The sequence below is a fragment of the Mugil cephalus genome, chromosome 23 (assembly GCF_022458985.1).
Source record: "Mugil cephalus isolate CIBA_MC_2020 chromosome 23, CIBA_Mcephalus_1.1, whole genome shotgun sequence".
NCBI lineage: Eukaryota > Metazoa > Chordata > Actinopteri > Mugiliformes > Mugilidae > Mugil > Mugil cephalus.
Window position 1 is genome coordinate 14,056,846 of NC_061792.1, and position 128,906 is coordinate 14,185,751.

Here is a 128,906-nt window from a genome sequence, read left to right on the forward strand (position 1 = left end):
AGAGGAGAGCCGCTTCTACCAGCTCCCCATGACTGAGGAGAGGCTGCTGCTGGAGGACTGATGGAGAGGAAGTGTGAGAGTGAGGCAGAAAGAGAGTGAGAGGGGGAGGCGGGTGGGCTGGAGTGTCCTGGCCACAGGGGGCGCTACAGTGTGGCGGAGAAAACGAGGAAGCGCAACGTGAATGAGATGATGTTTCTGTTCTCAGGCCTCTGATTCTGGTTACTGAGAAGAGAGAGTGTGTGTGTTTGTGTGTGAAAACTGGGAATCCTACACAACACAACTCACCACACACACAAACAAATAAATAAACAAACAAACACAGCTGGTGATTCTGATTCACTCCACCTCCGTGTCAAGAAATACTAACGGATATGAAAGAATTACACAAATTATCTCCAAGTGCGTAAATGCGCGCGACTCCTTCCTCCCTCCCTTCCTTCCTTTGGAGCGCGCGCGTCATTTCACCTGTGTAGGTTAGTTATTGGTGTAACTTTAGAAGATGAATCATTATGTAGGTTGTAGAAAATGATTCACGTCAGACAAAAGGAGAAATATTCTCAGCTCAGACTTCAGGTTAGAAGTCAGAAACTTCTTCTTCTGTTTGTTTTTAGCAAAACAGTTTCCTCTGGCGGCAAGATCAGAGATTTACTTTCAGATTTTACTCTCAACAGTGTCACAATCACCTACTAAATATTCCGCCTTCTAAAAGTCTAGTTTCAGGAGCTTTAAATGAAGCAGATTGTCTGTTCTACCTGTCAGGGTCGTGTACCGGTTCCAGGCGGTGGAACCGAGAGCAGAGTGGAGGAGCCTCGTCTCCCTCTGCATCACGACGTGGCTCAGGCGTCCGCGTCCTCCTGCCAAAAAACTGTCTAGACACTTGGCAGAGAAAGCACATCTGGCTCCACGCTGCGTTTCATTAAAACTGAGCAGAAATGAAATTACTGCAGCCTCTGCTGCGGGAGGAAAGGCTCCACATTCACACGAGGAGGAGGAGGAAACACAAAAACAATAGATTTTATATTATTTATTAAAGAATTTCATAAGAAATGAGTGCATCTTTGTATGTCGGGGTTCAGGAGGAAGAGGAGATGATCAGACAGAAATAAGAAATCCCAATCTTCATGTGCAGCTTTATGAGTAATATTCATAATGATGTTTGCTCCTTTTTATTTTATTTTATTTTGTATTTTAACCGTCAGTTCCTCCGGCTCTAGTCGACGACCAGCGTGCTCCTCACGGAGGGAAACAACTCAAAGAAACCCTGCAGGGAGAAGCACACAGGAAGTTGTTTAAAACTCACCGATAGCCTTTTTATCTAATGCTACTCACATGTACTTGAAGCGTTTTAGTTAAGCACACTCACCTTGAAGAGGGTGGTGCTCTGCAGGACGCTGGAGGTGCAGCACATCTCCCTGATGGAGTGCATGGAGAGCTGCGGGGCGCCGATGTCCACCACGGGGATGCCGAGCCGGGCGGCCAGGATGGGCCCGATGGTGGTCCCACAGGGGCTGTCGTTACGGACCATCACATCCTGCAGCGGCACGCCCACCTGCCCCGCCACCTCCCTGATGACGGAGGCGGTGACGGCCGTGGTGGCGTAGCGCTGGTTGCTGTTAAACTTGATCACTGGGCCCTGAAAGAGTCGTCACAGCGTTAACGTCGCATCGTCAGAGAATCGGAAACGGTTTATAAACCGGTGGAGGTACGGACCTTGTGGAAAGCGGGTCGGTGGTTCTCGTCGTGCTTCTCCCTGAAAGCATCGTTTTAATTTAATAACTTTAATGTAGAACCATAAAAAGAGTTAATGAGCATCGTAAAGTCTCAACACGAGTCCAGCTGATCTGTAGTAAAATGTACAGGAATAAAGAACAGGAGAAAAAGTGTCTGGCGTATATTAGCAGTTCTCTGAGCGGTGCTGCTGGTACTGACTGGTAGTTGGGGTGAACGGCGTGAGCCATGTCAGCGCTGATCATGAAGGAGAGCGGCGCCGCCTGCTGGAAGGCGGTGAGGTTGGAGGAGGAGGAGGAGAGGCGGCTGAGGATGAGCTCCGTCAGGTTGGACTGAGCCCCCTGAGCGCTCTCTGACCCCACCTACAGGAAAAAGACGCAATTATCATCACTTATAATGAGAGAAAAAAATATGGAAACTGGGCCCAATGTTATTTATTTATCAATCATTTATTCACCCACTGATAAATTTAGAGATTTTTTGCTTCATTAACACGTCGTCTATCAAACTAGCTTAAAAAATGTGCTCATTTATGTGTTTATTTCTCTACACTTTGTCTCTAATTTCCTCATCTTTCTACTGTGAGTCTCGTCTCTATCTGGTGTATGAGGAACTGTTGTGAAGCTCTTTATCTCCTCCAAAAGTCACTCACCTCCAAATATGGTCATATCCTGTCTTTTGGCGACCGATGGTGAAAGTAGAAAGAAATCTGAAGCTAAAATCTTCAAAAGTGACCGGATATTCTGCCTCTAGTCTGAGTTTATCTGAGATAAAGACGTTTAAAGTCGTCTCTGAGAAGAAAATTACAGCTCAAATCAGCAAGAAAAGTCAAAGAGAAGCCAGATGAAGTAAAAACATGGTGAAAATAGATTTTTTGGACAGTATTTTGTTTTATTTTGTGATATAAAGAGAAATCTAAAATCTCCTTTGTAAATACCTGGAAATCTAATATGTTAAGAAAATGAAACAAGAATTTTGAACCTCACTTTAGCCATTATTCAGATTTCTGCGTACGGAAACGTATGCAAATTAGCGCATATTTAAGTCCTCATTTGCATATTTAAATAAGAAAACTTGCAAATTAAAAAAATGACTGTATTTATGGAACTGGAAAAGTTTCATGGTGACGTCTATTAGTTAATACTCTGACCTTCTCCTCAAAACGGCAAGATTTCTATTTTAAATCTCATCAAGAAAGGACCTTTTTACCACATCAGCCTGAATTTTAACAGAGGAAACACCCACCTCTTCGTTATCGTACAGAGTGATCATGCGGACGTTGGTGTCGTTGGCCAGAGAGTCTCCGGAGCAGGACTCCACCAGACCCTGAACACACGGAAATGATGCGTTAGAAGAGACTTTCTCCATCAGGGTCATTAAAAAACATTAAAGAAAGTATTTTTGAGGTAGAAGCTGTGACTTCAACTGAATGCCAGTAATTTAATTTTCATCCAGAGCAGCTAAAAGTTAGTTAAAGAAGTCAACAAAAGGACAAATTTATTTATTTATTTATTTATTTATTGAGGTTGTGGGGTTGAATCTGACCTGCAGGGCGCAGTAGCAGCTGTGCAGGTTGTCCAGACGAGGAGAATAAATGAACTCCTGGTAGACGCCTCCTAAAGCCTGCAGACATTAGAGGAGAAGAAGAAGAAGAAGCTCAGAGAAAAATGCACGACATCCAGTCACTTTCACTTTCTACGACTAAAGTCTCTAAAAATACGAAAACATGAGCTCACTGCTGCTTCAGGGGGCGAGGAGGGATTTTCATAAGTGACGGGAGGTGAATGTTTGACTCACCGCGGGCTGCGTGTCGGCCAGACACAACTCAAAGTCCAGCAGAGACTGAGGCTCAACGCCGAGCTCTGAACACAGAACCGTGACCAGCGCTGGGTGGTGCTTCTCCGCCTGCACGGGGAGCGGAACTCTTTACACTTTGTCATGATATAATAAAGAGACGAAACGTTTCGATGCCGCTGGTTTTACCGTGGTGGCAGCAGAGCAGGCGTCTCCGGAGGACGCGGAGCCCGTCTCCAGCTCCTCCTGCACGGCCGTGGCGATGATGGGGACACTGAGACAGGAACAAAAAGTCAGAAAGGACAAAGGGGGAAAAGGTTGGAGTGCAGACGGCTGAGAGACTCACAGGTGGTTCTCCTTGTTGGGGCCGAAGGAGTCGTTGATGTCGCGCTGCAGGTGGATGGCCAGGTGGGGGATCCTGAGCAGAGGCCGGGGGACGTGAACCAGCCGGTGCATCAGTTTACCCTCACTCTGCAGGAAGGAGACGCTTTAAATTCACTTCCTGACTCGTCCATTATAACACAGAAATAAAACCCCTGGTACCTTGACCATGACGCGGCCGGCGATGGTCAGGTCCCGGTCGAACCAGGTGTTCCAGATGCCGCCCCCGTAACACTCCACCCCCACCTGCAGACAGCCCTGCTTTGTCTTCTTAGACCTCGGCTTCACCTGAAAACACAAACACTTGTTTGGCTTTTGCATCACACGCAGCGTTTCTCTTGGCTTCAACGCGCCAAATCAAACGAGGAAGAGTTTAAAGCTCCTCCTGGCATCAGCGTAGCTTTACTCTGCCTCATCTTAGCTCTGTAACGGGGGTTTCTGAGTGTGGGCGGACTCTCACCCTCAGGCAGGGGCTGTCTGTGTGGGCTCCGATCATGGAGAAGCCGTTTCCTGGACGGTAGCAGCCACCGACTGCAAAGGCGATGAGGCTGGAGAAGTTCCTGGTCAGAAAGTACTGAGAACAGCAGAGAAAATGTTTTTTTTTTTCTTTCTGAAGCCCCAAAATGTTGAGATTCCTCGAAGAAGCAGAAGAAGAAGAAGAAGAAGAGGAAGAAGAAGAAGAAGAAGAAGACCACAGCCCCTGACTCACCTTGCTAGTTGGCTTGATTTCCCACTTCTCTGCCTCCTTCAGCTCGATGAATCCGGCCTCCAACAGACGCCGCCTGCATTCTTCAACCACTGCAGGCAGGACAGCAAAAGACGGGACATTTATTGGTTTGTTAAAAGTCACTGCGATCTTTGGTTGGAGTTCGTTCCAACAGTTTAAATAAACAAAGACTCATCTGTTGTGTGACTGATGCTGAGAAAACAGAACTCTTTGGGTTAATAACACATTTAAGAAGAATTTTTACGATGTTCAAGACACTTTAAAGCAACAAATCCTCTCACTTAAGACACGTGAATAGAAAATCACGTTGCTTTAACTGCAAAAATAGCTCCAACTCATAATTTTTGGTCTTTTTTAGCAGTGACGCTTGGAATTAGATTAGATTTTTCAGCTTTTAAACGTCATCACTTATTTCCATTTCCGCATATATTCCTGTATGTGTGCTCTTTAATTGTTAGATGCACTTTGGGGGCGACAGTTCAAAGGTGATTAAGAGACATTATGAAATATCTGTTCCATCTGCAGAAATCTTATCTCGAGCTCAAAGTCGTCTGTGATCATCATCTTCAGCCGACGCCGCGTTAACGCTGACACATGAAAATCTCTTTGTTATAAAACCTACAGGAAATATATCAGTTCTCTCACAACATGCACCAAAAATTAAAGGACACTAGTTTATTTTTCTTTGTATTAAGACACTGTGATGTAACACAGGGAGTGGGGCTGAGTATCTTATATGAATAAGTGCTGAGAAGCAAGGACACCTTAAATTCACAGATTTTTGAATGGAGTTTGGTTTGAGGTTTTCTGCAACATTGAGGTCATGTACTGTGACAGTATAGTTTGGATAATGCAACGCAAAGCTTAACATACATATACAATAAAGCAATTAATCTACATAATTCTGCACGTAGTAGCCTATAATGATTCAAATGTTAAACTAATTACATTAGTTTCTGCACTTTTTTCTGCATTTACCGTGATACGGAGACACTCCCTTGTTGACAAACTGCACGAACTCGTTGGCGGCTGCCCGCACTGCCTCTTTGGAGCCACTCATGATCAAAGACTGCAAAGAAAAAGACAGAAAAACGTAAAAACAGTCAAGTTCAGGAGGAGAAATGTGACAGTGGCGCTAGCAGCAAAAAGCTACCGGCGACTGGTTCCAACTTCGGACACTAATACGGTTTTAGGCGATTCAGCAAAAGGAAAAATACAACACACTTAGGAACATTAAACAATGATTATAAAAGGAGAAACACGCACTAAATAGCAAATTCTAAACGATTCAATAAACACAAAACTTCCATAAATCACCTTGTCCGATAAAGGAAGTCAGCTAACCTTTGCTAACTAAGCTGAAGCGGACAATCGGACTTTCTCGCTTTTCTTCTTCGCTCCGCTTCCTCCGACGACACAAAGTCAAAGCGGCTCTCACACAGGAAACAACTCGCCCGTATAACGTAGCGACTGTAATCAGTTTTTATGACACTTACCTGCATTAATTGGACTTTCAAACTCTGCGGCAGTAAAACGACAGGAGCCACAGATTAGCTGAGGAGAGACGAAGAAGAAGAGTCTCAAACATGGCGCGTTAGCGACACCCAGCGGCCAGGAGGTGTATTACAACGCCTCATTAGTTTTCCACAAGGTGACGATTATCTGGAAAATATTCCTCTAAATTGTGGATTTTAATCACAGTTAATGTACTGAAAAATGAATCATGTTCCCTTCTAATCAGATGGTTGTATGTTTATCTTTCCTTATTCATTCGGGAGGTTCTTTATAATGAAACGTGGCTTTGCTTTCTCCCTTGTAGACGTTGTTATTATCAACGAGTGTGTTGGAAAAATTCTATGTTATTACAGTGTGTACATGTTATATAATCTTCCATCTATTCCAAACTTACCTAGTTCAAGTAGAAGCCCTCCTTTCCATAACATATCGTATGCGTGATATGTTTATAAAAAGCTCTGTGGAACCCGCTTTGATAAGGTGACAGCAGGTTTTTTCTGAGTCTTTCTGTTATAATCCGCTCCATCTTTTTGTCTAATTATTTTGTGGCAGGAAAATATTCCCCTAAATTTTAAATTTTAATCACAGTTAATGTTTGTTAATGTCATTTAAATACATTTTCCTGCTCTTAAATATGACTATTACCATAAAGTGTTGTGTTATTACTGTTAAGAAGAAGAAGAACTTTAATTGTTACAACAAAATTTTGCTTGGCAGCTTAAGGTGGTTATGAAGGTAATAAATATGTTAATATAGAATAGATAATAATAATATACTGTAGTATTTCAGTACAAATATTACACCTGGTGATGTACGGTATTTATTTATTGTGCTAAAAACTGTTGTTTTCAAATCATTAAACTCAACCAAATGCCTGAAACGTAATTTATTTGGCCAATTTAAAATGTTAATAATATATAATTTGAAAATGCAATAAGGTGCTGAGATATTTGCAATGTTTAATTAAGGAGAATAATCAAGCCAAACCCACCCTCGTTTCATTTTTTGTTTGCTTTTATTTTCCTCCTGGAGACCCTCCGTGTTTACCTCCCTCCCACGAAGCCATTTATCAATGCACCACCACAGGAACCAGCCTTATATAGACCTAAACACCAAGGGTGGAGGAGGAGGAGGAGGAGGAGGAGGAGGATGAAGCAGAGACGGAGAGGAGGAGAGTCATAAAGTGACAAAGAGATGTTTACCTCAGCTGTCAGCTGGTGTCGTGTCTCCTGCTCTTGAGGAAGCCCAGAGGGATGAGAACATGCAGACTCACATTCGTATTCAGACTCTATTATTAGACGTAGTGAGAGCAACAGGCTTCGGTGGAAGTGTTGAACAGACGGTTATCACGTGGGAATCTCTCTTCCTTCTAATTATAATGACTCAAATTCTCCTACTCGCTCGCTAGAAATAATCATCTCTTAGCTCCAAAGAACTTCAGAGATGTTAAAGCTTTTGCAGGTGCATTTATTGCATTAGCATGTTTGCTACGCTAAACCCTGCAGAGTCCTCCAGCTGGACGTCCTGCAGGATCCCACAACCTGGATAAAGATAAAGATTTACTCAACCACTCACATGCACACCTACCACCAATTAACCTGTGGACTGTGGAGGCGACTCAAACCCAGTTTGAACCCTGAAAACTTTTGACCTGCACTCCTGGAGGTGTGCACTAACACTGAGCCCTGTGAAGTTCAGAGTGTTGACTCTCCAATGCATCGATCCTCTACTGGCGGCTTCAGCTCCGTGTGGGCAGAGCCTGTTCAGGTCACTGGAGCCGAACCAATCAGAGCGGACTGATTCTTTCTGTGGGAAACATGTAAATGTGTGAAATCTTACACTACCCATTAGTGGCGTGAGGGAAGGTAACTCTTTTAGTTAGCGGGCCGCAAACGCAGACTGGAAAGTGAAATTCTTGTTTGAGCTCAGAGTCAGCGGGGAGTCTGCTGGCAGCGGGAAACCTCTTAATCAATCCACTTAACTGTCAAACATCCTAATGATATCATCATTAATGACACGTACTGTTTGCGAGTGGGAGCTTTCTCCCGGTCTGGGAGTGTCTGCAGGCACACGCTGTGCTTCCCGGCCTGACGGCGGGGATAGTTTTCCTTTTTAAGGCAGGTTGGCGGAGGCTCCTTCCCTCCGGCCGCTGTCATTAAGAACCTGGGCCGTCTCACTGTGGCCAGGGGGGATGACGCAGTGTTTTTGAAAAGCCGCCGTCCTCGCATCCTAACATTGTTATGGCGTGAGATCAGAAGCGCAGACGAAGAAGATTTTCTCATGAGTGTGTGAAGAGCATAAAATACTTATGTAATCACTCATTTGACTCTTATAAATAAGAGAATTTAGCTGGATATTTGGAGCATTCTTTGGGCTCAGATGTCTCAGTTTGGGTTTTTAAGACAGCTTGAGTCACCCAAGCTGTGTCACGTCAGGTGGCTAAATGGCTAGAAGGCCTCTTTTGTTATACTCCAATGTTTTGTTGACCCATCCATCCACCCAGAGCCTCTCCTTTAGTCTAAAACTGCTGCTTTGTGTCACCGTGCTTCACCTGAAACTAAATATAAAGTCTGAGGTTGATTTTTAATTTTTAACGGGTGTAAAGAAAATGCACCACACACTAGAATTTATCATATATATATATGTGTGTGTTCATTGACTTATAATTAATAAGAGACGCTCAGAAATTAGGAAATAAGTGGAAGAGGAGGAGGAGAAGGTAAAGGTGATGGAAAATACAAGGAAAAGAAAAGACAAAACATAAAACAGAGACCGGATAGAGACAAACATGGAGAAAGAGGGAGGGAGGGAGGGTAGTTCACAGGGAGGAGGTGACTCCTTACAAATAGCTGGGGGTGGTAGGTTCATTCCCAGTGCTCCTCTCTGCTCCAGCGCTCTTCAGGCTCCCTGTGTCCTCCAACATGACCTCCTTCAGCTCCTCAGCCCAGTCCGCCTCCTCCTACCGCCGCACCTTCGGTCATGGCGCCTACGCCTCGCCCTCCCTCAACCGCTCCCTGCTGGGCCACGGCGGCATCGGCGGCGGGGCCGGCCACGCCAGCTCCAGGGTCTACGAGGTGACCCGGACCACCTCCACGCCCGTTTACCGCGTCTCCTCCAGCTACTACGGCAAGCCGGTGTCGGCCTCCCGTGCCTCCATCGGCCGCTCCTACGCCGGCATGGGCGAGACGCTGGACTTCAGCCTGGCGGACGCCCTCAACCAGGAGTTCCTGACCACGCGGACCAACGAGAAGGCCGAGCTGCAGCACCTGAACGACCGCTTCGCCAACTACATCGAGAAGGTGCGCTTCCTGGAGCAGCAGAACCAGGCGCTGACGGTGGAGGTGGAGCGGCTGCGCGGCCGCGAGCCGACGCGCATCGCCGACCTCTACGAGGAGGAGATGAGTGAACTCAGGAGGCAGGTGGAGATGCTGACCAATCAGAGGTCACGCATCGAGGTGGAGCGGGACAACCTTGTGGAAGACCTGGACAAACTCAAAATCAGGTGGGGGGGGCGACAAGGAGTGTGGGTTTCTTTAACCCTTTAACTTTATTTTGTAGGAATCGTTGCTTAATTTCTCATTTTCTAACCATTGCTGCACATTATATTTAAAAACATCATACGGCTTCATGTGTTTATATTGTATGAATCTGTTCATATCATTTCAATAATGATACGTCAAAATACCCACACTGCACACTATTAATATAGATTAAAGATTAACGATATTTAATCGCGATTAATCGCATTTCTTTAAGGTTAAAATAAATATGTGCATGTAGATTAAAATTTTAAAAATGTTGACTTTAAAAGGAACATGATGCACAGGCTCATGTCGTGTTTTTAAAGGACCGTACATGTGTTTAAGATTTATTTATTTTTATGCATATTTTATTCTTTTCCATCTTGTTTTTCAGTTGCATGCCCCCGTCTGCTTAACTTTTCATTCTAAAAGGAAACCAAACATAACTTTGACTTCGTATAGGAAGGAGGTTGCAGATGACTCAGTGTCACTGCAGCGGGAGGAGAGTTTTATTTCACCACGCTGAGCTCTGAGTCGCCCACTTTACCCTGAGTGCTGGTGGGTGAAGGATGCACAGAGTTTATTTGCTGTCAGAGAATAACACAAAGTCGCCCGAGGATAAAAAAAAAGCAATAGATTAAAACCATTTTCGTTCGCTATAGCAGAACTAAAGATGCACGTGGAGTAAAAACTGTGAAATTAATGAAGAGACCAGATTAAAATTCGATCACAAATCTTATTCTCTTTAAGTTTGATGATCAGTCTGATCTAAAATATTCTCCAGGACCATAAAAGTGATGGATGACTAATGTGTGTGTGTGTGTGTGTGTGTGTGTTACTCCCCGACTCTGACCAAAGTTAGAGCTCATCACTCGTGTTTACACTGCCCTCTTCTATAAAAGGAGAGGAAAGAGCTCACACATATCTGAAGGATCTCCAGTGATCTGTCCTTTCTCTTTCTCTGCCTCCGTTTACAGTGGAAGCTCCGATTCCGCGAAGATTCAAAGAGCATAAAATAGAGTTTTCATTTAGAGACGAAGCTTTTATCTGGGATTTATGCCCTTTCTGTCGCTGGAGGGATTTATTTGGTTCAGGCCGGCACAATAAAATCCATAAAAATTGAAGATTTAGCTGGTGGCAGAATAGATTCCAGCTCCAGTGTTAGTGTTAAAGATAATCACTGAATTAATCTTCTCGACTTGTTTGTCTCAGACTCCAGGAGGAGATTCTTCACCGAGAGGACGCGGAGAACAACTTGGCTGCTTTCAGAGCGGTAGGTCCCGCACAGCACACGAGTAAAACATGCGAACGTATAGTTGAGGTGGTTGAGAAATGAATATTTAACGTCCCAAACTGTTGCAGGACGTGGATGCTGCCACTCTGGCCCGTCTGGACCTGGAGAGACGCATCGAGACACTGCAGGAGGAGATCGCCTTCCTGAAGAAGATCCACGAAGAGGTTCTCACTTCCTTCCTAAACTAGAAAAAAAGGCTACAGCTAGCTAGAGACGAGAGGAAATTAACTTATCAAGTCACTTTGAAAGCCAGGAAATGTTTCCACTAAACCACAGAGGCTCTGAATGAATGTCAGGATTTGGGATAAATCCACAGCTTTGCTCGTCCGCCTCTTAGCGTCTGTCGTTACATCTGTCTCAACAAAAGAGAGGACTCACAAACACACAAAGCTTCTCTGTTGGCAGCCGGCCTGCTCTGAAATCTGCCATCAGCTGACGCACGGCTAAAATTTCTCTTTGTGCCAGTGTGTGTCGGCTACAACGTTAGCATTAGCATTAGCTCTGGGGGTTTAGTAGGTTTGATATCAGGTGTTCGAAGACGGGGGAAGCTGATGTTAAAGTGCCAAGAATACTTTAGTACATCGGTCTTCAAAAATGGGTTCGCAACCCCTAGTGGGTCCGTGGAGGTACTGCAGGTTGGTCGCAAAATCTTTGGTTGATTGGACATTTTTCATATATATATATTTTTTTAATTTTTTTCCCCACAAATTTAAATTTGCATCAGTCGGCAAAACAGGAGCTGCCACGCCAGCTGAGACCTGTCAATCTAAGCCTCCTGTACACCTCAGGCCACGCCCCTATTGCTCCTCAGCCAATCAGAAGTTAAATTTTGAATTTTCTTTAACTTATTTATGCATACACCAGTTAGGTATGTTTATATCGGGTATGTTTTCTCCCACGGCCACCCTACACGGATGAAATAAAAAAAAGAATATTTGACCTGTATATTATCCGATTAGCTTAATATTGAATGCAAAATTATGCTAATAATGTGTATTTATAAATAGCACAAGGCCGAGTTTAATTTAGAACACATATAGTAGGTAGGAGGTCGTTAGCACATGAAGCTACAGCTACAGATGAATGCACATAAATCGGACCATGATCTGACCTCCCTCCTCCTCCTCCTCCTCCTCCTCCTCCTCCTGCAGGAGATCCGTGAGCTGCAGACCCAGATGCAGGAGACTCAGGTCCAGATCCAGATGGACATGTCCAAGCCGGACCTGACGGCGGCACTGAGAGACATCAGAGCTCAGTACGAAGGCATCGCAGCCAAGAACATCGCCGAGGCTGAGGAATGGTACAAATCCAAGGTGAAATGAGACTGACATCAATCTTTTTCCCTTTTTTTTTTATTTTTTTTTTATTTATGCTGCTCTAAATTAACTCAAGTTGTCCACATTTGTCCAGGTGTCTGACCTGAACCAGGCGGTGAGCAAGAACAACGAGGCCTTGAAGCAGGCCCGACAGGAGACCATGGAGTTCAGGCACCAGATCCAAGCCTACACCTGTGAGATCGACTCGCTCAAAGGGACTGTACGTCACACATCACACACCAGAGATGATTTATTTTAACGTCCTCCCCGTCCTCTCTGAGCTCAGTCTCCTTTGTCCCCACTGAAATCTAATCCAGAATGAGTCCCTGATGAGGCAGATGCGGGACATGGAGGAGCGTCACGGACGCGATGCCGGTGGCTTCCAGGACACCATCACCCGGCTGGAGCTGGAGATCTCCAACATGAAGGACGAGATGGCGCGCCACCTGCGCGAGTACCAGGACCTGCTCAACATCAAGATGGCGCTGGACGTGGAGATCGCCACCTACAGGAAACTGCTGGAAGGGGAGGAGAGCAGGTGACGTTTTAAATGTCTTCATCCACTCACGGTTAACTCTTAAATCTGTGTTCATGTTGTACTTACACCTCCTCCTTTCCGTCCTCTCCGTCTCTGCAGGATTGCCTTGCCCGTGCAGAGCTACACCACCATGAGTTTCCGAGGTAGGGACACATTTGCTGTTTCCTGAACACACCACAAGAGGATGCACGTTCTTTAACCAGCACACTGATTCTAAGGAATCCAAACATAACACAACTGGTTTCACCTGGAATGTTGACACTTGATGACACTTGATGATAATAATCCTGACTTTTCCTCGACTGTGTTGTTGGATCAGAGACCAGCCCTGAACACCAGCAGCGGTCCTCCGAGATGCATTCAAAGAAAACCGTCCTCATCAAGACCATCGAGACCCGCGATGGAGAGGTGAATCATGTTCACTGGTTGTGGAGCTAAATTATACAGAAATCTTTGATTTCAGGGCGATGGAATTAGATTCAGCTCATCCAAAGTAACATTAGGTAACATTTGAACTAGTCCACACATGGATTTGTTTAATGTCCCTCATTAGTGACCTGGACAGTTTCTATTGACCAATGTTCTGCCCTAAAAAGCCAGAGCCACAGATTTAAATGCTAGTTTCACCTTATTTTCCGGCTCATTTTAGACTCTTAGCATAACAACAGTGGAAAACTATGTCCTTGTGTGACATGGTGACGTGCTCTTAATCCGAAGGCGTTTTCTTCCAAGCGAACGCACCAACACATGCTGGGACTAGTCCAGACAAAAGAGTGGCACCCAAATATTCTGTCCCACCCGTGTGGAAACACACAACTCCCAGGAACGCAAACAACCCAGGCGTGCCGCGACAAGACGAGTTTCAAGGACGTTCTAGATAATTTCAAGTAGACACACGATAGGAAGTCACGTTTGCAAAATTTAAAAATAATTTTAAAAGACTAAGATTAGTACAAGACTCTTCGTCATGGATTAGGAGATTCAACACTTCACCTACAACCATTGTAGGAAATAGTTTGCAGTATATACTAATGTTTATTGGTTTTACAGTCTTCTATCTCACGGACCAGTGAATTGTTGTGTCTGTAAAATGACTTTAAATCGAGCTTCTTCATCTGAACATTTTGTCTCTGCCCTGCAGGTCGTCAGCGAGTCGACGCAGCACCAGAAAGACATCATGTAACAATCTGCAGAAGATAAGGAGACGAGAAGAAAAACGAAAACACATCTGTTCTTCCCTGAGTTGGATGGATGAAGAAAAATTCGAGAGTAAAACAATGGGCAAATAAAACACAGCAAAAAGACTTTCCAAACATTTTGGCCTGTACTATTTTTGTTTGAAGGTTTGAAGGCAAACAAGCGCTTCAGAGGGTTTCTGGTCTGTTTTTATACCACAGGTAGTGTGTAGGTAGATTTACATTGAAATGCAGCTTCTTCTTCTTCTTTTTTTTTTTTTTTTTTTTTTTTTTTTAATTCTTAACGTACACAGCGGCTTTTGTCATGTTTCTCAAGGTCAGGTAAGTACGGAAGAATATCAGGGCCACCCATGAGAAAAGAAATCAGAAAAGAAGTAGGTTTTTTTCCATTATGCACTTTGAGAAAAAAGTTGAATTTCAAGAGAAAAAAAAAACATAATTTCGAGAAAAAAGTTGAATTTTTGGGCCAAAAAAAAATTAAATTTCAAGAAAAAAGTCAAAATGTCAAGGAAAAAAGTCAAAATTTTGAGAAAAAAGCTGAAATTTCGAGATAAAAAGTCAAGTTTGAGGAAAAAAAGTTGAAATTTAGGGCAAAAAAATTACATTTCGAGAAAAAAATATGAAATTTCAAGAAAATAAGTCAAGAATTAGAGAAAAAAAAAGTTGGAATTTCGAGAAAAAAGTCAAAGTTTTGAGAACAAAAGTCATTTTTTTGTGGAAAAAAAATGAAATTTTGAGAAAATTCATAATGTTGAGGAAAAAATTTACAGAAAACAAATCGAGATTTAGAGAAAAAAAGTCAAAATTTAGACCACTGCTGACTGGCCACAATCCAACATATCAACTAAAAAAAATAATACATAATAAATAATACAATTTTAAATTCTTAATATTAATTATTAATTAAGCCCCATTGGCTTTTATTTTATCTAACTTTTTTTGAGAAATTCGAACTTATTTTCAATAGGGATGATAGAAAAAATAATAAAATCTATGGTCTGTAAATTCTTGTTTTTCATGGTGTTCATACATACTCCCTCGTAGGTTAGGGACACCGAAAGGACAGATTAAAAGACAATGCAAGAGACTGAGACGTGTCTATAGATGAAGCGAAAGACAGGAACAGGAAAATAGTAGAAAGAGACAGAAAGAGACCAGAGAGGGGACCATAGACGGGGCAGTAGAGATAATACCCAGTGTTAATATTATTATTGGCTAATAAAACTAAAGTATATTTTATGTTTCATACATTTCACCTGACGGTTGTCTGCGTGTCCTTGCTTCAAAAGACGACTCACACACACCGACTGTGTACAGGCCCAAAGGAACACATGCTTTAATAATTACAGTCAGTCTCAAAAAAAGCATGGAGTTACTGGCCTACAGTGATGACAGTGATGCACCTTAAAGAACGGCTCGAGAAATAAATAAATCAGCAATAAAATAGTGGAAAAAAAACAACTATTAAATTAGATTCCTAATAAAAGATAAGAAAACCAGTTTAAACGAAATGATGGGGGAGAAAATCATTAGTAAGTGCTGTGTTTTATGTACAAAATTCACACATGAAGGGGTGAAGGGACGACACGGAGATCATGCATTTGGACAAATAAAATCGTACCGTAAATCCACAACCCCCCCACACCCACCCTGCTTCTCCTTTAAAAAGGTAAAGACGATAAAGTATTCACATTTTCACTTTTGTCCCGAACAAAGAAAATAAATCAATGCACATCATGGAAGGTCTAAGTACAAGTTGCTATGGCCACTAGTCCACTTGGTTCATTCAGACTCGTGAAGCCTCGTTTACACTGGCACCTCGGAGAGTTTTCATTCGTTAAAGTTGCTTTCAAGGAGGCACAGGCGATTTTAACGGACGGTCAGATTACGTGGGGAGAGAAAACGATCGGCTGTAACGTGAGATAAAGCGACAAGTCAGTTTTCTTCAACCATCAAACCACTCGTTTCTAATAAACTACCTTTGTTTATGGCACAGAAACAGGAAGAAGGTGCAGTTTTGCCAAATCACCGTCATTAACGTAACTTTCAGCTTCGCTTTTAAGAAATAATAATAATAATTTAAAAAAAAATCACTTTTAGTTGTAAAATAGACGAGGTGCCAGTGTAAATAAGCCTCCTCCTCTTTACATCCAGGCATCAGTGAAGACGACCATATCACCTCCATCTCGCTCGTCGCAGCTCTATCTACCATCTACTCCCCCTGAAGAATCCTCACATTTAATGCAAAAAAAACAAGCCACTGATGGAAAATCTGCCAGTAACCCCCCTCCCGTCGCTGGGCGGAGCAGTCCGAGGAGGGGCAAGGCACCCGTTGAAACAGATTCCCTGGCCTTCAGAGCGCAGTTTGAAGTAGTGTTGTATCGTACAGCACCGAAGGGTTTTCCCTCTTTTTTTAAAAATGATTCAAGTCTCTCCCCATTTCTTTCCAAAGGGGACGTTTATAGTCCAGATGGCACATAAACTAAATAAAGGTCCCCGCTTTGCATTTTAAGGGCCCTTACCTCCCTTTTGTTGATGATCGTTAATGGACTTTTAAGGAACCTACAGGCTGAGGAACGAGCTGCTTCTGCAGCGTCTGTTTGAAAGATGAGGACGTAGATTTAATTCTTCGCGTGGTGCCTGCGTTAGAACCTGAGGCAGGTTTGCAGTGATCCCTGATCTGGCTGGTCTTGAAGGTGGCGGGGTGAGTAAGTAAGGGCTGGGGTCGGCTCCTTTGACGTCGTAGCTCTGTGTGTCGGTGTGTTAAGTGCATGCATGCATTTGTGCATATGAAAAACAGTGAGGCGAGGTCAGCCGAACCTCTGCACCGCGCCGACCGGCTCCACCAGGCTCCACCGCTCCGGCTCCACAGTTTCTACTGTTAAAGGGTTAAACATGTTTGCATGTCGGGTGAAACCCACGTTGTGTTTAAACCCAGAATCTTTGCATTTAGGCGGGAAGTGACTGCAGAGTTTGCGTGTCTAGGCCTCTGGGAGGTGGCAGCAGGGTTAAGCTCGTAGCGACGGCCCTGCTGCTCCAGTGAGGGGCGCCGAGGAGCCGCAGTCGTAGCCCATGTCCACGACCACCTGGGGGCCTCCTCCGACCAACCGTCCCGGGAACGGCTGCCCCTGCACCTGCCGGTCCCGGAAACTCTGGATGTAGCTCTGAAAAAACAAAGTTTAAAGTTTAGACTTATTTCTGTTTGTTTAGTGAGTCTCTGAGTGCGGCTGCTCACCGGGGACAGGACGTCTGTGTCGTAGCGGCGGATGGGGTTGGGCTTGCGGCGGTAGGCGGGCTCCGCGTGGAGCTGCTTGGCCTGGTGGTGGTGGGAGGACGAGCCGTGCTGCTGCTTCTTCTTCTTCTTGTTGCGGTAGCGGTCGTCCCGCTGGCGGATCCGCATCACCTGCATCCTCCTCTGCTGCCGGCTGATGATGACTGAGGACGACAGCAGGGGGGCGATCAGGAGGAGGAGGAGGAGGAGGAGGAGGAGGAGGAGGGGGAATCAGAAAGGTTTCCTTACCCTTTGTGTGGGAGTATCCCTCAGCGGTCACCTTCCACTGGACCACCACACCCAGCAGGGTGAGGGCAGGCCACACTCCGAGCACCACCCACGTCAGCCAGCACACGGGCTTGGCCGACTCCGCTTTGATCCGCTCGTACATGTACAGCACGAGGGCGAAGAGCTCGACGAAGTAGTCCAGCGCCACGGTGATGACGGCGGCGCCGAACACCGCCGTGGACAGCGTGGTGAAGAGGCGCTGCCACTGCAGCGTGAGCACGGCGAACAGCATGCCCAGGCCAAGCAGCACGCCCAGGGGCACCCAGACGGAGCGCGGCGGGCTGTCGGACAGCTCCTCCATGCCCACCAGCGTGGCCACGGCCACCAGCAGGCCCAGCAGCAGGCCCACCATGAAGAGGCCCACGCTGCGCACCAGCATGGTGACCAGGCCGCAGAGCGTCCCGATGCCCAGGCCGATGCCCACCGAGGCCTCCACGCTCAGCTGGGTGTCCAGCACGCGCTCCTTGTAGCAGAGCATGAAGATGACGACGGAGCCGAACATCAGGCCCGTCAGGAACATCACCGCCTTGAAGCAGCGGTAGCCTGAAAGACGACACATCAAACGCGGATGTTACTCGCGTGGAAAAGAGGAGCACGTCTCTCCGCATTTCACCTCCAACTCACCGAAAAAGCAGTAAATGATGCCGAAGAGGCAGCACATGGAGCAGACGACGGAGGGCACCACCTTGTAGGCGCCCCGCGAGTCCACGCAGCCGTCCAGCCACTCGGAGCTCGACTCCTGGTCCGGCTGAGGCAGCGCGGAGTCCAGAGTGGTCGTCATGACGAAAACAGGAAGAGGAGAGATGGAGGATGAGGAGGAGAGGTGATCAGGTGGGAGACGAGGGGCGAGGGAGGTTATGGAGCATGGTGCGTGGCTGTACCTGCAGAGAAGAGGAGACGGGATGAGAAACATGCTGCAAATAGTATTATTAGCACGGCTGCAGCTAAAGCATCCACTGTTAGCATGTTAGCTAAACAGATTTTGTCTGTTTGGTTTTCCCCACGGCGGAAACAGGGGGCGAACAAAGGCAACCAGATCCAACACGAGAAGAAACAAACAGAAAAATCATTTCCCAGACAAGTTGACGTACGGTAGAAAACTTGGAGCCAAAACTTGGCAGAAGTTACAATTTCAAACAACTCTCCTCATATTTTTATGACTCACATGCAGATGTTTGAAAGGAATCATAAACCGTGCATAGTTTTTTGAATCTCTGTGATTAATGACTCTTCTCCTCCTTCTCTTTTCTTCTTCCCTGCAGCCTCATCTGTATTCCAGTCTGAGTTTAAAGGACTTGGTGATCTTGCCTCCTCCCTCTTTGTGTTTGTGTACCTGTCCGCACACACCTGACAACAACCTTCTCCTTCAGCCTCACCTTGCTTTTCACCCCGTTTATTCAAATTTCCCCCCCGTCCTCACAGTCTTCCTTAACATGCTGCACCTGCGTGGGAACTTTAATTCTAAATCCACTGTGTTTTATTCTAAAAATGGCCTTTAGATTTATTTGAGTGTGAGTGCAGGTTTCTGGGTCAGAGGTGCTTATATAACTCACGTCTGGGGATCTTCTCTGGGATATTCATGAGCTCCCCTTAAACTCCCCGACTCCGTTCACCTCATTTGACGTCTCACGTCGACTCCTCGTCGTTCTTTGTTTCCCCCTCAGTCTTTATTTAATTACCTCCCCGAGGGTCATGAAGGGACATATAAAGATTGTGGACGTGCTCAAGAGTTAAGCTCGGCGCTAAAACCTCAGTTTGTCTTCTGGCTGCTGCTGCTTCTCTGTGTTTGACCTATGACCTCTGTGGGGTTAAGCTTCTGAGAGGGAAGGTAAACTTTTACTGCATGTCAAAGAAAATGAGCGTACTCACTTAAATATATGGACCACATCTGGAGTGTGTTAAAAGGAAGTATTTCAGATTTGCGGTTGCACGGCTCATTAACTACGTCCTGAAACCTAAAAGCTGACTACAGTTTTATTGTTGTTTTAATTTATCGCAGACTTTTCTTTATGTTGAATTACACTGGTGTTTTTCCACTTAATGCTGTGAGACAGAGAGCAGAGCAGGTCAACATGAACATGTCATCCGTCTCACTTTCCTGCAGGGAAGGAGGTCTAAAGGAGTCTGGACGGATGCAGCTGTGAGTCAGCGTCAGGCCGACACTCACTGAGTCTGCTGGACGGAACAGATTAAAGAGTAAAAGAATAAAAATAATAATAATAAAAAAGTAAAATTCAGTTACATATAATGATAAAATAAATAAAAATAAATTAATAACCAGATTAAAAAGATAAAACCAACAAAAAACATAAGTAAAATTCAGTTAAAGGTCACACTAAAAAACATAAAATAATAAAATAAAAAATCAATTAATAACCAGATTAAAAAGATTAAAAAAATAACAATAAAACAAGTAAAATTCAATAAAAAATAAAAATTAAATCAATTAAAAGTCTGACTAAAAAAAATCTAAAATGATAAAATAAATGAAAATAAATAAATAACTAGGTTAAAAAGATAGAAATAATAAAAAATAAGTAAAATTCAGATAAAAGACTAAAAAAAATAGATATATAAATATAAAATAATAAAATAAAAATAAGTTAATTAACAGACTGAAAGGTGAATAAAATTTTGTTAAAAGTCAGACTAAAAAGTATAAAATGATAAAATAAATAAAATTGAATTAATAACCAGACTAAAATGATAGATCTGTACATTCAGTTCAACAATGTCCAATAAATCCACAAAAATTACTTTACACACTCAAACGCACACAGCTACACATCCTCAGTGAACCTACACACTCCGTCTTTCAACCCCCATTTTCATCCAGACATAGAATATTAATAATCATCTCTGGATGGAGGATTAGCAGGTTGCTACCCACTGACCCTGTGTGAGTGTGTGAGCTTTAAGCCATTTTGTACTGCAGATTAAATAAAACATTTTTTTTAAAAAAGTGTCGATTTTCTGTTTGCTGACGGATCATTTTTTCTCTGGGTAGTAGAAAAAAATAAAAAAAATGAAAAGAAATAACACGGGAGTTTCTTCTTCTGAACAAAAACACAGGTCTTCCTCCTCCCGCCCTGCTTCCTGTCTGTTGCCTTGACGACGGTGGGATGCTGACAGACAGACAGCCGGCGGTAGATCCTGATCCTGGTAGACTGACCAATGGAGGACTCGCTTAAACTCCCATAGCAACAGAGCGAGAGCCAATCAGAGGCCACGTCTGCTCCCCATGAATGAACGAGTGTAAGTCAGAGTCTGTGTCCTTGTATCACTCGTGTTGTCAGGACGTCTGTTTATTTACAGTCACACTCAGTCTGAGCAGCGAAGTAAGTTTGTGCAATTATTTTTTAAAACACGTGGAAACACAGACGCACATTGGTTTCAAATAAAGGACAATAAAAGAGGAAACTCGATGTGATGATGTCATAGAGAGCAGTTATCAATAATCATTACAAACACAGACATTTAGGCTAAGTGCTACATTTATTCCCGAACGGCATAACATGCATTAAATTAAATTAAATTAAACGTGAAAGAGTAGAAACGTGGTTTTAAAGTGTTTGTGGATCCAGACTCACTGACATCATCCGTCTGAACTCAACGAGCTGAAGCGTCTTCATGAATAAAGAAAAGCTGGGTCTATTTATACTTCTGAGATCTTCACGCTGCTGCATTTATGCTTCAGCTCCTTATGGAGAATTAAACTTCCGGGTCATCGCTTGTTGCTTTTACATAGGACGTCTTGTCCCTGTTCTGATATTTAATAGAATATAACATCAGTTCCTGTCATTTTGTTTATTTTTTCTTATAAATAAACATATGTGAGACTCCAGACGATGCATCTTACCTGCAGTCAAATAAAAGCACTTTCTGCCTCCGTCGACATATTCTGTATTTCATTAAATAAGCAGGAGACCTGATTCACTTTGCATCTTAATGAGCGAAAACAGAGGTAATATAACTTCTTTCTTCTCATTAAAATGCTGCAAAAAAGCACTCGAGTCTGAAGAAATTCCTTCAGCTACAAGCAGATTTTGTTTACTGCTTCCAAAAATTGCGTCTTGTAAGATTTTTAAAAACACAGACATATGTCAACAGTGTGTGTATTTGTGCGCACTGACTGAACCACACACAGCTTTGTTAATCCACCCCGGGGGGAGGCCTCCTGTTCCCGGTGGAGAGAGTCAGACGGCTCGTAGCAGGATGATGCTCCTCTGCTGAACTGAGCCAATGTGCCGCTCGCTATGTTTAGCTGCAGCTGCCCCACGGCGTTAAAATCACCGGTGAATTCAAACGCTACGCTCCCGGGGTCGTGTCTGCATCGAATTCAGTCGAGTTTCAGGCATTTTTCAAGCGTATTGACCCTTTCGCTGTTTGTAAACAGTGTGGTGTTTTGTGAGGGGCGTAGCTTAACTGGAGGCAAAATATCTCAAACACTAAAGCCTGTAAACGCCGGTTAGCATATTAGCATTAGGAGGATAATATAGTTAGTGTAGTAAAAGCAATTCTGCTTGGATACACCTGAAACACGCAACTAATGTTGCGTTAGCTCGGGGTGCATTAGCATTTAACATATTTTCAGCCACAATTTCGTCGAATCCATGACATTATCCAGGCTTAAACTGATGCTTTACATATTAATCTTATTCGATATGAAGTGTGGGTGTTGTTGCTGATTGTCTAATCATTTCTTTTAATCACCAAAGTCAAACTAAAGTTGTCTACGACTGACAGTGGCTGGTATGTGTAAGTTAGTGTTTTTGATTTTTCGGTTTTTGACTCCAAAAAATACAACAAGACGACATTTTCATGGCTGGAAGTGACAGTTTCTCTGTTTTGCCTCCATCTAACGTTGTGACCTCACAGGCCATGAAGGCGTTTACACACCATCAAGTTAAAGATGATATGTGATTAGCACAAAACAACGTTAAGTTGCTGAATTTTCTGCAGCTTCTGAATTTAAACTCAGTGACATCACAGACTTTTCTCGTTTCTCCTCTGGGACAGTTTGGACGTTACTCGGTTTAAATCCTTGTGGAGCGTTTCTTGAAAATTGAGAATTATTTGTGCAGCATCTGTGTCAAAATGACAGTATAAAGACTAAATAGTACTTTATAAATACCTAACAAATGTCTATATAATGTAATTCGCTCAAGGCTTTTATATGGAACCATGTATTATAATAAAGTGGAATTATATGCAGTGAATAGAAGTTAATAGAAATGACAATTCAAGTTAAATCTATGCTTATTCAATCATCAAGCAGAAATTACAAAATACATGTAAATCAAGAGTCAAGCAATTAGTCTGAGGTTGAGTCCAGGAGGAATTTATGAGACAAAAGTTTAATTATTATTATTATTATTATTATGCTGAGGGTCATGAACTTAAAAGTTGAACTAAGCAAATATCAAAATCCTGCTGATTTGTAGCTACAAGACTTCAACTCTATTCAGTGTGAAACTCAATCTTCCATTTCTGGATGAAAACATGCCTGAACATCCCGACTGTCGAAACTGAACTCAGCTCTGTGGAGTTAAAAAACTAAAAGACGAACTAAAAAACTCTGTCAGCTGATGATGTGTCACGCAACAGATTCCACCAACACAAAAAAACGACCGTGTGTGCGTCTCACGGTCGTGACTGAAAACCTCGATGACGGCGACTAATGGCAGAACAAGTGTCTGTGAATCTGCTGCTGTGTGAAGCTCCAGCTGTGCCACAAATATGTCGCCAACAGATTCGCCAAAGCCCAAAAAGTAAGTCATAAAAACAACAGAAGTTACAAATCTGGACAGTCAGGCATGACAAAAACTAAACAAAGCTGTGAGAGCTGCAAGAAGGAAAGTTGGACAAATTTGAACATGAATCCAAACTATCTGCAGCATTTCACACAAAAACCTTTGTCAAGTTTCCTACATCAACAATAACTGATTATATACACGAAAGACGCAACAAAACAGGTGGGATATTTGCAGGAGAAAAATACTCACACGACCAGAAGTGGAATTTTCAACAAAGAGCAAGAAATGAATGAAAGGAATGAAGAGGGAACAACACCAGTGGCCTTCCCACCATGTTGTGTTACGTAACAGCCTCATAATGCATTACTCACTGCACTCCAGCCCCTTTCCAAATCACTTTGCATTGGCAACAGCTCCCATGATTCAAAACAAGAAAAACAGACACGCAAGTGTGTCCAGAATCTCCTCTGAGCAGGTGCAGCATCAAGCACATTCACAAAACTTCAGTCCCTTTTTCAGGCCAAGGATCCTGAACTGATGGAGAGATAAACAGAGACCTCCTACCTCCTATATGTGTTCTATATTAAACTCGGCCTAGTGCTAAATATAAATATACATTATTATTATTAACATTTGCATTAAACATTAAGCTGTAAAAACGGGGGTTCAAATTCTCATTTATACAGTTTGTATAGCTGCCCTGCTCACCTGGATAGAATCTCAGCCAATAGCAGAGAACCTGACATAGTCAGCGTGTAATATGCGGCCTCGTGATTGGCTCAGCAGTGATAGGGGCGGGGCCTACTGGGTAACAAATTAATGAGTGAAGTATTGACTGAAAGATAACTTTCCTATATTTATCCCTTTACTAAAATATGCTGGATTCATGTACATGTGTATTTAAAGAAATTTTAATTTGCGGGGGAAAATTAAATTCATATAAAAAATCGTTAGAAGACAGAAAAAACGATTTTTTTAATTTATTTTTTTCATATTGAGCGACCGGAAGTTTTCAAAGTAAGAGCACGTATGAGGACGGCGCTGTGTAACAGAAGCTGATGGATATTTATATATATATATATGTCTGGGGTAGAAGACCTATGGTTTAGCTAGTGATGCACATGTTTGAAATATATATATATATATATATATATAAAGCAAAATGATACTGTATATGTATAAATAGCCCTAGTTTAATACAGAACACATATGATAGATAGAGGGTCCCTATTTGATCTCTCTACACTTTGGAAAACACTCTGAAAAACACTGAAGAGCCCTGGTTTAGCCCATTAGATGCCGACAGTTAATCGAGAGCAAATTACATCTTAATCAAAAACATCAGTTTAAGAAATATTTGATTTTACCCCAATGCAGAAATGAAGTCTTTTATTTTGTAATATCATCAAGTAAAACAGTCAAATAGTCTCAACACAACGGCACTAAAAGCTGCCAAGTGACTAAAGCTACATCCAGAGGATGATACCACGTCTCCATCACTGACCTGAGACATCTGAGGCTGCAACAAGTCCTCATCCAAACCCTCGCTCCTCATCGCGTCTGAATTCCCTCAGTTCAATAAGAAGACAGACAGACACGCTCCTCCCGGTCCCTCCGCGCTCCTCGTGATACGTCCGAGGTAACAGGATGGTGGGTGAGCTGCCAAAAGAGCCGGCCCGTTCATGACGAGCTCAGCTGCCAGCTTCCCACCGCTCGCAGCGGAGGACCGAGTGTGTCACCGCTACACATGTCAGCTTCCGGGAGAGACACACACACACACACACACACACACAAAGAGCCGGAGAGGAGGCTGCTGCTGCTGTCGTCAATTGTGCTGCCGATAACCTGGCACGTCCACCGCTGTGTCTCTGCACATGTTAATCGATGCTGGCTGGCGTTGCTGTGGAAACGTGACCATGTGCAGGCGGCGGCGGCAGCATCATCAGCACCATCAGCATCACATGTCTCAGCCAGAGAGAGGTTTTTTTTTGTTTTTAATACGAGTCTAAACTTCTTCACAGGAAGAAGGTGACTCACATCTCACAAGAACAACAGCATTACGTGACTCGTTCAGATGATTTTTTTTTTATGTGCAACGCGCACCGGCACGACTCTGCGAGGATTAGACGGAACAGAACCGGAGCCAAGAGGCCGAGGCGTCCTCACACCTCCTCAGACACTCACTGAGCAGGTTACATAAGGCAGGAGGTGAATGAATGAGCTGCTCCACTTAGAAAACCACGTGTGGCTGCTGGTATTTCTTCTTACTGGGCGAAATGTGGAGAATTTGCTGATGGGGAATCAACGAGGAAGGAGGAGGAGGAGGAGGAGGAGGAGGATGACACTGAGGCCTTTGTCCACATTTGACTGTTTGTGGGAGGACATAACACACAGCTAGAGGAATTATTTTAGTCTCAAAACGGTTAAAAACGGAAGAAACGCCTCTTAAACGATTAAAATAAATGACACTATTCGTCTGCTACATCCAGCTGATTCATTTAGCTCTACGGAGGCGGGAAATCCACCGGAGAGTTTGAGTTTTTATTAACACCTGAGTTGTAGTTTCATTCCCATCAGTAGCTGTGCTGCTGCAGCAAAATGTTTGTGCATTTCCAAGCAATCGTGTATGTTTGGTCATTGATGTTAAAAAAAGAAATTAGTGGTTTAATTTTAAAATTAAAAAATTAAAATTGAAATTCAAAGCATTTTTTTATCAGGATCGAGAATGGATAAACAAAGCTTTAAAAAAAACGTAAAATCGTTAGAAGACAGAAAAAAAGCGATATTTTTTCATATTGAGCGACCGGAAGTTTTCAAAATAAGAGCACGTATGAGGACGGCGCTATGTCACAGAAGTTGATGATTTTGGATCAGTACGGTGTTTTTTAGAAGCAATGGAGGACATGACTGCAGAAAAACCGAGCCACATGTTTCAGGTAAAAACTAAAAAAAAAAACAAAAAACAAAAACATATAATTAGGGAATAGTTAGCCACTAGCGAACATTAACTCATATGCGTGCAGAGATTTCTGTAGACGACAAGTCTTGTTTGCCATCACGTCAAAAATCACATCGGAGTGAAGTTCCAAAGACATTTTATCCTGGACTAGCGAGGGAAAACACATACGTAAACAGTGTACGTGCTCTTACTTTGAAAAACGGTAACTTCCGGCGCTCAATGGAACTCGACGAGTTTTTAACGTTTTGGTAATAAAAAGAAAAATTCCTTGAATTTCAATCAAAATTTTTGAATTTTAAAATGAAAATCAAACAACTGCTCATTTTGTCTTTTTTTAAAAATATTGTGTATTATTCTACTCTAAGAACAGAATTAGCTTCGTTTTTAGATCGCGTCCATTTCCCCATTTCTCATCCTCCCGTAGCTGCTGTTGTCTCCATGGAGAAGGAACTAAACACAGATGCACAGCGACACTCGGGACCTTGAGTTGTTGGCGGAAAAACAACGCGGCAGCTGCAGAAAAACACCTCAATATGTCTGTCTGGAGGTGTGATGACGGGAAATCTGTGAAGTTTTACACTGAACGTCCAAGAGAGGACGGCGCGTGACGCTGCTCGTGAATGACATGAAGCTAATTAACAGCTCAAAACAAATCACTCTTATTATTCTTCCCATTATGTGTCAGTAACGACCTGATTGCTCATCAGCCACATGACGCTGATCCGCCAACAGCCTTAATTACACGTGCAGAAATTACCCATGATCCTCTCTGCTCACCCCTAATAACAGTGTGATCACTGCGCGTCGATGGAGCGGTCGATAACGCTCCAGGGTTTTAAACCAGAGGAGCTGTGGCCATCAGCCAATTATTTCCAGCTTCATTACTTCAGATTCACACATAGATAAAGTACCATGTTTTTAATTATCTCAGTCTGGCGACGCACACTGTTAAAAAAAAAAGAAGCTTTTATTTCCACCTCCTGTTAAATATTATTGGCAATTACATATCTTTAGTATCATGAGACACCACTTTGGAAACGGATGCAAAAAGAAAACGGATTTTTGTAATTTTTAGGAGATGCGCTTGAGAGATTAATCTACAAGTATTGCATGTGTAAAACTATAAAATATTAAGTGTAAAATGAGAGTTTTGTGTGTTAAATAACCTAAAGGTGTTAGTTTCTAGTAAAACCAGAGATTTCTCAGACTGCTCAGTCTCCCTCTCTTCACCTGTCAGCTCCAACAACAACAAGCTCCGACTCTGGAAAGCAAACATGCAGCCCGCAGCCCGCAGCCCGCAGGTCTCCGTCACTAATTAGCTGGAGCGGCCTCACCTGTCGTCTCCGCCGGACCCTGAAGCGCCTCCAGGGAAACTCTGACATGAACACAACGCCTCCTGCAGCTCCTCAGACGTGCGCTGCAGCGGAAGCAGGAAACGTGCAACACAACAGCACAACAAGTCGAACCCCTGTTTTCTCGAGCCCTGATGTCTCTGGGTTAGATTTGTCTATTTTCACAGCAGCAGCAGCAGCGTGTGACCTAACGCACGGGGGACGTCGACCCGCTAGTGGATGCGAAGTGACGTGTTGTGGCATTTTTTATTCCCCCAGCGGGCTGCAGAGCTCGACACGTAACGACCGACTGCACCGATAAGACGGCAGAGAACACACAAAGAAGGTCTGCAGGGGTTTTATCAGACAGACGCTCTCACAGCTTCCTAAGTTCCGTCTGCAGAACTGCAGTATTGTTTGTATGCAATGACCTACATTTCCCAGAATGCCTTTCAGTGACCTCCAGGGAGTCTGAACATGTGAGTCTTTCAGTCAGGTAATAAAAACAAGCTGTAATCAGAATTCAACTTGACTTGTAGCTGCGGTGCATTCTGGGTTATTTGTTCCTCCTGGGGGAGCAGAGGGATCTCTCTCTCTCTCTCTCTCTTTCTCTCTCTCTGAACAACAACTGCTGAGCAAACCTTTCAAAATGGCAACTCCTCATATAAAGGACCAAATGCTGCCTTTCAGTCACATCTGTGCATTTTACATCTGCAGGTAATAAACAAAGACTGCAACATATTTTTAAATATCTAAACTGTTAATTCTCCACAACAACATCCTGCAGAGGATGTACAATAACCAGATCTTCTGAGGACACCTGCAAGTTAACAAGTATCACTGATAAAGGTGAAGGGGGTTTAATGTTTTTAGATTAAATAGAGAGGATCTCCGCTGTCACCGCTGTGTAGAAAACGCTGAATTTACTTTTACATACAAATATTCTCTTAAAAATCCCACATTTCATGTTGACTGCTCGTTTTAAGGTTAAACCAGACCCTGGGTTTGTTTCAGACCCCTTCAGGGACCCCTGGGAAAGCTCATACTCCACCACGAGTCAACATGTCACAGACCAACACACCATCCATCCATCCAGCTGCTGTAATGAGAACCAATTGGCTGTGACCGAGTCATCGACATTGATGCGGCCATCCGGGTCAGATGTGACCGAACCTCGGCGTCCATCACGCACCAGCCACGGTGACCCCCAATCAAACCGCGTTTGGACACGCGTGGCCTCCGTTTCATGTCAAATTCCTTAGAAATCCCCCGTGTGCTGCTGTTTGACGGACAGCAGGTGTTAAGAGACGCACACATGAGCCGCGTGCCGTGCGCGCTGGTCGCTCACTCACCATCATCCCCGGCAGGTTGACGCGCGCCGTCTGCGTTCACACGACGGCAAAAGGAGCCTCCCGAGCCCGAAACACCGACTATTTCCACAGCTTTCATCCCCGATCCCCGTGTACTCCCTCCGGCAGCCTGCAGGGCGGCGGATCCGCGCCCTGGCTAGTCATCCATGGGGGGAGAAAATGGCACAGAAAGCAGGCGAAAAGCAAAAAAAACAATAACCCGAGTTACATCCCGGCTGTGAAGGAGGAGCTGTGCGTGGCTCAGATGAAGCTGTTCCGTTTCATCCTCCTGCCCGTGGTCCGGATGGATGCAGCCTCTCACATTAGCGCGGTGTCGGTGCGTCGGGTGAACGCGGTGGCCTCCTCCTCCTCCTCCTCCTCCTCCTCCTCCGCTGCAAAAAATGACGAGTCCAGACCTGTCAAAGCCTGCGCGCTGATACTGATTAGAATTAAAAGGTAGGACGTTCCGCAGCGCCTCCTACAGGACGAGGCTTTAAATGCACCCAGAGGAGTCATGTAGATTTCTTTTTATTTGCACTATTTCACAGCATTATGTTCACCAGCGGTAATTATTTAACTGATCTCACCTTATGTCACATCAGAGTCACTGTAATTTAACAAATATATGACCCTGCTCTATAGCAGTGCAGTGGAGTTTTATTTATTTATTTAGTTTGCAGTGTTTCAGAGGGGGATGTAAACCAGAACTGGAATCACAGGAAGGGAGATAACGTCACTTTCAAAATAAAAAATTACATTGTGACTTTTTCATAGTATATTTATTTCCATGTGTGTTACCAAGGCCGTGAATAAACTTTCATTTCACAAGCTGGTTGCAGCCAAAAGTGACTCGCACTCAATTAACTGAAATTGAAATTGTGTTGGAAATGTACAATAGTAGTAGAATAAACGATGTTTCCTTAAGTTCAATAATTGTTCTCAATGAACGTTAATTTGCTGACGTGAACTGGCGCAAACTTTACATCATATTCATGTAGTTGTGTAAGAGTGTGATGCAAGAGAAAACATAACTCACACAAACGAACACTGAAATTACAACAAGTAGCAGAACGAGTGTCTCCTGAGACACAGTGATTTATTAAGAAAGTCTACGTCCTCGTCTCTTTGGTCTAAATGATAAATAAACACGAAACCGTCGTATTTAACTCTTTTATTTGTGCCCTGAAAGGATGAAAATATATTTGGGAAATACATTTATATTCCCGCAGAAGCATTTTCTTTTCAACTTAATTTTAAAAAAGCTCCCTCCTCCCTTTACTCGCCTCCAGCTTCGACACCACGTCCCTATTTTTAACTGGAAATGTCAAAAAGAGGCTGAGTTTCCACCTCATCGTCAGGAGGGGGCGCTCCGTACACAACTATTCAAACTCCAAACCGGATCGCTCGACCTGTTTGGCTTTGAATTCAACTCAAACGTGATTCATAAATACGTGCTGGTGAGTAAACACTGTGCAAAGTGCAGCGAGTTATTACCATATTTCTAGAACGTGCACATGACAAAGTCTGAGCTGTGGCAGCAAAGTTCATTAAGAGGCAGATTTAACCAAACGCTACAATGACAGAGACAAGATTAGTAAAGATTAATAATGATAATAATGATAAAAAACGGAATGAAAAAGGTGCATTGAAGGGGAAGGGACCTCATCCATCTTTGGATCTAACGTTACCTCATTAATTCCCCTCAGAACAAACTTAAAGAAGAGTATTTAAAATGCATCACATTTGAGGAACCAGAGCAGCAGTTTGGTATAAAAAGATTGATTTCATATAAAAACATTTTAAGACGTGAGGAGGAAAATATCTGGTGGTACTTTGTGAACTAAAGGGACATTTCTGGTTTTTCTGATTTCCTCTAAAAATGATTGTTGACAGTAATGATCCAGGGTCTAAAAAGGGTTCAACACGTCAAATTTAAGACGTTTTAAGGTTTTGTTAAGGCCATAATGGACACACACTCATTTCACATCCACACTGGTAGAAAGAAGTTCTGGAATTACTTAATTTATGCGTTTATAAATAAAAGTAACGTCAACACATTGTAAAGATTTTAGACTTTAAGACACGTTAAGACCCCGCGGAGCAAGAACTTTAACACAACATCGATTCTGAAAAGGATCTTGTACAAACCTACCGCACAGTGATGCACAAAAACCTCAAATCAATGCAAACATCATTTTAGATCAGGGGACTTTTTCAGGCCCAGGACCCAAAACTGATGGAGAGATACTTGTTCTATATTAAACTCCGCCTACATTATTATTAATCCATCCCTTCACTAAAATATGTTGGATTCCTTTAATTTTATTTAAAAAGGCTTTGGTACAGTACCTGCCCCTGTTACACACCTGTTTTTTTAGCCCTTTAATTAATCTATTAATCTATTAATCTAAGTTTCGCTGTAAACACAGGTGCCTGTTGAGTATCAGTGGCGCCACCTTCAGACTCTGGGCAGGAAACGCAGGTTGATGGGCTTTGCGGGGATGAGCAGCGTCCGAGTTTTGGGCTCCACGGCCGGTGCGCCATCTTCAGGCCGAACCTCGTACTGCTGCATCAGCTGCAGGGAAGTCGACACACAGTTTTTTTTAATCGACCTTAAAACACAACATTTTAGCTTCAGTTTATTTTGTGCCTCTTTCGCTTTTACTCACCCTGGACAGGGCGAAGTACATTTCCATCTCGGCCACCCTCTTCCCGACACAGGCTCGCACCCCGACGCCGAACGGGATGAAGCTGTACGGGTGGTGCTGGTAGAAGCCGGCCGACGGCCTCCCACACTGGCCTCCCGGGGCCTCGGCACGAAGCCACCGCTCTGGGACGAACTCCTCCGCGTCCGCAAACTCCGCCTCATCGTGAGTGACGGCGTAATGACACAGATGGAACTGAGTCTGGAGACAAAGAAGAAGAAGAAGAAGAAGTTGACGTAGGAGCGACGGACGGCGTCAGAGCTACGTCCTCCAGCCTCCTACCTTCTTCGGGAACCTGTAGTTGTCCACGATCACCTCGTTCTCCGACACAAAGCGTCCGTTACCAGGAACCACAGGATACAGGCTGGTGGAGCGACACGTACAGAGTGTAAATGTAGTTTCTTCACATTGGAACAGATTCAGATAGTAACACTGCATGTTCAAACTCAGCCAAGGTGAATCAACACTCTGCTATGTGACAAAATATTGGGTAACAAAACAAATCTGGGCCAAATGTTCTGTTGAAATCAGAACATAGAGTCAAGTCAGTAAAGAGATTTCTGTTCATATGGGCAAGTTTCCTCTCTATTTTGATGTTTTTTTGTAATAAAGTCTCTAATTTCTAATTTTGATTTATTTTATTTTTTTCAATGTCCAAGAAAACCAGGAAAAATTCTGTTTTTTTCTGCATAAATCTCTTAAACAACTTCAGCACTTTACAAAACTACGGAAGCTAAACTATGCTAAGCTCAATAACACAATAACACAAAATGGCTGATTTTAGTGACTAAAAATGACAAATTTGACCATTTTTCTCATAAATTAAACCCTAATATTCCAGAATGAATGATTTTATTGTGTCAGGGCTGAGAGATTTAAAAATGTAGGTACAGTGGACGTCAATGGGACATTTTTAGTGGTTGATTTTAAATCTGATGCTGCACAAAAACTAATAATACAATCAAGTCAGTATTTTAGATCATTTTAGTCAAACCCAAGACTGATTTCAACTCATGAAATTGGCATTTAAAGGGTTAAAATTCTTAAAAATAATTGAATTTTTGGTAGTTTTGTAAAGTGCTGAAGTGGTTTAAGAGATTTATGCAGAAAAAATCTGAATTAATCTGTTAAATTTTTTTGTAACTTAACAATTTTCATTAGAATTTTTAACAGTGATTGAACAGTTACAGCGTCAAGATACAGGAAATTTATATTCTCCATCGATCCTTCTTACATTAATGTCCTTTTTGACTGGTGATGGTGTTGGTGTCCTCGTCTGTCCTCCTATAATCAATCCATGTTTCCCACTTCATTTTAAATTGTATTTCCCGTAGACCTAATTTGTGCGTAAGTTTCTCCATTGTAAGTATTTCAATGCCAGTTCACACCCACTGCTCCTTAGTCAGTGGCTCCACTTTATACCACAGTCTGGTAATTACTTTTTTACTTGCCGGTAAAACTATTTTAAACAAACACTCATCTTTGGTTTGCATCATATCATGTGTCAGGTTTCCCAAATACATGTTTGGGGTGTTGAGTTTCCTATTACGTTTTGTGAACTCTGCCATATTTAATCCCAGTACCCTTCTAGTTTTTGTTGCTAGAAGAAAAAAGTTAGACAGTATTTATTCCAGTTTTTCCAGCTGTTCTCGGACGCGGGCGTTTCTGTCTGCTGAGGTCTGACAAGGGAAGTAAATTAAACAGATGTCTGAGGGCAAAAAACTGCTCAGATAAATTTCAGCTCAGATTTCCCAGAACACCAGAACATATTTTCCCGATAGTGAACTCAGACATCTTCACACACCCTGTTTGGAAAACATTACAAACATTACACAGAAAAGTCACAGCTTGCACAGGAGCGACTGAAAATGATGTTTGTCCAGAATCATTTCCCGCTTGATGCAACGCTTTCTATCATCCAGATAGAAGAATGCAAAACAACTTTAGTTGAACTTTAGTTGCCACACAAAGTGTTGGTGTTGGAACGTCCCCGGATGTGTTTCCCGTTTACGACTTGTGACTCATCTCACCGTAGCGTCTCTTTTATGACAGCCTTCAGATAGGGCATCCTCGTCAGGTCGTCTGTGGTCGGCTCCCGCCCACTGGGACACACTGAGGTCACCTCCCTGTGCAGTCGCTCCTGGGCTCTGCTGTTTCTGGCTAAACGGTACAACGCCCACGACAAGGTATTGGACGTCTGAGATAAGGAGAGAGGAAACGTGCTGAGTAAATATAAAGTGTAGTTTTCACCACGGAGGCAAACAAATATAACCTCCACTTTTCCTACATCTGTTCTCGCTTTTAAGAGGTTAAATCTGCGTCCACGCGGCACAAGGTCGGACCTCAGTGTTTTCCCGTTCCGTCTGCACAGCGTGCACAGTGTGCGATCTGAACGCTGAGATTTGTAGACCTGACAAACACGTAGCTGGAGGCTGAGCAGGCGTCTCCGAGCGACAGGCCGGTCTGGGCATGCAGCCAGCTCTGCTACGGCTCGCGTTGGACGTGACGGGATCATTCCTGAGCTTGTGTGTGCTAGCAGGAGCATGTGTGTTGTCACCAAGAGGCTTCGACTTCTGCTTATGTTTGTAATGCTCTTTTAGTGGGTTTTATTTAGAAATAAAAAAAAGGAATAAAGCGACAGCCAGTTCTGCATATTGATGTACCGAAGAGTTTTTGCACGTCTCACTTCCTGTTATCTGGTGTCACACGATAACGCAGCTGACACACATTAATAGATTAAACATTTGTTTATTGCAGCATCCTCCTTTTGACGCAGTTAAAAAAAAAAAACGTGTGTCTGCGCTGAAGCTTTTGTATCTAATCTACTTTCAGATGCCGACTCTCATGGCGCTGGTGATAAAAAACCACAGCGTCCTGTCTGAAGCGCGTGCTGCAAAGACACGATCACGGTGCAGCTTCCAGATTCTTCACTTCACCCACAGGTGCAGTTTATGTGTAGAGCGGTTTTACCTGCTCAACACTACAGCACAAACTGATGGAGAGATTAAGTCGGGAGCTTAATATGTTGGTAAATATATACGTTATTATTATTCATTAAAATATTAAGCCGTGGAACCATGGAAACCAAGGAAGATGATATATTATAATCAATCATGACGTAATGTTCCTCTTTTGTTCAGCTCTAATTAACTCATTTAACAAACCTGTATTTTGGTTCCTGTTTCCATGGAGGGGCCTGTTCCTGTGCTTTTCTTTCCAGCTAATCCACCGAACTAATTCCCTTTTAAGCTATAACAGAATTCTGTCTGTGCAAACATATCAGGTTTGATGTCTGAAAAGGAGCCTTTTGTCAATTGTCTGCATCCGTGCGTGTCGCATTGTAATCCGACACACAATAAATCCCCCGTGAGAAGGGAGCAGGATCGAGGCCGAGCTGAGCCGTCGAGGTAAAGTCTCTAACTTATCCTTGACAGCCGGGCTCATTTAATCAGACCAGTTTTAAGGCTACAGAGGAACTTTAAAACGAGCATCGCTTTCCCGCTTTAACCGAACGCGTCGGACATTTAGAGCGAACTCACGGTGTCGACTCCTCCCAGCAGCAGCTCTGTAACGGTTATGTAGATCTCGGCTCTGGTGAGCTTGTTCGATGACAGCAGGTAGGTCAGGTACATGCCTTCTACGGGCTCACCGCTGCGCGCCTGAGCCTCCACCTCAGCGACTCTTCGGTCGATGAGTGTCTGGGCTGCCACAGAAAAACCACAGGTGATTTACTAACTAAGCACAAAGCTGGAACACGGTGCGATTTCTCTGTGGTTGCGGCTACACACCTACATCATAGAGGTCGTCCCAGGCCTGGACGAAGCGCTTCCAGAAGGGGAGGACGCCGCGGCTCCAGCGGGGGAAGAGGACCACGGTCTCAGACATGGTCAACATGTCGCTGACGGCGTCGATGAAGCGCAGGGTGCTGTGGGGGATCTCCTCCTGCAGGCAGCCCAGTCGGGTCTCGAACAAGATGGAGGAGATACCTGCAGGGTGAAAGTCAGGATTCAAAACCGGGCGACCGCCGACCTCAAACCTTCAGCTGCTGCTCCCGCGGCAGCTCCCACCTTCAAAGCCGAACTTGTAGAGCTCAGCCGGCAGATCTGGGACCGTGGCCTGGTCCTGGCTGCGGCTCCGGAGGAGCTCGATGCGGTGCAGCAGGTCGGAAACCACCTGGTGGATGACGGGGGCGTAGGCTGACACCTCCTGGAGCTTCAGCATCTTAGGGTTCAGGACGGAGCGCAGCCGGTACCACTCTGGTCCCGTGCTGTTGGTTAAAAGACAGTTCATCAATAACACTGAGGGGGGACCCATAACGGAGCCCTGAGGAAGTCCTTCCTCATTAATTTAATGAAGATAGCTCATACTGACTCCGTATGCAGCCCGTAGGCCTGTCCCCTCAGCTCTCTGTACTCCTTCCAATGAGGCAGCTCCGCTCGGACCGGGTATCGACCTTCCTGTTGGATCACCTGGGCGATGAGCTCCGGAGACGCCACATTGACGATGTCGAACGGCCCGAACCTGGAGCGCCAGATGGGTCCGTACAGACTCTTCTGAACGCCCTGGAATTTTACATTTAGAAGCGTCGCCTCAACAATACAGTTGTTCCTCGTAGTCATTTAGTTTGTACATGCAGTGCTGTAATTTACACTACAAATTTACAGTTGCTGTTAACCAAACACCCTATTGCATTATTTGTACATCACATACACTGGAACAGGATCTGCCTAATTAAAATGTCCCTATGTATATTTGTGTATATATATATATATTCATTGTATTGCCTTGTGTTTGAACTAATCATCACATTATTCCATTATCACGTTCATTTTATATTTTATAAACTGAAACATGTTAAAAACAAATTAAAAAGTAGCGTCATTTAAACACTGCGAATGAATACAACACACCTGGTATTACCTTTAACTTTCCCTGAAAGAAAAACACATGCAAACATACTCACAGCGCAGAACTACAAATACATGAAACGGATGCATATGTTTCAACACTTCAATCTGCGCCCAGTAACTAAATCACGGTGAGAGATGACGCTCTGCAGATTTACCTGCAGTAAGTGACTCTTGTCCGCGTATCCTTTGACAAACAGCCAGTACAGAGTGGTGGAGAGACGAGGCCCCGGCAGGTCATCGATGCTCTTCGGTTTCACCGCCTCGCTCGTCGCCTGGACGCTCAGGTTCGCTCTGGTCGAGGCGGCGGAGGCTCCGCGTCGGAGCGGAGGACCGAGCCGAGGAGCTCCGCGCGTCCGGGAGCAGAGCGCGGAGAGCCGCAGGTGGGAGGCTGCAGCCACCGGGAGAGCCATGGTAGATGTGACAGAAAAATAGGATTGTTTGACTTTTTTTTTTCTCTCTCCTTGTTTCCATTAGTGGGCGCACCAGTTTAACAACAGAAATTCCATTGTGTGCGCCACCCCGAGGCTCATTTTGGAACTGCATGAAATATTCCATAAACAGAGAGAGTTTGTAGATTAATTTAAGATTTATATAAGACTTTTTATGTGCAGGCTGTGGTTTTAATATTCTGCAGTGCTCCTGAATCAAATTTGTAAATAAATTTGTACATTCCTTGTACATAAAAACCCAAATACTGTCTCTTCTCGTCATCAGCTGACTCATTCAGAAAGACAAAGAAGACCTCTGAGAAGCTGAGAGGATGAGGAGAAAAAGATCCCACACAGAAACCAATGCAACAGATGCTTTCAACACATTTGAGACATTTTTAAACTTTTGTTTATGCAACGTCCTCTTTTTAAAAGAACACGCAGACGACAGGAGAGTCGGTTGTGGGTTAAAAGGAGAGCTCTTACCACAGGTCTGCTTGTGTGAACATGAGGCTGAATGTTTTATTTTAACGTTTCCAGCAAAACAAGAACATGTACTTTTTGTTCGTGCTGTCCCATCTTAACTGTGATAACACCGGACTGAATGCAGGACTTTTCCTTCAGTCTCTGACCTTCGTCTTTGTCTTGTTATTTGAATCATGACGACAACATCCTGAATGAAGCTCTAGATCAGTGACGTCTGGACGTAGGCGCTCATGGCGTCCCGTACCTCCTCTCCTAGAAGAAAAACACAAACTGAAACCAACCGAAGGCCCCTGATGAACACAAAGAGAACTGACACCAACCTGTGGTCAGACACCTCAGAGTAAAAGACAGACGGCCTCTTGCTGTAATAGCTTTACGCAGTTTCTTCTGAGGTCATCTTCACAAACTTTAAGAAGTCCTTTCAGTGGACTGTTGATCAAAAAATAAAATAAACCAACTCTAGTGAATAATCAGCTTTCATCGCCTTTAAGAGATTATATTTGGTGTCTTGAATTTGGAAGAATGAGGAGAACAGATCAGAGGAGCATGAGCGCATGATCTGATGCAGCTTTTATGGTTACACCTAAAATTAAGTAATAAATAAAACTTAAATTGCCAAAATACTTAAGAAACAATGATTTTTTCTGTTATTCCAGATGTAATTATCACTGCAGTAAAACGTTTCGTCTTAACTTGAAAGAAATGTTTACTTCCGGATAATGGAGAAACTTTTTTTCTAAATTTTTAGTGATTAAGTCAAATGAGAGGAAATTTTAAGAAAATATATTAGTGGGTTTTAAATAGTAATAATAAAAAAATAATAATCTTGACGATTTTAAAAATATTTTATTTGCATATCATTGAGGATAAAGACAATGCGCATGCGTCCACGTACTTTTAACGTCTCTCATTGGAACAATGTTCCGCCATGTTGGTTTAACTCATCCTGAAGAAGCTGCACATCAATAATAAAAATAACAATATAACTTATGATTAATTTAGCAACTATAATAAATATCACTCGTCCATGTGGCCACTAAAGCAAATCACGTCCCTAATGCTAACACGTAGCATCCTTAGCATACAAACAGCAGGTTAGCTCACCGTTAGCTCTAGTCGGCAGGCTACACGTTTCCGGTCACTTTCTCTTCCAAATGCGACGTTTTGCTTTTCTTTTTCCTGGTGTATTTTCTAATAAAAGCACTGCCGCACAGGCCGCGAGGCGTAGCAGCTTTCACCGGCGCTCCACGATGTTTTATGCACAGTAAAAAACAGTGAAATGTCGCTGCAGTGCGTCGATTTCCGCTAACGTCTCTTCCAATTTTGAAAGTTTTATTTTGAAGGCCTGTAGCGGAAGTGTTAGCGTGCTTTGAATCTAGCTGTACTGTTTTACCTTACAGCCTGAATTATAACTCATATAATTTTAGCAGATGTTTGGATGTTTCTTCACTAGAGATATGTGTAAATATTTAATGTAATATTTTGACATTATTTTATGTTTCCATACAGTTATTGACCCCAATACTTCGGGTGTAACGATTTCAGGTGTAGCTACAAACTGTGGCCACCAGAGGGCAGTGAACAAACAGGCTTATCAATCAACCCTAATTATTATGTATTATTTTATTTATTTGTCTTTCTCAGTTTAATAATTGTCACCTGAAATGATCTTCTAATTAATCACATCAAGGAGAATTTACATTTGTATTTTCCTAATTATAAGCTGTGTTTTTTTTCCATAAAAAAACAAAACATGCTCATTAAAAATACCAACAACGTGAAATAAATATCTTTTATTGTTTTCATTGTCATAGTCATAATTGCTATAATTATGAACACAGAGCTGTTGCAATACTCCAGAATTTTGCCAAAAAACAGCAACCATTCGACGGCACCGCTGCGTCTCTCAGGACCCAACCATGCATAAAATCTCCCATTTAAAAAAAAGTAAAATAAAAAATATATATTAAAAAATTATGCGTACCACTGATATACAGATCTGATATAAACAGGCGCATTGGTCACAAACCAATCAGAATTATAAACATGGCTTCTTTTACAATACACAGAGACCAAACATGAGAGATATAAGTGTATTTTTGTTTTTCTTTAAAAAAAAAAAAAAAAAAGGGTACAATTTAATTTTATACATTTGTACATTTTCTTTTATTATTATTATTATTATTTTTTTAGACTTTATTTTTATTATTTTAACGTTCTCAACCTCTACAGTCAGGATGCTCAAGGCATTTTGGGCGCAGTGTCCAATGAGCACAATCTGCAGTAAATGCACATTTATAAACTCACACAAACATACAAATTACACACACACGCACACACTCTCTCTCACACACACACACACACACACACACACACACACACACACACACACACACACACACACTGAGGAGTGGCAGCAGTGGCTTTAGACACTAAGGAGAGAACTACAGGTGTATCTTGGCGTTTGAAGGTGTTAAATACTGGTATCGAAGAGTTAATCCACTGTGGTGAACGAGGCCACCTGGCGGTAAAAATGAGACATTACATTCATGTGAAGGTTAACTGAACCATCAACACACACACTCTCACTCTCTCTCTCTGTAAAAAATAAAACAAACAGTCTTTAAAATGTGCAAAGAAAAGGTCGCTGGGCCGAGCCGGACGAGCGACAGCCGACGAGGAGCCGTGGAAAAGCCTCAGTGAATAATGGATAGTGCATAATGAGGGTGCGTATTAAGGTTTACCAGTGCTGGCGGCGTTCACAGCTCAACGTCCACCTGGACCTGACAGTCGACCGTCAGCCGCCTCAAACTCAATACAACCATGAACGCTTTCATGACTTTCTTTTCCATAGCTTTTTTTTTTTTTTTTTTTGTCGTCTTTTGGGGACACGTACCGTTGTGAAAAAAAAAAAAAAATGCATCATTTCCAGGTTTCCACAACCCGCGTGGACGTACGGACGCATTCACCACCAGAGCAACGGAGGCTGGGGAACCTTTCAGAGTAAGAGCCTTCAGATTAAGAGACGGTGCAGAGATCTGCAGCGTCTCTGGGGGAGAGGAACTACAGCAAATTCAAAGAACCGGAAATTTCCTGCACGTGGATGCGTGCGGAGAAAAAGACGGGAACACGAACAGTACCATGAACGCACCATCACAAACCCAGCGACGAGGATGAAGCTGTGTTCCCACCCAACATGGAGCAGATGAGAAGGTTTTTAGTTTGTACCAGAGATAATCACAACAGATGAAACAGAGTCCTCACCGATACTGTCAGTAGAAGCCAGATTATTATTATTATCATTATTATTATTATTATTGTAACGTGAGCAGCTACAAACCAGCGTTGGCGAAAGCGGAGCCGTCTGGTGTGTGCATAGTTGTCGATGCTGAACCGTCTGAACCGTTTGAGGTTTCGTCTAAAGCGACGGGTTTTTTTAACGTTTTCGATTTGGCAAGAACGGAGGACGAAGCTCTGAGAGGCTGTAAACCAGAAGACAGAACTAAACCCTAAAAGACGTGGCAGGACAAACGATTCTGATCAACAACAGGCTCTTATTTTGGAAACCGTCTTGGACTTCCTGTATGTGTCCACACTACAGCTCCTGCCACTTAGAGCGAAAGGCAGAAATGAAAGGCAGTTTATCGAGGAGGCAAATCAACACAGAGACTCATTCCTACCACGAGCTAAGAAACAGAAAAGGCACACGGCAAAGAACCAAGATGAGGAGGAGGAGGAGGAGGAGGAGAGGAGGAGGAGGAGGAGGAGGAGGAGGAGGAGGCGTAGCGGACACAGACGAGGTGGAGGTGAACGTTTCAGGGAGTGTTCTCTGCATCTGGGAGTCGTCTTCTTCTTCTTCTTCTTCTTCGTCTTTAGCAGCGGGCCCAGGTCTTCGCCGTCGCTCTGGGTTTTGGCAGGAGACTACATTCTGGGGGTCGGGCCCCGCCCCCGGCTCCGCCCCCCTCTACAACTACCACCACCACCGCCAACCAACCAACGCGTTTGAAGAGAGAAACCGTACAAACATGAAAAAAAAAATGGGGAAGAAGTGCTGAATTCCTCCGTGTCTGAGAAGAAATTAAGGTGCAAGTTGTGGAGAAAAATAAAATAAGAATTCTATGGCAGTCTCACGAAAACTGAGACAGGAGGAGGAGAAGGTACACCCCACCTTCTTCCAGCCTCGTCTTCCTGGTCCAATGTGGTCTCAGAGTGGAGGAGGAGGAGGAGGGAGGCGGGGGGTCAGCTCTCAGGGGGCCGTGGGATGAGGGGGGGGGGCTAATGTACAAAGATGTGCCTCAGTAGTTCATCAGCAGACGGACGCTGCTTGGTCTCCACGAAGATCCGCTTCAGGAACTCCCTGCAGTGGTCCGACACGTGGGCGGGGAGGACGGGGTTAGTGGGCTGGGTGGCGATTTTAAAGATGGCCGCCATGGCCTCGAACTCGGCCCACGGGGGGCGCTGCGTCAGCATCTCCACCACGGTGCAGCCAACACTCCTGAAACGAGGGAGGAGACGTTCGTTTTCCACCTTTACGATGAACAGTGATGAACGGAGGGAGGAGTAAAGGGGTCTCACCAGATGTCGGCCTTCCTGCCGTAGCCCTCCCCGCTGATCACCTCAGGACTCATCCAGTACGGGGTCCCCGTCACCGACTTGATGCCTGTTCCCGACAGACAGATGGTCTGGAGCCGCCGGCTCGCTCCAAAGTCTCCCAGCTTCACGTTACCCACCGAGTCCCGGAGGATGTTGGCCCCTGGACGGAAAAAGACGCAAACACCTCAGCCCCTCGTTCACTTCGCCAGCTTCGCCTTCAAAGTAAAAGCTTCTCACCTTTTATGTCCCTGTGCACGATCATGTTGCTGTGCAGGTACGAAACTCCCTCCAGGATCTGGCGGGTGTAGCGGCGCGTCACGTTTTCCGTCAGCGCCCCGTACGACTTGAGCTGGTCCTTGATGGAGCCCTGGAGGAAGAGGAAGGATCAGAACCGCTCAGAACACATTTAAAAACCCCGGGAGATTCCTTCACGTTAACACAGGACTGAGCGCTCACTCCGGGCATGTACTCCATGAAGATGGAGAGCGTTCGCTCCATGGAGTCCCGCAGGCAGCCGTAGTACTGGACGATCCGCTCGTGGCACAAGTTCTTCAGGAGCTGGATTTCACACTCGAGCGCACTCACCTCCTAAAAAAAAAAGACAGAAAAACCGGTTATTTTGCTTCATTAACACGTAACAGTAAATTCACAACACTTTGTTTCTAATTTCCTCATCTTTCTACTGAGTCTCGTCTCTATCTGGTATATGAGGAACTGTTGTGAAGCTCTTTATCTCCTCCAAAAGTCACTCGCCTCCAAATATGGTCATATCCTGTCTGTTGGCGACCGATGGTGGAAGTAGAAAGAAATCTGAAGCTAAACTCTTCAAAAGTGAGCGGATATTCTGCCTCTAGTCTGAGTTTATCTGAGATAAAGACGTTTAAAGTCGTCTCTGAGAAGAAAATTACAGCTCAAATTAGCAAGAAAAGTCAAAGATGAAGGAGAGGAGAGGGGAAGTCAGACTCATCTGAGTTGGAGACGATCAGCAACGGATCAAAACATGAACATTTAACCTGATATTTATTGATGTTATATATGTTGATGTGATTATATGAGATGTTCTGGAGGATTTGAGTAGATCTGGTTTTGGTTCATGGTGGTTTCCAATAAAAACATCCATGATTTTACAATGTGAAGCTTTAAAATGAGCCAGAAATCTCCACTTCAGCAGCTCTGACACAAACCAAACATTAGTCATTTATTCCTAACTACATTCTGCAGGAAATGTATTTAAATTAGCTCATATTTAAGTCCTCATTCGCACAATTAAATTTAAATTCACAGAAATAAATGACTGTATTTATGTGACTGGAGACGTTAAATCTTTGACTCTATTGTCCTGCAGGGTGAGACACGTACCTTGCTGGTCTCTGGACTCTCCGGGTCAAACGGGACCTGTTTCACAGCCAGTTCTCGTCCGATGTCGGCGTCGTAACACAGGAAAACGCGTCCGAACGCCCCCTGACCCAGGAGCTTCCCCAGACGCCAGTTGGTGGGAGCCCGTGGAGCTGGACACAAAGACATGAGACGCACTGAGCATGACGGGAGGGAGACCTGTTGGACTCGCTAGGGGACGGGTAGGGGGTCAGGTTTTAAAAACTCGGCCCAAAAACGGTTTCATTTTAAGGCATTTTGTGAATTTTGGGGGGCTACGCTAATTACTAGCATTAGAATTAGCACCAGAACTCAGCTTCAATCCACCGTTAGCATTAGCTGACAGACTCAGAGGGGACTCACAGCGGCTGGGCGGACTGATGTCCATGACTGAGAGGGTGGGTGCCGTGGTGGGGTTGGGGTTGGGCTCGATGTCGCTGCCCCGCCGCGGCCTCCTCGCCGGCCCGGGAGCCTCCTCCAGGTCGGGGGTGAAGACGCTGCTGCCGCTGCTGGTGCTGGGCGACTGCTCCGTGGGGCTGAAGTTGACCGGCGAGCGGAAGCCGTGGACCTGCGTCCTCCGAGCTCGAGGGAAGGTTTTCCTCCCTGCACAGACCAGTTTTAGTTTTAGTTCAACCCCAAAGCCACGTAAAGTCGGGTTGTTCAGCGGGAGAAGTACCCACCGTCACTGTAATCCTGAAGGCCAAAGGGAATGCCGTAGCGGCGCGGGTATGTCCCTCCTTTACCCGACTTCTCAAACACCGGGATGTCGTACTCTGCAGAGGAAACGAAGGGCGACCACTTGTTATTTCATCACGTTTATGCAGAAAAACCTCTTACGTGAGTGAACTATTAAACATTTCCTACCGGGGAAGTCCTGATGGTTGTCTGGGTAGCTCTGTGCTCGGGGCATCCTGGACTTGGGGTAGTCACTGCAACACAAAGGCAACAAATAATAATCAGTAACTTGTGTCTTTATTCTTACAGTAGGAGTGTATTTAAAATGTCCTGACCTGTCCAGTGGGCTGTCTAAAGACGGACAACTTCCAGAGGCAGAGTTTTCTGGGCTGCTCATAGACAACGGGTCCAACATCTGGAGAAAAGAAAAAAGGAAAATCAGGAACGCTCCGAGCCTCGTCCTCGCTGCAGTGAAAAGCTACGAGCCGCCGGTACCTGGTCCATGCTCTCGGGGATGAACTCCCCCTCGCTGTTGATGCTGGTGAAGGAGCCGTTCCTCGCCACCTGGTGGAGGGCGTCGGGAATGTACCCTGGAGGAGGAGAGCTGCGGTCTGTCGAATGGGAGCCTGAGGGAGCGACGCCGATGAGGATACGATTAACGTCTCAAAACAATCTGAGGACAAGCTACTGCAGGGAGGCTGCAGGGAGCAGGCAGCGACTGGAGGAATCTCAATGTTTACGTATATATAAACAGATTTTTATATTTTCTGTGCAGGTTTGAATATCAGACGTCAGTATTCACCTATTAACGCCAGCATGCTCTTCTTGTCTGCAACCCTGAATCCTGTGTTGTCCAGGTCCTCGTGAGACAGCAAGAGGTCCATGTTGGAAGAAGACGTCTGAAGACACAAGAAACACATTGTTTCTGTGAATTTATATTTAAATATGCAAATGAGCTGATTTGCATAAACACCCAGAACAGAAATCTGAATAATGGCTTGTTTCATTTTGTTACATATTAGATTTCCAGGTATTTACAGAGGAGATTTAGAAAGATGAGTAAATTAGAGGAAACAAAGCGTTTTTTTAAACTAGTTTAAATGACGACGTGTTAATGAAGCAAAATTTAAAGTTTAGGGGGAAACTTTATCTGAATCGTTTGTACCTGGGAGGAGATCTGAAGCACCAGGAGGATTTTCAGGCTCTTCATGTGAACGCTGCGGTCCAGCAGCTCTATGGCCTTGTCCAGGTCGTCCTGAGTCGTCAACGGGATCACCAACTAGAAGAAGAAGAGGAGGAGGAGGAAGAGGAGGAGGAGGAGGAGGAAACCAACGCGGGTGAAGACGTCGGCCGCTTCAACTCAGAATGAAAAACCGTCCCTGTTCTCTTCCTACCTCATTGTTCGTGTAGTGAAGGTCCATCGTCTGACCGAAAGCCACCTTAGCTCTCGCCCTCAGGTCCTCCAGCTTGACAGGACGAGGGAACTGCAAGATCCTAGAGAGAAGAAGAAGAAGAAAGCCAGAGGTCAGAGGTCAAGTCTGAACTCACAGCCTCAAACTGGCGGCGCAGGTCATTTCCTCACCTCTTCTCCCCTTTGAACTCGAACTTCACTCTCACGTCGTTCTGTCAAAGGCGGCAACAAACAAACACGTTTAACGCAGAGCAACAAACAGCGGCTTCATCATTTCACTGCAGAACGTTAGACCCGTCACCTGGTTCTTGGGCGAAGAGGCTTTGGGTTTGGCCAGGTCCGACGGGAACATGGCAGGACGGCTGGAGCGGTGCAGTTCGGCCAAGTCCTGCATGATCGAGTTCAGCGCCTCCTGCTCATCTGTGACACAATAAAGCTTTAAGTGATGGAAACAACACACACAGTATTTAAAAATACACCGTTCCAGCTCTGCAGCAGCAGCAGCAGCAGAGCTGCATCTCCACACAGCAGGATTATTGTGAAACCGAGATGACAAAGAGCCATTGTTGAGGAAGGAAAAACACCTTCCTTGAGTCGTAGCTATGTCAAAAGACAACTTCTGGCTCTGTGCCCAAAACGTAACACAATCTCACGGTGCGAACACACACGTACCCATCATCGTGGCACGCTGATTGACCCAGGAGGCCAGGAAAGAGGACTCTCCCATCAAAGAGATTCCTTTCTCCTGCAAAAAGGGGGAAAGAGAAACGTTCAAAAAGCCTGAATCCGCCGATGACGACTCATTTTAATCTCAGCAGCAGCATCACAGCGTTCAGACGTTCAGGTTTTTAAAAGTGAACTGAAAACGTTTTACATGAGCATCAGAAATCTGCAAATTAAACAACGAAGCAAAACAAAAGTCAGAATAGGAGTTAAGTATCAATAAATGAATACGTTTAATTAAAGCGCTCATCACACGCTGCTGTTATATCATTGATAAGTGTGTTGGTGGTTAGTTGCAGGTTTGAAGAAGTGACTTTAAAGACTTGTAATGGTTAAATATAAGACCTACACGTCGTACAGAGGAACAGAAACACAACAGGCTGAGGCCAGAGGAGGTCGATGCAAAATGTGCTCATGTCTAAGAATGTTTGAGGCCTTTTTTTTTATTTTAAACCCTGGTTCATGTGGAGTCCTGACGTGACATCATCAGTACGAACGAACAGACGGTTCAGGTCACGACGGCCTCTGCTACGAATTAATCCTCCTCCTCAGTGAAAGGAACAAACCTCTGGAACTATTTACCCCCAGAAAACAGACCCAGCAGAACTGAGGACGTTTCGTGAGCAGCAGAGACGTCAACACTTATATTTGTACTTTATTTTAACTTGTTCTTTCATATTTTATTGTGTGTAAATAGCTTCACTGCCCTGTTGTACGTGTCTTATTGTATTTAAAAGCAAATAAGCAGAAGTTAAAAGTCTCATTTATTTCCAGCTGTCGTATGTGTCGTCCCTGTTAAATACACAATAAAATGAATCAATGAATTAAAGCGTCAGCTCAAATAAGGCGCCAGAGATTTCACGGAAATTATTACACAGATGTTCATCTATTTGTTCTGTCTTTTTTTGGGGGGGGATTTTAATTTAAGTCAGACTTTCTAGACTGATTTTTATTGGTGGTTAAATAGAAAACCTGATTCTTAAATCAGAATAAACTCTGAGTCAATCTCCTTTGGGCTTTTTGACGTTAAACTTTCTACTTCTGATCATACACGTACAAAAACCCAACGTCAAATCCTTAGTAAACGAATTAAAACACAGCACTGATTCAAAACCTGATAAATTTAGAGCTTGTATGTTGTGATTTACTATCTACAACGTTATTTTATGCATGATTATACGTTCTACTGTTGTCGGTGTAACTGTAACAAGCTTTTTAATATATTTCTATGAATAAAGTTTTATTTTTTGCATTTTGAACATTAGATTTAGATCAGATTACATCTCTATTTGTGCTGAAGAGCTAGAAATCAAAAGCCTCTGGTCACAGCTAAGTTTAAATGCTCATTAATTAAGTTTAAACTGTTATGGGCCTCCACTGGTGGTAATGAACTTGCTAGAGTCAGGTGAGAAGAAGAAGAAGAAGAAGAAGCAGAAGAAGAAAAAGAAGAAGAAGAAGAAGACCCCGCAGCATAACAACTGTTGCAAAGCAGATTTGACATTAATAAACACACCAAACTGTTCATAAAGACTGAAATACGTCCCCAAAAAACACAAGGATCCGGGCATAAACAGCTGATATGTGAAGCTAAGTGGTTAGCACTGAGGGACAAGAAGGGAAGTCCAGGGCTAAAGTTAGCTGCTAGCCGCATAGCTTTCTGCTATGCAATTAAACGTCCGGGCGACACCGTTTCTTCGTGGTTACTTTACCTGGGCGCTGATTATCTTCGTATTCACGTCCTCATCCACAGGGCCGGTGACAGGAGCCCCGGGCCCTGCGGATAGCCGTAGAGGAAGCAGAAGTTTGGCCCCAACTTCCTTCACTCGAGTCCTGCAGGGCCACGACGAAGAGGCCCGATGGCTGCCACTTTAGCCCGATGTAGATTTCCAGTGAGGAAACGGTGACAAGACAACGATTCGCCCAACGAAGTGTCGCCGCGTTTGTGCAGTAGCGACTAAAAAGTAGATTTAATCGAAAGCTTTCATTTTGTAGTACTTTACAGCCTGCTTAATGGCAGCTTCGCTCGCTGTTGACCCCACAGTCGCGTCAAGCTGGCGGTGAACGGATAAGCTCGTACCGGAAGTGGTGAGATTTTGCTGGCAAAATAAAAGCACGAAACGGGTAAAAACACTGTCGGTGTTGTAACTTTGAAAATCGTAAACCGGAAACAAAGTTTTTCATTTTGTCGTGTTTGACAGATCTAAGGCTGGATGTGTCCAACAAAAACACAGTCTGTGATGTCACAGAAATGCATTAGTTTCCTGGATCACACCGAAACCTGTCAAATAAATACATGAGGCAGACTTACTTATATGTATGTAATACTTATATCTATACACATGTACAGCTCTATTTTCATTTATTTATAGTTTATTTTTTATAAAAACAGGTTGAAATCCTGCGACTTGACAAAGTCAGGGTTGTATTTGAAATACCTGTGTTGCTTGTAGCTTCTCATCTGTTCTTGGCAGTCTGGCAAGAATTTCGTCAGGAAATGTGGGTCCCAAAAACCATAAACTGTTGATTAAAACTAAGAAGTTTGGTTACTTCGTTGGATATCATGACACAAAGCAATAAATATCTGTTATAATGTTTTTAATGTTAAGAATAAGACGAGATAAGATTTAGTATTTTATTTGTCACATGCACATTTATACACAGAACAGTACACAGTGAAATTCACCTTATTGCTATAAAACTCAAGCTGTATTTATTTATTTTTATCTCAATCCAGAATGTTTATGTCTTGTTTTATTCCTTTACATTTTGTTAATTTAGATTTTTATTCTGTGTGTGTGGTTTTTCAGTTTTCTGTGTACCTGCAGCCAGTAGAGATAAAATAAAAAATTAAAGGAGGGTTTATACAAGTAGATGATTCTGTTTTTGTTTTCCAGTGAATATGTTATTTATAGGTTTATATATTTTTTTTTATCTTAGATCATTCCTGCTTTATTTGTTAATTTCGTACATACTTATAACTTTCATCACTGCTGCACATTTTCCATTTGTGTGATTTAAAATAATAATCCACTTTAATCAAAAACAACTCAAATGGTGGAGATGAGTTTTGAAATTTAAATGTATGGATGGGAAATTTTCCTTATAAAATATAAAGACTGACAATGGTACCTCATTTCTTTTCTTTGAATTCAGAATAAGTAATAATGCAACCACAAAACATACTTTCAGATTCAGTTTTACCAAAGGAACATTTGTTATCGAAGTCAAGGAATTTGTTGCGTAATATTTTTTTAAACGTGATTCTCTGATTTGTGACACGAGATAAGGGGAACTCTTACTCTGAAAGAGCCAACTCCTCGTGGCGTCACTTCCGCTTGATGTCTCTCTCACAACATCAAGCTAGAGGTGCGGCTAAAAGCTAAAGCTACATCTATTGTCAACACATTTCCCAACACACGCAAAGGGAAACATGTCAGACACGGTAAGTTGTGAGTTTGGACGAATCCCAACGACTTGTCGTCATTTAAAAGGACGAACGTGTGTTTTTGTGGTCGCTGCCTCGTATGTGGTTATCTAACATGTTAGCTGGTAGCTCATGTAGCTTCGGGCCTCAGATTAATTTGCTGATAGCAGCTTTGGTTTCAGTTCATTTTAAAAGTTCTGGCGTGAAACTACCAGCCTCGTGAAACCAAAACATCGTACGAGAGAATCGGTGTTGACACGACTCGTTAAATTGAGCCTCCGGCTTCATTTGTAACGAGAGTGTGTAGCGATTAAATGTCTTTTCCCCTCTGTTGAGCTTGTTTATATGTGTTGTGTTGTTTCAGGAGACAAAACCATCCAGCCAAGACGCGGGGGATAAGAAAGATGGAGAGTACATCAAATTAAAAGTGATCGGTCAGGTGTGTATAAAGGGTTTAATCTATGAATATATATATATAAATCAACGTGATGGTCAGTACACATGTGCAGACACAGAGAAACACATCTAAGTAGTTGGGTGCATGTAGCTACATGGTGTTTTTACAGCATATGGACAATATTTACACGTTAAAACCTATGTACTGACTGATTGAGCTACTATGAGCATATTATACAGATGGATTTGTGCGTTAAATGTGAGTAGAATATACACAGGACTTCATTTACACCAGAGGAGCTGACACATGATAAGTTACACAATACAAATAAAGTGAGTATTAAATAAGTAATAAGCAGTATCTACCTAATCCTACTGAACTAGTGCAGTATTCGGTACGTAGTCTTGTGCAAACAGGTTGTTTAACGCGTGTGTGCAGGACTGTGCAGAGCCGTGGTGATGGTGTAAGTCTTTGGTCAGTGATCGTTTGTGTTTTTGTTTTTTTCCTCCCTACAGGATAGCAGTGAAATCCACTTCAAGGTGAAAATGACGACACATCTAAAGAAGCTGAAAGAGTCGTACAGCCAGAGACAGGTAAACGCGCGTCACGGGAACCTTCTCTCCTCTGAAATCCTGTGTGTACAAAGGCGCAGGATGGGATTTATGTAACCAATGAGCCGTGACAACAACCAAATATGTGTCGTCATGTGTCTGTCTGTCTGTGTGTGTGTGTCTTATAGGGTGTCCCAGCCAACACGCTAAGGTTTCTGTTTGAAGGGCAAAGAATCGCAGACAACCAAACTCCAAAAGAGGTAAACGTGTGTCTCCTTTTTCCTACGTACATTAATCTGAGGAGTCTTGTTTTTCTCTACCAGTAGAGTTGTGAGAATTTAAGGGGTAAAACGCCAAATTTTTGGCATCTTAAAAGAGAAAAAAACACACACAAGAACAGTATTTTGTCAAAGTAAGAAAGATAATTTGTGTAGCGGGAGCATAAATGTTGTGTAGGTGGTTAAGTTGCGCTAATCACTTGCTAATTTGCGTCTCCGCTGTGTTTTGTCAGCTGGGGATGGAGGATGAGGACGTCATCGAGGTGTATCAAGAACAGACCGGTGGATTTTGGAACGATTAAGCATCCTGCGTTTCTTAAAAAAAAAAAAAAAAAAAAAAAAAGAATCTTTTTCCTATTTTGTATTTTATTTTGTATGTACGTGCGTATTTTTTGTTCAGTTTCAAACCATCTGGATCAAAATGGACTCGATTAGGGCTTCCATGTGTGAGGGCGGGGAGGACGAGAGACTGAGATGAGGAGTGGGAGGGGGGGGACACGGGGACACGGACGGCGGTGCAGGGACGCGTTCGCTCAGCGTGAGTGCTTCATCTAAATTTGCATATTTTATGTTTCTGTAATTACATAACGCGCGTAAAGGAGCAGCTCATCCAGACTTGACCCGACGACACAGAAAAACACTGAAGGAGAATGAGTTTGGACTTTAGGATTTACCGTCAGACGTAGATTTCTCGATGCACTGTTCCTTTAAAGCTGCATTTCATAAGCTGGCATCATTTCCCTATTATGCTTTTTATAGGACAAACAGGTTTGATCGCGCTCTGTTAATCTGGTCGTCAAAGCTGCTATTATTTCTACGCAGACACTTCATTCCACATGCGTTTCTCACGTCTGAGGCATTTAACACACACTTCAGATTCACACGCCGGACACGATCCTCAGCAGCTTGAACCATTCGCAGCCTGTGTGCGTGTGTTTGCGCCACCTTTTAAAAAAAACTGCACCATAATTAAATTGTAAAGTCATGTTAATAATTGACCCGTCATGTTTGAGATTTTTTTAAAATGCTAAATGTGCTTTACTTGTGCGTGTTGTATTCAGTACCAGTGTTTGGATGATATGCCATGTGTGTCTCCGGTGTCGTCGTTTATTTATATTTAAGGGTTTCATTCTGTAGTGATGGATCAGAATATATATATATATAAAAATATCCCCGTTATAGAAATATTTTTGCTCGCTGAACTCGGATCATTTTATCCTCCTGCTGTTGGTTTTTTAACGTTTTTTCTTACTTTGGCTTTGGAATGAAACTCTTAACCTGTGTACTGTGTGAAGATTAGCAGCAGCCCTGTCACTGATTCATTTTGGAAATTAGTCTGAACAGGTGGATGGAAAAGTGAAGATATTTGCACGACCTCTGGGACGTATTCAAACATGCACCGACTGTCCCGCGATCAGCCGCCTCTACTGCCATCCGTGTTAAATATGTTTCTAAATGAAATGCACTTCCCAGAGGCGTGTCCTTCAAAGAAAAACCAATAAAAATAAAGACATAATGTAGTGATAATGTGCGTCAGCTTTGTGCAAACCCCCCCTCCCTCCCTCCCGAGGCAGCACAGGCTGTGATTTGAGCCATAACCGTTGATCTCAGTGAGGTGAAGGGACTGATCATCACCAGAGGAACATTGATGCAGATGGTTTGAAATTTTGGAGATGAGCTTTTTGCTTTTTTTGAATAAAATATTTAAGAAAAAAAACAAAACGTTTTTTTTTTTTTTTTATCACGTAATTTAAGCAACATTTATTACACAAACTGAGTTTATTTACATGGTTTTAATTTACAGCATCACTGGTAAAAAAAAAATTAAATATGTATAAAGTTACACAACACAATAGCTTATATCCACATTTTATCATCATTATTCCAGTAATATTTCTAATTGCACATTTGAGTCATTTCTTCTGTAGGTGTGTTAGGAACGAGCAACATGGCGTTAAGTCTGACTGCGTCCAGGACATGAGTCATTCCGTCCATCCTCCCCTCAGGATAAAACCAGATGACTCACAGACTGTGGGCACTGACAGACTTCAGGCAAACACAAATCACAACTTTGCTTTGCATTTGATGTGTGAGCTCCTCTCGTCCACAGATCACACGCGTTCATGAGCCTCGAACGCGGGGTTGTCTTTGCCCACGGAGCCGGACATCAGCGACGGCAGAGACTTCTGCCGCAACACGTGATCCCTCAGAGACAGGTTGTTGTTAGTGTGGGAGCTCTCTGGTAGCCTGTATGTGCAGTAAATGACCCCGGTCACAACCATCAAGGCCGTGCCCACGATCCCCACCCCGATGCCAGCCCCCACGTGCTGTGAACGAGGCGCCCGGGGCATTTTAAAGTCCTCCGTGAAGTTGATGGTCTGGTTGGTCACCACTGAGCTCAGGTTCCACAGCAGAGGCACCAGCGACATGAGCGCGGCTAGAAGACACAGTCCCCCGGAGATGATGAAGGCCGGCCGGATCAGCAAATGGCTCCTCACCCTGAAGAAGACGTTCCTCAGTGCGTAAACGCCCCCCGCGTTCCCGCACAGCCCCACCAGCACCGACAGGAGCATGAGGACCTGACCGGCCGCGATCTCCGGGGGCGTGAAGTCCTGCGTCAGGTCGATGTAGGTGCAGTGCATGATCCTGTAGCCGTCGCTCACCACGGTGCGGGTGTAGAAGCAGGTCCTCCAGATCCCCACCCACGCTACGCCGGAGCTGATGAACTCTGTGTCGGGCACCTGCCACACCCTCCACTGGACGAGTCCAAGGGCCACGGCGGTGAGCGTCCACCCCACGCAGCCCAGCCACAGAGCGCCCAGCTGGGCGTGGGCGGTGTGGGCCAGGTACGTCATAGCCAAGCCTCAAGCCCCCGTCCCAGCCCTGGTCCCCCTGAGCCTGCACGTCATGTCAGAACTTCTTTGCAGGTCGCTGTTTTGTAATCTGGGTCACCTGGAAACCAGCGCCCGCGAGGAGACACGGAAAGAAACGCGGCTGTTAATGAGCTGAAACCAAACACCTCACACCTCAACAAAGACAAAAGGTTTGGATTCTTCCTCTGTGGTTAAAGCCTGGGAGGCTTCCTCCTGAGACACACACAAAACAAAACAATGTGACGTGTTAGTTTGGTTTAAATAAAAAAAGCATCTCTTCTAATTCCAGCGGGCATGTGCGCACATGTTTGCATTAAGCCGCCGAGACGCTGCAGTGATAATCACTGGATGCAAACATGTTGACTTTAACTCTATTATCACACGTGTGAGGGAGGAAATACATTCACACGAACAACTTTACAGTTCAGATTGTCTGGAAAAACAACTTGGAACATCACAAGACGATCATAAAGTTTTATTCAGTCACGATCATGGACGGATTTCTGCTCACTGGTCACAGCATTAGAGCAACACACAACAAGATCAAAGTGTTAACACCATAAATTCATTAGAGTTTATTACTGATTCCATCTAATTCAATCTACAGGAAGTCAGTGTGTGTTATCACCTTGTTTTTTGTTTAGCTTTAATAAATGTACGAATTAATATGCTCTCATAGAAAATAACTTTATAGAAATAACTTTTTAGTCTGAGCTCAGTGTTTAAATTAGATTTTACTTCAATGTTAATAGTGACACAAGATGTCTTCTACTCTTAATACATAATATAATATAATATAATATAATATAATATAATATAATATAATATAATATAATATAATATAATATAATATAATAATGAAGCCACCACGCCTGGTCGCCTACCTGAGCGGTCTCTGCTTGGATCTAGTTTCCGTGGAGGAACCTCGTGAGTCCGCTCCAACCTGAGACAAACGAATGAAATGTGTGTAGAAGGACGGGGAGGATTTTTATCCACGGCCACGGAGCAACACTTCCTCCTCCCGCTCCCAGTGAAAGAGACGCGGTTTTCCGTCACATCTGCGGGGCTGTAAATGATTGACAGGACGCAGCAGCAGACTCCGACAGAGACAGATGATAGCGGTGATGTATAATACCAGGGAAGGAAAAGTAACAAGGAAATAATGTGTGGGTGCGGACGGATAATAAATATATAAATATAATAAAAAATACTTTAATGATATTTAGTCTGAAGGAAGTCAACACAAAATTAAAACTCTCGATAACATATCATAAGATAAGTGAATAATGAGGACGTCTTTTTATGAGCTGAAAAGAAAAACATGTATTTTTTTTAATGAAATATTGTTCTTTAATTCTAATAACTTCTCCTCGTGTCTCCTTCTCTGCAGGAACCGGATTAAAATGAGCCTAAAGTATGAAGATATTTCTTTTTCTTACAAGAACAACAAAGCTACTTATGCAACAAAACAATAAACGTCTGACCTATAAAACGTCCCAGTACAGAGAGAATAAATAGAGCAAGAACCAGGAAGTGCAGGGTGCAGGACTGTGACAGATCTGGGGAGAAGACGCGTGTTAAGAAATCCTGACATACACCCAAAGAAAACTTAAATTTGTTCCCGGAAATCCGGGACTCATGCGGCCTCCACTAGCGTGACTCTTTGTTCTCCAGCTCTGCCCAACCTAAGCAAACAGTTACTGCTTTCTACCGGGTGGTTCAAAGGTCACATCGTGTTTTCCCTCCCAACACTCGTCATAGACACGCACAAAAAAAAACGAATAAAACTGGTTATATAACAAGAATTCTAAATTTAGGGACATAAAGAATGTAAATACACACTATGACTGTGTCAACATTCCTGTTGTATTATTCAAATATAAAGTAATCTGCTTTATTTAGTATAAAACTAAATCTCTTGTCACACAAAAATGAGACGAAATTTCTCAGCTGAATTATTTTATTGCCTGTAAGTGAGTGAAATGAGTCCGGTATCAGCAGGCACATGATCAGATCAACATCATGGAAAGAATCTCCTGAAAAAGACCAAACCAGTAGATAGTAGAAAAGATCTGAGATCTGTGAATGATTAAACACAAATCATCTAGCAGTGTATTATTTTATAGAAAACATCTTTACTGCTGGAAACAGTCGGCATCCGTCATCTTTATGAGAACAAAGTCCACCTCTTATTCTAGCGTAAATTAAGAGTTAACTCTGAAACGAGATCATTAGCAAAAATGACATCAGCTCCTTTAGAATAATAACAAAAGACGCATGGATTAAAGTAAAAGAAAGAACAATTACTTCATGTCTCATCATGACAACTCGATAACACAGTTTAAATTAAATGATTATAAGATGTCATTTTCAATTCTTCTTTTAATTTTATTAGAAAACAAAACGTCAAAAGTGAAATTAAATTAACACTTCATCTGTTTCCCGTCTCTGTTCTCAGGCTACAATAAATTACTAATATATATATATATATATGTATATATATTACCATAGAATTTAATACACACACACTGATAATTAAATACAAACCCATTCAGCAGGTGAGAAAACTCATCATACAACCCTCAGACATCTTTACAAAGTTAGAAAAAGGCGTCGAATAATAAGCACTATTGACATTTAATACTCCATCAAAGCTTTGATATGTCTGAATATTAGTACACTCTAATATTAAGAGATACTTGACTCTATTTACATTTAAGTTTCATTCAGTTACTAGTTCTGTGAAGCACCTCGTCTTTCAGCCTTTTGTCTCCTTATATGAAAAATACCTTAAACTGTGGCGTAAGAATTCATAGTTAGTTACAAGTAGAAACGTCGTGTTAAATGTTTGGTTGTAAAGCTTCATGATAAATGCATCCACTGCATTAAAATAGAGGTCTGACACCGTCTAAGCACATAAACATAAACACATTTAAAATGCTACATGTCTTAGCTTCAAACTCGCTGATGCTCCAGTCTCTATCCAGACCCTCGTCTCTTCTTCTTCCTATCAGAGCAGCGGTCTCTGGTCCAGGGGAAGACTGTCCACCAGACACTTCAGCTGCTCCTCTCCCAGCTTGATCTTGTCCTCTAACTTGCGCTGCTCGATAATGAGAGCAGACTTCATCTTAACAAAGTGTCTGTAGTCGTCCAGGCTCTCTGCGTCCAGGTGAGCCTCCATGATGCCGGACACCAGCCGCTCCCGACGGTCCAGGTTCTCTTTCAGCTCTTTGGCGTCTTCGTGCTGCCTCATGAGAAGCTTCCGTTTCTCCGTCAAGGTTCGCTGATAGAGGACAGATATAACTTATTATTCATTATTATACATTTAATTCATTTTTACTGCAACAACTGTTATGGCTAAGTTAAAGGCTGTCACCTTCTCCTCTGGCGGCGCTTCGTCCTCCAGGCTGTTGAGGGCGTTCTCCACCCGGGCCAGACGTCCCGACAGAGACAGCAGCAGACTCACCACCTTGTCCAGGTCGCCCACGAACATGCGGAACTTGTCGAGCTGGTTGGGCTGACAGAGGCGCTGCACAGTGGCCTCCACCTCCCGACCCAGCGCCTCGTTGTCCTCCACGTCCTCCTGCAGGCTCTGCCGCGCCTCCCGTAGGACCTCCAGCTTCCTGGCCAGGCTGGAGATCAGCTCTTGCTGCAGAGGAGGAAGAAGGAATATAAAACTGAGATTAGAAGCTAAGACCACGATATCAGAGCGCCCCCCATACAGGGGGCTAATATGGCCTAAACTCCTCTAAAAGCCTCTATCAGGCATTGCCACCGAAACGAAACACAAATAAAACCCTAAGCAATTGTATGGGGACAGACACACAAGCAACTCAGAGAGCTAGAAGCCAAAGAGTCGCAAACATAACATTTGCGAAATCATAAAGTATGTCTTTCCTTTTCTGTTTTGTGATTAAAAGTTATATTCCAGCTCCAAAAAAACACTGCTCATGGCTTCTCCTATGACTCTGCATCAGGTTGAAATGAATCATGAAGCTCCCGTTTGTTTACATGAAGAGGAAGAGGCTTCTAGTTTGGAGCGTAGTAGCGCTGACCATATGCGACCTTTGTGTTTACTTCGCTCTGGATCATCATTGGTGGTTTGCTACGGTAAAATTGGACATGGCTTTCGATTTGCTAGATGTGTCGATCATTAAAAATGACCAATCGGTTGTCAAGATCTTTGAGTTTCACAGAAGGCATCATTTTACACACAGTCTGGGTGAATGATTCAAAACTGTTGTACTTGTGTTTAATGATATATCAGTGAAACTAAATTAGTTTTTCAGACTGGTACCTGAGAAAGGTCAGATGGCACATGTGGTGCCAAAATGTGACAAAAAGGCACAATTTGTGATTCCACCTGCACATAAATGAGCGAGAACAGAAATTTATATTTTCTACTTTGTTCCAGGTGAATATATATCTTTATTCTGACACTTTTGTAGCAATCTCACTGGTGTTTGTGCCACAGGTGACCAGAATTATTGATACAGGCCTTAGATGCAATAAAGATATAACACGTTTATTATTACATGTCATTTTCGCACAGGAGGCAGAAAATATCATAATAACACATTTATGTCACACCTTTTTACTGGCCAGGTCAACGTCCAGCTCATCTTCAGAGTCCTGCTCCTCCAGCTGCTGCTGCATGTCCTTCATCTTTATGAGGAGCTCGGCTTTGGGAGCTGATGTGCTGTAGTAGGAGGAACTGGGGACCAGGGAGGCGGCTGCTGATGCAGACACCTCCTCCTCCTCCCTCCTGATGCACAAACAAACCCCAACAAACACAAGAGTCTGGTTACCAAAGTATTACCAAAAAGGTGCATTTCAGTCTTATAAATATTCTGGAAAGGGGTCAAAATATTCCAAAACTTCCAAGCAGCAAATGAAAAGTAGCTTGAGATATAACTGCAATATCTGATATATCCACAAGAGGGCAGACTGAGAGATGGATACTGAAGCTAAACTGAACCGTTACCAATTCTAAACCCATTTTTTCTTGTACTCCTGGTTTAAAAACAAGGAAATGCTTTAGTTTCCCACCTTTCTGCGCTCCTAGGAGATGAGGTGGGCAGCCTGGAGCCAGCAGAGGCCCTCCTACGTTGCTGGGCTCCCTCCAGGATCTGCTCCTCTGAGGGGAAGAGTCCCTCCATCAGGTCCATGGTGGTCTTCCTCCCGCTCTGGTCCAGGATGTCCACCAAGGACTTGTCTTTACCCATGATGTCCCTAGCCAGCTCCTCTCTCTTAGCGTCCTCTTCTGAGCGCTGTGCAGCCGTGGACTCGTGGGCCGACGTCGGGGTCGGGCCCTGGTCCTGCGTTTCCTGCCGGGTGTAGGCGCTGAAGAGGGACGAGGCCGGGAACTCCGCGGTGCCCAGGGAGGGGATGTGGGGCGGGGGCTCGAAGACGCTGCAGGTGTCGTTGCTCTGGGGCAGGTAGGCTCGTCCTTGACGCTCAGAGCTGCTCTCGGCGTGGATGATCCTCACGGGGACTTTCCTCACTGGACTGCTCACGTCCATCACAGCTGGAGGCGTGGACGCATTTTCTGACCTGGGTAAGGAACAAAAGTAGAAATTATAAACTTTCTGAACCGTATAAAGAGCCTGCATCCTCTTATTCTGCTTCATTCAGACTTTAATCCTCATAACTAGATACTGACTGGTGTAAAAACAGTGGATTCATTCTGCAGAAGTTTTAACTTTTCTAGTTAAATGTGATGTGCAAACGTAACAATACAATATATTATAATGTACAACTCATTTAAGGATGTTGGCAATTCATTATTTGCAGTGAAATAATCCACATATGAGGACATATTCTTTCCAAAAACTACTTCCAGTTCACAGTGATGCTTAGTTTTTACACGTTTTAGGTCCTAATAATCCCAAATACCTTGGAGAAATAAAACAAAAATGCACAACAAGCTGAAGCTCAGGTCTCAGGAGGCTGAATAAAAATGCTATACAAGTGTGTGAAATGGAAGAAGGCATCCGAGCTACAAACAGTATTCAGCAGAGGTTCTAATTAAAGGACGGATAGTACAGTTGAATTGAAACAAAACTCAAAGGTCACGGCGGCCAAACGAAATTACAGCCTTCACTTTGATTTCGCCTCAGACTGCATAGGAAATTAACTACACGTATGATTAAACTCTGATCTCCTGTTCTGTGCACTTTCAGCTCAGCTTTTCAAAAACAAAAATTACTTCTTTCTGACCTACAGTGTTATGTGAAGTCTTCTGCACGAGTCTGGTCATCATCTATCTTTACTTTACATAAATAAGAGGCAGTGAAGGGACCTGAGCCTCCTACCTGAGCACAGAGTCATCTTGCATGGACACGGTCGGCGGTTTGTCCGTCAGCCTCAACGGCGCAAATTGGGGCGAAGGAGACCGCACTCGATCCGTTGTGGGGAGATATAGAGCAGCTGTCCAGGAGGAGAACGGAGGAGGAGGAGGAGGAGAAGGTGGTGGCTCCTTCTCCTCTTTTTCGACTTCACTCACGTCTGGTCCAGGCATCCTGCTGAGGCGAGGGGAGCTGGCTGGGGTGGAGCCAGTGGACGAGACCTGGGCTGCAGCATGGCGCTGGATGTCAGAGCTGGAGCCGGATGGAGGCTGGAGGAGCGCCGGCTCTGTCTGGGCGCCAGGGAGGAATTCCTGGGAGGAGGAGGATGTGGTTTCTGGGCCTAAATGGGACCTGGGTGGTTGTGGAGGCTCGGCCGGCTCCTCAGGACCAGCGCTGGGGCCGGAGGACAGCGCAGTGAGCGAGGGACTGGCAGCGTCTAATTTGGGCCTGTGGTCAGGAAGGCCTGGGACGAGGCCCTCGTTTCTGGGTACCGACGAGACCGACTGTGGGATGGGGTCAGGATCATGTCGCAGCCTGCACTCCGTCAAAATAAAAGGCAAATGTCATCAGTACCTGGTTTGAGGTCATTGACCAGATTAAAAAAAATATATATATAAACAGCTGATTCACACATTTTCATGGCAACTTGAACTTGAGCAACAATTACAATTCCTTGTGATTAGGTTGCTATATTTTGGTCATTGGATTTTTGGTTCAGAAAATTATATTTAAAAAAAAAAAAAAAAAAGTGGTTATTTGATTTTCATTGTAAAATTCAAAGATTAAAATTCTTCTTTAACAGGGTAGAGAGACAAAAATTAAAAACTGGTCGATTTTCATTTTTGCGCTCGAAAAAACATAAAATAAAATCGTTTTTTTTTTCGTATTGTGAGACCGGAAGTTGCCGTTTTCAAAGTAAGAGCACGTAGTATGAGGACGGCGCAGGCTGAAATGTCTTTGGAACTTTACTTTAACGTGATTTTTGACAAAAAACTCTGTGCACATAGTGTTAATGCTAGTAGCTAACTGTTCCCCGATTATATATTTAGTTTTACCTGAAATATGCGTTACGCCTAGTTTTTTTGCAGTCATGTCCTCTTTCCTGAGACGAACTCTTTTATTGCTTCGAAAAACAACGTACTGAAAAGTAAAACAAAGTACGTGCTCTTACTTTGAAAACGGTAACTTCCGGTCGCACAAAATAGAAGTAGAAACTTTTTTGTTTCTATATTCTAAACAGAAAATAAAAAATAGACCGTTTTTTGTTTAAGTTTTATTCATCCATTAACCCCGAAAATCAGATATTTTTTTTTCTTTATTTGATTTATTTATTTATCTATTTTTAAATATCCTTTTCTGAACGGAAAATCCAATGACCAAAACATGCACAGATCCCTGGCAACAGACGGGTCACACAGCACTTAAATTAGCTTTCAATAGAGCTATTAATAGCTTTATTTCTGTTAAAATTGTTCCATGAAATGTTCCATTGCTTACGTCACATCTGTATGTTATTAGTGTTGCTCTGTTTAAAGTACGAGACGTCCGTACTCGTTTGTGGTCGTAGCGAGTTGGATAAAAACCGGAGGTCAACTTGTGTCAGCGATTTTTCTTTAGATGTTTTGCTAAACTAGGAACTAAGGCAGCTCTAAAGAAAAGTTTTAAAAAACAGTCAAAGATGCAGAAGCATGTCTGGTTGGTTTACTTGAATGATATTAATGGATGCTCTGTCCATGAGTTGGAGATTTAGAAGCTGTAGATGTGTGTCGCCCGGTCACAGAGAGTGTGTTACATATCAGGAAACTCAAGACATGAGTGTGAAAACCAAACAGAGGTTGGATGACATGTGAGTTAAGCCACAGATAAAGCAATGTGTGACTCAAGGAAATATTTTTACCAATAATTAATATATGAAATGAGCTGCAGTGAATGTACAGTAAACCTGTCAGAACACCCGTGCTCAGATTTCAGCGGCTGAAAAGCCTGAAGCACAACTAAATAAGTGCACAGTAACACTAGAATGGAAGAATTTGAGCAACACTTAAGCTACTCTTACTCTAAAAGCCTGCTGAAAGACGAGGATCAACTTTTCTTGAAAGGTGTTGATGTCCCACCTTGTGCAAACGACAGCACGTCAACAAAAGGACACTGCTGACACTTTTGTAAATCTGGGTGTAGTTTGTGACTGGAGTCCAGGAGATAGCATTATCAACATGAGCGCCAGCAGAACAACTTGGCTCGATAAACCTGAGACGAGAAACTGAGACCTATTCTCTTTTTGCACTGAAACGCTGCAGAACAGACACTTTCCACATCAAAAAACCTTTGCTAACTCTGCTCTATATTTGATTCTTTATGGAGTTTATAAATGCAGAGTGAAAACTAAACTAAATATTAACCTCACCTGGTGCTTAAAGTGCTCTCATGTGTTCGAGGGTCTCTCCACGGAGATGGAATATTCTGCAAAAGAAGCGTTTTTTCTTTTTAAGCAAATACAGCCACAAATCCACTTTTATAGTCGTTAACAAATATAGAGATTCACACGGTCTTGGTCACCTGTGCATAGAAGTCAGCAGAAGGAGAAGATCTGGATCTTTCATGGATGCACACGGTCTTCTCAGCACCTGCGTCTAAGATGTTCTCTGCTGAGTGGTACCTCCCTTGTGTCTTGGCTTCTGACGACTTCTTCTGCTTGTCCCATGTGGCCTGGTACTCTGCAAATGTCCCGAGCCTCTGCTGCTCCAGCAGGGCCTGCTTATTCCCGGGACTCAGGTGGTTGGCGTCTGTGCTTGTGTCAGTCTTTTCAGAGGGAATTTTCTCTTTGGGTTTGTCCGTATTTTCAAGGTCTGTGTTTGAGTTTGTACTCTGACCTAAAATGGGCCTGGAAAAGGTTGGTTTGGTCTCAAAAAACTTCCTCCGCTCCCCAAATGAGCCCGTTTGAGACTCTCCCTCGACTCCCACTTTGTCCATCTTGTCAGGCTCTGAAAAGGAGTGTGTCCTCTTGGCTAGGTGGAGCCGCTTACGTCCTCTAATGCGTCCACTGGAGGTTTTAGGTAAGGGACCCTCAGGTCCCAAGTCTCGTCTCTGGAAGGAGGTGGCCTGGAGGACCCGGGCCTGTGCCTCCTTTAAGTGGTCCTTGTAGGTATTTGAGAAGGAGACACCAGAAGACGAAGAAGCCTCCATGGATCTCCACTCCTCTGCGTCTTCGTCCTCTGCATCATAACTCAGCGTCGCAGCACTGCGGCTCTTCTGTAGCTGTGCTCGCTTCTGTTGGATCTCATTGCGGAGGGTTGTGGCGTAGCGGTCGCTGCGACGATTTGCCTTTCCGCTGCCGGTAGGTGTGGTGTCACCGGTGTCCTGGGAAGACATGACACCAGTGGAAGCTGCTGGTTGCTTCTCAACTAGACTCCTACTCTCCTGTGTCAGGGAGTGGAGAAGCGGGGTTTTCAGAGGTGATATTCGATGGTCTTCTTGAGGTACCCAGGGGTCTTGATGCTTTAAAACACCGACCTTATGATCGTTATTTTGACGTGTTGGAAAGTGTCTTTTCATATCACTAGAATGTCCCTCTCCTCTCTTTCCTGCATCCTCCAGGCTTCGGCTTTGAACAGAAAGTTCGGAGGTCTGGTGGTTATAGTGTAGACCATTCCCCAAATGGGAATGGTCACTGCGCTCCTTATTTGCACTGTAAGGCATCTGAGACTGAGGTAGAGGATACTTCGCCTTCACACTCATCTTACAGGAACTTGCTTCATTGCTGTTCAACCACTGGTGCTTCTCCGTTTCCCCTCTCCAGCCCTCTGCTTTTCCAAGCCTGGCCTTGTGCTCCACGGCTTGCACCGAATGTTTCCCCGCCAGGCCTGGCCAGTACCTGTTGTGCACTCCGCTTGCGAGGCTTGGGTTTGCAGCAGAACCCGTCGTGGATGCTGTGGAGTGCCTCGTCTGTTTGCGGCTAAATGCATTCGTGGGCAGCTCCTGCAGGCTGCGATAGTAGCTTCCTACGCTTTGAGTCTTGGTGGGAGGAGCTGTTCTGGCCTGCAGGTAAAAGGGGCTTTCGTCGCTGTATTGCCTCTGGTGTGCAGGTAGTTGGGTGTAATGAGACTGTCTGACGTCACTGCTGGATAAGGAGAAGAGTTTACTGGGGTGCAGCTGGTTGTGGTTGTAATCTGCAGCTGTGTTAGGATGGAGGAGCTCTTTGGTGGGCAAGTGGTTCAAGCCGTGTTTGGCCTCTGAGGTTTTCTCCTGCACAGATCTGAGGCCATTCTGGCTGCTGTTATCTGCTGATCTTCCATGGCTCTTTGTTGAACCACTGGGTCCTTCAGAATAAGGAAACACCTTTGTGGCAGCAAAGCTGTCACTTCGCAAAGGAGGAGGAGGGGGAGGAGGAGACTGGGACTTTTTCTTCTCGGGGACCTGCCACACTGGGCCTGCGACGGGTTTTCCTCCCACAGCGACTCGAGCTGAAGGCTGCTCCTCCGCTCTCGACCCTTCCCAGCCTCCGCTCCCTAGCGTTGGCTGCAGGTACTTGGGTCGCTCGGCCTGCTGAGTCCCTTCGCTCTGAAGCCCCTTGAAGAAAATATTCTCAGTGTTGGTCCCCCTCCTACTAGAGGGGTCTTGAACAGGAGGGCTGGAGCCGCTGGAGAAACAACTGAACCCAGAGTCTCGTTTGCCTCCTGGTCCACAGAGCGGCTCCGCACTGCTGATGTATTTAGTTGGAGAAAGACGAGCAGGTGGGTAGGAATGGGTGGGATGGGAGGGATGCTCTAGTCGCTCCATGTTCACTGAGTTGATCTGACACGTCAACTGGTGCTGGTCCCCTTTAGTGGATGACTCCTTTGGCCTGGAGTGACAATAAATGAATATTTTATTTGCTTCAGTTCAATGCAGAGAGACCACAAAACCATAAAAAGCTCACCTCGCTTCATGTTTTGACTGCCAGACTGGTGCTGGGGTGGCCTCAGACTCCTCTTCCGTCAGCTTGGATGAGTGCCAGGAGTGGGGCCGCGAGCCTGGATCATTTTTCCTGCGAAGCAGAAAGGCAACAGAACGCTTGACACAACCGGGGAGTGTTTGACACTTCAGCTTCTTTGGCATTTTCCAAATTCTCCAAGAAGACAGATGGTAGAATTCAGGTTCTTTGTGCACCAAGCAGGGTGCAACATCGGTTTTTCATTTGATTAAGTGCTGCACTATTCAGAACCTCAAAGGTTTCCAGTAAGAAAAAAGAAATGGTTGATTGTCTTTGATTACTTTAAAACCGTGTAATTTTTCTCACATTAAACATGCACGTACCCCTTAAAGCGGTTCTTCCTGGAGCGCATGATGCAGAGGAAAAGAAATACACAGTTTCAATAGATCTTACACATTAGTTTAAAAAGAAAAAATACAAAACTGGACTAAAAACACCTAAGGAGGAGGCTGGACATCACAGGACAGACAAAAAAAAACAGGAATGCAAACGTGTTAATTACGACTAACTAGCACCACACACTGAAACTAACTCGAATAACCAGAAATCACTTCGATTCACCAAAAACTACGCGACGGTACCTCATCGAGCTTCGCAAAATCTTGGTGAGGAAGCTCCTCGCCACGTGAACTTCATTCTCGGACGGCATTGTACGTGGCGATACAACATCGACCATTTTAGCCCTGAGGGGCAGCGAGTCAAGGACGGGGGCGAAAGAGGAAAGAGGAGGACAAAAAAAATCAGGAAACAGATTCCAGCCCGAGGGCGTGATAAGAGAACAGAGCAAATCCAGAAGACACTCAAACGTCAGGGATGTGACGCCTCTCGTACGGTGAAGAGCTTTCAACAACAGTAAGAGAGGGAGGTAGATGTGTCACGGCCATATGACAGAGCTCAGCAGCAAATTACACAAATCAGCCTCCAACCAGTGGAACCTTCTAGGAAAATATATGTATAGTGAAAGAAATAAAAGGCACAGAAACTTTAAAAAAAAAAAAAGTATTCTAAGACTGATAATGCTGAGTCCTTCTATAAAATGATGTTTTGCAGAAGAACAGGGTTTCATTGTCATATAACCTGAAGAGGCATGAGAACTTTAATCCTCTAAGATTAAAGATTAAAAACATTCAACTTCAATATGAGACAGATCCCTGATTATTAACAGCCCGTCTATGAACAACTGACAAAACAAAATAGCTTTTAATTATCTGTCCAGTTCATTATAACCATTTAAGAGTGTTTGTTTGTTATTTTACTTTTAAACGGTTTTAATTTAATGCACATTTTTATGTCCTCGTCTAGTTTATTCCACTGTTTCTTGCACACACTGTTCAGAGTTGAATTGATGGTAAAGGCTGATTTTAAATTGTACGTTTCCTCTCTGACCACGAACATTTTAGGCTTTAAACAAAGACCTGTTTTGAATTTAACTATGTCCCAGAACTTTAAAATACCAGATTTTAAGAATAAAGTATTCGTATGCACAATAGAACAGATATGGATGAATAAGTGCATTGCACAATGTTTGATCAGTGATTATTTTTACCCCGTGCTCCCATACTTTCTTGTTTTCCCAAACTGTCCAAGTTCAGATGACGGGCAGAGGTGAAATATCTCGACCAGAGGAGAGTTTACCTGCCCGGAGAGAAACTTTAACCCGGCCGGGCCGTGATGGAGATGCTACATTCTTTCAACAAAGGAATGCAGGGAGGTGTTCTCCCTCCCCGCCGTGCCCTCGCTTCGGCTGAGACATCTATACTGGCCATCACCCAGAGGTCTGAGAGTCTCCCAGAGACAGAGACAGAGACAGAGACAGAGACAGAGAGAGTGACAGACGCTATCTGACCGGCAATATTTCACCTGGCTCTGAGTTACTGCACATAAATCTCTCCAGGGACGGTAGAAATATGTGGTACTAAGGCATTTTAACTGCACTACGTCCATAAAAGTAAAAGAAAATGAAGGAGAAAAGAAAAGCAGACCTCTGAGTTATCATTGAGTCAATATATACAGTACAAGTCAAAAGGTTGTGCACACACTGGTGCTGTGGATGCATTTCAAAAGTCTATAAAAGTAGTTTCTGGTGCTGATAAACAGGCATTTTTCCTGCAGGAACTCACTTTAAATCTACTATATATAAACTGTGCTTCCCTCTGCACCGGTGCAACACACAAAGTGAGAGTTGCATTGCGTCCAAACAAGCTCCCGCACAATGGAAATGCAAATGTCCCTTTTTTTTTTTTTTTTTTTTCCTAAAAGCGCCGAGGGTCTATTGTCAGGGGATACAGCTGCTCTGTCACAGATATTCCACAGGGGAGGAGACGCCACCGTTCGCTCCTAGGAAATATGAGCCAGACTAAAAAAAAAAAAAAAAACTAAAAACATGAAACTGAAACAGAGCTGACCCAGATCACAAACAGAAACGTCCACGAGGAACGACATGTAGCGTTCTGAACAACCTCTGCAGGGAAATCTGAGGGAATATTAGTGAACCGACATGTTTATTTACTTTGAAGAATAAAAGATGATGTAAAAGGATGAATGAGTTGCTTTGCATTAATGCATTAATGCAACAAGCAAAACGTGGTAACTTACCAAAGATCTGAGGGAGTTTTCTGATTGGGTGCGTTCAAAGAAACACAGAAAAAAAAGAAAAAAGTCGCACTCTGACACCACTACTCTCAGTCTCACGAACGCAAGAAGCACTTAGAGGAATCTGGCAGATCCATGACTGAGGAGTCTGTGCATTCCTCCTCCTCCTCCTCCTCCCGGTATGAACACAAACACACTCCACCTTGCGCTACACAAGAGATTTCCTTGGGGATTATAAAGGGGGATTTGAGACGACGGGGGAGGAGTTATTGTCCTGTCCAGCGTCCTTGCTCTAATCTAGTGTTTGGGTTTTAAGTGGATGGAGGCTGCTGGGAAAAAAAAAAAATAAAAAATGAACCCGTGAGAAGTTACAGTGGATGCTGTTGGTCTTCTAGTTACTAGTTTGTCAAAAAAAAAATCCAGTTAACTTTAGTATCACCACATGGATGCTCACATCTCTCAGTGAAATACTGGGACAAACAACAACAAAAGAAAAGTTTTTATTAAGTGCAGGTCATATTAACCTTCTGGGACCCTGCGTCCTCATATGGGGACGTTAAGTTTTAGGTTTTATTGCAGCTTATTCTGCTTCATTTAAACCCATCGTTCTCATTAGTGGACGATTTAGTGGCAGCAAAGGTTAAAACTTATTTATGCTTATTGTGGTTTGATACGACGCACAAATTCATCAAATTTTATCAACAGCAACGAGCTACAACGTCGCTAATTAGCAAGTACTCGTTTGAGGACATTGTTCTGTCTTTGCTCAGTCAAGTTCAGGTATTAAAATAAGCTGTTTTAAAATTATTCACACATTGTCTGACTTTATTATAATATAAATAATGAAATAATCCCAGCGTCCACATATGAGGACACTGTTTTGGACTTCCTGTTCAAAGGTGATAGGAAACAAAAGCCCAGGTCTCAGGAGGTTAATCAACACTGATGCGTTAGCCATCAGTGTAAATGCGCCGGACTTAGCACAAATGCTAATTTTCAGCCGTAGACTTTAAAACAACAATCGCACAAAGACAATCACAGAACAGAACCAGACACAGACGTCAAAGCAAACCAAAAAGGACAAAAAGTGACCAAGAACCAAAGACTAGTATTTAGGCTATGTGAGTACATGTCATGCAGGGGGAGGGGCTACAACATCTTTGGCTGATTAGACATTTTTTATACGTTTTTTTTAGGTCAAGTTTAAAGGTCGAGTTTGGTCTACATCCAGAACGTTATACATTTTTAGGACGTCCCGTCTATTTTCATTTTCATCAAGACTGTTCTACTTCTAATGCCAGTCGTCCACGTTGTCCCATCATCTGACACCTCCACATTTCAACAATTTAGAGTTCGGACACTTTCTCACTGAACTGAATGAGATGGTATTTTATAACCCTTTAATTTATTATTATTATTTTTTTTTTCCCCCCCTGTTGGAGCTCTACTTCAGCGACCTTGTCGGGGAACACATCACAGACAGGAATGTTTGGCTCGGACTCATGTCTGTTTTGAGAGATACCAGCAAATGTCAGACTGAGCGGTGGGGGAGGAGGAGGAGGAGGAGGAGGAGGAGGAGGCAGACACAGAGTGACTCCTTTACCATGAAATTACTCCTCCACCCGAGGAGAGGAATGTTTCTGTTCATGTTTATTTATTTACAGAATTAATCCTCATCCTTGTTTGTGTTCCTAGTCTTTAACTTTTCTTCTTCTTTGTGCAAAATATTAAAGTGAAGGACCTGGATATAGCTCTGCCCCCCACCACCACCTCCTCCACCTCACTAACGACGTTATCGCTCCCTGCTTTCCTTTCCTTTCCCTTTCCCAGCTCCCGTCCGACGGCCCAGCAGCGGTGACACATCTTGCTGATTCACCAGTTGCTGGCGTTGCAACGCAAACAGACGGGAGCAGCGGCCTGCGGGGGCCGATCTGGCCCCGCTGAGCTCTAAACAGAACCACACAATAGAAAGTGCCAGCGTCATCACAGCTGGGCTTAACGGTGTGTCACCGCCTGCACCGGCAACAAAAAAAAAAACCTAGAAGATGATGAGCAACATCTGGAACAACAGCTTAAAAACATCCCGTCTGAATGAAAACCTTGCACATCTTTTTTGTTATATCTCATCATACATTTACCCAGATGTTACCTGCCAGATGTTCCATTTATATACAACTATCAGGGCAACACAAGGATTTCTCCAACTCACTAACTTGTATTATGTTCATAATTAAAACATCAGCCTCCCTCCATCAATAGAAATGTAAAAAAGTGATGATTCTCTTTATTTTATGTGAGAAATAGGCACAAAAGCTAAACTCTGCATAAGCTGTGACACAAAACACCTTTTAAACATTTTAAATTCACTCATTTCTCAGCTGAATAACATCAGGTTACCTGCTCTACGTCATCCATCTTTTTTGTTCCTCTTGAAATAAATCCCTGGGATGTTGGGAGGAAAAACAAAAGGTATCTTTATTGGCAGCTGTTTCTAAACTTAAAACTGATCCTTTAGGGAAACATGTCACCGTTTCTCAACCTTTATGTTCCATCTAGATGAAAAACTGACCTGTTCACTGCTTCCTGATCTAATCCAGCTCCAACCGAATGATTGAATCAGAGGAGATGAAACCGAAAAAGAGGAGGAAGAAGCAGAAGAAGAAGAAGAAGAAGAAGAAGAAGAAGTACCTGGGAGTGAAAGTCGTCTCTTTATCTTCTAAAAGCCAAACATTTCCGTGAAGAGGAGGGAAAATGAGAGGCGAGCACCCACTCTGTTCTGGCTGGAGCAGCCAAAGCCCCTGAAAACAATGGGCTCTGCTGATATGGCCTATCCCACTAAGCAGTGTCAACTCACCTAGGCAACATGGACTAAACCACTCCTCCTGAGAGCAGGGGAGGACGCCCGGAGCCAAGTGGCTCTGACGCCGACTCAACCGCCTCCAGGGGCAACATTTAAATGCTCCCTTCTCGGATCGAGCCCGGAGTCCTTCCTCCGTAAACCCGCTCAGATCGAGCGCCCCCCGACTTGGGCAGGTTGTCGGAGCAGCATCAGTCCACCTCAACCTCCTGTTGACTCAACCTGCTCTGCACAGCTTAGCCCACGCCTGTGGCTTTGCAACTAGTAATTGGATTCAAGCTTTAAGACTCTGTTGCCATTTGCCAGTAAGTATATTATTCTGACAGGACATCAGGGGCACATGTAGTACCAGGGCGGGTTTAAGAAGCAGTTGCATAATTTATTGCTGCGTTGAAGGCTGCGAAATAACTGAAAAAGACAAAAACAGTGACTGAAAGCAGCTGGTTTGAATCAACATTTATGTGGCGCAACACGTCTGCAACCAATAATTCTTTAATTTTACTGACTCTGACCACATGGTGCACGGTTAAATCCCACGTCAAACATCAGACATTAATAAAAATCAATAAATATCAAGTTTGCACTGAGGATCACTGGTGTTGTTATGGGAGAAGAGGAGGGGGGAGGGGGGGGCTCCTCTCGGTCTAATTTACCAGTCATTATCTGCTCTCTGAAATAACTGAGCTGGCTGGAGCTCAACCGCCTCCACAATAGCGGCTTTTGTTTTACCGTCGGGGGCCAAACAAGCGGCATGAGGCCCATGTGTGCGGCCGTCAGGGTGGATCTGCTCCAGCCACCTCCTCGTAAAAGACAGGATTGTAGGAGAGTTGTAGAGAGGACATGATGTTCTTATAGCCACCACTGTGGCTCTGACCTTCTGACGTCTAACTGTGTAAAAAGCGTGGACTATTCTGTGGCGGTACCTTCTGACAGTCAGGCTCAGCGTCCGGTGGGAGCTCTTCACCAGGCAGATGGCCTCCTGCCGCGAGCCGCCGAGGGGAACCGCGTTCACGCTCACCATCTCGTCCCCGACCCGAAGACGGACGGCTGCTGCAGCGCTGCCCTCCTCCACCTGGACACAGTCACCACGGTAACACACCGGCCTCCGGGTCAGCCGGCCACATGGCTGCATTTAGTCACGCAGAGGTGACCGAGACGACTTGTTGAAGTTCAAACCGAGCATCAGAATGAGGAGGAAAGGGGGTTTAAGTGGCTTTGAGCTGGGATTTTCACACACAACCATCTCGAAAGTATGAAAAATTAAGGCATTTATCATAGAGAGGCCTAAAACGTCCCCTGAGGAAATGATTTTAATCTCTTCCTCCAGAATGACCTGCGTCGGCCGCAACCTGACGCTCTGATTAATATTTTAACCCTCCAGCGCCTGTAATCTGAGGCTGCAGAGGCTCCAGGCTCCAGAGAAAAGTTCACTGCCACTCATTAATCCAACGGCGGCGCTGTAATTAGAGCGGAGAGTTTTAACCTCCAGTGTAACATGTCACACTACGCTGGGGGGGCGTTCACTGCTCTAATCATGGGTCGGTATTTCAGACACTGAAAAGCCTTAAATTCTACGTCATGAGTCTAATTAAAAAAGTAAATGAATGATAAAGCAACCATCAAATGAACCATAGATAAAGTGTGAATAATCACCTTCGTGATGACCAGGGGCTCTCTGTGCTCAGTGCCCCCCCTCAGGGTGAAGCCCCAGGGCGCTTTGCCTCTCAGCTGCACCTCCACCAGCTCCTCCTCCTCCTCCTCCGCTGCCCCTCTTTTCCACTTGTCCTCCTCCCTCCACCACTTCATCCGTCCAGCCGAAACTCTGAGTCTGTCTCTGTAGTCGCCGGCATCCATGATGCCTCCAGGCCAGCGGGCTCCATCAAAACCAGCGCCCCCCTTAGAAAACACCGCATCACTTCAGTTCTCATGGAAGAGGCTGCACAGACGCGTCACTGATACAGAAAAATGGTCCTTTAACACGGTTAATTATTAATAATGACACGGATCCTTTTCCTGACTAATGAATGTGAAGATTTACTTGTTGCTTGTGTCTAACTGGAGCTTCAGCTGATTACATCTGAGCTAATGGATAAAACGTCTAGAAGACTGTAGTAAAAATAATGACTGAACTAAAGTCATTAATCTGTTTTTTTCACCAGCGGATATTAACATATATTTACAATTCAGTTACTTTCTGTTACAATTCAATTAGTTTTTGTTACAATTAAATACATTTTGTTACAATTCAATACTTTGTGGATACATGTCAATACTTGTATTGTTTATTCTAGCCCCTATGTTTGTATGTTTGCTCTTGCAAATTGTAATTTCCCAACTGTGGGACGATAAAGTTTGTTTAAGAAAAAAAAAAAAAACAGAAATAGCACCAAGAATCGTTCCTGGGGGGAAAAAATACAAAACAATTACTTACTTTTAAAGAGCTGTCCTCTGTGCAGATTTTCCTCTCCAAATCTCCAAAGCGTAAAAAGCCACCGAGGTCTTCTTTCTCTTTCTCCACCCAGCTGAAGCTCCAACAGGTGGTGGCGCAGTTCTGGCTCCGCGGACTTTAAATTAAATTTTAATTTGTATTTCAGAGGAGCGTCCTCTCTGTCGGAGCAGCTACTGCCGTCACACAACAGGTCACTGATATCTTCTGCCTCTCGCATCATCGGGTTCCTTTATACTTCTGTGGCCGATGGTGTCAGCGCGCCCCCTAGTGACAAACTCCTGCATCATCAACCATTAATTCCATCTAGTTTTCTTTATGTCATTCTTGTTTTTTTTTCATTCTTTGTTTTAAAGACTCAGTTCATGGTGTGACTCAAGAAAGAAACACAGACAAATGGATAAATCACTCAAAATCATTTATTTATTTATTTATTCTGACTGACAGAATAATTGTCCACGCATGGTTAAAACCTTCATTTATAATAACTTCAACATTCACATCAGTATTTACCTTCACCTGAAACCTTCCTGTAGCACAGGTTCTTTTGAGATGAGCATAAAAGTTCTTCTCTCACCCTCATGTTGTGCTTTTAAATTTCATCAACGGATCATCTGACTCAACACTTCCTTAATAAAAATAATACCCTTCAATTTCACTAAAGATTATCACCTATAACAGCGTTTAATTAAGTAGTAAAATAATATGGTCAAAGACAAGGCTTCAGGTTCCTCCTCCTCCTCATCATCATCTGTGAAGACAAATAAAACTAGTTAATTATTTGTTGTTATACTACAATAACTCTGAGAAGTGAGGTAAATAACCTGCCCCAGGCCTGATAATAATAATCATCATGTTTACCTAATTAGTCCAGACCATGGTGATGAGGGCTGGGTTGGTGTCTGCATACACAGGCATGAGAGATCTGCGTCTTCTGCCTGCACCACAAACCTAAAAAAACACACAACATGTTAGAATACTTGTAACATTTTGCCACGTGCATTTACTCCGGGTAGCGTTTCCTGTTCGCTCACCGGGGCGCAGGACGCTCCTTGTTTGAGACACAGGTTCAGTTTGCAGTGCAAGTAGACGTCATTGCTTTTCCCAGAGAACTGGAACATGTTGAAGGAGAAGTAGTTGGACGTTCCCATCCCGTTGTTCTCCATCCTCACCGTCTTATCCGCGGGGTTGGGGCATCTAAACAAGACACTATGACATCAGCACCGACTCCTGGAAACATCGAGTGGAAGTCACGGCCTTTGAGCGTTTCCTCACCCCCTCATGATCAGGTCGTATTTCGGGTTCCCCTCAGGCGACGGCTGCTCGGTGGACCAGCAGGAGTCGATCACCATGGAGACGGTCTTGTCGTCCAGCCCCTGTGTCTTCAGCTCCACCCAGATCTTCTGGTTCAGCAGGACCTCGCTGCTGGATGTAATCAGCTGCGAGTGGCCGGGGTCGGTGTAGGCGTTCATCATCAGAGTGTAATTCCAAACTCCAGAAACGATCTGCATGATCACAGAGCTGCACAACACACACACACACACCTATTACACTTCTGCTACACATTAACAAGCTGGCGACTCTCTGCCGGCCTCCACACACCTGTCTTTGATCCTGAAGCCCACAGTCTTGTCCTGTGGCTTCGAGTAGAAGCAGGAGAAGTCGATCTGTACTTGATCGTGGCGGGTGATGATACTGTTCAAAGAGTTGTTCCTCAACGTCACGGTGTTGTGGTAGATGACTTGACTTCCGTTCATCTGGATGGAGACAATTGCAGAGATGGGATGAGAAATCCTGCTTCAATCACATTTAGATTTTTCTTTACTGATTTTTGCGTGAATTTCACTCCCTGCGTCCTCATATGTGGACATTAAGTTTTAGGTTTGTGCAGCTTATTCTGCTTCATTTAGGCCAAAGACCCCAAACTGATGGAGAGATGAAGTGTTGAAAAGTATAATTTTACACCAATATTAAGCTGTTCCTTATCACTTTACTAAACTATGTTGGATTCATGTTAATGTGTATTTAAATAAATTCAAATATGTGGGGAAAATTTTAAAAAAAATACATAAAAATGTCTCATCAACCAATGATTTTGCAACCCCCCTGTTGAAGACCTATGATTTAGACCTGTTGTCCTCAAAAGTGGACACTTTAGTCTGCCATCTAGTGGTAGCAAAGGGTCAATTCACCAGTAAAAACACAAGTTAATTTCAGCGAATTCATTCTTTAGGGACAAAAATGGACAAGGTACAAAACCTCATCAAATTTTACTGGATTGTTATAACTTGTTTATTTGTGCTTTTCTAGTTTGGATAATTACAAGCTACAGTGTCAAGGGAATTGTTTGCAATTCTGCACTAATACAGTGAAATAATCCCCGTGTCCACATATGAGGACATGTTACCTGCCACCTTGGAGAAATTCAAAATGCATCACAAAAACAAAATCTTGGGTCTGAAGAGGTTAAATAAGTCTACGTTTTTTGTGCTACTCACCATCACTTCCGTCCCGCAGGTGTTGACGCGGTCGAAGCTGAAGGTCACCATGTGGGTCCTGTTGTCCATGAGGCCGCTGCAGGTGTCGTCGTTGAGGTGTAGGACCTTGTAGTCGATGCCTTTGTCCTCCAGCAGACAGCCGGCCAGAGTAAGAGTGGCAGAGTTCTGGAAGCAGACTGTCGGTTCACCTGAACAACCAACAAGACAAAGATATAAAAATCCTCCTAGGAATGTCTTTGTATTGAGTTTAATGTTTTTACGTTACCTAAAGCATTAGTCGGCTGGTACTTGGAGGCAAAAATGGCGCGGCAGAAGCAGCGGGTGTCACCGTACAACTTCTCACCACAGAACTCATGAGGGCTGCAGTACGTGTCCTGACAGAAGTCCTCAGGGACATCAGCTGGAGACAGAAACATTTCTTCTTAGATTCCCTGCCTTAACTTTCCCGTCCCATCTCAAATTTCAAACCAGAATCTTACGGCAGCTGGTTGTGTTCATCCAGCCCGTCAGAGTCACGCCGCTTTGCAGGCGGCAGGACTCGGCGTAGGCCTCCAGGAACTGGCAGCTGTGACCGTCCACGTCTGGGTATTTGCACATGGTGTCTATGCAGGCGTCTATGAAGGGCTCCGGGTCAGTGTGGTTGTGGCAGGCGCTGAAGGGCTCCCGCCTCATGAGACTGCAGCTGTTCCAGAAAGAAGAACGAGGGCGACGGATGAGATGTTTGAATGAATTCATCCTGGAACATTAATGAATGATGACCAGCCTCCTTACTGTTCAGTTATGTCGCTGCAGTTGACCATAGGTTTGACGGGGTCTCTGTACTCAGTCTCACATCTAAAGGGATGATAATATAATTAAGAACCATGCAACATCAACAAGACACATCAAATGTGTTTGCTGAGTTTTACCCGGGGGAGCTGAGATCCAAGTCCTTGGCTGCACTCAGGGTTATTACGTCATGGTAATCGCTGGCGTTGCCACATAAACCCGTATCTGAAACCCCACCTCCTGGTTGATGTCACAGGTAAATTAGTTAATAAGCAACTCTGCCTTGAAATCAGCTTTGAAATTGTGCTAATATTTCATCCTGTTTGTCCTCGGTACCTGCCACATGTGCAGTGATGCCATCAAACAGGATCTGCATGCTGGCGGCGGGGATGTTCACAGTGACTACGCTCCTGTCCTTTGAGAACTCCAAGCCGTGAACCCGCTGAGCGGAGCTATTGAGGGCCAGCATTTGGTCTCCAATCTGCAGCACACACACACAAAAAAAAAATTTTTAAAATAACACGTGCATGTGAATTTATCCCCACCTGCTTTCATGAACACACCGCTACTCACCATAACCCTCCCTCCTTGCTCCAGAGTTATTCGAACGGACTCTTTTTCCAGCCACAGAATCAGATGGTCCAGAAACACCACGTCCCGACGGTGGCGCTCCAGGAAAGCCGCAGAGACAACGAAAGTTCGATGTCTGAACAGAATATACATGCACCTGTTTGTGATGGTGTAGACTCGGCTGTAGAAATTGACGACGGTGGAGCCGATGACCGTGCACACTTCCCTGGATGGAGGACACCTGCAGGAGAGGGAAACGGACGATGGGACTTTTTCATGTCTGCAAGGGGAGTCAAATCTGAAACAGATAATATATGTGAATCTACAGCGGATGTATTCACCCAGAGCTGATGGTTGTGAGGACTGCAGATGCGTTGCATTCTAAAGTGGAGCAGGTTTCTTTAATGGATACTGTTGAAGAGGCAGGCACTGGGCCTTCTGGGGGGTGACACAAAACTTAGAGCATTACATCATCATCATCATCATCATCATCAATAAGAGCAGCAATGTTAGGTTCTGATTCGTCCCCTTCACCTGAGAGTCTGCATCCGCTCACATCAAAGAAAACATCGTTCTGTGCTTCAGCCGTCGCAAAGGACCATGAACCCAGGAGGGTTTCATCCACCACCGCCGTCACGTTCTGCATCAGAAATAGACAGAAACTAATTCACGACCATCCAGCCTTCGTCTTATTTCACGACGAAGGTGATCAAAGGCTCTCAAATACCATTTAAGATAAAACTTACAACGCGTGTCTCGTTGTAGAGAATTGTGGCAGTGACTTGTACAGCTGTTTGGACTCCAAAGTTGTACATTGAAACCAGCAGCTGTGAAAAGAACGAAAGGAGCCGCTTCAGAGACGTTTCGATGCAAAAAAAAACAAGAACAAGAAAAGAAGCTACTCACGTGCACATTTGTTCTAAGATGCAGAGCAACTTCAACCCAGCAGCTGGAGGCAGACGTGAAGGCCGGCAGAGCCTGGTGGACTGATGAGCTGTTGTTTGTTGTGTTAGACTTTATCTCCACGGTCGCGCCGTCGATGTTTTGATCCTTAAACAGGAGGCACTCTTTCCCAGACGAGCCGAAGCAGATCTTGGCCAACGAGTTGTTGTAGGACACCTGCAGAAACAGAGACGCATACATCACAATCACTTCATTAATCCAATTACAGCAGCTCCTACTCAAAGTCTCCCGGAGAAAAGTAGGCAATAAGAAGAATAATAAGTGAACAAGTGTTTGACTGCACATGGTGAGTCCAAGTACATGAAAAGAAAGAGAAATCTCAGTAAATATACATATTTATTCGCGGTAATTATACATTTAAATCCACTTGGATCCACGTGGCTCAGTCCTACTCACATGCATCTCCGTGAATTCAAAGCCATAAAAGGTGATGGGACACGCGCTGATGTTCGTCTCTACAGCCATGGAGACAGAAAGGTCGAGCTGACTGGCAGCGACTGCGGAAAGAAGATGAGGGCAAGAACCAAACGTGAGCCTCCACACAGTAAATCCATGGTTTGGAGAATGACTGTGGACTGAGCCTCACCTGCCAGAAGCAGCAGCAGCATGTCTGGTTTAGACATCATGGAGCCCCACGGTACAAGCTGCAAGAGCAAACAAAGTCAAAGCACGTCTGTGACAGTAAATACTGGACTCATGCTCGGCTGCAGCATCATGCAAATAATTACAAGCTCAAGTCTGTGCAAAAATAAAATAAATAAATTCGCCCAAAGAACTTGCTTGGGAAGTAAAAGTGTCTTTATTTGCGACACATCTTAAAGTTATTTGAAAGTCAAAAAGGAAAAAGGAAACGAGCATCATCTCCATTCAGTCCAGGTGGATGGAGGGAAAATGTTCAGCGTGTCTTACCGTCGGGGAGTTGGAGTTCGGAGGAGACTCTCAGCAGGAGGAAACCTGACGTCTCAGCTCTCAGGGAGATGTGTTTGTCCTCCGTGTCCGTCTCAGTCTATTTATACAGAAGTGTGTTGCCTGCGACCCTGAGAAAACGCACTTGAATCGTTTAACCTCCTGAACTGGCTCGTCTTGTTAAAGTCAAAAAAAAAAAAAAAAATAGAATAATGAAAGATGACTTGAGGGAGAATTCATGGGCGCAGCAATTCACAATCTTTAACATGCCTCGGAAAATGTGGTCAGTATGTGATGGATTTCAGCAAACGCATTTGTGAACGGGTGTGAGCACTAAGTGCATGTTTCGTACAAGTTACACAGGATGGTTAACACTGTTAAACCAAAGGGCAGTTTTTGCAGCTTGTCTGACTTTTACTGAAAGATATTTTGATGGTCGTCGTCTCCTGCGTAAACGAGCTTCGATTAATTGAGAACAAATTAAGAACACACACGAAAACTGAAGGTGCAGAAGAAAAAGAACATTTAAAGAAAACAATGCTGTCATTAACCCCTTAATAAATACGATTAATCATTAAAATATAATTCATTCTTAGTCTATATTGATCGAGTGCACAGCAAACTGTAATTGTACAGATTGATACAACATAAATACTGAAGCTGCGTGTGGCACGTTTTGGAGCTACGGTCGTCTGTTCAAAAGCTCAGAAACTATAAAAGCCTCAGCTTATATAATGTGTTTACACATGGGCACAAGTTGTGTATCTTACAAATGATGAAACATTTCTGAAAAAGTGTTCGTCCCCTTCCTGATTTCTCTCTTTCTTTCTTTCTTTCTTTCTTTTTGCATGTTAGTCGCACTTAAATGATTCAGAGCATCGAACAAATTTAAATGTTTGAATGTCAAAGATAACACAAGTAAACACAGAAAAATGAAGGTTTTTGTTATTAAGTCCCTAAACCTAATAACTGGTTGCTCCACCCTTAGCAGCAGCAACTACAATAAAGCATTTGCAATGACTTCAGTGAGTCTTTGCTTTTTTTGCTTTTTTATTTTTTTCCCCTTAATAATAAAAACCTTCATTTTAAAACTGGATTTGTGTTCACTTGTGTTGCCTTCATCTTTTATATTTAACTTTGTTTGATGATCTGAAACATTTACAAGTGACAAACATGCACCGCTGGTGATAAAACTGAAGCTGAATTTAAATAAAGTTTCACATCTTGTGTCCTTTGACCAAAACTGATCATTAAGAGTGTGACCTCTTTTCTCTGTTAGCCATTCCTCTATAATTACACATCCATCACACTCACACACACACACACAATTCCTCCAAGCTTTAGATAATTGCTAAAAACACAATAAAAAAGCATTCTCACCTAATGACGCCTTGAGAGCTGAGGCCTGAGAACTTCAGGCGACTTTGATCAGTTTGTGACAGATGTGAACGGACAGCTTTGCTCCTCCAAAAAGGGACGATCTTCCTTAAATTCGCTTTTGTTATATAATAAATCCACATAACTGAGGGGAAAATACAGATTCAAATGTGATTTTAACTTTTAATTTATACGTATATATGGTGTATATATCGACTGAAAACTAATTTCGCCTTGGGATTAATAAAATAATTCAGATTCTGATTTAAAAGATACAAAACGTCAGTTTTACTGTTTCCTTTTATTCATATCTTATATTTAAACATTTGTGAAAGTCTTTTTAGTTTGCTGGGCTTGGCTACGTAGGGCTGCGTTGCCTACAAAGTAATATTTAATCTCATATATGTCAAGTTGACTTGCCTCAGAATGTTCTTTTACAACTGTCTTTGAACCAAAATATCTGCAAAACAACATTCTAGTGTACTGAGCTGACCATTTTTTCCTGGGGGGGTTTCATCTTGTGACCACTGCCAGAGGTAACATCTAAAAAGCTCACAAAATACCTAACGCTACTATTAGCTCAAAGCTTTCATTAGCTGGAAGGTCAGGAGGAGCTACTATTAGTTGGGATGCTAGGAAGCTAGGAAAAACTTTTATTAACTGGGAAGCTAAGAGGAGCTACTATTAGCTGGGCTGCTAGGAAGCTAGGATGAGCTACTATTAGCTGGGATGCTAGGAAGCTAGGATGAGCTACTATTAGCTAGGATGCTAGGAAGCTAGGAATAACTTTTATTAGCTGGGAAGCTAAGAGGAGCTACTATTAGCTGCGACGCTAGGAAACTAGGAGGAGCTACTATTAGCTAGGATGCTAGGAAGCTAAGAGGATCTACTATTATCTGAGAGGCTAGAGAGTTAAGAAGAGCTTTTATTAGCTGGGAGGCTAGGAGGAGCTACTATCAGCTGGGATGCTAGAAAGCTAGGAGGAACTACTATTAGCTGGGATGCTAGGAAGCTAGGAAGAACTTTTATTAGCTGGGAAGCAAAGAGGACCTACGATTAGCTGGGATGCTAGGAAACTGGGAGGAGCTACTATTAGCTAGGATGCTAAGAAGCTAAGATGAGCGACTATAAGCTGGGATGCTAGGAAGCTAAAAGGAGCTACTATTAGGTAGGATGCTAGGAATCTAAGAGGAGCTGCTATTAGCTGGGATGCTAGGAGGCTAGGAGGAGCTACTATTAGCTTGGATGCTAGGAAGCTAAGATGAGATGATATGAAGCTAAGATGAGCTACTATTAGCTTCGAGGCTATGAAGCCACTGTTAGCTAGGAAGCTAAGAAGAGCTACTATTACTACCATGCAGTCAAAGACTTTGAATCCTTGGTGTCAGGTTTAAGACATTAATACACAATATTTCTAAATATTATACACACATTATACAACAATCCACTTATCAACATCATAAATCATTATTAAATTAAAGAAGTGTCATCTGTTGGGTTAAGGTAGAGTGCAGATACAGAGATACGGAGAACAAGACCGAGGCAAATAACCCCAAATATTTGTGCTGCTGTTCTGGGAAGCTTGAGTTATGTGCTCACTGACCTGGAGTCAAACTATACTTTCATTTACAGCCCTTTTCTACACGAAGCACACAATAGCACTCACAGTCTTAACTCATTCCTCTGCTTAAGAATTGTCAAAAGGAGGTATTCTGGGGTTTACCTCGGGGGCCTTTCAGTGCTTTCAACATTTTAGTGACATTCACTCAGAAAGCTTACATGCAAAGCAGGTCATAATTTTTAGAGCATTCTTCTTTGATTTTGGCCAATTTCTATTCTCTTAGAATAGATGGAGTTAATATTAATTATCGAAAAGGGAATAGAAATTGAATTGAAATTGAGCCAAAAATTATTAATAGAGTGAGATTTAAATATTAGACTAAATAATAATAACAATAATCCTGTAAATAAGTAAATAAATAAAAAATAATCTATTCTAAATACAGTTTGCACACACTAACTCTATTTACTCTGCATTTACGCTATGCAATGACTATATACAAAAACTAAATAAAATAATAATATACAAAAATACAACTATATGCAAAACTATGTGCATGATTGTATGATTAGTAGATGCAAAGAAGCAATGAACTGCAGTTTATTATGTAATGTGGGAATGTAATAATAATAATAATAATGATGATAAACACAATGAACGCCATAGGGTTAAAAATCTGATACATAACAGGGTGAAAAGCATTTTGACTATTAAAAGCAGGAAACTCTTATTTGGTATTATCAGTTGTAGTCACATTCATTGGGCATCGCCTTCCATTTCAAGAGTTAATAGTAATAACTACTTTCTCGAGTTTGTGGCGCCCCCTAGAGGCCACGGCGCCCTGAGCATTCGCCTATACTACTTAAACAAGGACTGAGATGTAACCTCCCACTGGGCCTGTCCACTAGGTGGCGATCCTGAACTATTATTATTATTATTATTATTATTATTATTATTATTATTATTATTCACATTCAAAATACACCAGTTAATAATTGTTCTTTTTGTTTTATATACTGTTTATGTTTTTACAATGAATATTTGAATTTATTTTTTATTAAAAGTTGGACATATGTACATTAAGAACAGCTTTTAAAAATGTTTTTCAGATATTATAATTATCTCTCTATCCCCTGACCTTTGAGTCACATAGTGGGGAGAATCATTTGCTTTAATAATAAAGAATATAAGGTGTGTGAAGCCCATGTGATTTTTCTTCTTTGTGCTTCCATCCTTTCACCCGACCACATTCATTCTTTGTGCGATGTGCATTATTTCCCTTTACCTTAGCTACCCTGCACACTCACGCCAGGACAGAGGAATGCAGCTGAGTGAGATAGTGCCCATAAACCACCGTGCATCCTCCCTTCAGAACAGAAAGTGAAGCCGTTGACTGCACTTCAGATCAAGTGAGTACATGATGAGATTTTCTGTGATCAGACATACGGGTTTTAGACAAAAGGCTTCAGTCATTAGAAGCTAAAGATATAAATTGCTTTTGCATTAAAGTTTTGTGGCAGCAGTGACATTTTTGATGATGATGATAATTGAACTCGACAACGAACAGATGAATATTTTCGTCATAATTGAGAGTAAACCTGTTTACACTTCAAAAAGAAAACAGGGAAATGAACGGCTCAACGTTTTAGTTTATAAAAGGTCGAGAAAGCTCCACATAATGAGCTGCCGAGCCTTTAATTTAATTCTTGTCGTGTCAAACCGGTTCAACTGAAATATGAATAGGCACCTCCCTCTTTCCTTTCATTTAGTATCAAAGTGATCACAGACGGTCGACAGACACAGAAATGTTCAGCACCAGTTCAGGTAAGTTCATCTCTTCGTTTACTGGACAAACTCTATGACCGTGAAAGTCAACTTATTGTTTTTTTATTGGCGCTCCTACAGACAACCACCCATCAGGCTACGACCTGGGCCCCCAGCCAGGGTCCCAGGGGGGTCAGGGGGGCCAGGGGTCCCATGGGGGCCAGGGATCCCATGGGGGTCAGGGATCCCATGGGGGCCAGGGGGGCCAGGGGGGCCAGGGATCCCATGGAGGCCATGGAGGCCATGATGCAGGTCATGGGCCTCAACAGGACCATGGAAGAGACGGTAGCCACGGAGGAGGTGGCCACCACGGAGATGATCATCGTAGGGACGATCGCCACGGAGACGACCATCACGGGGGCGATCGCCATGGACGTGACCGCCATGGCGACCGCAGGGAATGCAGCCCCGACCGTGACCAGGACCGCGGGCACAGCCCCGATCGCCATCGCCGTGGCAGCGGCGGCGGAAGCCCCCGCCGACGCCAAAGCGGAGGGAGCGGAAGTGGAAGCGGAAGCGGAAGCGGAAGCGGCAGTGAAAGTGATGGCGGCGGCCACCGTAAAAAACATGGCCACAAGCACAAGCACGGCCGGGGTCATGGTCACGGGCGTGGGCGTGGAAGAGGAGGACACTGGTAGAAAGGAGGATACAGGTGAGTTCATCAAAGAAAGTCAAACATCAGATCCACATATTCCTCCTCGACCAGCTGACTGGATTACTCACAGAAACCCTCATTTTATTTGTGTCTTATTTCATCCTTCCAGGGAGAAGACCAGCCGACCTCCTGAAAACTACTTTTCCTATGAAACATTTGTTAAAAGATAGATGATGTGAAGGCAGTTTACACTAACCTGACTCTGAACCTTCGTTTATCGTAACCAAACAAGCTTTAAACTGAAAGAGTGAACACTCTGTAGTGTATCAGTTTATGCACAATGAAAATGGTTTAAGGTGTGTTTCTGCTCTTAAACGGAATAAAAAACTGAACCGTCTCCTGGTGTACGATCATTTCTTTACAAGCCCAGTTTGAAGGATTAAAAAGTGAATGAAAGTCAAAGCGTTTTCTTGTAGAAACAAGTCCTTTATGGCCTGGATTACTGAGACCTCCCAGATGAGCTTCTTTGTTGTGAACGAAACGCATAGAACGCATCTGTGATCCACACCCTGGGGTGTGGCTGCAGAGTCGGTTAAGGTGAAAGTCAGATGAGGAGACTGTCTGCCTGCCTGCTTGGACTGGAAAACTGGATTCAAATAGTTTCGTACGTGGGCATAAAAAGGTAACGAGTGCAGAAAGTCTTACTGTCAAACGACAGGAACAGATGTAATGAGTTAGAAAATAAAGTAACATCCTTAAAGTTACACAACTTCATCACGCATTGACACATATGTTAATATAAAGGCTCTCTTGGACATATATGTATAGTCAGTCGTAAAATGTGGATTTTAAAACATGCATCAAATGAAAATAGTTTTTTGTTGTTGTTGCTGACATGAAATCCTCTCATTGCCTGAACCCGACTCTGATTACGTTTCATCTCTACAGAAACTCTGTACAGTAAACAAGGTGAAGGACGAGGTCGTCCTGTTCAACGAGTGTCTCACACATGTCATTTTCCCACGTCATTCTCCGACATACGGTCGGCTCCGTGTTTACCACCTGTTCATGGGTTATTTGCTGGGAATTATTAGTTCATGGCAGAAAAACATAAAGTTAGCGTCTTTCAACATGTCTTTGTGTGGGTGAGCGGGAGAAATCTAGTCGCTAGTGACATCAAGTGGTAGAAAGCAGGAGGATAAAGCTCACACAGGCTCATTAGAGGTTAACATGATGAATCTGCCACTGAAAACAAAATCATCTTATTCTTGACTGAAACTTGTCTCGTTATGAAATGACAAAACACTTCAGGTGTGGACAGAAGATCTGCGACGAGCAGCTACATTCCTGTAAAATTACAGGTTCAGGTGACGTCCCGGCATTTTCACCAGTTTCATCTTAAGCACGGCTTCTGTCCAGGCGCATGAAGCTCCTGTCTCTTCATATCATATATTCACATTCAGTGTCGATGAAAGGCAGCTCCTCGTATCGAATCTTCACCTCCCAGCAGAGCTGCAGAGCCTGAGCAACCACGTCCTCTGACATCCTCTGGGCAAAGTCCAGCACCGCCCTGCTGGCGGCAGGAGGAGCCGACGGGCAGCAGTCAGCTGAACTTAGAAGACACTCAGCCTCGCGTGCGTCCTTCACAAACTCCTGTGTTTCGTGTTTATAGGAAACAGACTCCTTCACTTCGTCTGAACCGGCTGAAGTCCTGCATCTGGATTCATTACATCCCATATTCACCGAGGAGCCGTCCACTTCTCAGAACCAGTGCTGCTGCTGGGAAGAATCGTACCAACATTTTAAACTCTTCCACCCAAACAGACTTCCTACCACTTTAAGAAACATTTCATTACCTGCAGATAAAACGAAGGTCGTTTGACTCACAGCAGCCTTCACTGGTCACCAAACATCCGAGAAGAAAGAGGCGTCCCAGCATTTTAATCCTTTACCTGCTGCTCTGAGCCGCAGCTACTAATTTAAGGTCTCTGACCTCCAGAGCAGCTGATAAACAGGCTCCTGCTGCTGCTGCTGCTGTTTGGTGGGAGGAGCAGATAACGTCAGACTCCCTAAAAGTCACCGTTAAATGGAAAAATAAATATTTAGTCAAGTAGATATTGATTTATAGTGTCGTGCCCATGTGTCTTCTATTAGTGGTGTTTTTACAGTTTGGGTGAGTTATGTCATTTCTTCACACCAGTTAAGTTAGTAGATCTGTGTCTTGTTATGAAATGACAAAACACTTCAGGTGTGGACAGTTTGGGTGAGTTTCCTACACACTGATTATTTGAATATGTGTAACTATTAGTGAAAACTTCAAATTTAGTCGGTTCATTAAATCACAGCAGTTTCAAATCATGCTGCTGACGTTTACTTCACATTATACATGCTTAAAAAGTTGTGTTGAGAAAAAAAAATCATTGCTTGGTGATTTGAGCAGGTGAGTGGGGGTGAGTGAGCTCTACACGTGGACACGGGTGGAGTGGTGCCATCTGGTGGCAACAACACGACTTCTAGAGCGCGGAAAATGCATTTTTTATTTTAGTAAAATTAATCTCTCTGAGTGCAGCCACAGCCACGACATGTGTGCTTTTCTTTCTTTTAGAGGCTTATTTCCATTTTTCACCATTTTTTCCCTGATTATACTCTGATGTTCAGATCACAAACTGAGGAATAAATGTTAAAAAGTCCGTTTTATTATTATCTACCTCTGAGATTTTACATCAAAGCTCATTAAAGCCACAGTTAATTTAAATTCTACTGAACGTACAAAAGTACTGCTACCGCTTTAAAATTTCACTCGTAGGAGAAAGACCCCTTTTGCAGCCAATCATAAAGTCCTGAGGCTCGGGGACAGATGCATATCAGACAGCGTCATCCCTCTGACTTGTTCTTCTCTTCAGGATGCTCCTCTTCCTCCGCCTGACCGTCTTCTTCTTCTCTGCGGGTTTCGCCTTGGAGATGAACCAGACCTCCAAGCTGCTGGCGGAGAGCGGGGAGCAGTGCTCAGCCTGTGACTTCCGGGAGCACAGCAAACAGATGAGGCTCCACAGCATCAAGTCGCAGATCCTCAGCATCCTGCGCCTGGAACAGGCGCCCAACATCAGCCGGGACATGATCCGCCAGCTGCTCCCCAAAGCGCCTCCTCTGACCCAGCTACTGGACCAGTACGACCCGCGGGTGGAAGACGAGGACCACGCGACGACGGAGACCATCATCACCATGGCCACCAAGAGTAACTAAACCCGACCAAAGAAAGTTTCAATGTGTTTTGTCTTATTTTACTCGGTGCGTGTTGTGCGTAAAGTGCGAAGTCCTTGCGTAAATAGTGTGCGTAAAACAGTATTATGGAGACGGTTCCCTATTATTGTTTTTCCTTTTCATATGTAGTGTTTATATAAGTGTGACATTTCCTCTGTGCCACCATCTGGACACATTTTACTTTTCTGTGTTGTAGACTATCACTGCTGTAAAAAGTTATACATCTTCTTACAAATATCTCCCCACATTTCACTCTTATCCAGGCCGTGCTGTTGTAAACATGTAGGTTCCAGTCGAATTATTTGCATATGACAAGACACTTTAACATTTCATATGAATGATTTCTTCCAGCCAATCTGATCGCCCAGGACGAGCTGTCGTCTTGTTGTCTGTTCAGCCTCAGTCCAAAGATCCAGCCCAAGAACATCCTGAGCGCTCAGCTGTGGGTTCACCTGCGTCCCGCCGACATGGTCACAACCGTCTTCCTGCAGATTTCTCGCCTCAAACCTGGGAAGGAAGGAAACAACACCCGTGTGCGGGTGCGCTCCCTGAAGATCGACACCGACACCGGCGCCGGTTCCTGGCAGAGCATCGACATCAAGTCTCTGCTGCAGGCCTGGCTCCGTCAGCCAGAAACCAACTACGGAATAGAGATCAACGCTTATGACTCCAAAGGAGAGGACCTGGCTGTCACCTCAGCAGAACCCGGAGAGGAAGGACTGGTGAGTGCAACACAGATCAAAATATTAACATAAAAATTAAACCCATACGCTTCAAATTTGTTCTGGAAACTTTGTTACTTTGATCTAGTGGGACTGAATGAATGAGAAAAGTAATGCATAGTGATGCATGGTGCTTGTTGAGTTCCAAAGTCGCACAGAAAACATTCTTAAAGACTTGTTGCAGGCACATTTCTAATTTCTTCATTCGTTTCCAGCAACCGTTCATTGAGGTGAAGATACTTGACAATCTGAAGAGATCTCGGAGAGACTCGGGCCTCAACTGTGACGAGGAATCTGCGGAGACGCGCTGCTGTCGCTACCCGCTCACCGTGGACTTTGAGGAGTTCGGCTGGGACTGGATCATCGCGCCCAAACGCTACCGGGCCAACTACTGCTCAGGGGAGTGTGAGTTCATGCACCTGCAGCAATATCCACACGCACACCTGGTGAACAAGGCCAACCCACGGGGCACCGCGGGGCCCTGCTGCACGCCCACCAAGATGTCGCCCATCAACATGCTCTACTTCAACCGCAAGGAGCAGATCATCTACGGAAAGATCCCGTCCATGGTGGTGGACCACTGCGGCTGCTCCTGAAGAAAACCAGGCCTCCCGCAGGAGCTAAGGCCAATAACAGAAGCTCAGCCCTCAGCAAAAGTGTGAAAACGTTCAAGAAAATGTGATGCAGTAGTTTCAGAGCACAAAAAAATGAGCAGGTTTTGAGGATTTTTTTTTCTCCAAGGAAGTGGGATTCTGAAGTTATTCTTTTAGTTTTGTACTTTTTTTTAAAAAAAAAAAGCCAAATACACGCAAAGACAGGAAATTTAAAATATGACAAAAGATGCTAAAATAACATTTTCACTCAACATGTGTTCACATGAAACAAGACTTTCACTCCTGCTGCTTCCTGTCCTCCTTTTATATGTAAATCTGCCCTGATTTGAGCTTTGACCGGAGCAAACCCTGCAGGGCGTCTTCCACGTGCGCCTTTATTTTAAAAAACATGAACTGAGTGACTCTGAGCCGACACGTCGTCCCTCCCTGTCCTTCTCGCTGTGATCACTTCCCAAGAGCATCACAGTGACACAGCGAAAATGATCAAGTTTTTTTTTTAAATTTTTTTTTAATGGACGTTGTTGCAGGTGTGTGTTGTTCAGTGTTGAGCCTTTGTTTCGTCGTGGTGGCTCGTGCGGTACGTATTTGAACTGGAATGACCTGCCTCCTTCATGACGTCATGTGTTCTGGTGCTGGAGCCGGAAAATGATCAGTTTTGGTGAATTTGTGTTTGAGACAGTTAAAAGTTGAGTGCCTTCATTGGAACATTTTCACATTTTTGTCTTTATTCTTGTATTTCTGGTGCGTCGCAAATTATCTTGGTGCATTACATCCAACAAATCTCATTGTAGTTTGACTTCTTTGTGTTTTATGTGTGACGCACATTTGCAGGATTCTTCTTTAACCTAAACAAATTAGTGTTAACTTTCTTGTGGATGGAGCATCTTTTGGGTGTTGGAACTGTGTTGGAACCAACACCATGATGCACAACCAGTTGTCAGATATTGATCCTAACCTTCTCTCCATGGAGCAGAAATCTCAAGAAAATGAGAATGTTTTCCAGAAACGTAGAAATCCTCTCCAGCTCGTACGATTGGTGCATAAATGCCTTTGGAATTTCGGGCTCCAACATCTAATATTTAAGTGTGAGAGTAGAAACTGTGATCTCAGAGGGAGGCTTCCACTCAATTTGAAGCCAAGTGCAGATGTCCTGGCTGTTGTTGTGCTTCACGGGGGGTTCTGACCCAAAAGTCTTTGTTCTGCCGTTGGAACAGAATGTCCACCAGTGATGATTCATGCTGGTGGAGGTTCTGTTGTGAACTTGAGTTAACTTCTTCAACTTTTTTTTTGTTTTTGTTGTTGCTGCAACCTTTCTGCAAAACCTCCGCTGGTGCATATTTGAAATTTCATCCGTAAAAAAAAAAGTGTCATCTAGTGGTTGCATCTTATTTCTATGATTTCATTGTGTTTATTTCTACAGATATTGTCACTTTTCTTTTATTTAGCATTAAAATAACTCCAGTGCAGTTTAATGTTATTTGAAAAACCCATTAGAGAAACAAAACTCTTGTGTTACACAAAACTTCCAAATATATATTATTTTAGTTTTTAATAAATATAATTTTGTGTTGCATTAATGTTTTTGTTGTTATTTACATGTGACCACATATTTGGAGCAGTTATCCATTTCTGCTACACGGGGGCGCCAAAGCTCATTTTACTGGTAAAAGGTTTATTTTCAAGTAGTTCATGAAATGCTGAGTGTGTGTTTTGGATATTTCTCAAAAGACATGTGGGCCCTGGGGTTTTGTTCTGTCTTTGTGTATAACTACGAAGAATGAACTATTCAAATTTCAACCTAGATGTGTTGAAGTAAACTCATAATAACTAACTGTAGGTCATTATAACAGCTTCATTATTTAGATTTTATGTTAATTAACAGCGTGTTCATATTTTTCTAACTACATACAAGGCTTTTTTTTGTTTTCTTTTCTTTTTATGACCTTTTAAAATAAGAACAGACCAGTTCCAGCTCCTCATCACGACAGACTGAAAGATCAAACTTTAACTTTACTCAATCTTTAACAATTATAACACTTGTTAGAATAATTCTAACAGGGGAAATAATCTATGAAACGCACCATATGTGTATAAAATATCTTCTGTTTTATCTTATTCTGATATATATATATATAGGATTAGCCTATTTGTTTCTGCTAATTGATTTGAAATAAAAACAAAGCCTATTCTCGAGCCATAATTGATAGTTGTGAACAATTATTATTATATATTGGGCCTGTGCCTATATAATTATGTATTAATTATTATTTTGGAAAAGATTAATTTTATAAAACAGTATGAAACTGACGCTGTGCTAGTTAGGGTTCAGTTTCGTATTTTTAATATACTTTCTCTTTCTCTGAAAACACGTGGTCTCTCGGAGCTGTTCCGTGTATTGGCTTCACTCCCTCAAAACGGAACAGTATTTTACAGTTTTTAAACAATTAAATACATTGTACGCACAGTGTGTCTCCCTCGTGGTCTTTAAAAACAAAAAACACGTGTTCACTCTGGATATTATGCTCGCACAAACGTATTTTCATGAAAAACATCATGTGTGTCTTATTTATTATTTGTATCTACGTGCTGACTGTCGGAACAGCCTGTTTCTCTTCGTTCTGATTGGCTATCACCAGACAAGGGGCGGGGACAAGCCGTGAGTTCTACGCGGTGATTGGCTGATGCCATTTCCGCACAGTTAAGCGACGTAACATCGGAGTTTCTGCTCCGTAGATTAGTTGCACAACATTGGGAAGAACATACCATTTTGGATAAACAGTTACACGCATCTCCGAGATTTTACACGTGTTTTCAAAAGTCAAAGGTAGGTTCAGGCACTGACTTCCTTGTTTACTGTTTTTGTTTAGGTCTCTAATGTGGTATAGAGTCAACAAAACCGAGCAGACGAACTTGAGCTTGGCAAGTCGATTAAAATGTAAGAGTCGATCAGATAACGCTGTGCTACGTGATACTTTTATACGTGGTTGAACGTGTAGCTACCAAACGGGCTGCAGATTTAGTTTAATCATTTACAGCTTTAATTGATGTCGCCTGGCCCGTTCGCCAACTGAAGACTGCAACATAAATCTATGGCCGACTAAACGTGGTGATATTATTTCCTAAATGAATCACATGTAGGCCGAACTCTCCAGTGACGCACCAACTATTAGATTAGACCGAGATTATATTTCTAATGTATATGATTTTGTGAAGCTTTTAGTATGAATCCTTAAAAAGACGCATTTCTCTATGGAGTCTGGTTGTGGAGAGCAGGGATGACCTGAACGTCCCCCAAAATAAGAGTTGTGCAGTTAAATACCAAAACAAGTTTGACATGAAACAATACAAAACGTTTTATAAATGTTTTATCCACGATAGCAACTCATTTCATTCACATTCCTGTTGGATTCTGTCCAGTGAATATTTCTGCTGAAGAATAATGAGAATTTCAGTGTGGCTTGGGTTTGTCAGTGAGGAAAACGAAACCCAGGATGACATTATCCACCTCCTACATCCACCCTCAGCAGATTATAATAAGTAACAGTTGGTTTAAATTGCAACAGTAAGATTTGTTACAGCGCCTTTAGCGTTCTTCTTGTATTTAGATTTAATAAAAGCTTTCAACAAGAGGTTGAAACATGAGTGTTAGATTTTCCTGTTGTGAATTCAAATTAAACCTGAATTAAGGGTCATCTCCAAAGATTAAAACTGCACAGCTCAGATTATTTTGATGCAGGTGATGTCAGGAAAAAAAAAAAAAAAGAAGAAGAGTTTGACCGCACACAGAAGAGGCATTTCACCATGTTAACCGTTCTCATGTCACAGTCAAGTGAATCTTTTGTCTTCTGCATCTGTTGTGTGCGGTGAAACTCTTTTTTTTTTGTGTGGCAGTTTTAGCTTCTAATGCAGACTGAGTCAGGGACGAGGCGGACGCAGTCGAGCCCAGCGTAATTATCACATCAGCACTTCTTTATTTCGATGCAGGTTTGGGCGTGCGAAAGCAGTAAAGACTTGTTTTGTTTGTTTTTTTTTTGCTTTTCTCCACGTAAGATGGCGCAGTGGTGCCAGCTTCAGATGCTGGACTGCAAATACCTGGAGCAGGTGGACCAGCTGTATGACGACTCCTTCCCCATGGACATCCGACAGTACCTGAGCAAGTGGATTGAAAGCATCGACTGGTAAGAAGTTGCAGCAGCAGCAGCCGCTGGCCCTTTATGTGCTTGTTGTTCTCCTTTTATAGCTTCGCATTATGTACACAGGAGCATTTATGATAGGCTCACTCTTCATCCATGAGATTCTGCGGGTTGAATATTAGTCAGTCGCTATGCAACTAAACTGCTAAATAAATGATTCCTCTGTGCCTCGGCGTCCTCAGGGACACGGTGGCGTTTCAGGACTCGCTGGCCACCGTCCGCTTCCACGATCTCCTCGCTCAGCTGGACGACCAGCACAGCCGCTTCGCCCTGGAGAACAACTTCCTGCTGCAGCACAACATCCGCAAGATCAAGAGGAACCTGCAGGTCAGACAGCCCTCCTGCAATCTGCTCATGCACCTGAGGGCATTAATGATGGATTCTAAATGCTGAGCGGTTGTTTCTCCAGGATCGGTTCCAGGAAGATCCCGTCCACATGGCCATGATCATCTCCAGGAACCTGAAGGAGGAGCAGAAGATCTTAGCCAACGCAAAGAGCGCCGAGGTAAAACCTGCAGCTAACTTTTTCCTTAAATTGGGCATTTTTTTTTAGGGAACTGCCTTCAGAAAGGAGCTTTAAATCATTATTCCAAGTTGAAAGAGGAGTGAAATAAAATGTGACCCGCAGCAGGAGGGTGAGGGGGTCGTGTCGGCCATGGTGGTGGAGAAACAGAAGCTGGACAACAAAGTGAAGGAGATGAAAGACAGAGTCCAGGTGAAGCAGAAACACTGCAGAGATTCTATCGGTTCCTTCTACATCGGCCCGGATTTAAACGATCTTTAACTCTTCTTCTCAGGTGGTCGATCAGAACATCAAGAACCTGGAAGACCTGCAGGATGAGTACGACTTCAAAGTCAACACGCTGAAGAACAGAGGTGAGAAATTCACATGTTTCTATGAGAGAGCCTATTCTCAAGACGGAAACAAAAACTATTTTTCCGTTGCTGCTGCAGAGAACGAAATGAATGGCATGACGGCGAAGGAGCTGGAGAAAGAGAAGATGACGGTGGTGAGGATGTGTCTGGAGCTGAAAGCAAAGCGTCAGGTGAGCAGAGCAGAGACACGGAGGACGGAGGAGCTGTTCGTTTGTCTCCAGGATGGCATCGATCAGTTGGGCACGTGCACATGAAGTCTTGTGTTTTTTGCCAGGACGTGGTGATGCAGCTGAGCGAACTCCTGAACGTAACCCAGACGCTGCTGACAGACCTGATCTCCGAGGAGCTGCCGGAGTGGAAGCAGAGGCAGCAGATCGCCTGCATCGGTGGCCCCCCCAACGCCTGCGTGGACCAGCTGCAGAACTGGTGAGACGTCCAGACGTGTATCGATAAACCGAGCTGTCAATCTAAGCCTCCTGCAGACACTAGGCCACGCCCCCTAACGCTGCCTAGCCAATCACGAGGCTGCATTTTACCAACTACTGAGGCCAGTTGGACGCGTTTGAAATAAAAAGAATGAATATTTGAGCCTGTGCGTTATTCGAATAGCTTAATATTGAATGCAAAATAATAATAATAATAATGTACATTCATAAATAGCACTATTTACATCCATAGAACACATATAGTATAGTAGGTGCGTAATCTCTCCGTTGCAGGCTGCTCTACAGTCTCTCCTTCATCCTCCTCCAGGTTCACAGCGGTAGCAGAGAGTCTCCAGCAGGTTCGTCAGCACCTGAAGAAGCTGCAGGAGCTGGAGCAGAAGTTCACGTACGACAACGACCCCATCACACAGAAGAAGGCTTTCCTGGAGGCCCGGGCTCTGGAGCTCCTCAAGAACCTCCTCTCCAGGTAGGGCAGCCGCCTGACTTCCACCTTATTAATAATCCAATCATCATTATTAATATCTCTGTGTGTGTGTGTGTAGCTCTCTGGTTGTAGAGAGGCAGCCCTGCATGCCCACTCACCCTCAGAGACCCCTGGTCCTGAAGACCGGCGTCCAGTTTACTGTGAAACTCCGGTAAGAAACACACAAAAAATGTGAAACTTAAGATGTAAAATAAATATGTCCTCTCCGTCTGTGACTGTTTTACTGTTGAGGATGTTTTTATCTGAGTGGCTGCAGCTACCGCCCACCGAGCTGATGTGATTAATTACACCTGTGGTTAAACGGTTTTACACAGAAAAAGTCACGGTTCAAAGACTCAGGCAGACGTCATTTATCTGCACATCGCTGCCAGTTTCCTGTTTCTGTCCAGTAAGTGGTGTGTTTTTTTTTTTTTCCAGGTTTCTGGTGAAGCTGCAGGAGTTTAACTACCAACTCAAAGTGAAAGCTGTGTTTGATAAGTAAGCTCATCTCATGTTTTTCTTTGCTTTAAACCTCAGCAGCTGCATGTTTTTTTTGATCCGTTAACAAACCGAACCTTTATCTTTTCCTCAGAGACGTGACAGAGAAGAAAGGGTGCGTCACTAAACCACTTACTCATATTTGAACATACAATCCCAATAAATTGTATCATGAATAAATCATCTCCTTATTTACTAACTTATTAACAGCTTTCGTAAGTTCAACATTTTGGGAACGAACACTAAAGTCATGAACATGGAGGAGTCGAATGGGAGCTTGGCAGCAGAGTTCAGACATTTGGTAAGAAATGGTATTAATTACTGGACGTACATGCATGGATGGATGGTTTCATCAAGGAGAGATGTATTAAAGCAAAAAATGTACATAAAAAACAGAATCCTGTCTGTTCTAATCAGACGTACGCATTATTTTGTGTCTGTAAAAACCCATGTGTTTCTGTAACTATGTTTTTTTTTTCTTCTCCACGTAGCAACTGAAAGAACAGAAAGTTGCCGGCAACAGAACAAATGAGGTAAGAAGCTCTGGAAGCTCCGCCATGTTTCAGGAAGTCACATATCAGCGATAATTGTGACTTTAATTATAGAAAATCCAATTAAAACGAATTCACTAGTGGGGCCATGTCGCCATCTAGTGGCGAAGTTAAGGAATCGCACCTAATTCTGAATACTGGGGAAATTAAATTTGAAATGATGATTAAAGACTTTACTTTTTGATTTCATTTATATTTTATGGCCAATTATATGCCTAAAAGAAATATAGTTACCGAGCATACAAAAAAAAAATTATGTGTTTGTAATTTACTCCCATATAAGATAAAATCCTCGTACTAATTCACCGCTACTTCTTTAATTTATTATTAATTTATTCCATTAATCCATCAGTTTATTGTAATACATGTAATTTAATGTATTGTGTTACATCATCTGGAAACAGCTGAGTGTGTCTCTTTGTCCAGGGTCCTCTGATCGTCACCGAGGAGCTTCACTCTCTCAGCTTTGAGTCCGAGCTGCAGCTCAACCAGTCCGGGCTGGACATCAAGCTGGAGGTGAGACACGCACTGATATCTGATATCACAGTCTGATGTTCAGGGACGGTTTGCTGATGTCTGTCCTGTCGCCGTAGGCCATGTCTCTGCCTGTGGTCGTCATCTCTAACGTCTGCCAGCTGCCCAGTGGCTGGGCCTCCATCCTCTGGTACAACATGCTCACCACCGAGCCCAAGGTGAGCCTCATCACATTCCCTCCGCCGCCGTCCGTCTCCACGCCTCGCCGCTCTCTCGTCACCACACTTTTCTGTTTTCCAGAACCTGAAGTTCTTCCTGTCGCCTCCTCAAGCGAAGTGGTCCCAGCTGTCAGAGGTCCTCAGCTGGCAGTTCTCCTCCGTCACCAAGCGAGGCCTGAACCAGGAGCAGCTCAACATGCTCGCCGACAAACTGCTCGGTCAGAAATGCGACATCCGCCTGCTGCTCTTTACTTCATGTGAAATGAAGTGACACGAATGATTTTCTGTTTCAGGAGCCAAAGCCCAGAGGAACCCAGAGGGACAGATCCCCTGGACCAAGTTCTGCAAGGTGAGCCACAGCCCTACCAAGTTAAAGCTGTTTTACCTGTTGAGCTCTGGAGTTTATTCCTGCTGCAATAAGATCCTCTTCATTTGTCCAGCAGCAGAGTGCCAACGAGAAAGCGTTTCCCTTCTGGCTGTGGATCGAAGGAATCCTGGATCTGATCAAAAGACATCTGCTGTCTCTCTGGAACGATGGGTGAGCGCCCCTCGGGTTTTGTTGGGAACGTTTCCAGAGAAGGATAGAAACTGAACTGTTTTTTTTTTTGTGTGTCTGTGTGCAGCTCCATCATGGGCTTCATCAGCAAGGAGAGGGAGAAGGCTCTGCTGAGTGACAAGTGTCCGGGAACCTTCCTGCTCAGGTTCAGTGAGAGCAGCAGAGAGGGAGCCATCACCTTCACCTGGATCGAACACGACGTCCACGGTAACGTAGATGGACCAGGACCAAGTGTCTGCTTCCACCACATGATCAGTAACACGTCGTCTATCAAACTAGCTTAAAAAAAGTGGTAAAAATGTCCATTTATGTGTTCATTTCACTGCACTTTGCCTTTAATTTCCTCATCTTTCTGCTGTGAGTCTCGTCTCTATCTGGTATATGAGGAACTGTTGTGAAGCTCTTCATCTCCTCCAAAAGTCACTCGCCTCCAAATATGGTCATATCCTGTCTGTTGGCGACCGATGGTGAAAGTAGAAAGAAATCTGAAGCTAAACTCTTCAAAAGTGAGCGGATATTCTGCCTCTAGTCTGAGTTTATCTGAGATAAAGACATTTAAAGTCGTCTCTGAGAAGAAAATTACAGCTCAAATTAGCAAGAAAAGTCAAAGAAAAGTCAAAGATGAAGGAGAGGAGAGGGGGAGTCAGACTCATCTGAGGTGGAGACGATCAGCGATGGATCAAAACATGAACATTTAACCTGATATTTATTGATGTTATATATGTTGATGTGATTATATGAGATGTTCTGGAGGATTTGAGTAGATCTGGTTTTGGTTCATGGTGGTTTCCAATAAAAACATCCATGATTTTACAATTTGAAACTTTAAAATGAGCCAGAAATCTCCACTTCAGCAGCTCTGACACAAACCAAACTTTACACATTTATTCCTAACGATGCAAATTAGTTCATATTTAAGTCCTCATTTGCATATTTAAATACAAATTCAGAGAAAACTTGTGTGCAGGGTTTAGCCTAGCCTCCCTGGTACTCTGCAGTCTGGTCCGTTTTGTATATTCTGAAGATTGATGTTGTTTTTCTGAATGAGTTTCTCGTTTCTCTCTCTTCCAGACAAGCCGGTCTATCATTCCGTGGAGCCGTACACCAAGAAGGAGCTTTCTGCCGTTTCTCTGCCCGACATCATCCGCACCTACAAGGTGATGGCGGCCGAAAACATCCCCGAGAACCCGCTCCGCTTCCTCTACCCCAACATTCCCAAGGACAAGGCCTTCGGCAAGTACTACCCCTCAGAGAGTAAGACCCTCATGATGTCCTCCATTCATACGGTAAAAACTTAAACTGTTCTACACCAAACTTCATCAAACCTTCAATTAACTTCCAGCTCCAGAGAAGATGGACATAGATGACACGGAGAAGACGGGCTACATGAAGACGGAGCTCATCTCTGTTTCTGAAGTGTAAGCACAGAAAGCCACTAAAAAAAAACATTTACTATAAATGAAGTCGTTTATTAACCAGAGTTGATGGTTGTCCGGGTTCAGACATCCGTCCAGACTGCAGGACAACATAATGCCAATGTCTCCCGACGACTACAAGGTTCTGGAAAGGTACGTCGGCCCCGGAGACATCGACGCCGTGGTGAGTGTCAAAAATATTTAGAGTGTGATGAATAATCCTTTTTGTTCTGACGTGCAGAGACCTATTTTATCATTAAGACCTGGATCCCTCCAGAGGCACTGACACCCTGTGACTCCTGGATGTGACGCACACTGACACCTCCCTGACACTCACTGGCACCCACTGAAACACTGTGACTCCTCCCTGACGCTCGCTGGCACTCACTGAAACACTGTGACTACATGTCGGGATCTTTCCAGTGGCACTGACACCCTGTGACCACTAGGGTAAATCCTGACACTGACGCTGACACCCCGTGCCTTGCTGGCAGTGACTGCCACTCTTTCGAGAGTCCCTCTTTCTGCAGCTGACAAATCAAGCGCGTCTTTATTCATCGTGTTCTATTTGAATTAGATGCGATTATTGAAAGTTTATATTTAATACCGAGTGACGATGAACACCACATTTAATGCAACCTGTCAATTAATGAATGAATGAATGAATGTCACATTGACGTACTGTCCTTATTATTATTAAATAATTAATATCTTAAGTATTAATTAAATAATTAAAGAGATTAAATTATGTGAATCAAAAGCTAAATATTGTTTTTGAAATGTAGTTGACTTGATTTTTTATTTCTTTTTAGTCAAAACACGATTTCTCTTAATATACAGTAAAGTATCACTACACACAATCAAATTTCATCACACAACTCCATTGTGAAGAGTAATAAAGACATTCAGGTGCTTATTTGTTTTTTCTATTTATTAGTATGTAACACTGTATATCTTGAAGGTGGTTAGGTGGTGTACTTCTCTATGCACTAAATGTAATAACATTTACTTTTGCTAAATGACTTGTGCTGATGTGCAGCATCCTCACTGCTTCTTGGTTAACTTTTAGCCAAGCAGTGTGAAGACGAGTTTGAACTAGAATGACGTTGGTCCCGTATAGGGCTGAATTAACGCTTTGATGCGTATAATCATGTCAGTAAGATGATTCTATGTGTCTACATCAAAACATTACTGTTCATGCTGCATTAATATCTGCTGGTTTTAAACATTCAGCCAAAAGGGTGAAATCATAACTAAACGAATTCATCAAAACTGTATTTATTCAACAGTTATTAAGCAGTGGCACAAACATCATGTAGTTTCAAAAGAAATAAAGTGCCTTTGCATGATGCAACTAATATAACGTATCAAAATAATATGAATTCAAGTCCACATTTTGTGCATAATATCCAGTGTTTCCTCTAGGATTTTTGTAAGAAGTGACGCTTCAAGTCTCCTCGCCTCCCCGCCCCACTCCTGAGCAAACAGAAAACAACTTGATGAATAATAATAATGCCATAATAACCTCGTTCTTTATTTTAAACCGAGCGGCGTCCTGCGGATCGAGACACTTGAGGAAGTTTACAAAGTGACGGTAGCCGGTAGATTAACAACCCCACAGAGTAGATACTGAGCAAGACCCAACACTCCTAAATGAATGTAGAGAAAACACTGATATCAGGACAATATTTTAACAAATAAGTTAAAAAAATTTACCTAATAACACCAAAAAAATTGCACACATTTCCAAAAAACGCGTCGCCACAAAAGGTGGTAGTACGGTACTACCACCTTTTTTGGCGACGCCTTTGCAGCATACTTTGCATATGACAGTTGTTTGGTCGACATCCTCTCTCCGGTTCCCAGACCTCTGCCAGATGATGGATCCTGAGGAACGATTGGGACAATGGGAGGGATGTAGTCACAGTGTGTCAGTGGGTGTCAGTGAGTGTCAGGGAGGAGCCAGTGAGCGTCACATCCAGGAGTCACAGGGTGTCAGTGCCACTGGAAGGATCCTGACATGTAGCCACAGTGTGTCAGTGGGTGCCAGTGAGTGTCAGGGACGAGCCAGTGAGCGTCACATCCAGGAGTCACAGGGTGTCAGTGCCACTGGAAGGATACAGGTCTTATTGTCTCTATGGGTGAATATTGGTTAGATGTATCCAACATGGTGCCCATGATAGACGTGACCAGCTCAGAACCCTCCATTCACTAGATGGATGGACTCTCTATAGCAGCTCTCTAGTGCCACCTGATGGTTGAATTATACAGTGCAGTGAACTGTTACATGGGTTTATTTTGAATTATTATTCTCCTTAAAAATTAAAATAATTATGTTACAACTGTAGCTATAAATGAGGTCCAGTCCAGTGTCTGAAGTCCGTCCAGCTACAAACCTCTTTCTTTCCGTCTGTCTCTGTTTCTCTCTTCCTGCTCTGCATTCAGGCCTCCAACCTGATGGAGTTTGGAGAGTTTGGTTCTCAGGTAGACGCATGTTTAATGTGTCAGTCTAATAAACACCTTCCTATGAAACGCCCCACACTGCATGTGTTGACTCAGCACCCATCCTAACAATCACACCGTAGGAGCTTAACTCACTTGCTCGACTAGTTGTTCTGGTTTTTCACTGAATCTCACATCACTGACCTTATGAAAACAGAGAGAATCATTTCTGAGTTGTTTAATTTGGCCGAAACTAACTGTGATGCGACAAAGGCAGTGTGTTAAACTGAGGCCTAAGGAAGGTGACCGTGGAAACTAAAGAGCTGGCTCCTCTCTGACTTCTAACTTGTTTTCCTTGTTGTCTTTTCAGATGCAGAGTGCAGATTTTCAAGATGAAAACTGAGCCTGAACTCTTCTCATTCTGTACATTTATTCATTTTATCATGAGCTTTACTCTTATCATTATGAACATTATGAACTTTCATCTGAGACCCCGTCCTACCCACACACACACACACACACACACACACCTACAGACATAAACAACTAGAATCACTTTATTTGTACGTATTTCTTTTTTATTACATGTGAAAATGGAGCCCTGTAACCTTAAGAATGTGATTCTGGTCCTGAGGCTGACGAGTGCCTCAAAAATACTCAGTACGCCGATTGTCAGTGTATTAAAATGTGACCTCATGGTTGTGGGAAAAAAATAAAAGCTTTTTTTTTTATTTAAGGAGTCTATTCATGAACATTTAAACTAAAGAATTAATGTGATAACGTGTGAAAGCTTAATGCAGCCGCCACCTTAATGACACACAAAGGTCCTGATGTCAACAGAGACTGAGAGTGAGGGGCAGGTGTTCCTAATAAAACATTATGTTGACTTTTTGTGGTTGTTGTTTCAGTCAGACTCTTAAAGTGTATGTATCTGTGTGTGTAGCACCATGTTGAGATATTCTGGGTTGTGGGTTTAATTCCCAGTCAAGACAAACAATAAAACAGAGAGTTTTCCTCCTCACCACCTGCAACAGTATAAATCTACTTGTTGCTGCTTTTTGTGAACTAGGAAACTTCACTATCAACGTAAAGTCACACAAACCTGCAGAATATGTGTTGGATAATAGGATAGTTAGACTTTTTAATAACCAGATATTAATGATAAACTGGATTTCAGAAATAAAAAGTTGGAAAAAAGTGTGATCTGATGTAGACAAGCCTCTCCGTCTGTTTCCTTGTTTCTGTTTATTTTTATTTTTCGTGCAGTTTTGTGGCGCAGATCTTTTCTCCGTCTGAAGGTAATGGAAGCAGTTTTATTTCTTTAATGTTTTCTTTGTTAACAGCAGATGTAACAGCAGAAATCTCTAAAGTTTGAATAGAGGCAGCTGTTAAACACCATCTAGTGTCCTAGTGTGACCAGTGACCATGAATGACTGGATGTAAACAGGAAATGTCTGTTTGCTTTTGGTTGTTTGTAGGTTGAAAGTAGTTGTTTTTATTTTTATTCATTCAGATTTTCAGATTTATTCTGATGTTTAGTTATAACATTATGTTGCCTTTCATATATTTGCCACAGCCTTTTAAATTCTTATTTGTGTTCAGGTCCTTGAAATATTAATACTGTATTTGAAAGTATGTGTATTATATTGTGAATATTAGAGAGCTATTAACGAGTGACTATTTAATGTTAATTTATATGTCAACTTTTACTTCCAACGCTTTTTTCTATGATGATATAATGATCTTAATCACCATCATCATCAGGGTCTGTTGTTCTCTCGTGTCTCAGTAAAGTTTGTTCAGTTCAGTCCAAAGACTACAGCTCTCAGTCTGATATGAACTCTACTTCAGAATGAATTATTATTCACATACTTGAAACTTGAAACTCCAGGAAACACTGCAGACCAGTAAACGCCTCTCTGCGTGTGTCCTATTAGTTTCACTTTACTTTCAGTTTCGTCCAGGTTGTGGCGCAGTTATTTTTCTCCGCGTTTTCCTCCATCTGAAGGTAATGAAAACAGCTTTTAAATCTTTTCTTTGTTAATATTAGTTGTTGGCAGCTCAGAAACAACAGAAACAGTAGAAATCTGCTGCTGGATAGTTCGCGTTTATTCCGTCAAAGCTTAGTAGACAAATTCCTCTTATGTCCTTCACTCCGACTCTAAGACGTGTCCGCTATTTTGCAGATGATTATTTTACATCAAAATTGTAGTTGTCCTTAAAATCATTCTGAATAATAAGAGGCAGTTAAACTAACAGCGGACGTTGTAAACAATATCAAAACTAAAAAACGTTAATAATTCGTTTATATAAAACTGATTAAATGACCAAAAATAATAGAAGTTAAAACGAGCTACTTCCAGACTCATTCCAAGTTAGTTGGGGAGGTTCCACACAGATATAGATTTAATTCAGATGTTAAGATGGAAATGGAGTCTTTGTTAAAGGTCAAATATTGAAGTTACAATACTGCAATTTACAATTACTACTTTTTATACATATTTTCCTCTTGTCCACATTTTGCACTGTAGTTCCGTGTCGCTGTAACACCTTAATTTCCCCAAAGGGATAAATAAAGTCCTATCTTAGCTTATCTAACTGATAACTGATATAATTCAAGTATATTATTTTATTGTCTTCATTACTGTTGCTGAAACAGCCTGTTGGTCTGTTTGTAGTCAGACTGTATAATAAAGTTTGTTCAAATATCTGGAAAGTTAAACCTGTTACACAGTCATCGTGCACACTATAGTGTTAAATATGGAAACATAAAACTGAAATATGTAGACGTCAGGATAAACATTTAAAAAAGCATCTAGAATGTTGGTATCATAGTAAATAATAACCTTGACATCACAAAAACTTGTAGAAATGTTTGAGACTCTTGGAGGAGTCCGACAGTTGAATTATAATCCACTAACTCAGATACTAGTGATGATTGTCCCACTCATTATCATAGAGGGTTCAGTCCTTATGACCCCACAGTGCTCCCAGCCACCAGGGGGAGCTCAACATACTTTACTTTGTCACCTGGTCACCAGCCTTAAAACATAAACGTCCTGTAGTTCAGAACATAGACTGACGCTCTCAGCCTCCACATCTGTTTCTGTATGTGATCAAGAAGAGAAAATGAAGATTATTGGATGATGAAAGGTTGGTTGTTTGAACTGACAGAGACAGTTTGAGCACGTATGACATAAACACATGTTACTGGCTGCTTAAAGACACTGTTTCATAAGTTTAACTGATAACTGACCCTCTGCTTTAAAGAGTTACGATGTGACTGCTTTCAGTTTTACTGTCCAGTTAAACAGGTTTTTAGTTTAGACTGATTGATGAACAGCAGCATCAAGAACCTCCACCACATTAATGATTTACAGAACATTGGTGAATGATGATTGAAGACAAACCAGTGAGAAAATAGTTATTTTAATGTGTAACATGATCTGAGCTGTTGTTGTACCTTTTCTCTCTTGTGTTTCTTTCAGGATGGAGAATAAACTCAGCAACATGGTTGACTGTAATGAGCTGTACCAGAAACCATATTCATACATACGACCTTTTAATAGGTAAGATATAAAACTAAGATTTAAATTTACACTGTGAGATCAAAGCTTCTCTAAGAATGTTTTCAGTCATATTAACAACATGACTTTTAGATGGTTGTATTAGTTGATCAGACACTAATCTACTGACCTTCCCTCTGTCTTTCTTGTCATATTAATAAACCTGGTGGTTACACAATCTAACAAAACTATCAGTGTGCACATTATGTGAAAGTGAAAATATCCAAATATTATTTTAGTAACTGCTCAGACAGAGTGTGTTTGTAGATATTCTCTCTCTGACACAGTCTCCAGGAATAATGAACAGGAAGTGGAAGTTTTGTGGTTATTCTGGTATTTTGTGCAGACTCATGATTTATTTCACAGTATTTACATCCATATTGGAGTACAGGTTGAATCATTACAGTTCACTATTAGACAGTGTAGATGTTTCATTGAACGTTGTGGGACTTCTCTTCTTTTTCTGGATCAATAGATCAGTTTAAAAGTCACAGGTTCATTCCAGCTGCTTCAGTTGTAGAAACCATCACTCTGATCACAGCATGAGTTCAAATGAGCAAATGACACCAGTCGATCACATCCAGGTTCATGGTTGTGAATCAGCTCAGACCTTAACCCTTTAAAGCCTGAGCGTCTATCGCTGGTGATCCATCAAAACCGTAACTCACAGTGGTTTGCACTATTGACAATATCCAAAGTGTGGCTGAACACTGGGAAGTTGTGCTTTTGTCTGGGAGACCTTCATGACATCTTAAGGGGGGCTCTCCGGTCTTGCGTCGCTCCCCAACCTGGAGGCGACAGCAGTGATGTGTCATAATTACCGTAATGACAGATTTATTTATTTTTTATCAGAAAACACAACTTCCCAGTGTTCAGCAACACTTTGAATTTTGTCATCCTGTGGGTTACGTTAATTCAAATACCACAAGCTTTGTTTTGTGCACAGACGGATGTTCAGGTCTTAGAGGATTAAGGACAACATGGAAATATCAACATCAGAAGCAGCTTCATTTATAGATTCATCAGCATCTTCTCTATGACAGAATCACATCACTGCATCATTGTTAACATTTGTTCTATCTCTGTGTGTTGTGTAGGATCAGAGGGCAGAAGGAAGAACCAGACTCTGCTGGATCTGATCTTGATCTGCCTGAACCCACAGAGAAGAGGTCACTAACAGAAGAACAGTCGTCCATGTTTACACGTGCACCACATGGAGTCTGGACCCATCCCTCAGTTATAAGGTTTGGATTTAAAACCTGATGAGACACTTGTACTTTAACTAGAAGCTAAACTGATGATATTTCTATTACTACTATTATCACCCTTATCTGTACGTTGAGTTAATGACTAATTACAAGCTGTTACCATGACAACAGTTTAGATTCAGAGAATAATGAAACAGTGAACATCTCATGTTTATTTTCTATTATTATTCAGTATATGTAGGAGTGTATTGATTAAACGTTGGTATCTTACTCTTGTCATCGACATCTTCTCCATGTTAGAACTCAGCATCAAATAATATTCAAATAACACTACCATCATTAACATGTATTTCTCTGTGTGGTGGTGATTCAGGGAGCAGAAGAAAGGATCAGAATTTGATGAAGTTAAACATCAACTCCTACGTGGATCTGAAGAGGAAGGATCATCTGACTGTGAAAGTGTATTCAGCTGTGTGTCCTTCAAGAGTGATCGGTCAATGCCTCATTTCATAGATTTTAAAGATTCCCGCCCCTCAGCTCCAAAGAGGTAAGCAGAGACTGGTTTTTATCACTTTAGTGAATTATAATACACTTGTTTATAGAAATATGTGGACAGTCATTAGAAATTCAAACTAAACATCGCAGACTCTGAAACAAGATGTTTCCTAATGTGGAAACTGTAAAAACTGACTGCAGAGAGAAACGACCTAAATGTGACACAAATGGAATGAGTAATTTTTGAACACTGATACCATGATTGTGGGGATTACTGGCATAATGTGCACGTTTGATTTCACAGTATTTACATCCATGTTAGAGTACAGGTTGAATCATTACAGTTCATTATTAGACAGTGTAGTTCTCTCATTTTCAAGGGACCAGTTGAGAGTTGACTCTAAAGATGTTTCATTGAACGTTGTGGGACTTCTCTTCTTTTTCTGGATCAATAGATCAGTTTAAAAGTCACAGGTTCATTCCAGCTGCTTCAGTTGTACTTAGAAACCATCACTCTGAACACAGCATGAGTTCAAATGAGCTTCTAATGCAAATGACAAAGCTCAGTTATAATAACCTAGAGTTTACTATCTGTCCAGTTGTTGTGTTATCAGAAGCTGTATGAGAATAAAACAGTGATTAGGTTGAAACTCACTGATGTTAAAGTTCCTCTGATTGATGAACAGCAGCATCAAGAACCTCCACCACATTAATGATTTACAGAACATTGGTGAATGATGATTGAAGACAAACCAGTGAGAAAATAGTTATTTTAATGTGTAACATGATCTCTGAGCTGTTGTTGTACCTTTTCTCTCTTGTGTTTCTTTCAGGATGGAGAATAAACTCAGCAACATGGTTGACTTGATGAAGGAACGTGAGGATGCAATGATGGCGCATATGAAACCGTGAGATATAAAACAAAACTAACATTTTTTCAGTCATATTAACAACATGACTTTTAGATGATCGTATTAGTTGATTCATCATTAATTAAATCTACTGACCTTTAGCCACCTCTCTGTCTTTCTTATAATATTAATAAACCTGGTGGTTACACAATCTATCAAAACTATCAGTGTGCACATTGTGTTAAAATGAACATGTCCAAATATTATCTTGGTAACTACACAGAGTGTGTTTGTAGATATTATCCACCTGTCAGACCAGTCTCTGCTGGAACCAGACCTGAACGTCCACTTGAAAGTGGATCTGAACCAGAACCTAAAGTGAACCCAGCTGAGCATCATCAGAGAAAGTTCACCACGTAAGTTTCACTGGTTGCTTACTCTCTACTTTAAAGAGTTATGATGTGTCTGATGTCACTGTTACTAAGTCAATGTCCAGATGTTCCATCACCAGTTTAAAAAGAACACACTGTTTAGACAATTCATAAAAAAACGAACCTTAGAGGCAGAAATTAATTCTAAAAAAATACAAGAATAAATTAACCAGCATTATGAGGACATGTAAGAAGGAGTATTATGATAAATTATTAGATAGTAATAAAAATAACATGAAGGGGCTATGGAATGTACTGAATAGTATCATTAGGATGGAGCTAAAAACAAAAACACAAACTGCCCTGGATCTGGACCTGAATGTACTTGAACCTGAACCTGAACTAGAATGTAACAGTAAAACTCCATCCAGCTGTTGGATCATTCATATATTTTACTGATTGTAAACTCATTTTACCACAGAGGTGAACAGTGACTGCTTTCAGTTTTACTTGAGATGTTTTTAATTGATCAACAGATTAAATCAGTGTCTAGAATGAATAGAAATATGTGGACAGTCAAGTTGTTGAGGCTCGTTTGACTAAATTTTAGGATGTGTTCAGATCAGGACTGTTTCAGGGCAGAGCTTCTTTTTATAAAGGTCAGAATGTGGATTTTAGCTTTTAAAGAAGTTTGCACCATAAAAGTCTTTAGATGTTGACCAAAGTTAACCTGGATAATTCTCCAGGAGTTTGTGAAAGTACAACAACTTCAGAAAGTAAAAACAAAAGTGGCTCAGTGAATTCAAAATGAGTTGAAGGAGTTAGAGTATGACACTGAGAGGCTGTTATGTTGTTATAAGTCACATCATCATTAGCATTTAAATCTGTGTGTGTTGTGTAGAAAAAGAGACCTGGAGGATGAAGGATCAGACTCCACTGAATCTGAACATGAACCAAGTGATGAACCATCATCTCATTCTGATAGTGATGATAAATCCAGCTGTGTGTCGTTCAACAGTGATCGGTTATTGAATCACATCACAGATTTTAAAGGTTCACGACCCTCAGCTCTAAAGAGGTGAGTTGGTGTCATTTTCACTTGTGATGTTTTTTTTTGTTGTTTTTTTAAATAACAGATTAAAATGGATTAAATCAATCAATTATCAATTAAATCAGTGTTTAGATGATTCCAATATCTATCTATGTCTCTCTCTCTCTCTCTCTCTCTCTCTCTATACATATATATATGTATATATATATATATGTGTGTGTGTGTATATATGTATATATATATATGTATATATGTGTGTATATATATATATATCTCATAAACTGTTCAAAAATGACCCAGTAAATTAAAAATGTCTTAGGTTACGATGCTGAGAGGCTTTGTTGTTGTCTTCAGAGGTTTTATGTGGTGAAATTTTGTGCATTAAGGTGAAACATGGTGTGAGGGTTATTTCATCAGGGGACAGCATTAAATGGGTCCAACACTTTGGTTCATTAACTAGAAGCTGAACTGATGACATCTCCATCACTCTCACCTGTACGTTGTGTTAACGACTAATTAGCAGCTGTTACCATGACAACAGTTTGAATTCAGAGAGAAATGAAACAGTGAACATGTTATGTTCATTGATTATTATATAGTAGATATTGTACTGGATAAACATGAGTATCTTAACCTTGTCTTCTGTATCTTCTCCATGTCAGAGCTCAGCATCAAATCACTGCATCATCACTAACATTTATTTCTCTCTGTGTGTTTTGTGTAGAAAAAGAAACCTGGAGGAGGAACGATCAGACTCTATTGAACCTGGACATGAACCATCATCTCATTATGATAGTGATGGTAAATCCAGCTGTGAGTCCTTCAAGAGTGATGATTCAATGAATCGTCCCATATATTTTTAGGATTCCCGACCCTCAGCTCTAAAGAGGTGAGTAGAGACTGGTTTCAGTTTTACTTGTGATGTTTTTAAATGAACAACAGATTAAATCAGTGTTTAGATGATTCCAAGCAACAGATAAATATCATAAACTCTCCTCTGTCCTTCCACTTCTTGTCTCTCTCCACTGAAAATAAAGCTTAAGAAGAACAAAGGAATAACTTTAAAAAGAATGTTATGTCAAATAAAATGGGGTTAGGCTGTGATGCTGAGAGGCTTTGTTGTAAGTCTTCAGAGGTCACATGGATCTACCATTTTATTTACACGTGGCTGAAATGTAGTGAGATGGTTATTTAATACTTTCATTATACAGTGTATATGTAGTATTGTTCATGTCAGAGCTCAGCATCAAATCACTGCATCATCATCATTAACATTTAAATGTGTGTGTGTGTTGTGTAGAAAACGACTGGAGGAGGAAGGATCAGACTGATCAACCTGAACCTAGAGAGGAACCATCATGTGATTCTGAATATGACACTGAATAAATGAACCCTGGTGACTACACAGCTGACAAAATGATCAGTATTGTGTGCAAATTAAAATAGCAAGTTATTATCACTTTAAAGTTGGTAACTGCACAGTATGTACTTTACATTATAGGTCTCATACAATAATGTGTTTTTATTTTTCCAGCAGCCTGACTCTCTAAGTGTTGTTAGTTATGACTTTGTGAGACTTTCTGGTTGATTAGCACAGGTCAACATGTGAATATACATGTAATAAAATTAAGTCCAGACAGTTTTGGAATATATATAGTATTCTAATCCAAAGTAGAAAAAGGTTTATGTGTTTTTCAGCTGCTCTTTAATGGTTTTCTATGCAGGTTCTCCTCTTATTGTCCTTTTACTGTTGATGCTACAATAATTACAGTTAATCTATATATGAATCTAGCTTTAGTGAGACAAATGATTTATAGCATATTATTACTTTATGTTAATGACAGAGATAAATATCCTTTAACTAAGGTGGGGACGAGTATTTCTTTGATGTATATGAAAGTTACTGTTTTACAGGCCTCAGTGGTCGACACGTTCATTCTCTTGGATGTTCTGGTGATATTGATATTTCTGAGTCTCTTTGCTTCAGTCTCCTGGTTCTTTTTTCAGTTACATTCCATTTTTATAGTATAATGTTGTTGTTTTTTTACTACATTTTTACAGTGTGTGATTTGGGTCAGTCTGGTTGGTTTATATCAGGGGTAAACAAAGGTCTGAATCTTATAATGTCACTTGAAATAGTTTGACCTGATGTAAATAAGATCAACAACGTACGTACATGTCTATGTCATGTTAATTTCAAGTGTTTTCAAAGTAACAGCCTCTAAACTTTTAACAGACCAATACGTCTGAACTCGAGTGGAAAACAATACTGTAGTTGTCTTTACTACATTTCCAGTGACAGACAACAGAGTCTGAATTTCTTCTGAATAACATAAAAAGTGCAAACACAGCTTTGACCAGCCTGAACTTATTATTCAAAATAAAAGTGCATCTTTAAGAAAAAATGGAAACAAGAGACCTTTGAGCTTTGAGCAGAGCCTTGTTAATATCTGCTCTATATGTTAGTAAAACTTCCGTTGTTGTTTATGTGCTTATTTTTTAAATAATCCTTATAGCATTATTTTATTCCTTGTTACAGCTGCACAGATGAATGTACCTCACCACACATCTTCTCTCCATGTGTGCAGGAAATAAAGATGAACTGTGAAATTATGTGTGTTAACGTTCTTCTTTCCTAAATATCACATTATTATCTTGTTTGTTCCCTGTGAACATATAAATGTTACAAGTATTTTCCAGTTTTAGCTAAAAAATGTTTCTTCAGTCAAATACTCAAAGTCTTCAGAAAACTGCCGATGGACAAACCTCCACAGATCGTCTGACACAGACCCATCAGGTTCACATTGAACTCATTTTACTTTGCAGTGAAAACGAGTCGTTGGTGTCGTGCAAATGAAAATGTGAATTCCAGGGATTCTGTGTTTACTTGTTGTTGCAGTTTATTCAGTCAGAGTAAATATTGAAGAGATTGATTTCCTCTTCACCGTCTGCAACAGCATAAAGTAACTTACTAATATTTAGTGCTGTGTTCAGTGACGTCTTCAATGCAAACATTCATACTAGATGTTTGATGATCACTGCCCTCCAGTGGTCACAGGTAGTATCTCATCTCATTCTCCTGGGTCGTCGACATCCAATAATACTAATATTCACACGGAGAAACATTTACTACAGTATTTTAACTCTAATTGCCATTAGTCTGAGAATGACGGTATACACTTGAACCATACATAAATAAGAACAATAAATGTAAAATATTTACTGTCTATGATGTGAACACGCATATTATTCCAACGATGAGCGTTCACTGCCCTCTGTGTGAGGAACTGCGGTTACACAACATGACGACAAATGCAAAGTGTCAGGAAAATATCAGATCACTGTAAATAATAATAACATTGTCAAGGCGACAACCAGAAACACGCTGTGAAAAACACTACATTGAGATAAATACAAAAAGTATTATTCACACTATTGTTATTAAAGTAGCAAAAAATAAAAACTACTTTAGTGAAGTTACAAACCTGCAGCATGTTTGTTTATACGGAGGCAAAATATATTCTGCTGAGTATGATGGGCTTTTTTCAACTATATTAATAAAACTTCATAATCAACAACAAGAAGGAAACAGAAACAGCTGAAGGCGCAGAACCGTTTTATCTCATACAGACACGCCTCTGGGTGGTTGTTTACTTATTTCACTTTACTTTCGCTTTCAGGCTGTGGCGGAGATATTTCTACAACATCCTCCATCTGAAGGTAAGGGACGTAGTTTTTAATGTTTTCTTCGCTACTATCGAATATAAGCAAGTCAGGTGTCTTTTGCTGAGTAAGATCTGAAGTTTTAATATCGGAATAGAGGAAGGAGCTATGAAGGATTACCGCTCTTTTCAGTTCGGTTTGTGGTCAGTGGTCAGACAGAGATGTTTTTGTTCAACCAGCAATAGTATGTGCACCACTGTTTAATCAAATAAAATGTATTTTATTATTTTAAGTCGTTGCATGTTGTTTTTTATTTTATTTTATTTTATTTTATTTTATTTTATTTTATTTTATTTTATTTTATTTTATTTTAACCGTGTATATTTATGAATTCAGTAGATCTACCATGGCGGCCTTCAAGTGTCGACAAACACTGAATGCATTTAACTGCATGACTAATGTGCATGCATGTGACCTTCCCCTGTGACTCTGTGACAAACCTCTTGCTGGAGGATATTAAATGTTCAAGCTTATTATCTAACTTTGTGCATGGATTCTAATTTCTTTTTGTTTCTCTCAGATAGACATTGGTTCTTTTTCTTACCATGTCTTCATGGAACTGCATCTAAAATACCTTAATTCTAATCTGGCTGCACAATTTTCCTTTTAATAATTTGTTCTTTGCTAATGTAAAACTCATTTTGTATTAACGGACCTGAGTTGAATTTTGGTTTCTCTTCGCTGCAGCGCCATGACTCCATCTAGTGGAACTACAGCATCCGATGCCAGTTTCAACTGACTCTGATATGAACCAAAATATAAATACATGATCTGTATTCCCTCTACAGGTGAAGGTAGATCGTATGTGTGATCTGATGAGGATATGAATCCAGCAGCATGGGTCAAACTAAGGATGTAGAGGACCACTCTGAACCTGATCCTGAACCCAGCTGGGTGTCACTGAAGAGTGATCGGTCGAAGCACGGCCTCATTAACTTTGAAAAACAAAACCCCTCTGTTGTGAAGACGTAAGATATAATTTAATTTAAAATAAAAGCACATTCAAACTGATGGTCAGGTGGACCACACCCAGCCGTGGTGTGTAGTTCTATACTTCACTACTGCACAAACTAGTTTCATGTTGTCATCATTGGCTGGATGTTATTTTTGAGATACATGTTCTCTCTGTCTACCAGGATCCACCAGGAACCAGACTCACAAGAACCTGATCCCGACACCAGCTGGGTGTCATTGAAGAGTGATCGGTCAAAGCACGGCCTTATTAACTTTAAAAGGTAAAATACGTAAGATATTAGTGAACTTATAATGCACCTAATAGCTGGGAGCGCAACTGGTGTCCTGCATCTAACATTCAAGAACTTTAAAATAATTTTGTCTTGGAAACAGAAAAACAAAGAACTCTGCTTCTTAAAGATGCAAATGTGCTGAGTGATTGGCTGTAGTGTGAAAATCCCCACTTTTGTAGTTATGTGTGTAATTAAACGGAACGGTTCCATCCATCAGCAGAGAAACCCACATGCGAAACGTTCAGTGATCCTGAATGATGACATTTAGAATCGATTCCTGGTGTCACGGCTTTAAATAAACTCACAGTAGTGTTCGTTCTGATCAGGATGCAGTTACTCTGAACATGATGAAAACTAATTATTGATCATTTGTCCACAGAATCGAACAGCAGAGCTCAGAGGTTCTCAGTGACCAGTCTGTTCATAAGCATCAAACACAGCAGGACTCCACATTTAAGGTCTGTACATGGACAACAACTACTTTCCATCATCTCCATGCTGCTCTTTGTAGACCAGTGGACTGTCAGTCTGTCCAACATGGATCTGATGTTTGTCTCCATGATTTCAGTCTGGTTGTCATTCAGATAGTTTTCTGTTCCAGCTGCTGGAGGACAACATTGTCACTTTTGTGAAGAAGGAGCTGAAGAGGATTCAGAGGGATCTGAGTCCAGATTACCCAGAATGCTTAGAGAGTCAGAGGGAGGATGAAGAGGTGTTGGAGGGTGAGGATGAAGAGCAGAGGAGGAGCAGCAGAGAGGCATTTGTGAAGATCACACTGAACTTCCTGAGGAGAATGAAGCAGGAGGAGCTGGCTGATCGTCTGCAGATCAGTAAGAGGATTTCTATGAACATTGAAGCTGCTTGGAATATTTTCTGCATACTTTATTAATTGATCTTATTTGTCATTTGTTCATTCAGAACATTTTGCTCCAGTTTGCCGACGTGAACTTAGATCTAGTCTGAAGGAGAAGTTCCAGTGTGTGTTTGAGGGGATTGCTAAAGCAGGAAACTCAACTCTTCTGAATGAGATCTACACAGAGCTCTACATCACAGAGGGAGATACTACAGAGGTTAATGATGAACATGAGGTCAGACAGATTGAAACAGCATCCAGGAAACTAGACAGACCAGAAACAACCATCAGACCAGAAGACATCTTTAAAGCCTCGCCTGGAAGACATGGACCAATCAGAAGAGTGATGACAAAGGGAGTGGCTGGCATTGGGAAAACAGTCTTAACACAGAAGTTCACTCTGGACTGGGCTGAAGACAAAGCCAACCAGGACATCCACTTCATATTTCCATTGACTTTCAGAGAGCTGAATGTGGTGAAAGAGAGAAAGTTCAGCTTGGTGGAACTTGTTCATCACTTCTTCACTGAAACCAAAGAAGCAGGAATCTGCAGCTTTGAAGACTTCCAGGTTGTGTTCATCTTTGACGGTCTGGATGAGTGTCGACTTCCTCTGGACTTCCACAACGCTGAGATCCTGACTGATGTTACAGAGTCCACCTCAGTGGATGTGCTGCTGACAAACCTCATCAGGGGGAAACTGCTTCCCTCTGCTCACCTCTGGATAACCACACGACCTGCAGCAGCCAATCAGATCCCTCCTGAGTGTGTTGACATGGTGACAGAGGTCAGAGGGTTCAATGACCCCCAGAAGGAGGAGTACTTCAGGAAGAGGTTCAGAGATGAGGAGCAGACCAGCAGCATCATCTCCCACATCAAGACATCACGAAGCCTCCACATCATGTGTCACATCCCAGTCTTCTGCTGGATCTCTGCTACAGTTCTGGAGGATGTGTTCAAAACCAGAGAGAGAGGAGAGCTGCCCAAGACCCTGACTGAGATGTACATTCATTTCCTGGTGGTTCAGACCAAAGTGAAGAAGGTCAAGTATGATAGACGGTCTGAGACAGATCCACACTGGAGTCCACGGACCAGGAAGATGATTGAGTCTCTGGGAAAACTGGCTTTTGATCAGCTACTGAAAGGAAACCTGATCTTCTATGAATCAGACCTGACAGAGTGTAGCATCGATATCAGAGCAGCCTCAGTGTACTCAGGAGTGTTGACACAGATCTTTAAAGAGGAGAGAGGACTGTACCAGGACAAGGTGTTCTGCTTCGTCCATCTGAGTGTTCAGGAGTTTCTGGCTGCAGTCTACATGATCCACTGTTACACCAACAGGAAGACAGAGGTGCTGGAGGACTTCCTGGGACAAAACTACAATGACTCAACTCTGGATGTCTTCCTGAACAGAGTCATGGAGAAATCCCTGCAGAGTAAAAATGGTCACCTGGACCTGATGGTTCGCTTCCTTCATGGCGTCTGTCTGCAGTCCAACCAGAGACTGTTAAGAGGTCTGCTGGGTCAGACAGAGATCAGTCCAGAAATCATCCAGAGAGCCATCAACAACCTGAAGAAGATGAACATGTCCAACATTTCTCCTGACAGAAACATCAACATCTTCCACTGTCTGATGGAGATGAACGACCTCTCAGTTCATCAGGAGATCCAAGAGTTCCTGAAGTCAAAGAACAGATCAAAGAAGAAACTCTCTGAGATCCACTGCTCAGCTCTGGCCTACATGCTGCAGATGTCAGAGGAGGTTCTGGTTGAGGTGGACCTGAAGAAGTTCAACACATCAAAGGAGGGACGACAGAGACTGATTCCAGCTGTGAGGAACTGCAGAAAGGCTCAGTGAGTCCAGATGTGATTAACATTATAAATGAGTGTTGATTATGGTATGTCAGATGTTTACAGATCTGTTCTTCTTTTGATTTTTATCCTTGTGTATGATGCAATGTTATTTCAAAATAAGATAAGGTTTTTAAACTCCTGTAGTCTGAGCCCAGCTTCAACATTTATTGATGTTCAACTCCGACAATGACCAGTCATGAACTCCCACTAAAAACTCTCCATTCAACAACAACAAAATAGAGATTTGTAAGAGAATAATGAGAGTTGTATTTTCATAAGTTAAATGTTAAATGTCTTCTTTCTGATTTTATATTCATGTGTCATTACAGGCTTTCTCAGTGTGGACTCTTAGAGAGTCACTGTGAAGTTGTGGCCTCAGCTCTGAAGTCCAACCCCTCCCATCTGAAACATCTGGAACTGAATTACAATGAGCTGCAGGGTTCAAGAGTGAAACATCTGTGTGTTGGACTGGAGAGTCCAAACTGTAAACTGGAGACTCTGAGGTCAGACGAATCCATGATGTGAATGTTTGATTCTCCTGAACTCATTTAAGTGACAAATTTTTATCTACATCTTTTATTCTTTATTCAGACTGAGCTCCTGTGGTTTGTCAGAGATCAGCTGTGATTCTCTGGTCTCAGCTCTGAAGTCCAACCCCTCCCATCTGAAACATCTGGATCTGAGTCACAACAAGCTGAAGGATTCAGGAGTGAAACATCTGTGTGGTTTTCTTGAGAGTCCAGACTGTAGACTGGAGACTCTGAGGTCAGTCTACTGGTCTGTTAAAATTGTAGATGTGATAACTTTTCTTGTCCTAAATTTAACGTGCTGTCTCAAAGACGTGTTTTTTGCGGAAAGTGTAAAAAATGTCTGTTTGGTAATGAATGAAAGTAAATTAATATTTGACACGGAACACTCAGAATAAAGCATATAATTCAGGCTGCACATTTCAAACCTGAACACATCTGACTGATTATCAGTGGTTTTATTAACATCTTTTATTCTTTATTCAGATTGAGTCTCTGCAGGTTGTCAGAGATCAGCTGTGATTCTCTGGTCTCAGCTCTGAAGTCCAACCCCTCCCATCTGAAACATCTGGACCTGAGTTACAGCAAGCTGAAGGATTCAGGAGTGAAACATCTGTGTGGTTTTCTGGAGAGTCCAGACTGTAGACTAAAGAGACTGAGGTCAGTTCACTGGATGTCTGTTACTATTGTGGATCTGATTTGTTTCATTACAAACTGAACTTAATTTATCTTCATATAGAATTTAAAGTCTTAGTTTTCAGTTCTAGCTTCATTTCCTTTCAGTTTTCGAGTTTTCAAATTTTCTCTTTTCTTTTCCTAAATTTAGTCTGAAATCTCAAAGACTTGTTTTGTTTTGTTTATTTTGTAGCAAATGTCTGTTTGTTGTTAAAGTAAATGAATGTTATGAATTTGTGTTAATCAGTCACATCTGTATCCAGAAACACACACACACAAACACACACATCCAGATCCATGCAGCATGTTCTTGATGTGTGTTGACATGAATAGTTTTCTGAATGTTGTGTTGATGTTTGGATGATGTGTGTAGAAGGCTGACATGATGATGATCCACAATAACACAAGGACAAAGTCACTCTACTCATTTTAGAGAACAGCTCATTGATTAGGACGTAGTAATGTTGATCTGAACATTAAAACCTGAACACATCTGATTGATTATCAATGATTTTATTAACATCTTTTATTCTTTATTCAGATTGATTAACTGCAGTTTGTCAGAGATCAGCTGTGATTCTCTGGTCTCAGCTCTGAAGTCCAACCCCTCCCATCTGAAACATCTGGACCTGTGTTACAACAACCTGAAGGACCCAGATGTGAAGCAGCTTCTTGATCTTGTGAAGAGTCCAGACTGTAGACTGGAGACTCTGAGGTGAGTGGAGGGTTGGAGTCAGTTTATTCTTTTTTTAGTAGTTTTGTACTAGACACAGAATCTAAAGTGTTTCCTGGAAACCTGCTGCTGTTTTCTTCAGAGATGCTGTCAGAGGAGAATGGAGACAGACTGGACAGAAAGACAGAGACAACAGTCAGACAATCAGATCATCCTGAAGCTTGTTGTGTTGATGTTTTCAGGAAATAAATGTGGATTCCAGCTGACAGCCTTACTAGATGAATAGAGACAGTGGTCCTCATTCATCAGATCTGATCTCAGACTCTTTGTTCTCTCACCTCAAAACTAAACAACTGATCAGTTTCATCTTTGTCACAGCTCTGAGATCAGTCTGACTGAAGCCTGTAAATCACAGAACCATCATTACATTTAGTAACCATGTGGTCTTTCTACAGAGCAGAACCTCTGCTGAGGTCCAGTCATCACATCTGTATCTCTGTCATTAGTTTCATCAGATATCTTCAATCTTCGTTCATCAACACACTCAGACTCTTTATTGAAATGGAACAGCTGGAAATCCATCACTAAAGTGTTTGTGCAGTAATGAAGCGTTGATGACTCTCAGCAGTTTATTTCCTCTGTGGACTTGAGAGAAATGTGCAGAGGAAACAGACTTGATGCTAAAAGTCTGTGCAGGTCTGTGAGCTTCCAGCTCCAACACGTTAACATGAAGCTGAAAGGAAGCTGGCTGAGCTCCACAGCTGCTCTGAACAGGACTGAAGTCCCTGCTGCTCTTTATACTGGATGTGCTGCATCACTGACTGACACCTGATGAAAAGAGTCTCTGGAAACACTAAATCATCTCCTCTCTTCTTTCTCCTTCTCTCTATAGCTGGAAGCCATCACTGTAAACAGGACGGTATGTGAGCTGAGAGAGGATGAGCTGAGTCCTGATGAAGGAAGAATTAGTAACATATTGTATAAATATGATAAAAACGACTTTATTTTATATGCTAGACTGAATAGAATCTTCGAAGAACGTTTGGATAAAGGTTTTCAATTTTAAGACACTTAAGTTTTTATAATGTAGCATACCTGCACTGATATGTTCATATCAATTTCACACATAACTATTTGTAGTAAAATTGTCTTGTAATTGTTTGATTTTTTTTTCATATGCGTCTTGTTTTTGTTCGTTTTTGCAGTGTATCATCTATTAGTGTAGTAGTAGTATAATGTATATCCCAGTTGTCATTTCTTACAGTGTAAATAAACGTTTCTGAAGCTTGATGTCCTGTACTAGATTTTTTCATTGTGTTTCCTGGTGGTCATTTTTTAACTATCTTATTTGCTTGTTGTCACTTTTTACAGTGGACTGTTTAGCTGCAGTTCCTGTGTGCGGCCACAAGATGGAGCTACATCTCCATCGCAGCGTGTTCATGCTTTTAATGTTGCTGAGCTTTTAATTTAATTGGCAGGCAGTTTGTTCATTGATAACAGAACGGACTATTTTCATTTTGCGACTTACTTCACATGTATTTCCTAAATATGATAATAAATCAAAAATAATGTAGACGTTGTGTAAAACATATTTTTCAATGTTTATGGTCAGATCGAACTTAATTTGTGTTCTGAATATTTATTTGATCTTCATCAGTCCTCATCTCCCTTTGGCTGTTTTACAGTCGTGGCTTCTTTTCTATGACTGAAGGTAAAGTATTTCACTCCCTAACATTTCCTTCTTCTGTTCTTCTTTCTTGTCACTTTATTTCTTTGGAGGTGAGATGTTTTCACTGGAATAAATATACTTGATACCGACAGACATGTTTATCTGTTCATCTACTGCATCTACTATCTAATGAGACTTTGTGTCTGTTTGTTCTGAATATAAAACTATTTAACAAATAGGACAGTGTTACCAATAAATAAAAAGAGGCGGGTCTAATTACTGACAGTAACCACTAGAGGGTAGTGAGTGTCGTAGTGTCTCTAAGTTTACGCCACTTAAAATCACTTCCTGACAACTGCATTCATTAAAACATTTAATATCGTGTGTAACTCCTTCAGTTAGTAATAAAAATAAAAATTTTGATAGCTCATTCGTTGATTATAATTTTTTACAGCAGACTGTTTAGCTGCAGTTCGTCTATGTGTCCACCAGAGGGCAGCGATAGTTATAGTTCGATTTGTATAACTGATTATCATTATTTATTTATTTTTACCTTAATTTCTACCTTAATGTTCATTAATAATAACGAAAAAACAACAGTTTTCATCTGGAGACTTAGACCACATAGTTTACTAAATATGATAATTCATCCAAAGTAATGTAAAAGTTTATTAAACCGTGTTTTCAATGTTTATGATCAGGTCTAACTCCATTTGTGACGTTTAACATTTACATTTATTTGATCTTCATCAGTCTTCATCTCCATCTGGTTATTTTACAGCTGTGGTTTCTTTTCTCCAGGTGAAGATGAAGTATTTCACTCTCCAACATCTTCTTCTTTTGCTTTATTTATTTGAAGGTGAGACGTTTTGATACCAACTGATATGTTAAAGCAAAACGTTCATCTGCTCCATTAAAAGGAGACGTTCTGTCTTTATTCTGTGAACAACAAACAATTTAACAACGAGGAGTACGACAAAAAAAATAAAAATTATTATAATAATAATTCAAAATAGACAGTTGTAATTACTTACAGAGACTACCAGAGGGCAGATGTACTTGTAGTTCTATGTGTCTATTAAACTGATGTATTGTAGTTCCTATATGTGTCCACTAGAGGGCAATGATAGTTATAGTTCTATGTGTCTATTAAACTGATGTATTGTAAATCCTCTATGTGTCCACCAAGGCAATGATAGTTATAGTTGATTTGTATAACTGTTTTTAATTTATTCACCTTAATTTCTACCTAATTCATTATAATATAAAAACAACAGTTTCATTGATTTAGACCACATAGTTTACTAAATATGAAATTCATCAAAGTAATGTAAAGTGTTAAACGTGTTTCAATGTTTATGATCAGGTAACTCCATTGTGATTTAACTTTCATTTATTTGATCTTCTTCTGCTTCATCTCATTGTTATTTAAGCTGGGTTTCTTATTCTCCAAGGTGAAGATAAAGTATTTCACTCTCCAAATCTTCTTCTTTTGCTTAAATATTTGAAGGTAGACTTTTATACAACTGATATGTTAAAGCAAAAAGTGCATCTGCTCCATTAAAATGAGACGTTCTGTCTTTATTCTCTGAACAAAAAAACTATTTAACAACGAGGAGTACGACAAAAAAAAAAAAAAATAATAATAATAATAATTCAAAATAGACAGTTGTAGTTACTTACAGATGCCACCAGAGGGCAGATATATTGTAGTTCTATGTGTCTGTTAAACTGATGTATTGTAGTTCCTATATGTGACCACCAGAGGGCAGCGATAGTTATAGTTCTATTTGTATAACTGATAATCATTATTTATTTATTTTTACCTTAATTTCTACCTTAATGTTCATTAATAATAACAAAAAAAAAAAATCAGTTTCCATCTCGATACTTAGACCACATAGTTTACTAAATATGATAATTCATCCAAAGTAATGTAATAGTTTATTAAACCGTGTTTTCAATGTTTATGAGCAGGTCTAACTCCATTTGTGACGCTTATTATTTATATTTATTTGATCTTCATCAGTCTTCATCTCCCTCTGGTTGTTTTACAGATGTGGCTTCTTTTCTCCAGGTGAAGATGAAGTATTTCACTCTCCAACATCTTCTTCTTTTGCTTTATTTATTTGAAGGTGAGACGTTTTTTTTTTACCAACTGATGTGTTAAAGCAAAAAGTTCATCTGCTCCATTAAAAGGAGACGTTCTGTCTTTATTCTCTGAACAAAAAAAAATATTTAACAACGAGGAGTACGACAAAAAAAAAAAAAAAAAAAATATATATATATTTGTAGTTCTATGTGTCTATTAAACTGATGTATTGTAGTTCCTATATGTGTCCACCAGAGGGCAGTGATAGTTATAGTTTGATTTGTATAACTGATTATTTATTTATTCACCTTAATTTCTACTTTAATGTTCATCAATAATAAAAAAACACAACAGTTTTATTAATAAAAAACAAAACAAAAACAAAACAATAGTTTTCATCTGGAGTCTTAGACCACATAGTTTACTAAATATGATAATTCATCCAAAGTAATGTAATAGTTTTTTTTAAACCGTGTTTTCAATGTTTATGATCAGGTCTAACTCCATGTGTGACGTTTAACATTTACATTTATTTGATCTTCATCAGTCTTCATCTCCCTCTGGTTGTTTTACAGCTGTGGCTTCTTTCCTCCAGGTGAAGGTGAAGTATTTCACTCTCCAACATCTTCTTCTTTTGCTTTATTTATTTGAAGGTGAGACGTTTTGATACCATCTGATATGTTAAAGCAAAACGTTCATCTGCTCCATTAAAAGGAGACGTTCTATCTTTATTCTGTGAACAACAAACAATTTAAAAACGATGAGTACGACAAAAAAATAAAAAAATCAAAATAGACAGTTGTAGTTGCTTACAGATGCCACCAGAGGGCAGATATACTTGTAGTTCTATGTGTCTATTAAACTGATGTATTGTAGTTCCTCTATGTGTCCACCAGAGGGCAATGATAGTTATAGTTCTATTTGTATAACTGATTATTTATTTATTCACCTTAATTTCTACCTAAATGTTCATTAATAATAAAAAAAACAACAGTTTTCATCTGGAGACTTTGACCACATAGTTTACTAAATATGATAATTCATCCAAAGTAATGTAAAAGTTTATTAAACCGTGTTTTCAATGTTTATGATCAGGTCTAACTCCATTTGTGACGTTTAACATTTACATTTACATTTATTTGATCTTCATCAGTCTTCATCTACTTATGGTTATTTTACAGATGTGGCTTCTTTTCTCCAGGTGAAGATGAAGTATTTCACTCTCCAACATCTTCTTCTTTTGCTTTATTTATTTGAAGGTGAGACGTTTTGATACCAACTGATCTGTTAAAGCAAAACGTTCATCTGCTCCATTAAAAGGAGACGTTGTGTGTTAAATGTTAATTTAAAATAATGACAGTTGTAGTTACTGATGGTGTCCAGTAGTGATCGTTATAGTTTTTCTTTGTTTACACCACTCATAATCACTTCCGGTCACCTGTGTTCATTGAACCCATTAAGTTCAGGTGTAACTCATTCAGTTACTAATATTTATTTGTTCGTGGTTGGAGCTTCACTCAGAGTCTCGTCTTCTTTTCTCCTGGAGGTAAAGTTTTCTGTTTTTTTGCTCAATAACGTCACGTTCGTCTTCTTTTCTCTGCTGTCGCGTTGTTCCCATAATAATGTTTGTGTTGATGAAAAGGCTGTTTTCACCTGTTATCGATACATGTTGATAGATAGAGATATTGATCTAACTTGACTTGTCATTTGATCAACGCATGGAAAATTAAATAAAATTAAATCATTTAAAAATTATATTATTTAAAACAACCGAAGATAAACACTGAGTAACCACGGTGCGTTCAAGTCAAATTGGACAAATTAAAATAAACAAACGTTAATTTTTAAATTTCTGATCGATATTTTAACGATTATTCCACTAAGAAGTTACGTTTCTGATCTCAGACAGTTTTTCTGAAATGTGTTTAGATGACGAGGTGAGAATACTTTGTCAGTTTGTGCTCATATATCTTCCTCTGTCAGCAGAAAGTCTCATAACAGGTTCCTGGGACATTTTGAGTCTTTAAAGAATAGTTTGATTTCTTTGAGCTGAGGTTGTGTGATGGATTTATACAGTCACTGTATCTACTATAGTAGAGCAGAACAACCATTTTACATTTTACTTAAACCAGACTTGGTGGTTGGTGTAGCTTTATTTTGGACGGTTACTTTGTTTGAGGTATTATTTTAGTCCAAACTAGAAACCGTATTTTACACAGTAAAAGTTCTGGTTTTGTCAGTGGAGTCTGGTGGATTTAAAAAGACTGACTCTGCTGTTTCAGTTCCTTGTTGAAAAATGTCAAGGAACAGAAACATAAAGGTGAAGCAGTGATGACATTTTGCTGCTGATTTTCTCCAACTCTATTATGAATTTTAACTATGAGGGCAGTGACTGTCATAGTCTCTCACTGTTTACATCGTTTAAAATCATTTCCTGTCACTTTGTTCTGCTGCAGATCAGATATAACTCCTTTTGTCACCATTATATATCTGAGCTTCATCACTCCTCCTCTTCCTCTGGTTGTTTCCTGACCTTCAGTCAGAGTCTTATTCTCTCCTGGAGGTGAAGTTTCTTTTTAATAAACTTGTTCCTCTGCTTGTTGTAATTGTTCAGTGTATCTTGTTCAGTGTTACCGTGCATCTCTTGGTCTTTATTTTGTAATAGCACATGTGCTTGTTGTTTTTTACAGCTTGAACCAGTCAAACCACATCTGACTACTGAGAGATGATAAACCAGATGATGAAGCAGATGTGACTATATTCATAGATGTTTCTAGCAGAAAGAATCCAGACAACACTAATGTTACAGACCATCCAACAGATTTGTTAACAATGGAAGAACAGAGGTATGAAACATCAACTGGAAAAACTATTAAGCAGAAAAAAAGACTTGTTCGCAGCAATACAACTTCCTAAACAAACAAACAAACAAACAAAAAAACCACAAAAAACCCAGAGGCAATCTGCAAATGTGCAGCGCCCACAAAAGGAACTGATTTTGAGTCAATAGGAAGCCACAACGCAGATGTTGAAGTGAAACATGCCCCCTCACACGCTGTCTCGCTGTTGGCAGGTCTGAAGGCAACAGTTTATTTAAATATGCAGCTTTACTGAGCCATGGAGCTTATCATGTCTCAACAGGAGGCTAGCTATGATACATAAAGCCTATAGATTCTCAACCCCCAACACATGGACAGACCTAGACCATGGCAGCCCTTTAGATATCACCCACGACTCTGTGGCTACAGAGACACGACGTGTATCTTATACACAGTGTTTCTCGTGTTCTGATTAGAAATCCAACATTCGGATGCCTTTAAATGCACAGACAATGGTCACTAAGGCCATTGAAGGTGTAGACGTAGACGACATTATGTGATATGCAACAGTGGCACAGAAACTTGGGGATATAAGCCTCCTAAAGCTTCTGCTTCCATTTCGCCCGCTTTCCAGCCAATGAATGCTAGCAACACAAAATAAACACTGATTACATGGGGGTTTGTATTACCGCTAATGGTTTGTTTTTTAAACCAAATGGGGGCGCGGCCTTTCCAGTGACGTCCGGTTACTCCCTTCCATCCAATAATACTGATTAAGCTGGTTTAAGTAAACTTATCATTTGTTTATAGGCTACCTGATGTTTTGCTTTAATTGTATTTTTTTGTACCAATTAAAATAATGACATACAAAAATGTGTATTAATTGGAAGGTTTAAATGTGTATGTATAAGAAACTAACCATAGAGAAACTGTAACTGATAAACTCATACATAAATAATAACAAAGACACAGACGCCTTTATTGTAAAAGTGAGAGCCACAAACACACTGTACATTAAACTAAATATATACGTTGTTAATATGATTACTATCATGTTTTTAGTTCGAGGGAGAGACTGATGAATAATAGCACAGTTAAACTTTTTCAACAACCAATAAAATGAATGCCTGAATGTGTGGTGACAGAAGAGGAGGAGCTCCTCTCTGGGTATGTTGCCTAATACCTCGTTTCAGTTTACTTTCACTTTCATGCAAACAGTCGTTTTCTCCGTGGGAATCTCCACCTGAAGGTAATGGAAGCAGATTTATTTATGTAATTACTTTATTTGATATTTTCTTCGTTGAGATCAGCTGTAAGCAGCACAGAAACGGCATTGATAGTTCACTAGAGTTTGAGCGGATGAGACTATTAAACGTGCCAGCCATTTTGTGGTTAAAAGACAGCAGTACAGTCACCGAGCTGAGGCTCAGAGGTTTTTATTAAATCTGCATGTAGATAGACATAGAGATTAAACATGGTCAGAAAGATGCTGTCTCACTCCAACAAGAACTGACTTAAATAAGATGTATTTAATCAACTTTGTCAAGTTGAAACAGCCGTTATCTGCCCTTGTGACGTGGTCAAAGTTACCTAAAACAAAGTCAAAACTAGCTCTTTTTGAATTTCTTTTCATCTAAGACTTCTTAAAGTTGAAATGATGGGTGGGGAGTTTTATTTATTTATTTATTTTTTTTATTGAAGAACATATTATATAGGTGGGGCACAGCTGGAACCTGCATGACTAACGTCTGCCTTCTTTTATTCCTCTTTCAGTCTGATCGGACTTTTGTCAATCTGACATTTGAGCCGATTTAGTAATTTTATTGTCAGATGCTACAGTCTTAACATCTCAAAGAGACTTTCTCACCTGGAAACAGAAACATACGATTACTCAGATTACCCTAAATCTTAATAGGGTTAAAGGTTCTCTAATTATCCACTAACATACAGATACTTTCCAAGCATTACTCTGGTCTAGTCTGGTAGCTTTAGTCATCCCACAAGGAGGAAATTCTCATTGTTAACAGCAGCAGAGACATTCAGAAATCACACAGTGCACACATGGGTGGACAAAAGAATAAAAATAAGCTACAATTAGTTAGATTATTTACAGAAAATAAATAAACAGCTATTTAGCAGTGTGATGTCACTAATAAATTCAACAATTTGTGGCTCCAGAACAAATAATTTAATATATGGTTGAAGGCGGTTGATGGAAATATTTATGAAGCACACTGCACCTAAACATAACATACGACATGAAGCGGTTATAAAATGCCACTCAAATGCCACGCAAACGCTTTCAATCAGCCAGTATTATTCCACATCGGGATCTGGAGCATCGAGGTCCAGCGCGACCCAGTCTACTACAACTCCAGTTGACCCCCTGTAGAGTTTTTTTTACCGTGTTTGTTAATATTTTATTTGTTGAGTTCTGAACAAATATTAGTTCACAATAGGGAGGCTTCTTTTGTTTTTAAGCATTTTGTATTCCAATGTGAAAGAACTATAAATAAATTCATATATTTTGCAAGTAATTCGGGACCATTCGGGTCTTAAATTGTGTTTATTATTATATTATTAAAAAAAGTCTTAAATTTGACTTGTTGAAACCTGCAGAGGCCCTGGTAGGAAGTGAGTTTGGGCGGATGAGGTTGTGAACTCATCAGCATGGAACAGAGTGAGAACAAAGTGGGGGGAGTCCCTGAATCTGATCGCTTCACTGATTCTAAAAAGGACCAAGGCCCAGCTGCAGAGGGGTAAGTTGTTATAATAAATATATACTGATCCTAATATTGTGTAGGTCTCGCTTGTGCCTCCAAAACAGTTGTGAGTCATCAGAGAATGGACATGGGCCTTCTGAGGGGGTCCTGTGGTGTTACTGGGAAATTCAGTGAATTCGGAGGCCGTTTCAACACCTTGTGCTGTTCTTCATGTTTTTCTGAGTTGTTCTTTGTGTGTGTCTGGTGCAACATGTCTACATCAACACGAATGAATGCCAGGTCCAAACGTTCCACAGCAAAACAGTGAATTGTCAATGTTATGTACGTCTCTGTACGTCAGTGGGTTTAATGTTGTGGCTGATCAGTGCTTATTACTGATTCCTGTTGAAACTATTATCTATTAGGAGACATTTTTGATTTGCTTGTTTACCACAACTTTTATGCTGTCACATCTGGAAGTCACTCAGTACAACCAGTAATTTACTGTAAAACTCAGCGTAAGAATTTGACCAAATATTTTTTACACAAAAATTAATTGATGATGCAAAGACTGAAGTAAAAAAAAATACTTTTTTTTTTTTTCTTCCCTGTCTAACAGGATCAATGCTGGACCTGGACCTGGACCTGGACCTGGACCTGGACCTGGACCCAGTCCCAGTCCCAGTCCCAGCTGTGTGTCCTTCAAGAGTGACTGGTCAGCTGATCGCTTTATTGATTTTAACAGAGAACATCCTTCTGCTGTAAAGAGGTAGACTGTTTTGATAGTTGTTAGTGATTCTGGGTTGTCTGGTCCATTCTTGTCAACACCATAACTCAGGAACACTGAGGAAATTTATTCAGATTTGGACAAAATGTTCACAAAATTTCACACAATTGTTGATTAGGAAAATGTAATTTCATCTCTAAAAGGTCAACTTCAGATATATCTTTAACTTGCTTGTTTATTTTCATCTATTTTATGCTGTCACATCTGAAAGTGACTCACTATAACAATTTATAATCGTTAAAAAAAAAAAACTTTTTTTTTTTCCTTTTTGTTTTCTTCCCTGTCTAACAGGAGCTTTCCTGGACCTGGACCTGAACCTCAACCCAGTTGTGTGTCCTACAAGAGTGATTGGTCAGCTGATCGCTTTATTGATTTTAATAGAGAACAACATTCTGCTGTAAAGAGGTAAATTGTTAGCAACATGAACTTTTTTTAAACTTTTTATTTTTGTTTTCAGTAAAAATACACTTCATTACAATAGCATCTATATTATACAATTATACATATATATAACGGACCCCTTCACGGTTTGTAAACGGTGTGACGTTTTTTGAGGGGCGGGGCTTAACTGGATGCCAAACATCTCAAACTCTATAGCCTGTAAACAGTGGTTAGCATATTTCAATTGACGTTTTTGCAAGAATGGACAAAAACACATATTTTAGAGAATATACTAACACACTCACTCCCTGAGACTGAGTGTTATTTTAAAAAGTTGACTCTGACTGTTGGGACTGGATTCACCAACCCCTACACTCTCACTCACTGGATGGACGATTTGATCAAAGGAGGACACAGAAGGGGACGAAGTCTGGTCTGTCTTTATCAACGCGTTTCCAGCAAAGATATTACAAGAAATATGTAGAACCACTGTGAAGGGTAACGTAGCAAAGAAACTTCTTCTGGGACACCCCTGAAACACACATCTACTAATCTATTAATCTGACTTGGT

General features: G+C 42.1%; 14 protein-coding genes and 1 long non-coding RNA gene across 40 annotated transcripts in view; 6 read left to right on the forward strand and 9 right to left on the reverse strand.

The window, feature by feature from the left end:
- Nucleotides 1-97, reverse strand: part of LOC125000977 (receptor-type tyrosine-protein phosphatase-like N) — a 17,083-nt gene extending 16,986 nt beyond the window's left edge. For all 5 annotated transcript variants that reach the window (XM_047576815.1, XM_047576812.1, XM_047576814.1 and 2 more), the window contains exon 1: nt 1-97. This exon is cut by the window's left edge and continues 153 nt beyond it. The gene's annotated coding sequence lies outside the window, so the exon portion shown is untranslated.
- Nucleotides 98-1,009: 912 nt separating this feature from the next.
- Nucleotides 1,010-6,257, reverse strand: LOC125001001 (aspartyl aminopeptidase). Of its 3 annotated transcripts, none has more exons than XM_047576892.1 (14): nt 6,127-6,257; nt 5,609-5,699; nt 4,613-4,701; nt 4,364-4,477; nt 4,066-4,191; nt 3,869-3,993; nt 3,712-3,796; nt 3,526-3,633; nt 3,274-3,351; nt 2,974-3,054; nt 1,930-2,090; nt 1,711-1,750; nt 1,364-1,633; nt 1,010-1,261 (listed from the first exon to the last, which is right to left on the reverse strand). In XM_047576892.1, exons 1-14 carry the CDS (start codon nt 6,130-6,132, stop codon nt 1,211-1,213), a joined length of 1,425 nt encoding a protein of 474 aa, XP_047432848.1. In that variant the 5' UTR covers nt 6,133-6,257; the 3' UTR covers nt 1,010-1,210. The 3 variants fall into 3 exon arrangements, with proteins under 3 accessions (XP_047432848.1, XP_047432849.1, XP_047432850.1); XM_047576893.1 differs by lacking the exon at nt 6,127-6,257 and adding an exon at nt 5,975-6,118; XM_047576894.1 differs by lacking the exon at nt 6,127-6,257 and adding an exon at nt 5,948-6,106.
- Nucleotides 6,258-9,000: 2,743 nt separating this feature from the next.
- On the forward strand, nt 9,001-14,129 carry desmb (desmin b). Its single transcript, XM_047576895.1, has 9 exons — nt 9,001-9,647; nt 10,879-10,939; nt 11,029-11,124; nt 12,112-12,273; nt 12,371-12,496; nt 12,594-12,814; nt 12,914-12,957; nt 13,134-13,222; nt 13,956-14,129. The coding sequence occupies exons 1-9, from the start codon at nt 9,067-9,069 to the stop codon at nt 13,995-13,997; spliced, it is 1,422 nt and encodes a 473-aa protein (XP_047432851.1). The 5' UTR covers nt 9,001-9,066; the 3' UTR covers nt 13,998-14,129.
- A 1,193-nt stretch (nt 14,130-15,322) lies between these two features.
- tmem198b (transmembrane protein 198b) lies at nt 15,323-29,500 on the reverse strand. 3 transcript variants are annotated; one of them, XM_047576905.1, is made up of 5 exons: nt 28,968-29,500; nt 18,194-18,450; nt 17,531-18,112; nt 17,246-17,445; nt 15,323-17,174 (listed from the first exon to the last, which is right to left on the reverse strand). In XM_047576905.1, the coding sequence occupies exons 2-5, from the start codon at nt 18,348-18,350 to the stop codon at nt 17,019-17,021; spliced, it is 1,095 nt and encodes a 364-aa protein (XP_047432861.1). In that variant the 5' UTR covers nt 18,351-18,450; nt 28,968-29,500; the 3' UTR covers nt 15,323-17,018. The 3 variants fall into 3 exon arrangements, with proteins under 3 accessions (XP_047432861.1, XP_047432862.1, XP_047432860.1); XM_047576906.1 differs by lacking the exon at nt 28,968-29,500 and adding an exon at nt 27,619-28,183; XM_047576904.1 differs by lacking the exon at nt 28,968-29,500 and adding an exon at nt 24,830-25,928.
- A 527-nt stretch (nt 29,501-30,027) lies between these two features.
- Nucleotides 30,028-38,782, reverse strand: si:ch211-113j14.1 (sterol 26-hydroxylase, mitochondrial). Its single transcript, XM_047576888.1, has 10 exons — nt 38,598-38,782; nt 36,735-37,745; nt 36,041-36,231; nt 35,737-35,936; nt 35,458-35,655; nt 35,209-35,372; nt 33,700-33,866; nt 31,952-32,033; nt 31,634-31,870; nt 30,028-31,539 (listed from the first exon to the last, which is right to left on the reverse strand). The coding sequence occupies exons 2-10, from the start codon at nt 36,987-36,989 to the stop codon at nt 31,423-31,425; spliced, it is 1,611 nt and encodes a 536-aa protein (XP_047432844.1). The 5' UTR covers nt 36,990-37,745; nt 38,598-38,782; the 3' UTR covers nt 30,028-31,422.
- Nucleotides 38,783-39,271: 489 nt separating this feature from the next.
- Nucleotides 39,272-48,345, reverse strand: map3k2 (mitogen-activated protein kinase kinase kinase 2). The gene is made up of 17 exons (XM_047576844.1): nt 47,979-48,345; nt 46,219-46,291; nt 45,848-45,966; nt 45,718-45,758; nt 45,530-45,629; nt 45,301-45,414; nt 44,938-45,034; nt 44,631-44,761; nt 44,471-44,550; nt 44,325-44,389; nt 44,141-44,233; nt 43,824-44,063; nt 43,446-43,594; nt 42,543-42,674; nt 42,324-42,453; nt 42,069-42,246; nt 39,272-41,988 (listed from the first exon to the last, which is right to left on the reverse strand). Exons 2-17 carry the CDS (start codon nt 46,271-46,273, stop codon nt 41,769-41,771), a joined length of 1,944 nt encoding a protein of 647 aa, XP_047432800.1. The 5' UTR covers nt 46,274-46,291; nt 47,979-48,345; the 3' UTR covers nt 39,272-41,768.
- Nucleotides 48,346-49,573: 1,228 nt separating this feature from the next.
- sumo1 (small ubiquitin like modifier 1) lies at nt 49,574-52,083 on the forward strand. The gene is made up of 5 exons (XM_047576946.1): nt 49,574-49,711; nt 50,058-50,132; nt 50,606-50,683; nt 50,830-50,901; nt 51,153-52,083. Exons 1-5 carry the CDS (start codon nt 49,700-49,702, stop codon nt 51,219-51,221), a joined length of 306 nt encoding a protein of 101 aa, XP_047432902.1. The 5' UTR covers nt 49,574-49,699; the 3' UTR covers nt 51,222-52,083.
- LOC125001023 (claudin-34-like) lies at nt 51,213-54,960 on the reverse strand. Of its 2 annotated transcripts, none has more exons than XM_047576935.1 (2): nt 54,677-54,960; nt 51,213-53,871 (listed from the first exon to the last, which is right to left on the reverse strand). In XM_047576935.1, exon 2 carries the CDS (start codon nt 53,772-53,774, stop codon nt 53,031-53,033), a length of 744 nt encoding a protein of 247 aa, XP_047432891.1. In that variant the 5' UTR covers nt 53,775-53,871; nt 54,677-54,960; the 3' UTR covers nt 51,213-53,030. The 2 variants fall into 2 exon arrangements, with proteins under 2 accessions (XP_047432891.1, XP_047432890.1); XM_047576934.1 differs by having other exon boundaries at nt 51,213-54,005; nt 54,677-54,959.
- A 774-nt stretch (nt 54,961-55,734) lies between these two features.
- On the reverse strand, nt 55,735-72,428 carry LOC125000971 (protein Shroom2-like). Of its 8 annotated transcripts, XM_047576789.1 has the most exons (12): nt 72,211-72,428; nt 71,481-71,629; nt 65,690-65,791; nt 65,432-65,449; nt 65,055-65,162; nt 62,696-64,979; nt 62,544-62,599; nt 60,107-60,673; nt 58,842-59,345; nt 58,383-58,557; nt 57,169-57,441; nt 55,735-57,075 (listed from the first exon to the last, which is right to left on the reverse strand). In XM_047576789.1, exons 1-12 carry the CDS (start codon nt 72,409-72,411, stop codon nt 56,803-56,805), a joined length of 4,710 nt encoding a protein of 1,569 aa, XP_047432745.1. In that variant the 5' UTR covers nt 72,412-72,428; the 3' UTR covers nt 55,735-56,802. The 8 variants fall into 8 exon arrangements, with proteins under 8 accessions (XP_047432745.1, XP_047432740.1, XP_047432741.1 ...); XM_047576784.1 differs by lacking the exons at nt 71,481-71,629; nt 72,211-72,428 and adding an exon at nt 70,555-70,768; XM_047576785.1 differs by lacking the exons at nt 71,481-71,629; nt 72,211-72,428 and adding an exon at nt 70,389-70,544.
- A 976-nt stretch (nt 72,429-73,404) lies between these two features.
- LOC125000986 lies at nt 73,405-78,818 on the reverse strand. 2 transcript variants are annotated; one of them, XM_047576833.1, is made up of 19 exons: nt 78,712-78,818; nt 78,389-78,446; nt 78,199-78,299; nt 77,746-77,958; nt 77,586-77,666; nt 77,374-77,479; nt 77,181-77,277; nt 76,843-77,080; nt 76,606-76,750; nt 76,410-76,509; nt 76,273-76,335; nt 75,981-76,183; nt 75,767-75,901; nt 75,502-75,689; nt 74,606-74,760; nt 74,279-74,524; nt 74,038-74,200; nt 73,865-73,954; nt 73,405-73,754 (listed from the first exon to the last, which is right to left on the reverse strand). In XM_047576833.1, the coding sequence occupies exons 2-18, from the start codon at nt 78,426-78,428 to the stop codon at nt 73,865-73,867; spliced, it is 2,364 nt and encodes a 787-aa protein (XP_047432789.1). In that variant the 5' UTR covers nt 78,429-78,446; nt 78,712-78,818; the 3' UTR covers nt 73,405-73,754. The 2 variants fall into 2 exon arrangements, with proteins under 2 accessions (XP_047432789.1, XP_047432790.1); XM_047576834.1 differs by having other exon boundaries at nt 76,843-77,074; nt 77,178-77,277.
- Nucleotides 78,819-84,181: 5,363 nt separating this feature from the next.
- On the reverse strand, nt 84,182-86,068 carry LOC125001062. Its single transcript, XR_007111469.1, has 2 exons — nt 85,922-86,068; nt 84,182-85,844 (listed from the first exon to the last, which is right to left on the reverse strand). It is a non-coding gene; the product is annotated as an uncharacterized LOC125001062 (long non-coding RNA).
- Nucleotides 86,069-86,079: 11 nt separating this feature from the next.
- LOC125001007 (growth/differentiation factor 8-like) lies at nt 86,080-90,239 on the forward strand. Its single transcript, XM_047576907.1, has 4 exons — nt 86,080-86,238; nt 86,969-87,300; nt 87,678-88,048; nt 88,264-90,239. The coding sequence occupies exons 1-4, from the start codon at nt 86,204-86,206 to the stop codon at nt 88,642-88,644; spliced, it is 1,119 nt and encodes a 372-aa protein (XP_047432863.1). The 5' UTR covers nt 86,080-86,203; the 3' UTR covers nt 88,645-90,239.
- Nucleotides 90,240-91,358: 1,119 nt separating this feature from the next.
- On the forward strand, nt 91,359-101,685 carry stat1a (signal transducer and activator of transcription 1a). Of its 7 annotated transcripts, none has more exons than XM_047576841.1 (26): nt 91,370-91,486; nt 92,554-92,609; nt 92,713-92,840; nt 93,038-93,182; nt 93,265-93,360; nt 93,484-93,570; nt 93,653-93,731; nt 93,810-93,901; nt 94,006-94,157; nt 94,485-94,643; nt 94,720-94,812; nt 95,079-95,138; nt 95,233-95,253; nt 95,349-95,439; nt 95,630-95,671; nt 96,116-96,205; nt 96,283-96,381; nt 96,464-96,599; nt 96,675-96,730; nt 96,822-96,919; nt 97,005-97,144; nt 98,009-98,170; nt 98,280-98,355; nt 98,440-98,536; nt 100,798-100,836; nt 101,165-101,685. In XM_047576841.1, the coding sequence occupies exons 3-26, from the start codon at nt 92,713-92,715 to the stop codon at nt 101,195-101,197; spliced, it is 2,271 nt and encodes a 756-aa protein (XP_047432797.1). In that variant the 5' UTR covers nt 91,370-91,486; nt 92,554-92,609; the 3' UTR covers nt 101,198-101,685. The 7 variants fall into 7 exon arrangements, with proteins under 7 accessions (XP_047432794.1, XP_047432797.1, XP_047432793.1 ...); XM_047576837.1 differs by having other exon boundaries at nt 91,371-91,486; nt 98,009-98,191; XM_047576840.1 differs by having other exon boundaries at nt 91,371-91,486; nt 93,487-93,570; nt 98,009-98,191.
- A 984-nt stretch (nt 101,686-102,669) lies between these two features.
- Nucleotides 102,670-110,949, forward strand: LOC125001018. Of its 2 annotated transcripts, XM_047576926.1 has the most exons (8): nt 102,671-102,802; nt 104,283-104,363; nt 105,458-105,604; nt 105,942-106,115; nt 106,897-106,971; nt 108,187-108,363; nt 109,061-109,225; nt 109,637-110,949. In XM_047576926.1, the coding sequence occupies exons 2-7, from the start codon at nt 104,284-104,286 to the stop codon at nt 109,197-109,199; spliced, it is 792 nt and encodes a 263-aa protein (XP_047432882.1). In that variant the 5' UTR covers nt 102,671-102,802; nt 104,283; the 3' UTR covers nt 109,200-109,225; nt 109,637-110,949. The 2 variants fall into 2 exon arrangements, with proteins under 2 accessions (XP_047432883.1, XP_047432882.1); XM_047576927.1 differs by lacking the exon at nt 109,061-109,225 and having other exon boundaries at nt 102,670-102,802.
- Nucleotides 110,950-114,080: 3,131 nt separating this feature from the next.
- LOC125000982 (NACHT, LRR and PYD domains-containing protein 3-like) lies at nt 114,081-119,175 on the forward strand. Of its 2 annotated transcripts, XM_047576820.1 has the most exons (7): nt 114,081-114,136; nt 114,225-116,010; nt 116,340-116,513; nt 116,602-116,775; nt 117,024-117,197; nt 117,754-117,927; nt 118,778-119,175. In XM_047576820.1, exons 1-7 carry the CDS (start codon nt 114,100-114,102, stop codon nt 118,794-118,796), a joined length of 2,538 nt encoding a protein of 845 aa, XP_047432776.1. In that variant the 5' UTR covers nt 114,081-114,099; the 3' UTR covers nt 118,797-119,175. The 2 variants fall into 2 exon arrangements, with proteins under 2 accessions (XP_047432776.1, XP_047432777.1); XM_047576821.1 differs by lacking the exons at nt 117,024-117,197; nt 117,754-117,927.
- Nucleotides 119,176-128,906: the final 9,731 nt, after the last annotated feature.

Bases quoted from the DNA above. Each gene is read 5' to 3' on its own strand.
- LOC125001001 (XM_047576892.1), bottom strand. The intron at 3,634-3,711 runs GTAAAACCAGCG...CTCCCCGTGCAG, and splicing joins CCTGCTCTGCTGCCACCACG to GCGGAGAAGCACCACCCAGC. The intron at 1,262-1,363 runs GTGAGTGTGCTT...TTCTCCCTGCAG, and splicing joins AGAGCACCACCCTCTTCAAG to GGTTTCTTTGAGTTGTTTCC.
- desmb (XM_047576895.1), top strand. From the start codon at position 9,067: ATGACCTCCTTCAGCTCCTCAGCCCAGTCCGCCTCCTCCTACCGCCGC. The intron at 9,648-10,878 runs GTGGGGGGGGCG...TGTTTGTCTCAG, and splicing joins CTGGACAAACTCAAAATCAG to ACTCCAGGAGGAGATTCTTC. The intron at 10,940-11,028 runs GTAGGTCCCGCA...AAACTGTTGCAG, and splicing joins ACTTGGCTGCTTTCAGAGCG to GACGTGGATGCTGCCACTCT.
- tmem198b (XM_047576904.1), bottom strand. From the start codon at position 24,861: ATGAGGACTTGTTGCAGCCTCAGATGTCTCAG. The intron at 18,451-24,829 runs GTCAGTGATGGA...TCTTCTCTGCAG, and splicing joins TGCAGCCTCAGATGTCTCAG to GTACAGCCACGCACCATGCT. The intron at 17,175-17,245 runs GTGAGCAGCCGC...TTGTTTTTTCAG, and splicing joins ACACAGACGTCCTGTCCCCG to AGCTACATCCAGAGTTTCCG.
- si:ch211-113j14.1 (XM_047576888.1), bottom strand. From the start codon at position 36,989: ATGGCTCTCCCGGTGGCTGCAGCCTCCCACCTGCGGCTCTCCGCGCTC. The intron at 35,373-35,457 runs GTGTGTAGCCGC...TTTCTGTGGCAG, and splicing joins GGACGACCTCTATGATGTAG to CCCAGACACTCATCGACCGA. The intron at 31,540-31,633 runs GTGAGTAAAAGC...ACTTCCCTGCAG, and splicing joins TGTACTTCGCCCTGTCCAGG to CTGATGCAGCAGTACGAGGT.
- map3k2 (XM_047576844.1), bottom strand. From the start codon at position 46,273: ATGGGAGAGTCCTCTTTCCTGGCCTCCTGGGTCAATCAGCGTGCCACG. The intron at 44,762-44,937 runs GTGAATACTGAC...TCGCTCCCTCAG, and splicing joins GAGCATGCTGGCGTTAATAG to GCTCCCATTCGACAGACCGC. The intron at 41,989-42,068 runs GTGAGACCCCTT...CCCTCGTTTCAG, and splicing joins GGCAGGAAGGCCGACATCTG to GAGTGTTGGCTGCACCGTGG.
- sumo1 (XM_047576946.1), top strand. The intron at 50,133-50,605 runs GTGTGTATAAAG...TCCTCCCTACAG, and splicing joins AATTAAAAGTGATCGGTCAG to GATAGCAGTGAAATCCACTT. The intron at 50,684-50,829 runs GTAAACGCGCGT...TGTGTCTTATAG, and splicing joins AGTCGTACAGCCAGAGACAG to GGTGTCCCAGCCAACACGCT.
- LOC125001023 (XM_047576935.1), bottom strand. From the start codon at position 53,774: ATGACGTACCTGGCCCACACCGCCCACGCCCAGCTGGGCGCTCTGTGG.
- LOC125000971 (XM_047576789.1), bottom strand. From the start codon at position 72,411: ATGGATGCCGGCGACTACAGAGACAGACTCAGAGTTTCGGCTGGACGG. The intron at 71,630-72,210 runs GTGATTATTCAC...GACTGTGTCCAG, and splicing joins AGCCCCTGGTCATCACGAAG to GTGGAGGAGGGCAGCGCTGC. The intron at 64,980-65,054 runs GTGAGCTTTTTA...TTGTCACTCCAG, and splicing joins CAGTCAAAACATGAAGCGAG to GCCAAAGGAGTCATCCACTA.
- LOC125000986 (XM_047576833.1), bottom strand. From the start codon at position 78,428: ATGATGTCTAAACCAGACATGCTGCTGCTGCTTCTGGCAG. The intron at 76,336-76,409 runs GTAAAACTCAGC...TCATCCCTTTAG, and splicing joins TTGGATCTCAGCTCCCCCGG to ATGTGAGACTGAGTACAGAG. The intron at 76,184-76,272 runs GTAAGGAGGCTG...TTTCTGGAACAG, and splicing joins TGCAGCGACATAACTGAACA to CTGCAGTCTCATGAGGCGGG.
- LOC125001007 (XM_047576907.1), top strand. From the start codon at position 86,204: ATGTGTCTTCTATTAGTGGTGTTTTTACAGTTTGG. The intron at 86,239-86,968 runs GTGAGTTATGTC...TCTTCTCTTCAG, and splicing joins GTGGTGTTTTTACAGTTTGG to GATGCTCCTCTTCCTCCGCC. The intron at 87,301-87,677 runs GTAACTAAACCC...GATTTCTTCCAG, and splicing joins CATCACCATGGCCACCAAGA to CCAATCTGATCGCCCAGGAC.
- stat1a (XM_047576838.1), top strand. From the start codon at position 92,713: ATGGCGCAGTGGTGCCAGCTTCAGATGCTGGACTGCAAATACCTGGAG. The intron at 96,600-96,674 runs GTCAGAAATGCG...TTTCTGTTTCAG, and splicing joins GCTCGCCGACAAACTGCTCG to GAGCCAAAGCCCAGAGGAAC. The intron at 96,731-96,821 runs GTGAGCCACAGC...TCATTTGTCCAG, and splicing joins CCTGGACCAAGTTCTGCAAG to CAGCAGAGTGCCAACGAGAA.
- LOC125001018 (XM_047576926.1), top strand. From the start codon at position 104,284: ATGGAGAATAAACTCAGCAACATGGTTGACTGTAATGAGCTGTACCAG. The intron at 104,364-105,457 runs GTAAGATATAAA...TGTGTTGTGTAG, and splicing joins TACATACGACCTTTTAATAG to GATCAGAGGGCAGAAGGAAG. The intron at 105,605-105,941 runs GTTTGGATTTAA...GTGGTGATTCAG, and splicing joins ACCCATCCCTCAGTTATAAG to GGAGCAGAAGAAAGGATCAG.
- LOC125000982 (XM_047576820.1), top strand. From the start codon at position 114,100: ATGAAGCAGGAGGAGCTGGCTGATCGTCTGCAGATCA. The intron at 116,011-116,339 runs GTGAGTCCAGAT...GTGTCATTACAG, and splicing joins AGGAACTGCAGAAAGGCTCA to GCTTTCTCAGTGTGGACTCT. The intron at 116,514-116,601 runs GTCAGACGAATC...TTCTTTATTCAG, and splicing joins TGTAAACTGGAGACTCTGAG to ACTGAGCTCCTGTGGTTTGT.